The sequence below is a fragment of the Tachysurus vachellii genome, chromosome 21, assembly GCF_030014155.1.
Source record: "Tachysurus vachellii isolate PV-2020 chromosome 21, HZAU_Pvac_v1, whole genome shotgun sequence".
Classification (NCBI taxonomy): domain Eukaryota; kingdom Metazoa; phylum Chordata; class Actinopteri; order Siluriformes; family Bagridae; genus Tachysurus; species Tachysurus vachellii.
This window is the reverse complement of record NC_083480.1, coordinates 14,562,901-14,707,079: the sequence shown is the minus strand read 5'-3', so window position 1 is coordinate 14,707,079 and position 144,179 is coordinate 14,562,901. Positions and strand designations below refer to the sequence as shown.

The window sequence follows — 144,179 nt, the reverse complement described above, 5'->3', positions numbered from 1 at the left end:
ATGGGGGTAAAGAGAGAGAGAGAGAAGAGGAGGAGTAGAGGGGGGATAGAGAGAGAGAGAGGATGAGAGAGTCTGAAAGAAGGTGAGAAGCGGAGCTGCTCTCAGACAGAGAGGACGAGTATCTCACACTTGTCAGACATGTTTTTCTACTTGGCTTGCTGAGGATCGATTGCAGCACTCGGCTCGCTCCACTATCTGTGTTGATGGCACTGATACAGCTCTGAACAAGGCTTTACAGGAAGTGAGTGACAGGAACAAACCCAAGAACTGCCTCAAGACTAAGCAGCTCATGAAGTGAACATGCTCGAAGAAAAACGTATACATCATTACAGTATAATACTAACAACTAGCATCAAAGGATGAAGCCTATCACACCACAGCTCTCTGATCTGATTGGTCAGAAAGTGATGAACCAGACAGGAAGTTCTGTCTGTAAGACAAATCACTCGATGTCATAGGTTACTGTTTCTATAGAATTTATTTTCTGTCACTTTATGAGAGAGAAAAGAATAAAAAAAAGTAATAATTAATTGATTTAATTAATGGCATCTGTATTTGTAATTTTCTTTTCGTTAATATAGTCTTGGGGGCACGTTCACCTCACACCTCCAGGGTTGGGGGTTTGATTCCCGCCTCCGCCTTGTGTGTGTGGAGTTTGCATGTTCTCCCCGTGCCTCGGGGGTTTCCTCCGGGTACTCCGGTTTCCTCCCCAGGTCCAAAGACATACATGGTAGGTTGATTGGCACCTCTGGAAAATTGTCTGTAGTGTGTGATTGCGTGAGTGAATGAGAGTGTGTGTGTGTGTGTGCCCTGTGATGGGTTGGCACTCCGTCCAGGGTGTATCCTGCCTTGATGCCCGATGACGCCTGAGATAGGCACAGGCTCCCCGTGACCCGAGGTAGTTCGGATAAGCGGTAGAAAATGAATGAATGAATGAATGAATGAATAATATAGTCTCTTATATTGTTACATACTGTACACAATGTGGTTCTTCAAGGATTCTGAAGGGTTTAATAAGATAATTAAATGTTCATACTGTAGATTTGGTTAAATTTTTAGTTCTTTTTAACCATAAAGATGCAGCTTCTCTGCAGCAGGTACTAAAAAGTTTTTTTTTTCTTGAACCTTTTTGACTGAAAGGTGTTTTGGAGTTAAATTTCACACACTTCATATCCATGCACGGAAACCCAAATGTTAATATTCCCATATAAAACGGACACTTCCGGTCCTTCGTTCCGGATTCGTCTCTTGCTCAAAACCGTTGTAAATTACCCTTTAAACAAACACGTCTGCGGTCATTATATCGGTGTTACGGCACCAAATAAATTGTTTAAAATGTCAGATCTTCAGTTACTGAGTGGTTGAAAGAGATAGAGATAGAGACAAGATAGAGGAGGAAGATAAAAAAGAAAGGAGGCATGGTGGAATTAATGAGTGAGAAATAGAAGAGCTACATTTTACATTTGTTTTGCTAATATGTTATGCTAATATGCTAATGTGCTAATGCTAATATGCTAATATCTAGCAGTTTCTAAAGTAGAAATGATATATGTTACGCATTGTCAGAGCAGTAACATACAATAATAAACCAGATTATGCTTCTATACTTGCAGAACTTTTTTAAAAAACAAATATTATTGTTATCATTGAAATACAGGGCAGAAAGTAAATTTCGACGTCCGACAGCAGCCTTTGTGTCTCGTCTTCGTGTCTCATCTCGTCTCGTTTCTTCTGCCGGCTCTTCAGCAAGCCTGGATGCCCTTTAGGCGCATTAATTCAAGAAATATGTCCATCATTGTTAGAGATCAGTGCCCTTATATCGCTCATTCCATTAGAGGCCTGGAAGAAAATCCATTTTCATGTTGGTTAGGAAAGATCCGAGCCGTGCACACCGCAAGCCTGCCATTAAATCTGCACGGCCATTAAGAGAACGAGCTGAGGAAGGCCCGCGAGATGGCCTGCTGAGAATGATGTCTTAATGAGGAGAAGTGGTGCGAATACTTGTGTTCTTTGCTGTATTAATGGACAGAGTGTTTCCTTCAGTGAGGAACCGGTCCTAATATCTCTCTCCCTGCAGCCTGGTGAACAGAATTTATATTTACATTTTACATTTCTGGCATTGGGCAGATGCCCCTTATCCAGAGCAACTTACATCTTATCTTATTTTATACAACTGAGCAATTGAGGGTTAAGGGCCTTGCCACTAGCAGTGGCAGCCTGGTGAACCTGGGATTTGAACTCACAACCTTCCAATCATTAGTCCAACAACTTACTAGGCCACCACATCCCTAATAATGAATATCATTATAATGCGCTGACGTGATCCTGTGAACATGGCGTCTCCAACCTGCAGAGCCGAAGAAGAAGAAGAAGAAGAAGAAGCTTATTGTTCTGGATTGTCCTGCTCCCGATACTGTGTATTATTATTATTATTATTATTATTATTATTATTATTATTATCTATCTATCTATCTATCTATCTATCTATCTATCTATCTATCTATCTATTTATTTATTTATTTATTTATTCTGTCTCTCGCTTGTGTAATAACCTAATAGTAGTGATATTGGTTTCCTTGTGAAGTATCTAAGGAATTAAAACACTTGAAGTTTTTAAGAATCAGCAACCCGGAGCTGTGATGCCTCCAGACTCGCCATGAAGCTGATTCATTTCCTATAACAGCACATCCTTAAATGTGTATTCCTTGATACAAAAATGGTCTTTTTTTTTTCTTTTTATTAATGCAGAAATGAAAACAACATTAGACATAAAATCAAACAGAATCAACTCATATTTAGAGGAGGTTGTGATTATTCATTACGAAGCGAGACGTGATGATGTCCAAACACAAAAGCAGAAAAAAACAAGACGAAGGAGACGATGTCCGGTTGTCATGCACATATAGTGTTTAAACGCAACACGCCTAATAACCAGTCATATCGCTGAAAAATGCTCTAGTTATATCTGACAGTCTCGTGATATTTTATTTGTCTGGGATTTAATCTAATTATGTCTACACACATCCTTTTATCTGGTTTGCGCTTAGCCTGGGGAAAGCAACGACTCAGTCTCAGTGGGATTTCCTCCTGCATAAACAAGTGTAAAATTTAAAAATTGGAATAAAAGTATTGTTGCAGCATGTAATTGCTCTCTCTCTGTTGGTGCCGAGCGGGAAATCTTACAATAATCAAAATAAAACATCCTTTACTAATAAAAAAGATGTTCCTTTGGGTTCTATATAGATCCCCGAGGTTCTGTACTTATCCAGTAGAACCTTTTCACAGAACAGTTTCACTGTTACGCTTAAATAAGTGGGAGGAGTTTCACTGTTACACTTTAATAAGTGGGAGGAGTTTCACTGTTACACTTTAATAAGTGGGAGGAGTTTCACTGTTACACTTTAATAAGTGGGAGGGGTTTCACTGCTACACTTTAATAAGTGGGAGGAGTTTCACTGATACACTTTAATAAGTGGGAGGAGTTTCACTGTTACACTTTAATAAGTGGGAGGAGTTTCATTGTTACACTTTAATAAGTGGGAGGAGTTTCACTGTTGCACTTTAATAAGTGGGAGGGGTTTCACTGTTACACTTTAATACGTGGGAGGAGTTTCACTGTTACACTTTAATAAGTGGGAGGGGTTTCATTGTTACACTTTAATAAGTGGGAGGAGTTTCATTGTTACACTTTAATAAGTGGGAGGGGTTTCACTATTACACTTTAATAAGTGGGAGGGGTTTCACTGTTACACTTTAATAAGTGGGAGGGGTTTCACTATTACACTTTAATAAGTGGGAGGGGTTTCACTGTTACACTTTAATAAGTGGGAGGGGTTTCAATGTTACATGTTAATAAGTGGGAGGGGATGTACAGATACAGTTCCATAAGAAATGGCACCCATTTCACCATTCATTCAGTTATAAAAACATTATTACTCTGCAAGGAGAAGGTTCTACTGACCAGGTACAGAACTCCAGAGTTCTATAAAAACCCCAAAGGATCCTTTTTAAGAGTGAAATATATCAAAACTTTCCATAACACAATGTAGAAACTCTAAATGATTCTAAAGATCTAACTTGAATTTAGGTTGTTTGGCTTTCCAATGAACCACATTACATTCTATGAAGAACTCTTTACTTTACATTCCAAGCCCATCTTAAACCAGACCAAACTTTCCATGCTTAAGAGTAAATAAACGTAGCCTCTGGATCTATTTTTCATAGTGAACGTATAGAAGGTTAGCGTAGTCTGCATGCGAGGTGACGAGTTCAATGCCGCATCCATTTTTTCGCCCACAAGCAAATTTCCCATTAAGTAGCCAACTCTGAGGCTGTGTTGTGATTTATCCCTTTCTCAAGCCATGCGAGTAATTATAGCAACCCTGCATTAAATTATACAGCCTGCATTCACATTCATAACCTGCACAAAAGGAGGCAGGGGAAGAAACTCGACAAGATAGACAGAGAGAACGCTTAAAGAAAAATGTGTCACGAGCACCGCTGTCTTCACGTTAGCGTTACGTGACTTCACGGGCGCCATTGTGCATCCTGACAATTCAGAATCATAACAAATGAGCGTTCATTAAAAAGCCTGTTTCTCTCTCTCTCTCTCTCTCTCTCTCTTTAAACACACACAGAAATGATGTCGTAACTCATTCTTTCTGTATCTGCCACATCCTTTACAGCCTCAAGAATCTAATAAATTTAATAATAAAGTCACATCGTTATTAAAAATTAAAAACGGTTAAAAATGGCTTTTAGCGATCTTTAAAATTTCATGACGGTGAAATGGCAGGATGAGACATACTTCACTGTTTCAATATTTTCCTTCCTTCCATCTGTTTTCTGTACTGACTCTCATGTGGCTTCAAAACTATCCTAAAGGACTCGGGGCACAAGGCTGGGGGACACCATGGACGGGATGCCAACCAATCACAGGGCACAATCACACACACACACACACACACACACAGTACACACACGTACACACACTACTACAGACAATTTATAGATGCCTCTTATCCTAGAATGCTTGTCTTTGGACTGAGGGAGGAAACTGGAGTACCCTCAACTGGGAGAAACCCCAAATCACACAAACTCCACACACAGGACAGAGGAAAAACCAAACCCCATCCCTGAAGGTCTGAGGCAAACCTGATAATCCCTGCCCCCAGTTTCCGTTATATTCTATAGTCAAATTGTTTTAATAACAATTGTGTGAAAATTATTGTAGTTCTGGTAATTCATCTTATTATATCATTTCATAGCATGCATTAGATTCACCATTTCATAAACATTTTTTGGGTTTCTGAGGACTAAAATATTATTTTGTGTTTTGTGTTTTGGATTGAATTCACTTCTATTTGTTTATTCTTTACACCTCATCATAGCCCGATTCTGTGAGGTTTGTCCCTCTTTTATGTAGGAAATTAAATGTTACAGTATGTTAAAGGAAAATAATCGACAAGACGATGCTGATGCCGGGTGATTTTTTTCATTTGTCTATAGCAGCTATAAATAATGTTTTTTATCACAACCAAAAGACTGTTACAAAGCAGTAACAAGTAACAACGATTCCGTTCTAAAATTCTTAAATCATTACTGACACTCATTTTTTTTTTAATCTGCTGATATTGAGCGTCCACCGGTGTTTTTTTAGTTACAACAAAAACAGTATCGTATTTAAGTGCATTAATGTAATGTATACAATGTATATATATATATATATATATATATATATATATATATATATATATATATATATATATTCTGCCACCATAGTATTTAGTGATACACTAAGATCTCTGAAACAGAGCTGAGATGCCACAGAAATGATATAATTTATCTCTATGACATTACTGCTCTGTGTTGGAGATGTTTACATTTACATTTACATTACATTTATTACATTTATAACATACAGATGTTAGAACATCTCTAATATGATCGGTCACGAACGTAATCCCTACACGATATAGACTCAAATATCTGAACATACAGACAAAGTGATACTTATAATAGACCAGATTTAAAAAAGTTAAATTAGGAGCTCTCTGAGATCAATCTTAGAATCTTTATGAATAGATTTTAGGCCCTGATCTCGCAACATAAAAGATCTGCTGCAATCGTCTTGGTGCCAGATACCTTGTGGATCAGAGCTGTGCTGGCAGCACAAGGGAGACCAATATAATATTTGCCATGTGGTTTTAATGTTATGGCTATTTGGAGTACGTGGCTCTGATCTTGCATGTGTTTAACAGACAAAACAAAAACATCTGGAAGAAAAAAATAACTCAGAATCGTGGATGAAGACATGCAGTGTAAATGCAGCCGGTGTAGCACATAGCAATGATGTGTTTTAACCCATGTGGCTTTAGCTTAATTACTTCAATCCTACCATGTCTTCTGGTAGAGGGTATCTCAGGACCCAACACACAGCCACTTAAACAGCAGCTTAACACTCCATTAAAATGACAGAAAACAGGCTTGTGCTACTTCCACAGGCACAGATTACCTCTCCTGCAGAACTAAAAGACTGTAAGTAGTGCCCGAGTTAAATTGTACGCCTACATGCTGCGTCCGAATGGAGGATCCCAGTAGACAGCGTCATTAAACCCATGGAGGTTGTGGTGTGAACCTGGATTTAATTGTTTGCTGTTTCTGACTGGAAACTAAATTTCACAGCGTGCAGTGTGACTCAAGAATAGTTTCTGAGAAATGCCTGAATATAGTCCACATGTGAGATTTTTTTTAGTTTCTTCTTTAAAGACATTATTAAGAAATGGACTCTCTCTCTCAAGTGGGGCAAAGTTCTCAACTTCATGTTCTGGAGATCAGGAGTCAATCAGAGTGATGTTAATCAGAGTGATGATGTTCAGCTGTGGATGTGTGTTAGCTCTTCTAGGGCTTTCTTCTGAAGAACAGGAGACTCTTATTCAGCTTTTATGCACATTTAATGAAGCTACTTTGCCTCTTTAAGTGCCTTGTGAACTGAAAATGGTTTCGATTATGCATTTACAGCAGTTATAGCGGTCAGCACATTTGCCTTGCACCTCTGAGGTTGTGGGTTCGATTCCTGCCTCCATTCTTTGGGCAAAGCGTTTGCCTGTGTTCTACCTGTGCTTTTGGGTTTCACTTTGGGTTCTCCGGTTTCCGCTTCCAGTCCAAAGACATGTGGTTGTAGGCTTTAAATTGCCTGTAGTGTGTGAGTGTGTATGTGATGAACTGCCAAGCTGTCCTGGGCATCCCCTGCCTAGTACCCCGAGTCCTCAGGGATGGACTTCAGGTTCCCAGCAACCCTGTGTGTGTGTGGGTGGATGGATGAATAGATGAATGAACAGAAGAATAGATGGATAAATGGACGGACTACGTTCTGTTTGCATCATCATTTGGATATTTTGATATGGTACAGAATAACCGAGGCTTAACTGAACTGCTCTTAAGCTTCATAAATGCTGAACAAGCCTCATGAAGGAGATGTGCTAAAGCACATGTTAAGGGCAAGTCTTCTTTTCTCTCCACTTCCCAAACTCCATCCCTCTCAGTAGGAGGCTCACTCATATACAAAGTAAAATAAGGGCTCAGTGTTTTATATCATATACGTGTAAGATCAGATGGACCTCTTTTATCTCCTTATTAACTTTGGGGATTTACCATGTATCTTTCTTCAGGTCAGCAAGTTCTTTTTGTCCTTGGTGTGTGTGTGTGTCTGTGTGTGTGTGTGTGTGTGTGTGTGTGTGAGAGAGAGAGAGAGAGAGAGAGAGAGAGAGAGAGAGAGAGCACACCTGAATTCTTATCTTTTCTCCTCATTATCTCTACAACTCAGTAACTGCTTTAACAGTTCATGAAGCAAATATTCCTTCACCTTCAAGTTAATCTATTTAACACACACACACACACACACACACACACACACACACACACAGAGGTTTGTATTTGGTGTAAAACCTTCACTCTTTAGGCTTATTAATAATCTTTATCATTTGTTCATGTATTAGTGCTTGGACTTTCTTGCATACATTATAGTCATTATATCAGTGTTCAAATTGTTAAACTGGAGTCTTTTTAAATACAAATATACAATGCCTTGTCTACTGCATATGTTATGATCAAAATAAACGCCTTTGCAGGTGAAATGGTGCATCAGCATTAATATAAGCTATTAAAAATAAATGCATTAAAATGAGTCGACCGCTTTAACATTATAATTATACGTGATGTGTAGAATTGTGTGTCTCTGGGTAAAAGGTAGATGGTGTACAAAAGCCCTATGAAAAGAACTGGGTCAAATTTAGTATTTTTATAATAAGGAAATTATACACGTAATACATGTACGCATTACAGAAAAAGGTCATTTAAATCATTTTAAGATTCTGTAGCACCATTTCTGTAGCTGAAGAACAAATTGTAAAAAAAAAAAATAAAAAAAAAAAGAATTGTCCAAAGAATCCTTGAGGGTTGAGGGTTTGACGAATGAATGAATTACATTCTGCTTTCCTTTTTAATTTTCTGTCAGGATCTGTCACTTCCATCGAAATGATCTAACACACCACAGTATCTTCTGCTTTTTAAATACGTCCCAAGAATCTAAATGGTTTCAATCCATCCTTTTAGAGCTTTAAAACCATTAACAGATATAATGCTTTAGATGGTGTTTCATCCTTTGAAAAAAAAAAAAGAGGCTTTACGCTCAACATAATTACATAATAATCTTATTGCGTGTTACTCCGAGCTGTGATTTACACCTCGCTCACACCAGCTTTTACACAGCTTTCTCAGTACAAGCACAATGTGGGGTTCATTTTCTGCTATTCATGGCCTTTCTTTAATTCCTCGTGAAGCTAAATGGAATAGGAAAGTAAACCCCATACACAAGACTGTATGTGCTGTAGGAAAGTAGTGAGCATTGTAAACAATTTAGAAATAGGGGCTTGGTTTCATCAGAGCGTGGGATTTATAACGTAGCTGGATTTTATAAAGAAGCAAAGCCGTCGCGGCTCGTGGTTTCGGACGGAGGAGATAATTATTGCAAAAAAAATATCGATGAAGCCAAATCTAAACGTGGGGCAGAATCCGAGCCGAGTCGTGGCGTGTCTGGGAAAACCAATTAGCCGAATGGATTTTTTCTCGCATCCAGTTCTCACACTGCAGGCTGAAGACACTTACTTTGCTGTCTGAAGCTGGACAAAAAAGTGACGGGGTGTTTTTTTTTCCCCTTTGAACACAGAAAAAAACATTTTTTTTTTCTCAAGAAGATTCAGGGAGGTCACCGGTGTCACTGTAGAATTAGTAGAATAATTAGGTGGTCGAGGTACACAGGCGATCGCAGTAATAAAAAATTCTGAGATGAATGCAAGAGCAGTAATTAGTTCCGTAGCAGGGGGTCGGTGTGACTTTGACCGTCTTTATACCTTCTGAAAAACAGACTGAGGTCTGAAATAATGATCTTTAAAAACAATATGCTGTTATTCAGTTCATTATCTTACCCGGATACTGTAGAGCAGGGGCGTCAAACTCAAATTCACAGTGGGCCAAAATATAAAAGTGAGATAAAGTCACTGGCCAAACTGAATATTTATTGAAAAATGAACTGCAACTGATTTGTAATGTTCAACCTTTTTCATATGGAAACAATCTTTAGTTTTGCTTGAACACAGAATTTGGAACAACCAGAGCTTGATATTACAAACACATTCATCTTCTACCGCTTATCCGAACTACCTCGGGTCACGGGGAGCCTGTGCCTATCTCAGGCGTCATCGGGCATCAAGGCAGGATACACCCTGGACGGAGTGCCAACCCATCGCAGGGCACACACACACTCTCATTCACTCACACAATCACACACTACGGACAATTTTCCAGAGATGCCAATCAACCTACCATGCATGTCTTTGGACCGGGGGAGGAAACCGGAGTACCCGGAGGAAACCCCCGAGGCACGGGGAGAACATGCAAACTCCACACACACAAGGCAGAGGCGGGAATCGAACCCCCAACCCTGGAGGTGTGGGGCCACCGTGCCCTTTTACAAACACATAAGAAATGAAATTTGAAATAAAAGACACATCAGTGGTGCTCATCTCTTATTTAAATAAATAAAATAAATGATGCCTCTCACTGGATCATTTTAAGTTCCTTTTTGAAGTCGATCTTTTTTAAAACCAACAACAAAACAACCAAAAATAATAATTTCATTCAATGAAAATCCAACTTTTCGACTATTAACAGTTCGTGCCTTGGAGTAGAAAAAGTGTATAAAGAAAACATATATTCAAACTCAGTTTGTTACACTCTGATTTGTTTCATGATGTTTCGTTTCATAGTGTCTTCTTATGTTATATCCTTTGGTTACAGACACGTTAGCTCTGTTAGCACACAAGACAAACAGGTCTGTCCTTTATATTCGTGAACAGATAATCTGCCTCCCACCTGTCTTGAAAGCTCCTATTGTCCATCTTTCGTTTGGCCATTTTTGTGGAGGGTGGAGTTAACTTGCCCGATGTGACTGTAGCATGGTGTTAACGACCGTCAACAGAGAACGAGGGGTGCTTGCTGTTCGTGACTACACGTCAATACAGTGGCAAGGCATTCTGGGATTAGTAGTATTAGCGGAGCATGCGGCTAGCCAGCTGTAATGCACATTTGATATGATCAAATGTCAAATATAATTACACCGTAATTACAAAATATAGTTTGACACCCCTGCTGTAGATCTATGCTGCTGTAATCAGAAACACTGTCTTCTGCTCATCCCAGGATGCTTCGATCCAATCCAAAAGCTGCTTTACAGAAATATAAAATGTAAATTTAAGATGCATTTTATCTGTAATGAGCAAGTGGTGAGGAAAAACTCCCCGAGACGATACAAGGAAGAAACCTCGAGAGGCTCAAAAGGGAACCTCATCCTCATCTGGGTGACACCGAAGAGTGTGATGTTGATTTTTTTTAATCTTTCTATCAATTGTGTAACCAGGAAACTCTTGTTTTAACATGAAGTCTGTTTTGTGCAAGTTCGCTGATGGTGACTTGTGTGTTTGTGGGAATTGCATTTCAAAGCCATCTTTAAGTGGAACGATCCACAGTAATCTCACGTATCTTCAGGCTGGACATATGGCTCTATCCTCAGCAACCTCAGAGTGATGAGATGTTCATGAGATTTTCAGTTCAATTCAGTTTATTTGTGTAGCGCATTTAACAATTCACATTGTCTCAAAGCAGCTTTACAGAAGTATAGAAACACTGTTAGAAAAATTTAAGTTTCAAATTCTACCCTATTCTATCTCCCTGAGAAGACATGATGAAGAAACCTTGAGAGGAACCAGACTCAGAAAGGAAACCTCATCCTCATTTAGGTGACACTGGACAGTATATAATGTAAATGTAAATAATGTCCTTCCTTCAACAGTTTATAATTTTGCAACCGAGAGCTCCTGAGGAACTTACAGGTCAGCGCAAATTCCGAGTTCATAACAGACCCAACACTAATTCCTTTCTGCCGAAGTCTTCAAATGGTTGCTGATGAAGACCCGACCATACCGCAACAGTGGTTCAAAGAAGGCGTGATGTCTCCGTGCGGCTCCATCTACAGCGATCTACATGCGGATCAATCCTCAGGCAGAAGTAGGACATCAGGACGGATCTCTTCATACTGAGCGTCTTGTAAACACTCTTTATAGTCTTTATAGTATACAGTTGATATTGATGCCACATTTCAGACAAAGTTGCAGCTTATTGTTTTCTACAAATCGAGAAAAGTGGATTTTTTTGGTGGAGTTTATTAAGTTTCTCTTTTTCCTGTTATTTATTCAAAATTTTATACTAGAACATGATACTCTGTGAGAAGAGGACGAGTTTATGCTCACACGCCGGCCGATTTGTTCATCAAGAATCTAAAGCCGTTTCCCTAAAATCCCTAGATCCCCAAAAATCATGTTCTCCTAAAATATTAATCAGGGTTGCCAGGTCTATGTTTTTCATAAAGATGAACTGAACTCTTTGAATGTTCACTCACTCTCACTCACTCATTTTCTACCGCTTATCCGAACTACCTCGGGTCACGGGGAGCCTGTGCCTATCTCAGGCGTCATCGGGCATCAAGGCAGGATACACCCTGGACGGAGTGCCAACCCAACGCAGGGCACACACACACTCTCATTCACTCACACAATCACACACTACGGACAATTTTCCAGAGATGCCAATCAACCTACCATGCATGTCTTTGGACCGGGGGAGGAAACCGGAGTACCCGGAGAAAACCCCCGAGGCACGGGGAGAACATGCAAACTCCACACACACAAGGCGGAGGCGGGAATCGAACCCCCAACCCTGGAGGTGTGAGGCGAACATGCTAACCACTAAGCCACCGTGACCCCCTTTCTTTGAGTGTTTTGAATGTCAAATCGGTAAATACTTTATTACTGAAAATAACATCTTTGAATTGAAAGCTTTGAAACCATACAGTATGTAACTTGACAAATCATGGCAACTTCCATACTATGGAGTCAATTTAAAAGTATATTGTTTGAAGGAACAAATAATACTAATTAATACAAATCATTACTGATAATAATTTGGCCCTGACCCTTAGCTCTGGAGTTACAACACAAGCCACTGCAACTATTAGCATTCGTTCTCAATAAGATTTATTTAAACTGAAGTGAAAACATTAACATGGTGACTTTCCCATCACATTTGTACAGATGAGGCGTCTCACGTGTAAAAAATGAACCAGGTTTTGTTCAAGTCGGTTTCGTGTTGCTGTGATCATGATTGTAATAATGACTGAACAAAGTTTTGAGTAGAAAATGTGCAAAAAATAGTTTATTTGTTTGCAAGTTCACTAAACACCTTCGGTGACTTTCCCCCTAAAAAATTCATTCATTCATTCATCTTCTACCGCTTATCCGAACTACCTCGGGTCACGGGGAGCCTGTGCCTATCTCAGGCGTCATCGGGCATCAAGGCAGGATACACCCTGGATGGAGTGCCAACCCATCGCAGGGCACACACACACACACTCATTCACTCACGCAATCACACACTACAAACAATTTTCCAGAGATGCCAATCAACCTACCATGCATGTCTTTGGACCGGGGGAGGAAACCGGAGTACCCGGAGGAAACCCCCGAGACCCGGGGAGAACATGCAAACTCCACACACACAAGGTGGAGGCAGGAATCGAACCCCCAACCTTGGAGGTGTGAGGCGAACGTGCTAACCACTAAGCCACCGTGCCCCCTACAAAATTTCAATAAATAAAATAATAATAATAATAATACATGAAAATATGAAATTATTATTATTTCTACTTGTATACATACTTCAGTATCTCAGTTATTCTTTTTTTATCACCTTTTTTCCACTTTGCTCTTGTTTTAAGATTTAAGGATTCTTCTTTTTTGATTCTCAAAGCATTTGGCCTTAAACCTGTGCCATAATGTGGAGGTCTTTCCCAGTCCATGCTACTAGTTTCAGTATATTTCTAACCAGGATTCTCTGCTCTGCTGTTGGGGAACTAATCCAGTACGGCTTTATTACATCAGGAACAGAATAATAAACCATTTGGTAAAAACACATTGCTGTACTGTGTATGGAACCGAGAGCTACATGTACGTGATCCGGGCTAATGATTGATACCACAGCGCTGTTGAATTCTCGAATCTGATTGGTCAGAAAATGTCGAACCTTATATTTCTATGTTTGCATAGACGATAACAAGTGGGTGCTGTAAGAAGAAGTGAAGGCTTCATGACGTGCCGTTATTGTAAAATAATCGACTTCAGGGTGAAAGCTGTGACACACGTCCCTGCCGTTGATGTGATTGTTCTCCTACAACAGCATGGGTTAGCGTCATCCTCACATACAGTATCACACATGGCCGCTCTGACGTCCCTGCAGCTGCTCTGCTCGTGCGCCGGTGGTTGAGTTGCATTGTGGGTGAGTGAGCTGTATTGTGCTTACATCTGGAATATGGAGTAGCAGCTGTGTGCTGAGAGGACTGTTTGTATCAAGAGCAGCAGTTTGCAAAAATCACTGGCTAAGTGCTGGAGTTAAAAGATAGCAACGTGTGCATGTGTGTGTGTGTGTGTGTGTGTGTGTGTGTGTGTGTGTGTGTGTGTGTGTGCTGAAGCATCCAGTCTTGTTCATTCCACTTTCTATCTTAAGTGCTAACCTTCCTAACAATGAATGAAAGCTCTCTTTCTCTGAGGCGGTGAGTTACACTAGCATGCTAGGTTAGCGTGTGTGTGTGTGTGTGTGTGTGTGTGTATGTGTGTATGTGTGTGTGTGTTTGGGGGGGAGTAGAGTATAGTGATTCCATTCCTACAGTCATTAAAGATTCTTCATTCACATCAATTCAATTCCAAGTTATTTCAAGAGATTGTTCCTGAAAGATTCTTAGGAATAATAAATAAATAAATGAATAAATAATAATAATAAAGTTTACAACTGTTTTTGTTTTTTCCTGTTTTTTTTTTTTTTTTTTTTTTTTAAATCTCAGAAATGAACACAAAATCAAGGAAACTCAGCAATATTTGGAGGGGCTTTTGCTACAGATTTTCTGCAGATTTGGCCCATGTGGTGTCGTATGACATCGTCACGTCATACCTTCAGCTAAAATGTCTTCTATACACGTGTGTAGAAGATTACAGCAAACATAGAAAGTCATTAGATCCGTCTTCACTGGGAGGAGATTAAAAGAAGAATTGTGTGCTTGCAATTTTGCCATTTTTCTGCAAAAACACTCCACAAAATACTCCAAAAGTTTAAACAAAATCTGATTTGATCATTCTACATATAATTATCACTTATTTTTAATGAAGGGTGCCAATAGTTCTGAAATTGTGAATGGAATCTGTTTTCCAAAGTTATCAAAACAAAAATGCTGTGAGCTGAATACAAATCTTGCTTTCAAGAAAGGAAGGAAGGAAGGAAGAAAGAAAGGGAGGAAGGTAGGAAGGAAGGAAGGAAGGGATAGAGGATGGAAGGAAGGAAAGAGAGGAGGGAAGGAATAAAGGAAGGAAGGAAGGAAGGAAGGAATAGAGGATGGAAGGAAGGAAAGAGAGGAGGGAAGGAATAAAGGAAGGAAGGAAGGAAGGAAGGAAGGGATAGAGGATGGAAGGAAGGAAAGAGAGGAGGGAAGGAATAAAGGAAGGAAGGAAGGAAGGAGTGGATTGATGTAAGGAAGAAAGAAAGGAAGTCGTGAGTATATGGATGAAGAAAGGAAGGAAGTCGTGAGTATATGGATGAAGAAAGGAAGGAAGTCGTGAGTATATGGATGAAGAAAGGAAGGAAGGAAAACGTAAAAAAAAAAAAAAAACAGTGACTAAAGTTCAAAACCAGCAAGTTTGTATTTCAGCTGTGAAAGTTAGTTGTCAGGACACATGTGAGCTGTGAGGAAGGAAACCTACTGAAGTACATGCAGTCATCAAACTGGAGATGATGGAGATGTCAAAACAAACCCCAAACGTTTATTCTATACTTTAACAGTCTCAGGTTTACAGTATAAAGTGTTTTTTTTTTATTCTCTGGTTGCTGGATGGAAGAAAAGGGAAAAAATAATGAAAAACAAAAGAAAGAAAGAAAGAAAGAAAGAAAGAAAGAAAGAAAGAAAGAAAGAAAGAAAGAGTTGCCCTGACTTTCTGAGTTGTCCACGTGTTGATAACCAAAAGTATTGGCACCCACAAAAACCAATGTAATCATCATGCAGCAGATGATACAATTTAAGTGCCCATTTTGTTAAGTGTTTAATTCTGCATTTTCTTTTAGTAAAAAAAAAAGAAAAAGAAAAGAAAAGAAAAGAAAAGAAAAGAAAAGAAACCCTCCCAGATAAATGACACTGCACTAATATGAATCTTTATTTTGGTTTAGTAGTGTTTGTTTTTTAATGTAGTGATCATAACAGGGATTAAATAAATTACATACTGCACCTTTAATTCTAACAGGATATAAACATAATCAACAATACTTATATATTCAGAACTTTAGCTGGTCTTTAATTCTAACATGATATAAACATAATTAACAATACTTATATATTCAGAACTTTAGCTGGTCTTTAATTCTAACATGATATAAACATAATCAACAATACTTATATATTCAGAACTTTAGCTGGTCTTTAATTCTAACATGATATAAACATAATCAACAATACTTATATATTCAGAACTTTAGCTGGTCTTTAATTCTAACAGGATATAAATCTAAATCAACAATACTTATATATTCAGTACTTTAGCTGGTCTTTAATTCTAACAGGATATAAATCTAAATCAACAATACTTATATATTCAGAACTTTAGCTGGTCTTTAATTCTAACATGATATAAACATAATCAACAATACTTATATATTCAGTACTTTAGCTGGTCTTTAATTCTAACAGGATATAAATCTAAATCAACAATACTTATATATTCAGAACTTTAGCTGGTCTTTAATTCTAACATGATATAAACATAATCAACAATACTTATATATTCAGTACTTTAGCTGGTCTTTAATTCTAACAGGATATAAATCTAAATCAACAATACTTATATATTCAGTACTTTAGCTGGTCCTGACACGGAGGAATTCGTGTAGATGAACAAAAAATAACAGAGAAGTTTATTACTCGTTGCTGCCACCCGGAGGCCATTGTGAGCATTGCACCTCTCAGGTCGGCTGAAGTTCATCCAATAGGAACTGATTAAAAATGCATTTTAAAGCTAAAGCCCTCTGGGTTCATACAACGCTCGAATTTTTAATAGATGCTTATGATTAAGTGGATGAGCGCTCGGTAAAGCAGAACCTTTAAACAGATGTGTGATTGTGCATTTTTAGCCTAAAACTGTACTCGGATCTGTGTGTGTGTGTGTGTGTGTGTGTGTGTGTGTGTGTTAGTCTCAGCGTGCGAGGAAATAAGAAAATTATGAAATGAAGATGCGACGTCTGTTGCCTGAAATAGCAAAATGAGGGGCCTGCAGGGTTTGTGTGTGTGTGTGAGTGTGTTTGTGTGTGTGTATGTTTGTGTGTGTCTGTGAGTGTGTGTTTGTGTGTGTGAGTGATTTTGTGTGTGTGTGTGTGTGTGTGTGTGTGTGTGTGAGGCACAATCTGCCATTTTACCATGGCTACAGCTCACACACCCCGAGCCCAGTGCGGTGAAGCACACAGCCGTGGAGCTGCATACAGATGTGACTACAACACACCCACCACGTGACTCGTCCATCGTCCCTCCAACACACACTCACACTCCGCTTAATGAAGTATAGACAGCTATAATTACACCCCGCTCACACAGAGCTGGGGCAGTTATTTTGCCGAATGCATGTTTGATCAGTACTGAGGCTTATTATGATTACAGACTGTATGTTTTTACCATGTCAGGTGCATTGCGGATTTGCTGCACACGAGTGCCCTCTGGTGGCCAGAGAACGAACAGCTGCTTTAAAGCGTGGAGCCTCGTTACATTTAACAGCCTTGTGAATAAATTCAGCAAAAAGAAAACTGTTTTTATTGCCATTGTATGTTTTATTATAAAACAAACGTTGTTATTTTTACTTCAAATAATAAATGAACATTAAATCACGTGTGAGGAAAACAGTATACAGTAAAACTCACAATTTAGAGCTTAATCTTGGTCCCAGACAGGAACTAATAATGATCATTTTGGTTTATGTTGTTATGAACATTAGTGCATTCCTGCTGCAGCGTCCCACATTTATTGATGAACCCGTAAAAACTAAATAAAATAAGCAGTAAATTGTGTTCTCTACATTTGACAGCATACACTGACTATAGAAAGCCAAGAGTAGAAATAAAACCAAGCACTGAATTTCACCAGAAACATCTATTTTTTTTTTTTTTAACATCCTTCTACATTGTGGTCTGCTTCCTTGTAAGAAATCCTTACATGCATCTCTGTGGTGTCGAGGAAATCTTTGAAAATCTGTCTAGCGGCTGTCTAACACTATACTGTAGCAGGTTTTCAGGAAGTGATGCATTGTGTGATGAGATCTGGACAGGGATTAAGGTTTAGACTACACTTTCTACATATTAAGTTAGTAATGTTTGCATGCTTTAAGCCGGTGTTACTCATTGCGCGGCTCGTCGAGCCTCCTGCGGCTCGCCAAGCTTTAATATGCGGCTCGCATTGCAGTAAATAATACGTTGATATGATCATGTGGTTAAAATTTATTTTTCATTTAAATAACATTAAAAACAATCAGGGAAGCATAGAAAAACGAACGTGCTCTATTACAAATAATAATATATATTTATATATATTATTTGACTCGTCACTGACTCACTGCGTTCTGCATAATAGCCAGTTTTTGGCGGCCTGTCAGAAGCTAGTTTGTGTTTCATGCTAGTTAACAATTTGTGTTTACTGTACACACGGACTAAAAAATGGATCGATTTCTTATCAAACAATCCCGCGCACAAAATGAACAGAAACAAAGCAATGTGACGGTGACAAAAGAGGTAACTGATGGTGATGAACTATTTAAGACTGAATAACTTGGCGTACTTTGCGGTGAAAGTGGCTCTCCTATTGACTTTGTCCTATCAGTGTGGCTCACATGAAAAAAATAGTGAAGACCACTGCTTTAAGACATGCTTTTTCTCGTTTTATACCCTGTGAAAACATTGCTTGCTTTTTTGTGCGCATTTCTAAAAATATGTATGATCCTCTTTCAGTGGATCGTCTGGCCCTGAAATGTTCTCCTGAAGTCTGCTCCTTCACTATGATTCTTTTTTTTTTTTTTTTTTTTTTTTTTTAGCAAAACAGGTCAGCTATGAGTTTTTTTTATGTAGTTGTTGTTGTTGTTGTTGTGGCGATGGTGTTTTTAAAAAGCGGTTCACTTCACAGTCAGCAGAGTACTGTAAAAATTACACACTGTGCCTTTAAAGTGGTTTTCACACTGCTGTGGTCTGGTCTGAATGCTTGCAGCATTGCAGTAGTTTCAGACTTACTTGATTGTATTGAACCATCGTGTGTTTGCGTTCATCTTACATCATCACACATCGAGAAAACAACCACACTGACTCTCAGTATTTATTTATTTATTTATTTATTATTTTTATGCACCGTAAGGTACGTCACCTCATGTCATCTGTGTCCCACAGCAGCTAAACACACACACACGCGCGCGCACACACACACACACACACACACACACACACACACACACACACAAAGGCTATTTTACTTCCTGAACGAAGGCAGAGCCGAGCGTTCACATTCACAGGAATAACAGCACAGTTCCAGTGCAACAGAACTCACACCACCTCCTACAGGAAGTCTCAGGTTCAGTACTGAGCTGCACTTCCTGTCCTGACAGCTTTGACATTACTGATCTATCATGAGAACTGAGCTCTGTATCAGACCACAATACTAGTGTGAAACCCTTCTGGAGGAAAGTTTGTAAGCTCTAACAACAAGGGGTCTGTTATTACTTTATTAATTAATAATTAATATATTTAATATTGGTACAAAGAGTTATAACTGGTTTCTTAAATTGAATGAATGATAACCTTTATTTTTTTTTTAAATATATAACTTTACGATTAATTTAATTACCGTTATATAATGTTTATCGGGCTGTTCGTATGTACAGTATGGCTTCACTAAATATCAGTGCATGTATTCATTCAGGATTATAAAAGCATTACTTACAGTACGTAGTAACGTGGACATTAAGTAAAAACCCCCAGAATAAAATATATTACTGTATACCATCATTTGGTTCTGAAGTTGTTTTCCAAAGTTATCAAAAGAAAAATGCTGTGAGCTGAACACAAATTTTGCTTTCAAAAAAGGGAGGAAGGAAGGAAGGAAGGAAGAAAGAAAGAAAGAAAGAAAGAAAGAAAGGGACAGAGGATGGAAGGAAGGAAAGAAGGAAGGAAGGAAGGAAATAAGGAACCAATTAATGAACTAATTAATTTAATTACCAATGGGGGCACGGTGGCTTAGTGGTTAGCACGTTCGCCTCACACCTCCAGGGTCGGGGTTCGATTCCCGCCTCCACCTTGTGTGTGTGGAGTTTGCATGTTCTCCCCGTGCCTCTGGGGTTTCCTCCGGGTACTCTGGTTTCCTCCCCCGGTCCAAAGACATGCATGGTAGATTGATTGTGTGAGTGAATGAGAGTGTGTGTGTGCCCTGTGATGGGTTGGCACTCCGTCCAGGGTGTATCCTGCCTTGATGCCCGATGACGCCTGAGATAGGCACAGGCTCCCCGTGACCCGAGGTAGTCGGATAAACGGTAGAAAATGAATGAATGAATGAATTTAATTACCAAAGAAGGAAGGAAGGAAATAAGGAACCAATTAATTAACTAATTAATTTAATTACCATTATATAATGTTTATCAGGCTTTACAGATGTGTGACTTCACTAAATATCAGTGCATGTATTCGTTCAGGATTATAAAAGCATTCTTAATACTTAGTAGTAACATATTGCTCATTTGCGGACCTTAAGTAAAAAAAAAAAAATCCCCAGAATAAAATGTCTTATACCATCATTTATGGATTTCGATTATGGCTCATAGATAATTGATCAGTTCATTCCATCATGTTGATGAGAGAAAATCACACACAAACACTGATTCAGTGTTACAGTACATCCATGCCTACAGCTCCACCCATATTAAACTGTTTACATGTTCTTACACACACTGTCTTGTACACTCCACATTTAGCGTAAGTTTATATAAATTTTAAAGAACGCTGTTTGCTCAGATTCCTGTATGTTTGCACAGAGTACTGTATAATACACAGAATGCACACTGGTTGGTGCTGTTTTGTATTTTGTCTATTTGTACTGTAGTGTTTTGTATTGTCTGTTTGTTCTAGGTTGCACTTTATGTGGCTGGGACATGAACTAATCCTTGTCTCTGTGTTGTTTTTTGTTGCACCGTGGTCCTGTAGAAACGCTGTTTTATGTCACTATACACTACTGCGTCAGCTATATATGGTTAAAATCACTATAAAATCTTCTTGACTCTTGACTCGAGATGAGAAGATTTTTATTGAAGTGTGTAATCTGCTTTTAAAGGACCGTGTGTTATGAAATGTATTGATTAGGATTCACAGGTGGTTTTTGTCAGTGATTTGAATTCCTAAAGCTTTATCGTACTCGAGTACAGCTGTAGATTAGATAAAACATCACTTGATCTTTTCCCTTCTTCACTGTGTCTCAGAGTCTCAGCTCACACTGACGCTGACAGTACAGTAGATCTCAGTATGAAGCTCTTTCCGCATCAAACTTCGGAATGTCTCGTTTTCTGAGATGCTTTTCTGCTCCTCGTGGATGTACAGAGTGATTATTTGTGTCAGTTCGTAATGCTGTTCACCGACACGACGTTTCTGCCCCCAGACCTCCAGAGTGTGTTGTGTGGAAATTCCCTGAGTCAGCAGTTCCTGAAATATTTAAACTATTCAGTCAGGCAGAAAAAAATCAGTCCCACTGTAATATTCTAGACACGAGCATTAATCGAAGCTCTTTATTCGATTCGACATGAGTTTCTGCTCTGTGCTGCTGCCACGTGAACGGATTCTTGATTAAAATATTGTGTATTTTTTTTTTTTTTTGGGTTTTGTTTCTAACTTTAGTTGCCTTTCCGCAAAGATCCTGTCGAATAGGGAGGCAGTTTAACAAACACAGACATAAATGCTGATTAAAGGGTCCTTAAAGGGTCCTTCGCTAGTTACATGCAAGTTTCTCGCAGTTCGACTTAAAATGGATGGAAATATGTAATCGGTTGAGTTTGTTAGAAGATTAGAGCTGCCAAAATGTCTGTGACATCATCATCATCATCATCATCATCATCATGATCAAGACACATACATTCGACATGTTTAGGTAAAAAGAATATTATAAATAAATAAAAAAGGTGGGGGGCACGGTGGCTTAGTGGTTAGCACGTTCGCCTCACACCTCCAGGGTTGGGGGTTCGATTCCCGCCTCCACCTTGTGTGTGTGGGGTTTGCATGTTCTCCCCGTGCCTCGGGGGTTTCCCCCGGGTACTCCGGTTTCCTCCCCCGGTCCAAATACATGCATGGTAGGTTGATTGGCATCTCTGGAAAATTGTCCCTAGTGTGGGATTGCGTGAGTGAATGAGAGTGTGTGTGTGCCCTGTGATGGGTTGGCACTCCGTCCAGGGTGTGTCCTGCCTTGATGCCCGATGACGCCTGAGATAGGCACAGGCTTCCCATGACCCGAGGTAGTTCGGATAAGCGGTAGAAGATGAACGAATGAATGAACGAATGAATGAATAAAAAAGGTTTGCTAACAGAACAGACGTGAGAGTGATTCAGTGATTATTTATTAGGGGCAGTGATCAAGGATTAGCTCAGATGATGAGACCTGGCTGATGTCAATGAAGTCAGAATAAAGAGAAACTTTATTCCTTTTCGAATCTTTACAATTTGTCACTTTCATATTTCCAAAACTCGGTTTGCTAACATAGTATAATGCAATTTAATCCACACTTAAAGACATCCTGCTTGTTTCTTCATCTCTGCAGCCCTTTGTGAAAAAGTTTAGACCCCCCGATGAAAAGATTCACATTTTATGCTGCATTGCAGTAAAAGTCCATGAGATGTGCGGGTCATTTCTGTTAGATTGATGTATATATAATGTGTATATAAACTGATCTTACTTGCACTTTTTCCTGCATAAGGGCTCACAATAGATACTGAAAACAAAGGTTCACATACTTTTTCATCATTTTTCTCATTAATTACATAAAAACTATCATATTTTTTGGCTCATTTGTTTAATTGCATTCACTTTGTTTACTTTTAGGATTTGTGTGAAAATCTGATGACGTTTTGGGTTCACAAACTTAGCTTAGTGGTTAAGGTGTTGGACTACTGATCGAAAGGTCTTGAGTTTGAATCCCAGGTCCACCAAGTTGCCACTTCTGGGCCCCTGTTCAAGGCCCTTAACCCTTAGTTGTATAAATTGAAATAAAAATGAAAGTCACTCTGGATTCAGGTGTCTGCTGTAAATGTAAACTTTTAAGCGACACTGTATATGTTATAGTTCTTCTATAAGAGATTATTTATTTCTCCAGAATAAGAAAAGCTCTGCTATGTGATGGAGATTTTTAGAAATTGTGTCTGCTGCCAAGCAACAGTTGCTGAGATCAAACCATAACGAGGACATCTGTTGCTCGCAGTACTGCATTCTCACCACCGGATGGCAATGTCGCACTAATCACCAAACTAATCTCTCTAATCCACCAGATTCTGGAAAAACCAGGGCTCCAGAACACAGCTTTTTCCCCCCGTCTCGTCCTCAGGGACTAGAGTATTGTAAGACCGGATGTCTAGCAGTTGTCACTTTTGGTTTCATCTTGATTGCAAAATATTTGTCCCTGTGAAGCTCTGCTGCTGTCCACAAAAGCCCTAAAGGAGAAAGAAACGTCGTCCATCACTCAAGCAGAATAATAACCAGTAAAAACAAAGCCCTTTATTTTAGCAGTAATAAATGAAAGAAAATTAGATCTGTTCAGGCACTGATTAATAATTTACTGTTGTGTATCACAGCAGCATGTCAAGAGGGCGCGAGCTTGATGGGCAAAACAATAACAACAACAACAACAACAAATAAAAATTAGCAGCTAAAATATAAAAAAAAATGGAAAACAAAGAAAAAGAAATAAAGAAATAAATTATAAATAAGAAATATATAAGTTGAACTACATTTATTTATTTATTTTTTATTTTTTTAATGAATGAATGAATTTTTTTTTTATTATTATTTTTTAACTTTCTTATATGAAAGTTCTGCTATTTGAGTCGATCTAATAAGCAGCAAAGTATTTGGTTGTTCAAGAAGTGATACACTGAAGCTGGTGATACTTTCAATATTAGATTTGTTTATCATCTGACCGTTAACTCTAGACATCCCTGACTGGACATACGTAAATGCTAGCATTGTATAAACATCAGGAAAGCCATAAGGACGTTGTGTAGCTTCTAAACAAAGACAGGAAGTGTGGAGAAACAGAAGTAAAAGAAGAAAGTGGAGGTGTTCAGTGTGAGACTGTGGGTGTGATTGGACGAGGTTTCAGATAGCTCTTGTTCGGCTGAAGTCACGGTAATAATCAGACAGAGTTGCTGATTAAACGAGTGGAAACAGGTGCAGCTTCTGGTTGGTTGGAGTTAAATGGAAGATGTGGCTGATTATCGCTGTACAAAATGTGCAGATTTTTGCGGATTTGTTGGTGTTTGAAGCTGTTTATTTGATATTCCAGAATGAACAGAAGTTTGTTTCTGTTGTCTTTCACCATCAGGCCATTAAACGGAACGAACTGGACCTCGTTCATTCATTCATTCATTCATTCATTCATTCATTCTTTCAATCTTTCCTTCCTACATTCAATTCTTTCTTTCCTTCCTTTTTTCCTTCCTTCCTTCCTTCCTTCCTTCCTTCCTTCCTTCCTTCCTTCCTTCCTTCCCCTATTCTTCCCCTGACACTCCTCAGCTAATAACTTAATAAGAGGATGTTTCACTGACTGTCTTTGTGTGAGCAGGTCCTTATGGAATAAAATGCTAGTGACTCCATCATTGTTATGCTAGAGGAAATTTGTAATCAGTTTCAGACACAACGCATGAGCATCAGCCGGTGTAACATTTGTGATCATTTGTGATCACGAACTGAAACTCCGCCCACTCGGAAGACATGTTTACACACAAATCATGAGTTTGAGTTGATCCTCTTCAGAAATCTACAGAAGCTACATCCCTGTAATAAAGACCACCTTTATCAGAAAGGTACACACTGTTTGTGAAGGAGCTTCCCATAGACATATTATACAGAGTCATTAGTGTTAGCTACATAGTTCTGAGAAAGTGTGACTCTGTGGCTCTGTTCTTTAGTTCATGCAAATTATTAAAAATATATAAGAAATTAAAAATTTTCATTATTTTAAACTCACTTCTGACATGTTACCATGCTGATACATCTCATTATGTTAGTACATCTTTATTAGTAGCTCAGGAGCTGGTTATATCTGTTATATCGTGTTATTAGCATGTTGCCATATGTAGCACGTTATCTTGTGACGAGTTATTAATTCGATATTGTCTTGATATTACAAGTTATTTGATTAATATTACTAATTATTACAAGGTATTATGTTGATTTTGTAAGTAGGTCATTATTAAAAATGATCATCTTGCTTTCACAAAAGATTAGCAGTTATTCCCAGTTATTAGCACAATGTTACAGGCGATCTCGCTATTAGAAGGGATAGCCGTGTCATCGCGAGTTACTAGTTCAATATATTACAAATGAATATCTCTCAATTACATGTCTTTTGATTATTTATTATTGTTTATGAGCTATTATGCTACCACAAGTTAGCTTATGTTATTAGTGATTAGCTTGTTGTTAGCTTGGTATGTGTTGTAAGTTCTAATGGAGGGGTGTTAGCTCAGGGCTAAGGGTGTTAGCTTGTGTGTACAAATTCCACTGCTTCTAATCTAATCTTTATTTAAAAATATATTTTTTAATGCTTTATAAAAGTCTCTAAAAAAACCCCACAAAGACTTAACGCCGATTAATACATGATGTTTGCTAATATAAAGTGTTTGATAATTGTTTGTCTGCTGATCTACATCGATCAGTTCTACACTAATCCCCGCCCCCTGGAAACGCCCCTGGTTGGAAATTGATCCTCACAGACACTTATTACCTTTCCTTGAAGCATGTATTCAATATAATAAATTCAATTACAGCTTAATCGAGAGCCGTTAAGTATTCCGCTGTTTTATTCGTCACGCTCGGTTCCATTCGAAGGAACACGTCCAGAGTCAGTGGTGCGAGCGTGACAGCCTGCTTCCTGTGAGCGAGTGACCAGAGTGTGTGAGTCAGATCAGGTGAGAGCGAGGAGAAGAGGGCAGGATGCTGGTGATAGACTGTTGCACCGCACCACTTTTCTGTATAACAGAATAATTACGGAGTTGACAGGAGGAGTTTATGATTGATGAACTGTCCGGAGGGAGAGGAGCACACACAAGGTTTTTTCATTATTACTCCAGGAGCTAGCTATCTATTCTCCTTACTCTTCACTTACTCACACACACACTCACGTTGCTCATGATGAGCTTAATATAGCAGGAGCTTTAATCCCACTCGGTACAGCTGTGAGTAAGACTTATCCAGGCTTAAAACAGGCCTAATTGTTGCCGAAGATCTGAGAGGCGCGTTTCTCCCTTAGCCTTCCAGTGTTCATTTGTTTTCCTGAAAAAAAAAATAGAATGAGATGAGTATAGGATGTGTGCGTGAAGCGGCTGGAGAGGAGAGGAGAGGAGAGGAGAGGAGAGAGCAGGGGAAAGAAGGAAGGGAGGGGATGAGAGCGAGCGAGATAGGGAGGCAGCCAATGCGCAGCTCTGCATCTTGAAAAAGAGAGAGAGAGAGAGAGAGAGAGAGAGAGAGAGTGAGGGTGGAGAACAGAGGGAGAGAGAGAGCGAGAGAGTGTGTGTGTGTGTGTGTGTGTGTAAGAGAGAGAGACATTGGCATTCGTTCTTAGACATCAGGAGCTGAGTGGACTGACAGAGTGTGATGCCACTGGATCGTGTTCCGGCGTTCACTGCTACAGTCGCGCATCCAGCCTGTTGTTGAGACACGGTTGTAAGCGTGAGAGTGTATCGTGCGCGAAGCTCGAGTCGCTCACGTGAGTGTGAGAGTGCGTGTGTGCGCGAGTGTGTGTGGGCCCCCTGGCGAGGGGCTCAGCAGGTTGGGCTGGGGGGCAGTAAGGCCAGGTGGCTGTGAGCACCATGAGCGTGCCACTGCTGAAGATCGGAGCGGTGCTCAGCACCATGGCCATGGTCACTAACTGGATGTCTCAGACGCTGCCCTCGCTCGTGGGGCTCAACGGCACCACCGTTTCCCGCGCCGGAACCTCGGAGAGGATCGTCAGCGTGCGTAATCTTACCTCTTACCTCACACACTTCACACACCTCTTCTCCATCTGTTGAGCTTAAGTGTTTTGGTCTCTAGGGATGATCAGAGATTGCTTTGGTGCTTAGGTGGAGCTTGTGGCTGTCTATAGGAGAGATGTTAAGATGCTCAGATGGAGACGGTTGTGGCTGATTTTTCAGTGATGCTCAGGTGCAGATGATGCAGAGAGAACAGATGCCACAGATCTCTGGAGAGCTGAGAGGAGATCCTACTCTAGTGCTTTGCTTTAGTGTGTGTCGTATATATGGCTTGTGCGGTTTCTACACCATGTTTCACTGCCATAATATCTAGTTTACTCGCTTACTCTGATCATATTCATAATAATAACAATAAAGCGTTTTTAGTTCTTGAATTTACTCTTTGCCTGTAGCTCACTTTTACGTTTATTTGTACGTTAAACCACTAAAACACAAAAATTAAATTGCTTCTTAATTTTCCATCTTGTTAAAATATTTTTTAACGTGAACCTGTCGGTTGTTAGGACAATAGATGCAAATTGCAAAATTTAATTTTAGCTACATGCCAATTTTGGGGGTGTGGCTTATAGACCTTTTGTAGTAGTGATGCATGCTGAAAACAAACAGGACTTAATCAGGAAGAAAATGGCCGACCTTGTGCACAAGAAAACTTGTCACGGTCTAATCTGTTTTTTTTTTTTTTTTTATGGATTCAAATCTGATTAGAAGTGACTGATGCTCGAGCTGAGTCAATTACGCCATTTGAGTGGAGCGTCCTGCGAAATCTGGGCCTCACATATGAAAGTGTGTGGAATTGTATTCAAATCTCAGCGACAGGCTGAACAGGGGGCAGTACAGAAACTTACTGTCGTGTTGACTGTTTTTTTTTTTAAATGGTGATTCACGATCAGAAATATGGCACACACACTGATTTTGCAACAGTGGTTGTTAAAAAACACACCCACACCCTGCTCTGTGTTTCTTTCCATCTCTGTATCTTGCTGTAGCTTCAATATGGTCTTTAATGAAAAAAAAAGAAGAATCGTGTCTTGGAGTTACTCAGGCTGACTGGCATCGCCTGGTCAGCCTCAATCAAATTAAAGAAAGAGGCTGCAGTGCTTAAAATGTAAGCAAATTTTCTGAGAGCTCAGAATATCCTAAAAGGTTCTTAAGTGGATGTTGGCTGCAATCTCACCAAGTGTGTAGCAGTGTGTGTGTGTTTGTGTGTGTGTGTGTGTGTGTGTGTGTGAGCGGGAGAGACAGTGTAAACTCAGTGTGAGGGAGGTGAGTGCTTTTGACATTTCCAGGATCATTAAAGGTGAGTCATAGTGTTTGGTGTCTGTGGTGAAGAGTGCTTTCTCTGAGCATCTGCCCCTCTTTATCTAACTGCCCCGAGCTCATGGGTAGAGTAGCTGGATGGGGTGGGGAAAAGGGGGTGTGGACTATTAATCTAGGAGTCCATCACAGACCATTTCCCATTCTCATCCGTCTGGGAGACACGTATGAAGGAACACTATCCTAATCACTAACTGCTGGAAGATCGAGCCGAGGATTTCGAGCCTCGTTTGTTCCGGAGGTGGATGAATTAACGACCCTAAAAGAAATATAAAAATATCTACAGTTAGAAAACCGATTGTTCGGAACGTTTTGAGAACGTGTCGAGATGTTTATTTGGCATTTATGAAAGGAGTCACAGCAACAGCTGTCAGTATAATGTTGGCCTTTTTTTGAGAAAGTCCATTTTTTGTGAAGTGCAGGACTCAGAGCTACGATGTCCACATCGGCTCTCTGCGATGCCGAGACAGGACGGCAACACGAGTGACCTTTGGATTAAGATTGTTTTGATGTTCGATAAACAATAAAGTGACAAATGCAAATTGTTAACTCTATTTCATTTCCCCGAGCGATCTCACGAGTGAAGCCTTCATCATGGTCGCTCATCATCCCAGGAAACTACTACAGTGTAGAGTTAATATAGAGTTAATGTAGAGTTAATATAGAGTTAATGTAGAGTTAATATAGAGTTAATGTAGAGTTAATGTAGAGTTAATGTAGAGTTAATGTAGGGTTAATATAGAGTTAATATAGAGTTAATGTAGAGTTAATGTAGAGTTAATATAGAGTTAATGTAGGGTTAATATAGAGTTAATATAGAGTTAATGTAGAGTTAATATAGAGTTAATGTAGAGTTAATATAGAGTTAATGTAGAGTTAATATAGAGTTAATGTAGAGTTAATGTAGAGTTAATATAGAGTTAATGTAGAGTTAATGTAGAGTTAATATAGAGTTAATGTAGAGTTAATATAGAGTTAATGTAGAGTTAATATAGAGTTAATGTAGAGTTACTGTAGAGTTAATGTAGAGTTAATATAGAGTTAATATAGAGTTAACACATACACAGGATGTGAAGAAACTGTAATAATTCAAAACTGTAGAATTTTTTTTTGTTTCTACAAAAACTAAAAAGATGGTTGCATTCCAAAATACAACTCCCTGCCTGTCTGCTCAACTCTAAAAGTATTGGCACCCCATCTACCCAAACAACTTTTGGGTAAACATATTGGCACCCTGTCTATTCAACCCTAAAAGTATTGGCACCCTCTATCTATCTATCTATCTATCTATCTATCTATCTATCTATCTATCTATCTATCTATCTATCTATCTATCTATCTATCCTGTCTATCTATCCTTTATATTTCCTAAAAACTACTACTACAGCCTTGGTCATGGTCACCATTAATCTTTTATTAGCCTCAGATTCTGGTTCTCTTTCTATTCTGATCCTCCTGGATCTTAGCGCCGCTTTTGACACCGTTAACCACAATCTGTTACTCGAGCATCTGGAAACTGTTTTTGGTGTTTTTGGGACTGTTTTAACTTGGTTTAGATCATACCTTTCTGATCGTCAACAATTTATATGTATGAGTGGATTCCGGTCTGTGACTGGTTTTGTCTGTACGGGTGTTCCTCAAGATTCCATCTTAGGCCCCTTACTTTTTAGCATTTACATATTTCCACGTGGATTGCTTTTAAGATCACTTGGGCTTAATTATCACTTTTATGCGAATGACACTCAGATTTATATTCACTCTAAGCCTAATCAAAATTTGGACCTTTCTTCTTTAACACACTGTATTGCTGAGATAAAAACATGGATGTCTCAAAATCTTTTGTGCCTCAACGCTGGTAAGAAAGAGGTCTTGCTTATTGGCACCCCTCACCAGCTTCGCAAAGCTGGTTCACTGTTTCTAAACGTTCTGGAAGTACAAACTACGCTCGGCACACTGTAAAGAACTCTTTTTTTCATCTCAGAAATATCGCTTGACTTCACCCTATGTTATCCCGTTCAGTGACTGAAAGGCTTATTAATACCTTTGTGTTCTCCCGCAATGACTATTGCAATGCACTTCTGGCTGGGGTTCCTAAATCCACACTATAATAAATAATAAACTGCAATGTGTGCAAAATTCAGTTGCTAGTATCCTGACTGGAGACAGGCAAAATGAGCACATTACACCAATTCTCAAGTCCTTGCACTGGCTTCCGGTCAGGCGCCGAGTAGATTTTAAAGTCCTCATGCTTACATACAAGGCACTGCATGGACTTGTCCCCCAGTATCTGTGTGCACTTTTAACTTTATACACCCCCAAGTGTTACTTACGCTCCTCACAAGCATGACTATTGGTAGTCCCACAGACACGGCTGCGTTCTGTAGGGGATAGGACTTTTTCGGCATACGCGCCAAGACTTTGGAATGCACTCCCTCCTCACATCAGAGATGCACAGAACTTTAGTACTTTTAAATCTCTTTTAAAAATCTCTTTTTAAATCTCTTTTTTTTAGGGTAGCCTTTTCTTGACTACTTTATTTGTGTGTGTGTGTGTGTGTGTGTGTGTGTATTTATATGTACAGTATGTATTACTTGTTTTACACACACTTTGTATGTGTTGTATTCTTATTTGCTTTTTATGTAAAGCGCCTTGAGAAGCTACTTTAAAGGCACTATATGAAAATAAAGTTATTGTTATTATATTATTATTATTATTATTATTATTACTTTTTCAAAATTTCAGACTGGCTTTGTCGAGCCAACGTCAAAGTTTGTTTCGATGAACTTTATGTAGTTATAGAGTTTTTGTATGTACTGTACAAGGCCACTGAAACCTAGCTGTAATTCCAAAATATAAACAAAAGTGTAGTTTAAACCACAACATTGCTAACCAGGACAAAATAGTTATACATGTAGCTATACAGACTTTTCACACTTGATATAGTTTCCCTGTGAGTGTAAACCTAGGGCAAACACAATCCTGGGTTACGTAGTTAGGCATTTTACACACTGCTCATGTTGTTCCCTGGGTTATTAGTTAGCCCTTGTTCTTCATAACCTGACGTTTCACACTATACGTTTCTGACCCTGGATTAACCTTCTTCTTATTTGAATATTTTCGGATCAACAATTATGATTGGATAAAATACTGCACTAATTACATGTTTGAAACTTTCCTCTACCCGCAGTTAAAAAAAGGGTTCAGGGCGACGATAATCTAGATAGTCTAAAAGTCTAGAAAGCTTTATAGAATTCTTCGTTGTTAATAAACCGCCTTTTCTTTGATACCTGACCATCTGCTCCAGTGTATTCAGTTCAGTCCCAATGCACACCTCTAACATCCATTTAATATCAGATCTTAAAAGCCAGACAGTCCACATCTAGAATCCACAGCATTAACAGTCACCACACATGCTCACAAGAGGCCGCTTGATAGCAGTTTGGAAAGTCTTACTAACAAGACCGATAGGAGAGAGAGTTCAAACACTGAAGCAATGCTGCAATAAAATGCACAAACTTCTGCCTTCCCCATAGGGTTGTGTACAGTGTCCATGTGCTTTACTCTGAACTATACTGACTCTATAGAGTACATAACAACAAATACATAACCACACATTCTTCCCACTGAAAATAATCTTGCCTCGGGAAAGGATAAATTTGACAAAAAAATATTTTTCTGATGCTGTTTTGTGCTAATGCACGTAGAAACGCCGGTGGAATGAGCTACGACAAAACTATTTGGAATACAAAACGTCTTCTGGAATAACACAGTTCAGAGAAAATTGCACCTAAACACACTTGTTGAAGTCGGGGCAGCTAATAGGCACTCAAAAAGACTAGCACAGAAGCATAACCTTACATTCCATTGTAAGTAGTTTGTAACTGCTAACCAATACGAAACTAGAGCACAGTACGGAGTTAAAGTACTTAAAGGGGCCATGTTCTCTTCACTACAATACTTCTGCTTTTAAACCGCTTTTAGGAGAGTTAGAATACATAGAACTGAAGAGCTTTTTCCTCTTGCACAGTTGCTAAAAACCAAAGAACTCTAACTGACCATAGAGAAAAGTGCTTGAAGCCAAACAGAAAAGAACAAAAACAAAAATCCATCTTGAAATAATGTGCAGCTGTTCATTCATTCATTCTTTCATCTTCTACCGCTTATCCGAACTACCTCGGGTCACGGGGAGCCTGTGCCTATCTCAGGCATCATTGGGCATCAAGGCAGGATACACCCTGGACGGAGTGCCAACCCATCGCAGGGCACACACACACACACACACTCTCATTCACTCACACAATCACACACTACGGACAATTTTCAAGAGATGCCAATCAACCTACCATGCATGTCTTTGGACCGGGGGAGGAAACCGGAGTACCCGGAGGAAACCCCCGAGGCACGGGGAGAACATGCAAACTCCACACACACAAGGCGGAGGCGAGAATCGAACCCCCAACCCTGGAGGTGTGAGGCGAACGTGCTAACCACTAAGCCACCGTGCCTTTACAGCTATTTGACATATAAATTAAAAAAAAAATACAACAAATATTTATATAAAATTAATTGAAAGTTAAATAAATGACATTCAAAACCAGTGTAGTTAATAAAAACAAGTTAACTTTTCTATATGTGTATGTATGTATTTAGTGTATTTTCATCTGCTCTGCATCTCTCTCTCTCTCTCTCTCTCTCTCTCTCTCTCTCTCTCTTACACTCACAGCGAGTGGCTCATGTCCAGGATCTAATCCACTTATATTCCTTTCTCATTTGCATAAAAAGTTAAGTTAAACTTCTCAACGTTGTTTTCATTGCTCTTGCTTCCACACAGGATTGTCACCTGTTTTTGCGCGAAGCGCAAAAGTCTTCACATCTCTGCCGTGTGAACGCACCATCAGATTTCAATTAGAAGTGAATTCTAATTAAACAAGTTCTTTTCACTTCAGGTCACAAAAATGTGTTGAAGTTCTTATGTAGTGTTATCACACATACTAGTGATGTACCACAGTGACACTGAACCTGCATATGCTTCTCTTTTATGCTCTAAATATCAGTATTTGGATTTATTCCTGAAGTGGGCGTGGCCTAAATATAATCTTTCTCTTTTTTCTTTTCTTTTAATTCTACATATTAATGTATTAAAAGCCCTAATCACTAACTATTCACTATGCAGATGAAAAATATTGGAAATAAACCCAGCAGTAGAAACGTCCACAGTGTCAATTCTGGACAGATTCTCAAACTCAGCTACATCAATTGAGTTCAAAATTGTTCTTCTAAAAAAAATTGTTTTCCCCAGCATGTGCAGAGGTTTTTCCAGCTTATTTAATTCTACTTTAAATGTAGTGAACATTGTCACAAAGCAGTTTTACAAAAATGTATAAATTCAGGACAGAATTTATAACATTTTAAATGTATCTGTAATAGATATGTAGATCTATACATAAGAACTGCTGCTGTATTCAGAAAGGCTGTCTTGTGCTCATCTCAGGACTCAATTCACTTCTATTCAGTTAGAAGAAATTATAGATAGAAATGATAAATTTCTCGAATGGGCGACAAAGTGAGGAAAAACTCCCTATTAAGATATTATAAAATAAAAAACCTGACTGGAAACAAACTCAAAATGGGAACACATCCTCATCTGGCTACCAACTGGAGAAGGTGAAGTCTAACACGTATTCATACGACATGCAAAGTCAGCTACGTCGAATCAAACTTCTGCTCAAACCACGTAACACACCAGGAGAAAAGCGCTGTCTGAACTCTTCCACATGAATGAGCTCACAGATGCATATGATTGGCTAAGTCAGTTTGATTGACAGGGGAGGCAGAGCGTATCATCCCTCTCACAAGGATCTGGACAGTTTTAGGCTTTGATTTGAACTTTTTTAATAACAATTTAACAAATTTAGTCTGTTCTGTTTACTAAAATATAGACAAATTATTCATTCATTCATTCATCTTCTACCGCTTATCCGAACTACCTCGGGTCACGGGGAGCCTGTGCCTATCTCAGGCGTCATCGGGCATCAAGGCAGGATACACCCTGGACGGAGTGCCAACCCATCGCAGGGCACACACACACTCTCATTCACTCACGCAATCACACACTATGGACAATTTTCCAGAGATGCCAATCAACCTACCATACCGGAGTACCCGGAGGAAACCCCCGAGGCACGGGGAGAACATGCAAACTCCACACACACAAGGTGGAGGCGGGAATCGAACCCCGACCCTGGAGGTGTGAGGCGAACGTGCTAACCACTAAGCCACCGTACCCCCCATAGACCAATTACTTAGATACAAAAAAAAAACAATAGTGGTCAGATTTAAGAAAAATATTATGTATATTTTACATTTGGCAAAAAAACATATTTAAATATGTTTTTAATGACCAGAGTGATTGATGTAGAGCAAATGTATAAGACTATATAACTATAATCTTATAGTGTTGTTTTGAGGGAATTAAAGCATGTACTGTAGAATAGCGTTTGCGGTGATGTGTCCGATGCTACACACCAATGTTGTGGGTTTGATTTTATCCAATGGTTTGAAAGAAAAAAATCATGTTGGATGAATGAAAAGTAATTGTGTTAATGTTACTTTAATAACGTTGTGTTAATATGACTCGAATGTGGCATTTAAATTGAATAAATTCAGCAAGCTGGTTTACAGTGTAAATGAAAAAAATGAACACTTTATATATTTTTTATCTCTATATCTGAAAAAAAAAAAATCTGCTTGCGCTGAATGTAGTGGAATTTGTCTATAGTTTGCATTATAATATCTTTTATAGAAGCTTCTTCATGAAAATGTGACTTTGTGGTTTCTAACTGAAAGGAGATTCTAACTACCTTTATTAGAATTATGTACGTCAAGCGAGAGTGAATCGTCCACGTTAACGTAAACCTGATATTCATGATGAAATCTTACACACAGATGGGAATAAATACCAGCTGTAATGTGGATTTATTCAGAAAAATGGAGAATAGGGATTTTATACAGGGCTTGGAAAATACATGATCATGACAAATCATGTGTGAAGTAAAAACAAATAGTCTTAATGTGAACTTAATTCAGTCATGTGGAACCCGAATTTTTGTTCCATAGCCATTTATTTCACACGGAACAAACGACATTAGTCCTAATTGCTGTCATGTTTCTTTAAGAGCCTCATGGACTGTGCTGGTTTGACAGCTTTCCTTATCATGTTCACACCCTCCTCCAGGAGGTGCTACTACTGCTCCCAGCTCCTAGCTTTGCACTTCATCCACATACTGTACAATCCTTTTATTGCCTTTTGTTTTCCCACTGATTACAATTTTCATCGTTCAGAACATTCAGCAACTTCTTGCGCCCACACGATCTGTGATTATTCATGAGACCGGAGCTGCACGTGTGTCATTTCCAAGCTCAGGTTTACTCCATATGGTCAGATACGTCTGGGTGAGGTAACATCGCTCGATTTGTTCAACCAGCACATGCCATAGATTCGTCTCTCTGGGGGATTAAAAATCGTGGCTGTGTGGTTGTTCAGTTTAATTTCCTAATCTCTAAAATGTTATTCATCCTTGTGTGGTGGAAATTTCTAATCTTAAGATGTTCATAAGGCTTTGTCCTTCTATGCTTGTACCCTGTGTGTGTCATGACCAGAGACTGACATCGTCATCAGTAGGTTTTGTTAAGATTATGACAAGGGACTGGGGACGAGTTGTCCATAAACAATGTCCAATAGGTCCTCTAGAAGACCTTGGCCTGGTCAGATTAGCTTGGTCAGGAGATGCATGAGGTAATTTTGAGCCAATGATTGATGATGTTTTGCTTTTACAGTACATGTCTTCGGTTTTCTTGAGTTCTGTCTATAAAACATTGATGTAATCAATGATCGTGGCCCTTCATCCCTCATGCTACATGTGGAGTGTTGGGTCCTGCTGCACAGCTGAGCACAATAAAATTGTGTAACCTTTTTACTCTTGCTAGTGTCTACCCGTGTTATACTTTATTCTTTAAATCTCTCTAACCTCGGAACTTCCACAACACTTGTTTACTGGAGCAAAAGTTAGCACTCCCCCATGGTTGTTCGGTAGAGAAGTGTGCGTGTATGAGCAGTAGTTTGATATGATCTATATGGCTTCACATGTCATATGAAGCACGTGTTCCCTTTAGAGCCTGGTTTCTCTCAGGGTTTCTTTATAATATCGTCTCAGGGAGTTTTTTCTCACTACCGTGTTTCTGTCTTGCTCCACTATAACATCTGTACAACATCCCTCAAGTATGGCAGGGTGGGAACACACAAACTGAGGTGAGATGTTTTACAGTCTAATGGAGAGTTTCCCAGTCTTATAGTGGAGCAAGACAGAAACAGCAATCTACCACTGAACACACAACTCTGTCTCTTAACCCTCAATTGCTCAGTTGTATAAAATGAGATTTGTAAGTTGCTCTGGATAAAGAAATGTCTGCCAAATGCCATAAATGTAACCTGACTTGTGCTTGTACACACAGTCTAATTGGGGCTTAAAAATAAAACAGACCTCACCACATTTAAACAAAGACATTGATGTGATCGACCTTCTGATTTATTTTTTTGTTATTGTTTGTTGGCTTTTGTGATTCTGGTTGATTCCTAGTTTGTTCCGTTTGCCTGAATTTTTTTTTTTTTATGTGTTTTTTTATTTTTTTTATTTTCCTTCTTAATGTTTTTTTTAAAGATGATTACAATAGAAAAAGAAAACGTGCACCCCTGTCAAAGCTAATCATTTGAACACTTGCATATTTGTTTGTTGCTTTGGATGAATGAGAATCGTACAGATTTAATATCAGTGGATGGGGAAACCGACACGTTCGTGTAACAGACAAAGACGGATTAATTTTGTCTAGATTTTAGTGATATTATGAACAAAAAGCATATTTATGCACCAAAGCTTGTCCGGGGGTGTGTAAACTTTTGCACTGTATTACACTTCACTGTTTTGGGGGTTTTACTATCATGTGATTCAGTAAGTGAAAGTGTCTAGCATTTGTTGAGAATACACACACACACACACACACACACACACACACACACACACACACACACACACACACACACAGTGGTGGTGTGTCAGATTAAACTATCAAAGAAACGGGTGTTTTTGAGCACAATATTCACGTAAGGTTTTCCTAAGGTATAAAAGACAGCGATATAAATCAGAAATGAAAAGCGTTCTGGTTTCGGTTTGCAGTCAAAATGTTTACCATTCATCTCCATCCATTTTAATCTGATCCAATTCAATAAACTGCAATTTGCAGCACGGATCGAAGTTTCAACCTGTGAAATGGGGCTCAAAAAGCTGTGAGAATGTCAACAAGCTGCTTATGAGCTGAACAGAAAATTAAATATAATAACTTCGAGCATAGCATGTTAATCAGGAAGTTTGATTTTTTTATAGAAATGAAGCCGAATAAGAGCTGCTGAAGCTCCGAAACTCTGAACCCTGATCTCACCAGCAAGCAGATCTGCTAAAGTTTTATACATATGAATGTAGAAGTTTGCAGCACTAAAATCCACACTGATGAGTCCTAATGGAGTTTCTAATGCAGCAGGGTTCGAGGAGCTGGCAGGTGGATGAAGATGGATAGAGAGTGAAGAAATGATGCTGCAGTGATTATTTTGTCCTTCTAGGAGAAAAGCTTCATATATTAAATATATAAAATCCACATACTGAGATATATATATATATATATATATATATATATATAACAATTATATATGTCAACAAGTATATATGAGAATATATGAGTATATAAGTATATATGTCAACAAATATATATGTCAACAAGACATATATATGTCTTAATATATATAGAAAACCTTGGAGTTGTGATGTTAGAGGGAAATAATCAATGACTGTTACTCATGACACCTAAAAAAACATATGTAATCCATTTAACTTTGTGGAAACGTGCCGTTTATTTTATTTCTCTTTTTCCTTTTAGTCTCTCCAGTATCATTCATACTGTACATTTTTTTGTCTTTCGTGCTTCACATCGATCCTGTTGGTTTACTCTATTTTATAAAATCGCTTGTAACCTTTTTTTTTTTATTGTTAGTAAATATCATATTTCATATATTGGCTCATTCAGCTCTAACCTTTAACTGTATTTGACATGATCTCACTGATCATTTTATTTCTTTCTTTGGTCATTTTGAGCTTGGAGTTACTGTAGCTGAAAAAGTCCAGAAATTGGTTTATTTATCATTAAAAAAAAACAACTGGTGATGTAATAGGAAATGCTAAATAAATATGACTTAGTTTAACAAATCACTTTTGACTTAGTTTAACAAATCCTCATTTTTTAGTAGTGTAAGTGCTACAGAAAAAAAACTTTATAGCTTTATAGAATTTTACTGACATTGGAGACTCTTAGGGAATAAATAAATAAATAAATAAATAAATAACTTTTTGCTGAATCCATTTTTTTTTTATATTTAGAGCTGCAGGTACAGAAACCTCCTAATGAACACCTTCTGACCAATTTTATTTATTTTATTTATTTTATTTTATTATTTATTTATAAAATAATATTTATTTATTTATTGGCTCATCTGGTATGAATGCTGTGAATGCTCAAAACTGCCCACGTTTCCAGAGTCCCACATTATCTGCCTCGCTCACGAGACACGATAGAAAATAGATGGATATGTTTTAAAAGTATGCATATCAAAGCCTCGTATGGTAACAATTACCAAATGATATATAATGAAGCTCTGATTAGTATATTGTTCTGAATATTTACACATTCAGTACTTGAGACAAAACCCTGCAAATATTTTCTGCCTGGCGTTTATCATCACTTGTGCCATAAGGAGAAGCGTGCGTCCGCGAATGTACTTGGAGCACGCTGCTAAGAAACCAAGCTATTTCTGAGGACATTTATTTTTGTGCAAGTTTACCTGCACTGTATTAGCTTCTCTCAGCCATTCTGTCTTTTCACCCTGTTGTTTCTGTGCTAAAAACTAGCTGAAGAGCTCTCGTTGGCAGCTATTCACAGTGGAGTGCAGTAGAAGGTGTTATTTATGTGTGAACTAAAAGGAGTAAAATAAGTGCAATCTTGCTGCAAGACAGACAGCTGAAGGGAGGAATCAAGATTATGAGCGAGAGGGCAAAAGAAGCTGCGAGCATTTGAACGGCTATTTGAGCTTTAATATTCAAGTTTTCCTCAAGAACTTGGAGCTTTTATAGGAAACGTCAATCTGACCTTGACGGCTGGATTGTTAAAGCCGAGGCAAAAACTAACGTCCAAAAATAAATAAATAAATAAATTAAAAAATCTCTTTTTAACTCACGCAGTAAATCACACAGCCTCAGACTCTGAACGTCAGAATCTTGAAGGCTACAATCTCACTAGTTAATGCATGTTACTTTTTATCATAATGCTAGGGGTGCAATACAAAAACACAGATTAGATTAGATTAGATTCAACTTTATTGTCATTACACATGTACAAGTACAAGGCAACGGAATGCAGTATTACAGTAGATTGGTCAACTAATGCAATCACTACTCACTATTTCAGACAATTACAAAATAACAAAATAAAACAGAGAGGCAGACGGTAAAGAAGTCAGTCTAAAGGTGATTTCTTATCAGAAAATATTTTAGACTAGAACATTAGAATTGGGGCTGTTTTTATGACTGTGTTATTATAGGACCCTTAGATAAACCAGTACAAAAATTGCATAGACTAGGCCACTACTACTAATATTAATACTTAATATTAGTACTAATACTAACTAGATTTGTAAAGTTTGTCGCGACAAACTTTGATGTTGGCTTTGACGAGGCAAGTATTCACAAAGGCCGGTGCTTTTTGTGCTGAGTGTTTTGATATGTCACATGTCCATGTTGTGCAAATTTTTGATTTTCACGTGACATCACCAGAATACACGTGAGGTAATTCCTCTCATTGGGCTGAGTGTTTTGATATGTCACATGTCCATATTGTAAAAAGTTTTTTTTTATTTTGCATAATTTGGGGGCGGGGCTGCGGGACAACCGGAAGGCCAGTCATTACACCAATTTAAAACTTTGTTCAGAGTATCACCCTAAAGGAGCTGGCCGACTTTGGTGTAGGTAGTTCGAAAGCTTGCAGAGTTATAAACCTCCAAAATTTATAATGTCAGTCTATGGGAAAAAAGGCCATTTTGAGACCCGGTACCGGATGTACCGGTACTCGGATCACTTAGAAAAGTAACAGCATAAAACTTCAGACCAGGGTCTACAACATATCCGAATTTGGGGCATGTGGCTTGAAAGCCCTAGGAGGAGTTGCTCTTGATAAATTTTTGTCTAAGCTTAAATAGGAAAACAGAATGTTGGCTTCTACAAAGCCAACATACAGTAATAAGTCACTTTGTGGGGCAATTAAAATGTCTTTGAAAGGGCGATTCCAAAGCCATGGGTTGCACATCCCAGTCTGTTTCTGCTCAGCTAGTAGCTGTTACGATGCAGGACAAAGGCGAGTGAGGATCCAAATGCAGATTTTTGAGTTTTAATCATTCAAAACACAAATGCAGCTGAACAGACAGGCAGACAGAACAAGGCAACAAACAGGGCTAACAGGAAACAGGAACAGGCACACCAACATCCAACATGCAATAACGACCAACACCAGGGAAGTGAACAAACAGAGTATATATAGCTGACAGGAACCAATGACAAAGCAGAGACAATCAGAGACAAAGACAACACACCTGAGGAGATGAATGAGTACAATTAATGTCCATGGAAACCAAAGAGTGGGCGGAGCAAACAATTAGCCACAGGGAAAGACAGCAGACAGAAACAGGACAGAAACACAGACAGACTCATTACAGTAGCAGTGATCATTTATATTCATCCCAGTGACTCAAATCTTTTGATTCTGATTCATTCAGTGACTCTTATCCTCACTGTTGTTGTCGCTATAAAATGTCCAGCTCTACAAACATATTGCGACTTAATAATGTTTTTTTTTTTACTACTATCGTCACCTCAAATTGCATCAGCATCTATATCTGTAGATCTACAGTATATTTTGTCAACTGCTGGGCTGTAAAAAGAGCACTAAAAGCACAACGAATATAATGTAAGGACATTATCAACCATTACATATTCATATAGTGGATTACGCTTCATGCACAGATTTAAAACCGTTCCAGTGATTTGTTCTCTTCATAGCATGGCTCTGCCCTTTCCCCTTTTGTTGAACCATTAAGACTCACATCTGAATTAAATCAATGACGTGTCTTGTCCAAGTCCCCGTTACAGTAAGCATGTTCTTTCTTTCAATAAATCCAACCAATGACCTGCTTCTTCACAACCCACACTCAGATTTTATACACAAACAGGACTTAAGTGAATATGTAATATGAGTTACTGTAATGGAAGTGAATCAGAGAGATTCATTCACTTAAATGATTCGTTTACCACTGATTCATTTATGAATCGTGATACATCACTGTTAGCTAGTTTAGGGCCAAATCCAAACTCATGACACAGGCTAGAATATACAGTAGCAATTCATCTCTACTAGCCTGGAAAACCTCCTAGACATGCTATAGAAGTCTACAGACATGCTGCGTAGCCTCAGTTTTCTGAATCAACTGAGCTGTTTCTCAGCCACATTAGCACATTTATAGCACACATACTTCCTTAAAAAGTGGAATATACTACACACAGGTGTTATTTTGTACATTTATTGCACTTATGCAGTATATTTTATAGTTTTTAATACAGTATATGGAGGTTCAATTTATAACCTGTATGTGGCTGTAATTGCTGTTAAGTAATGTCTGGCGTATTCAGTACTGTTGTTTATTAGCATTTAACTGCGCTAATATAACAAACTAATGTAGTCCTGATAAAAAAGGTACTTTTTTTGAGATATAGTTGTTTACACAGTAAAAAAAGATGGCTTATCGAGAGAAGACCAGATCAGATCAGATCAGATAAGATAAGATAAGATAAGATAAGATAAGAACTTTATTAATCCCAAAGAAAATTCTTTGCCAGAGACAGAAAAAAAAATATTATACATTGACTACAGTGAAAGTAAATATTACACATTTTACATTTTACACATTTTACCATTATTAACTGGAATTGAGAGTTGATTTTGCAAATGATATGATATTAATGTACGTATTATAAATATTGTAAATTGGGCTAGTCAGCTCTGTTCCCAATTAAAAGATTTATAGAGTTTGTTGGCCACTGGTATTAACGCGCTCTAAGATAGAGGTTTGTTTGGGACACTGAGAACTTTCCTCAGCATTCTCTTCTCAGACACATCAGCCAGAGATAATCTGTGGCAATCATTAGCCAGCCTAATCATACTACAGTGTAGAAGATGATGCTGGCTATCGCCGAGTGGCAGAACGTCTGTAGAACCATGTTAAAAGACCTGAGTCTCCTGAGGACGTACAGGTGACTTTGACCTGTCTTGTACAGTGCATTCGTGTTTTTAGTCCTTTCCTGTTTGTTTTCTAGGTGAACACTCAGATACTTATAGTCCACGATATCTAAATCATTACCCACGATGCTGAAAATCTTCTGAATATCGACAAGAATATGTCAAAATTTTCCTGTCATAATTCTAAATATTATAAATGAAATACTAGTATTTTCAGCCTTTATGATTGATTTTATTTGACACATTGTACTGATCAATTGTTAAAGTTTCGTTCTATAAAACGAAAATATTTTAAAATGATAAAATATTACATATCAATATAAAATTTTATTTCCAATAATAAATAATAAATACATATTTTTTTAAATGATTTCCAAAATAATTTGAGGCACACATTATAAATATATATATATATATACATATATATATGTTTAGATTTAGTCAAAATGTCTAGAAATAATGTTTTTAACAGTATTTATCTTTTTTTTTGTATTGTAGCAAAATGAATAATTACACAACGAGCTTTTCCAAGATACAGTCACTAATCTTGAACCACACCTCCTTCACTTTGAAATCGCACTGAAGAGGATCGTTTTCTCTCAAAGATTTTTTCTGGTCATTTTAGGGAGCTTTTTTCTTGCTACTGTCCCCTCTGGTTTGTTCAGTAGGGATGAATAGGTGGATTTCTGTAAAGCTGCTCAGTGACAACATCTGTTGCTAAAATCGCTATACAAAAAAACGCAATCGAATACCATTGTGAGTTTTCCAGCTCTGTCTATAAGTTGTGTTAGGTTTCATTTGAAAAAAGAAAATCTCGATCAAGGTTACTGGAAAAAAGCAGGTCTACCCACCCAACTAGTATAAATAATAGCATCAAATCAAAAGCTGACTGAAATTACATTTTTTGTGCTTTAAATAAAAAAACTGAATATCGTCTCGGCTTTATGAGACAGATCTATTGCTATTACCTCTTGGGAAGGAAAAAAATGGACTTTTTACTTGAAATATGTTTTGGTTAATAAAGTTCAAAAGTTTTGCTGAGATGAGTACATATGTTTTATTTATCTATCTTTATTTATCTTTTATTTATTTATCTTTTATTTAAGGTTGATGTAAATATCTTAAAAAAAAATGCATTAATAGTGTATTCCGTGATGACATCGCTAAGATCTTCTGAAGCCACAGAGAAAGTGTTTCGTTTTTTAGTTTTAAATATATATATATATATTTTTAAATTTTCCTATGTATCATATTCACATAAAACACATTCTATAAGAACACAAATGTGCTCCCCCCTCCAAAAAAAAAAAAACCCAATACACACATTCACACATACACACACAAGCAATATAGACGTATAGAAGTTGGAAGGATGCATGGATGGATGAATAGCTGGATGTATATTGTAGATGCATGGATGGATACAGTACGACTAAGTATATATCCTTGATACCATGATCATTTTAATATACATCCAATTTAATATACAAGTAGCTTATTAATTATGTAGCATATAAGTAAATATTTGTTTTGCTGTCTGAGTCCAAAATTGGAAACTTTAACTGAAAACAATTGTCCCACCTTCGCCAAGTCGGGATTCCTCCTGGAGGCTTACTTTGCACTCAAGAGTGTGCTGAACACATTTATTACCAGCCTGCAGTTTTAGTACTAATTACTAAAATGTTTCTTTTTCTTTGCGTATAAAAGAATGATTGCACTTAGCATTCTCGTTTTTTTAGATTTAACACTGACCTTCTGAGTCTTGTTCTTTACAACTTCTGTTTCTCATAAATCAGTAAGTGTAATGAAATAAATAATGGACACTTAGTGAATTTTTTTGTTCTAATTCTAAATCATTTCCTCTATTTTTGGTTTGATGATGGTCTGCGCGATTTAGTAGAGTATATTTACTATGTGACATTTTATCGCATGCTAGACTGTTATTTTTTTTGCTTTATTAATATTTAACATAAGTCTTATAATCTGAAGGTGATGAGTTCGATCCTCACACAGGGCAAGTAAATTTTGGGGTATTGAGTGGAGGCTCAGGTGATTAAGGCTCTGGTCTGCTGATCAGAGGATTAAGCCATGGCACTGCCAAGCTGCCACTGTTGAGCAAGGTCCTTAACCCTCTCTGCTCCAGCGATGCTGTATCATGGCTGATCCTCTGCTCTGCCCCAATCTCCAAAGATGGGATATGTGAAGAAAGAATTTCACTGTGCTGTAACATATCTGTAATAAATATTGGCTTCTACTCTATTCTATAACATACTGTATCCTTCCATCTATCTGTCTCTTCATCCGTCCATTTATCCATTTTCTGTAGCGCATATCCTGCACAGGGTCGCAGGGAAACTGCGGCTTATCCAAGGAGACTCAGGTCACTGTGCAGGGTGCCATCCCAATGCAGGGCACAATCTCTCTCTCTCACACACACACACACACACACACACACACTTCCACTGCAGGCAATTAAGAGACACCAATCAGCCAACAAGCTATGTTTTTAGACTGGGGAGGAAGCTGGAATAACCTGAGGAATCCACCGAAGAAAAGGAGAGACCTTGCAAACTTTACACACAGGGCAGAGGTGGGAATGAAGCCCTCAACCCCAGAAATGCAAGGCAAACATCCTTCAACATACTGTACTGAATAACTGTGCATTATTTTGTACATTCATTTTGCTTTCTGCATGTTTGGCAAAAATCATAAAACGCATTACCTGTCACCTTTAATAATGCTTCACTCCATTGAATTAGTGGAAAAATGTCCTGGGCACTTGGGTTTTGTTAGTGTTTCAACTGAGCCTAGAGACACCTGTCTGTCAAGCCCATCTGAAATGATCTGGTATTTTATGAGCAGCTTTGTGGTATACATCCCTTGTGGGAGATCAGTGTGGTGTCAAGGAAAGGACTGAGGTGAAACAATCTCAGACTGCGTGTTCTAGTACTGAAAGACAAATCAGCCTTGCCACTAGCTTGGGCGTGTGAGTGTGTGGGCGGATGCCGGGCGTGTGTTGCTGGTTCAAAGGCCAACACAGAGGCACACTGTCTCTTTGATTCTAGTCTAATAAGAAAGCAACGAGGCAGAAGCCTGAGGAGAATATGCGTCTGCTTCAAAAGAGCAAGCCAAACAAAGGCAGGATCCTGGTTCACCCCAGTAGCCGGGCCTCATTAGACCCAGAGACAGATATCACGTGTGATCGGACTTATCCAATGCCACTGGGAGAAGATTACGCTGCCAAATACAGAGACATTAATGTGAGAAATTCCCATTACTGCCTAAACTAGCGGCTCAGTGGGAATTGGAGCCATGTTGTTGTGGAGATGTTTGCGATTTGCCTGCAAAGAGAGTACCATATGGACAGAACACAAGCTGTGGTGAGTCAAAGCCTGCAGTCTGCTCAGCAGGGACCTCAGCATGAGACCGAGCCTGAGCCAGAAGCACCGCCTGCGCCAAACCCACCAACGCACCAAACTCTACAGAACACTGACACGCCAACACATAAACATGCTAATGTGCCAGTGTATAAACATCAACTTTTTTAGAGAGAGTGATATTGGTGACAAAGTTAATGTTCGACTGGCTAATGAAACATAAGAGGATGACATGCAATAAAAACAATGATACTTCAATATGGCAGCAGACCATTTTAACGGTTCATTGGGTGGAAAATAAAATGCAACCGGCTGTGTTTTTATACAAAAATAAACGCACGATGGAGCACAAGTCCATTGATTTTCCAAAAACAGCATGTCTTAAAATGTTTTATTCCTTATTCCTACATCACAGCAACTTGCTAACAGTGATATCTTTTTGTACTTTTTATAGTTTTAAAGTTATACTTAATGTTGTGGCATGTCCTAGAAACAACCTAGATCCAGTTATCACTTACGTACATTTTAGCAGCGATAAACAATCTTTCCCTTCTTAACCTCCCTTGTGCCCTATTTTGAAGTTAATAAGAAGTTCTTCATGCTGATGTCTTTCCCAGAACAGCTTTACGTACATTTGGCTGGTTTCTTCTTTTAGCGATATATGCTGCCTTTGATCCTCGTGTATGATGATGTCTGCTTTGCTGTAGCACTACCGCTAGCTATCCCTATGCTCAGCAGCTACAGTACATGCTCAATAGCTGACAGCTGTGTTTAACATTTTTATCAATAGTTTTTAAAAAAGGCTTATTAGGTATATAATGAATATAGAACTTTAGCTTGCTTGGTAACAGTAACCAAATAGCATTACCACAAAATTCACATTCACAAAGAGCTAGGCAAAGTTAGCTAAGTCGTAGCTTAAAATTACTAGCTTACAAAAATGGGGTTGCTATTAAAATAGCTACCTAGTAAACAAGCTAAAATAACATAATAAAACAGCAAAGCTATAAGCTAATAAGCTATTAGCATTGCATCTCACTGAGCAGTGGAGCATCATTAGGGTTAGGTAGAAAGATCATCCTGAAAGGTAGCTGTTAAGGAATCAACACAATAGCATATTAAGTTAGCAGGGATGTGGTCTTGTGGAAGGAGAGGACAGGGTGTTAGAGGACAGAAGAGCAGAGAAATGGAAAGAGCGTGACAGATTTTCCTCCTGCCCTGAGGCTGGTGCACTGCAATCAGTGTGTGACTGTGTGAAAGGCATCATGATGGAAGAGAGAGCAAGAGAGACGGAGAGATCATGAATAGAATATAACACCTAAGACCTGGAGCTAAAGGAAGAGAAAAGTTTGAGACATAGTCTCCTCTGAAAGTGTTGGAATGGCAAGGCCGATTCTTTTTTGTTTGTTTGTTTTATCTATACAGTGACTACATTTGGGTTTGATGAAAGATCAGATTTAAAGCTTTCATTTGCTGGTATTCAATGAATGCATATTTAGTTGCATATCCCTTGCTTGCAATAACTGCACCAAACCACAGACATTACAGTACATTCTTTATTCATGATATTTTTCCGTGCTCGTACCGCAGCTTCCTTTTGGGGTTTCTCCCTTCAGTCTCCTCTCAGGAGGTGAAATGCTTCTTTCTGTAGAATTCTCAATCCATTCTTCTGCTAGCATCATGAGTTCCATTACCAATAATGATTCGTGAGTCTGTTTCATGAGCAGCCGTGTGAGTCCAAGCTCCGTGTGAGTCCACGCTACCGCCACCATGTTTCACAGATAAGCTTGATCCTGTCTTTCTCCACACTTTGGCCTTGTTATCACTTTGCTAGAAGTTTTCTGTCTCATTTCTTTGGGTAGTCATATTCTCTGGCTATCGGATGTTGATTCAGCTTTCTTTACTCCCATAGACAGCTCTCTGGACTTTGTATTGGTTTATCATTTTTAACAACAAATGTAGTCTTTACAGGTGAAACCCAGGGCTTGTATCTAGACTCAGAATATCTCAGAATATATTTTTGATCACTTTGAAATACGCGTGTGAACGGGGGTGCACGGTGGCTTTGTGGTTAGCACGTTCGCCTCACACCTGCGATGGGTTGGCACTCCGTCCAGGGTGTATCCTGCCTTGATGCCCGATGACGCCTGAGATAGGCACAGGCTCCCTGTGACCCGAGGTAGTTCGGATAAGCGGTAGAAAATGAATGAATGAATGAAATATGTGTGGATTCAATCAAACAAGGTGCCATGTTGATTAGGCTGTTACATCAGGATACATCTAAATATCCTGAAATAAAAGGTGAAATTCTGCTCTGTCAACTCATATTCATCTTTTGATCTGAATCACCATTGTCTTCAGCGTGTAGTATAAACAATGACCTGGCCTTGCTTTTCCAATACTTTTAGAGGAAACTGTATATCTCCAATTTTTTTCCATTTCCTCCCTGCCTGAGCTTTCTGAAGGTTCTAATAGACTTCCCGTCATGCTCGTAAACTTGGGCACAACCGATTTACGACCTCGTTTTATCCCTCTGACTTTACAGTCGCAAGCCCTTAGGGTCAGCCTAATGAAATGAGCTCGCGACTCAATCCTGCCTCCAGCTCGCACACTTCTCTAATTGGTTAATCTCACCCTCGCCTTGCTGGATACCGAGAGCTGGCATGAGCGCCAGGTCACCCTGAATTGTAGCTCTCGGTGCTATCGAGCCGCACATTGATTGCTCAATTGAATGCCGATATGCTGATTGACTCAGGAGGGAGAGAGAGACTGTGTGGGAGGATGGTGGTGCAATAGGAGGTGTGTGTGTGTGGGGGGGGCACATTCAGAGTTTGTTGGCTGGGTAGAACAAAAAGTCTTGATTGCAGAAGGAGGACTAGTAAAGGTCATTCACAGAGAGAACTTGAAAGGACGCATGTGAGGGAATGGATATTTGTTTTATATGGAATGTCGATACTGTTATTGTAATGTTTATGCTTTCTGGTTTGGCAGTAGCACGCTGATGGAAGCGACTCTTGTTGAACTTGCAGTGAAAGCCAGAGTGAAATAGAGGGGAGAGAGAGAGGCGGACAGAGTGAAGCAAAAGAGCCTCCTGGGTAATGGCTGTAATAGAGCTGGTGTCACTGTTTGGCAGAAGGACCGGCTGAGTTTGAGAGAAAGTGCCAAGCGGACATTGAAATCAGAACTCGCCATCACCCTTCTGCAGCTCTCCGATTTCATTCCGCTTCCTGTCAGTCTCTCTTCTCGTTCTCGCACTCATTCTCTCAGCTTGCTATGCTAACCCTGCTTCCTTTTCACATGGTGTGGTGTGGATTTCCACAGCCACACCACACCAAACCACACCACATCACACCCCATCCTTCTTCACTTCTCTGCTTTGTCTTGTGCGACTTGATAAGGCCATTAGTGTGTCCTTTTTTCTACCTTTAGCCTGACATTTTAGTGTGTCAGGAGACAGAGGAGCAGTGTGTTAGGCATCATGTTAACCAGGTGTGTGGGATAAAACACACTACTCCCGATATGCAATAAGGAAATCCACACTTTCATTTCTGTGGAATTTACGTCCTTGTCCAGTGTCTCCTCGACGGCTTAGCTATACTGTATGTTCTGCTAGTATGGAGTCTGTTGTGAAACCGCTGTTAATGCTTTTATTGACAGGATCGCAAGTCCAGGTCCTTATCTAGCGCCGCTGCTCAATAACGTCTATAATGTGTTTCTAACACCATTGGCCTGTTTCACACACCCACCTGTCAGCTTTGTGCTTCACATTCACTGGGTTTACAAACACACACACGGCTGGAAATGAAAACCCGCCCACTCGGAAATGAGAGACGAATTTTTGCCGCTGATGAGTGACTCCTATATTTCTAATAAAAAGACAATCTATGTATCATCGTGTCTGTATTGCGTGGCCTTTAGCATGCATTTTAAAGCATGTCTAGTAGCAATTAAAGAAATTCAGAAAACATTTTAGCGAAAGTATGTATTGTGACAGGTTTTTATTTTATGTACTAACACAACTTCTCCACTACACATCTTATTATGTGTTAGTATTTTTATTATGTGTTAGGAAAAGGATAGGATAGAAAATGGGATTTCCTGATTCCAGGTCTTGCAGGGTTTTCTATTAAAGCTTAAAGGAAATGAAACAACAACAGCTTTGAGTTTAAGTTAACAGCACATCCTATTTATACTACAACTATTCGTCAATGCTTAGAGTTTCTTCTAAATGATCGAATGACACATCCTACATTTTATCCATTTATAGTTACACAACCGTGACTTGTTCATGGATCATGTGGGCTCCCATTTCTGCTACATACCTCTATTATAATTTGATTGACAGGTGATAAAGTTTAATTCTGGCTTGTCATAGTGCTATACTGTAAGTTATTCCCATATAACGCATTTAGTCTGAAACCCTGGTGACTTCATCCACTAATCACCCCATAGTCCAAGACGGACTCGACATTGTGTAAAACTAAACTGATCTAAATCTAGAAATTGTGAAATATAAAAAAGAGTTTTTTAGACCTGAGATTTTTCATGATCGGTGCTTGTGCAACAATGTTGAAGGACATTACATTTACAGCATTTGGCCCGACACCTTTATCCAGAGTGATACCTTTATCCTTACATTGAATCTTATTTTATACAACTGAGGGTTAAGGGCCTTGCTGAGGGGCCCAGTAGTGGTGGCTTTGTGGACCTGGGAATAAAACTCACAACTTTAACCACTAAACTACCACAACTCTTATAACATTACAGTTATTTATACACACAGAAGTCTGTGGAGTAAAGAGAGTGTGTTTAATCAGGTCTTAGGTCCAAATTTCATGAGGGTTTATAGTGTGTGCGTGTGTGCATGTGTGTGTGTGTGTGTGTGTGTGTGTGTGTGTGTGTGTGTGTGTGTATATGTGTTTGCATCTGCACAACCACCCACCACTCCAGGTCTTCCAGGGAATGCACCAGGCACCTTATTAAACACACCTTCATTACCCCACTGACTTGTGTGTGCATAAATAACTGTAATGTTCTTCAACATTGCTGCACATGCACTGATCAGAAACCTACGCGCAGTGGACCGGAGAGGCAGCTCCTGAATTAAAATATGAGTCATTCCTGTGCAGGCAGGTGTTTAAACCTGCATATGCTGCCAATTAGGGTTGAAACTGAATATGAATACATTATGATGTACTTGAACATATAGTGCGTTCAAAACGAATATATAAATACAGATATGAGCAAGAGGCAGTCTGGACTGAGATCATGCAGGACACACACATTAATATGTGAACGCGTGGCAGTCCATATTAACTGCTTTATTTGGAATAGTGGTTTAAATAAGGCTTGTAGTTTGTTTATATATCCGAGAAATCAAGCTAAATTAAATGTGTGTGAAAAAAAAATATCACAGGCATATACACAAATAAATAACTGTGAATAAAAATGAAATAAATAAATAAACACGCTGATAGTCTGCCGGTTTAATCTGTCTGATTTAAAATCCAACTAATTGGAGAAGTAAACTGATTTAGATATATATTTTAATGCTGTTGCATTATTCATCTTTTCTCTATGTGTCTTTGTCTCCTTTATTAGTCATGGGGTGTTTTTAGCAAAAATAGGTGAAAATGATTCCCACTGACTTCCTGCTGCCTGCAGCTCCTGTCTTCCTCTCTCTCATGCCTGTCACGTGCAGCACTGCTTCCTGCCACGTGTGATGAACGCATGCTGCTCAGGTGACTGATGGGACACGATATTGCACTGAGCCTGTAGGGACGATGCACGAAACCCCAAATCTGGAGTTAAAATGCATCTGACAGGAAGCTGAACGAGCAATGGGGTTAGACAACACACAGTTTAAGGTTGCAGTTCTCCAAGCCCCAGCTAGGAGAATTGGAGAAGATAAGATTAGATGTGCTGACGGGCTAAAGGGAGTTGTGTTTTGGCTCATCTGGAGAGAGCCCACAAATACCCCAGTAATAAAGAAACAGCCGCAGCTAAGCTCAGATGTCTGTGCTGTCTTGATAGATCACTCAAAAGGACAATGGACTTGTGTATGGTTTTGTCAGATTATGTTGTAGAAACTGTCTGGGTTTTCAATTTTGTCTGACTGTCTGCGGGCTTTCTAATACGTATCGTATCGTATTATATACCTTTTCAGGAATTTGTGATTTCGTCTCAAGGACAAACAAAGGTATATATGTACAGCACATGAATCTATAGCACAACACAACATGGCTTGCTGTTATAGGAAAATAATCAGTGACAGGGCAGAGTGACGTCTGTAGTTGATTATCCCAAATACATTCATTCATTCATTCATTCATTCATTCATTCATTCATTTATCTTTAGGAGATGCCAAATACATGTGGTCTTTGAGGACAACAACCTCCTAATCAATACACAGTTGTCAGACTGTATATGACTGAAGAAAGGAGATTATTCATAATAACACTCTATTTTCATTACACCACTCTATTGCACACAAATATTCACATGTTCTGCACCCAAGTGCTCTTAAAAGTAACTACAGATCTACAGGATTGAGATTAAGGATTGAGCTCAGTTCAGGATTTAGACCGTGAAGCTTGTGAATGACATGTCTGTAATTCAGTTTGTTTTTTGAAATACACTCTTGATAATGTTGCATTACTGTTCACATTAAATTAGCTATGTTTGCAGCTAAGGTTCGGATGATTGTTGTGTAAAGTGTTTGCTAAATCCTTCCTAAAGCTACAACCTACAGTTAAAATTACTGTCGTTAAGACCTGTTGATGCAACCGGGTGATAGAGAGACTGCTATAAGTCTTTCTTCTCCTTTAGAATAATAGATGTCTTTTGGATGATGATGATGATGATGATGATATCTCTATGTTTAGAGAAATTATCTATGGTTCAGTTTCCAAATATTCAAATGGCACACGATCTTAGTCCTATAGGCTTCCATAAGAATATGACTTTAGTGATCTCTGGCATCCTTTATGGATCAGAAGGATGACCTAATTAATTGACAGAAACTAGCTAATTGAGCTCATTGTGGGGGTGTGTTCACTCGTGTACACAGCATGTACACGGCTGTTCTGTTCTGATCTCAGCATGTCTGGCGGACATATCATCGTAGATGACAGCTCATCAAGTGAAACTCAATCCCAGCAAAACTAAACTGGTGGTCATCCCAGGTGATTCATCCCCAGGTCAGGATCTTGCAATATCCCTACACAACAATGTGATCTCAGCTTCCATCACAGCTAACACCTTTGGGGTAACCCTGGACAATCAACTGTCCTTGTCCTCGCATGTTGCTAATGTGACACGCTCTATGACTGCAATTCATCCTCTGCAAATGATCCAAAGTCCCTCCACTGGCTTCCGGTAGCTGCAGACATCAGATTCAAAACACTGTTGCTTGCCTACAAAGTCAAAAATAGACCAGCTCCCTCTTACCTCAAAGATCCTAATGCTCAGAGCAACCAGCACTGCTCAACTGGTCCCACCGTCTCTCCGGGTACGAGGTACTGTAGGCATACAGCAAGAGTCTTTCTGTCCTGGTACCGAGGTGGTGGAATGAACTTCCCCTAGATGCCTAGATGTTCCCCTACTCCCCTTAGATATTTAAATGATAGATAAAGACCTAATTCTTCCTGAAACACGGAATATGTCCTGATACACATATATAAAACCACCCCTGAGCAATGTTTTAGGTTGATAGTACCCTAGGTCTGTAACCTAGTGAACCATTGTTAATGTATTCATCAATAGAGACTTAAAAGCACTTTTGTGCATTGCTCTGGATAACGACTTCTGCCAAATGCCGTGAATGTAAATGTACATGTAAATCTGCTGCATCATATTGCAGGTATAAGAGTATAAGTGGTGCCCGTGTTTGTGCACGAGCATTAACCTTGCCTGGATGGTAGCTATCGTGTGACAGGAAGAGATATAGATCCTGTGGTGGGAATTGGCAACAACACACTTTAATGAAATTAGTTAAAATTTGGGTAAAAAAAAAAAAAATGTTCCCAGCTTGCCACTACACTACGTCTGCTCCTGCTGGCCAAGGCCGTAATCCACATGGCTGCAGCAGAGACCCTGTTTACAGCTGGGCTTTGGACAAAAAGCATCAACTAAATGAAATGTCTGGCTGGTACAGTGTATCTCCTCCCACTTCCATTATTGTATAATTGTTCATACGAATCCTAAAAAGCACACACAGGAAATGAAAAAACGAGTAATTGTCTTTTAAAAAAATGGGTCTAAAGTGTGTGTCCAAGGTGACAAAGCAGGCAGGGCTAAAAGCACAGTAGCAGCTAACATAACCGGATTACTTATAGGATAATGTTCCATTGGCAGAGTATCTGGTTTAAGGAATGTTCTGGGAAATTGCCAAATATTGGGTCACGACCCAAATTTTGAAAATGGATTTGTCAGGCACCAAAGGTTGGACCCAAATGCAGCTCACGGACGAGAGTACGAGTTTAGATTCTTCAATGATGAGAAGATGAAGAGTGAGGACAACCACAGTCAGAGTAAGAATATACTGTAGCTGACACAAAACAGCAGACAAAAGTCAACCGTTCCAACAGTCAGTACGCACAGGCAACAGGTAAACTCAGGAATCAGGCAGGGATCGAAGTCGTAATATAATCCGATGTTTTGTAATCCACAGAGCTGAAAGAAATATGATCTACAAAACAGTCCTATATATCGTAATCCACTAGCAAACAGGGTAACAAGTGGGAGATAAAATCCAGAACAGGGAATAGGCAAGGTCTGTAGCAGGTGAAGCAACACAAGAAGGAAGGAGGGACAGCTCTCAGGAACATGAGGTATACTGAAGAGACCATGGAGAATACATGTGGATGGAGTGCTTATGGAGCGAAGTGGAGTATAAAATATTTGATGCCCTAGAACTGCTACGATCAAGATGGCTGCAGATCCGGAAGCAAGTGTCTCAAATCTGGAAGTGCGTATTGCGTGACTTGACAGGTTGCCTCACTTGAAGTGTTTCTACTTGGAACTCTTTCAGACATTAATGAGCTCTATTGTAAGGTTCAGGATAGGTTCCAACCTTCAACAAGACTAAAGGTTCTGGAGTTTATTTTTTATATGTATTGCAGTAATTTGGTCTATATGCCTACAAGGCAACAATGAATTTATAGCACACTGGCAGTTGGTGTGATGAAGCTTGTGCCATACAGGGTGCGGCTGCCACCCTGTGCCCCCTGCATGGCCACTCCCAGGGGAGTCTGGAAATAAAGAACCAAAGAAAAAGTGTCTTGCATAGCCTCAAGCACTGCAGGAAAAAATGATAAATAGTCCTGTGTGTGTCTAGTAGGATACCGAACCCACATGCACTTTATTTTTAGATTGCTAAGACTTCGTGTCATTTTAGGTGAAGTTTATTTTGGGGGGTGGAGAACTTGGTGCTGAAAATAGGGACCCTGGAGTGCACAGATGAAAATGCTCTTGAATAGATGAGTAGGGCAAAGCCACAGGGGAGGGAAATAGAGAAAGAATGAAGATAGCAAGGGTTATAAGAGGACAGAGAGATAATAAACTATAGCAGAAATTGTGGGGCGAAGGCGAAAATGGAAGTACGTGAGAGAAAGGGAAGGAAAATGATGGAGAAAGAAAGAGAGCACGAGTAAGAAGCAGAAGAAGGTTGGCGGGGGGCGGGGGGTCGTGGTGGTAATAAGATGTGACAGAAAGCTGTGCTAGCACACGGGGAGGTAGCTAGTTTACACCCTTATCACATAGCATCCTGTCCACCCAGACATTTTAATCCAATGTGGGGAGAAAGACTTGGGCCGTGCGAGGTAGTGCTATTGAGCGGAGAGAGAGTCAGAGAGAGAGAAAGAAAGAGAGAGAGAGAGAAAGGCTGATGCTTCCTATCAATCTCTTTTATTCTCTTCGCATTTTTGTCATGTATAGCCGCGTGTGTGTGTGGGTGTTTGCTGGCAAGCATTTGTAATAGGACTAAAAGAGATGCATCCTTTCTCACACACTCTTCGTGCAGAGAGCAGCTCCATCGATTCCAAGCATCTCCCTTTCTACCTAGTGTCCAAACTGATTAGGAGCAATGCTGCTCACAAACAGATGCATCCTTACTTCATCCCTTTCCTCCACTCTCTATTTACACACTCCTTTGTGCTTTTGATTACAATCTCTTCTCTCTATCTCTGTCTCTAGGCCTTGTACCCGAGCCCGGAGGAAGGCTGGCAGATCTACAGCTCAGCACAGGATGCAGATGGGAAATGTATCTGCACGGTGGTGGCTCCGGCACAGAACATGTGTAACCGAGACCCACGCAGCCGCCAGCTCCGACAGCTCATGGAGAAGGTGTGTGTTTCCTAACAGGCTACACGGTCAGCCATCGTTCACTGACACGTGCTAAATCAACAGGCTACACCTACACATATATACTTACAGATGAACTATTAGGAACTGCTACTACAACAAATCTCAAGTCAAGTCAAGTCAAGAGTCAAGTCAAGAAGCTTTTATTGTCATTTCAAACATATATAGCTGTTGCATTACATAGTGAAATGAGACAAAGTTTCTCCAGGATAAGGGTGCTACATAAAACAAAGACAGGGCTAAAGACATGTAAGTAGTCTTTGCCACATAAAGTGCAACTGTGAATCCTGGTGCAAACAGTGCAGGACAAGACAAACAAAACAGACAAGACAGTACAGGACAAAAGACAGTGCAGACACAAAGTTACAAGACAATACAAAAAGTAAAAAAAAAAATGCAATACACAAAAGACAATAAACAGTAGCAGAAACAGCGCCGACCGACCAGTGTATTTACTGTATGTGAATACTGAATGTTCAAACAATATTTTGTGCAGTAACATTAGAATGAACACAGTTTCTTAGCAGCAGATCCTTGGGATAATATATAGAATTGTGCAAAAAACAGCAAATAGGAAAATCTGTAGGAAAATGTAGGTACAGCATACATAACATCTTGAAACTAAGCTGGGTTTAGTGCTGAGGAGCAAAGATCTGACATCTTTATAGGAAACGAATCATCGAACCAACTATATATCAGCATGGTTTGTTCCAGGAATACTACAGCAATTTGCTGGAAAAAGTCATTTTTACCGCATAACAAAACATCACAATGCATCTTTTATTAGTTTTAGATTTATGACATAGAGCATGTTGTGTTTCTTTAAAGCATCACAGGACCGTGATCATCTAAACGATAGAGCGAGCATTACTTTCAACTCTCTTTCTCTATCTCGCTCGCTGCAGTTAAGACGTTCATAACTACAAAACTGGGACAAGATCTGGGAAACTAGAAACATAAAAACTATGACATGCTTTTTTTTTTTTTTTAACAGAAACTAAAATTAATCACTGGCAAATTGCTGTGGAATAACATATAAAAGCTGTTACCTCAATAGAGAATTATTTTCCTATATTGCGTTCACGCATATATTACTTTATTACAGCTACATAGTCTCTAAATCTATATTTGTCATTGTGTCACATGACACGAGCTTAAATCATATATCCTATAGCTTTTAATTAAAATAGAATGACCACACACACACACACACACACACACACAAACATACACACAGATGCAGAGCATGTATTTTAATCCCTAATACAGCTCATCCGCAAACCTACACACATGTTCTATTAAAAATACTCATTAGTCCACCGGGTTGAACGATTAGTTCTCCATTAATTCTTGAGTTCTCCATTAGGGAAAGTTTGAGAGAATACAGCAGATACGTGTGGCGCTAAAAGAGGGCATGTCCTAAATACCGCTGTGAAATTGGATTCATTTAATCTTCCCATTGAATTCTTTTTCCATTTGCCCCATCTGACTAAGAGTAGGAGAGAAACATAATAAAAAAAAAAGTTAAAAATAATCCAAAAAACAGGAAATGGAGCACATGCACAGACCCACACACACACACACACAGTCTTTCAAATGCTTGGAGAACACAAACACACGCACATACACACACACAGAAATATCACAAATGTCTTACTTGCTGGTGAACACACAACAAAAACTCTGTTGCTAAGCAACAGGAAAATATGGACGCTGCACAGGAAAGAGATCTTGACAGAGCTTTATGGTTTAGCTAGCTAGCATAAAGTCTTGGATTATAAAGGATAGATAGATAGACAGATTATAAAGGATAGACAGATAGACTTTCTCTCAGATATGTTGATTTAAAAAAAAGACTTGTAGACTTTTTGGCATCTTAGCATCAAATATCCAAAAAAATATAAACAAATAAAAAAGGCAGCATATTGTTTTGTAAACAGCAAACAAAAACAAGACAGAATCATCAGGAATATAAATATTTACCTCAGGTTCATTGTTATATAACTTATAAAAAGTCTACATGACTAAAATCTGACAGTAGATCAAATCTTAGCATGTTAGCATCTGAGATGAAAATGTTACAATGCTATTGGTTGCAAATTAGAAGCAGAAACTACTAATAATTAAAAATCGATTCAGAAAAACAAACCCTGAGATTTCTTGTTAAACAAATGATAGAAACTGATGAAACCAAAAATCAGAAGGATTTACTTTTATATAAAGCCCACTTGACTTCTTTTAGAAGTTTGTAGGGACGGTTGCCAGGTTTCAGGTTTCTAAATCCTTCTTCATCTAACTCTTCTCACTATAGCACATGTTTCAGATTGGCTTTCAACCTGGCAACCCTGCCATCAGAACACAGATTAAGGTCATTACCACATGATACTAAAAGCGGAAGCACTATTAGATTTTCTATTAGATCCCATCAGTGTTTGCTCCAGTAACCTGATCTAACAAGTGCCTTACTTGAGCTCCAAAATAAAACCATGTTTTCGCCATATAGCTGTAAAAACCATAGAAAAATGTCTTTATATACTGAGCCTAAGATCTATACAGATACAGATATGTGTAACAGTGCAGTGTTACAGGATTTAAATACCATAAATGATCGGCTGGGTCGTTGATCACTGTGGGGAAAAATGATGGATTAAGTTTGTTACCTAATATTTATCATGATGAGATTACAGTTTTTACCAATTGCTTACACACGTTTTCAAAACCAAGTCTCCTAAACACAATTCTCAAAACTGCACACACAAAATGCAAAATGGCTCACATCTCCTTCAAAATGCCAGAATGTCAGAATGAAGCATTTGCATCAAATGGCAAACACCTCTTTCATAATAATACATTTCTGGATATACCATGTAAACACTGCTGTTCTAAATCTAAAGCTCTTTGGTCTTTCATAGGCTTATATCTACATTTCAATACAGTGTTCTACAGTGAAAGTAATCTGCTGAGAGGGGTAACAAGTATGCAATGTAGAAACAGAAAATATGTATTAGGCCAAAAATGACTGTTGTATACATTAGCATACAACAAAACAATAAACATGTAAACCAAAAGTATATTATTTACAGTAGAATACAGTAAGTTGTGTGTGGGGACCCAGTCCAGGAATTGCAGGGGGGAAGGGGGGGAGTGCAGTCCCCAGTGCTAAGCTTCATCTCTTCTCCGAGCTGGGTCTGGCCACAATACTTCGTCCACATCACAAGCTACGTTTTCTCTTGCCAAACATCGAGGGGAGTATCTCCTAGCATGGCGTATCCAACCTTGAACAGAGGCAACCTCTACGTCCCCACATGCGTCCTCCATTGCCTGGAGAAGTGGCATGTGGGCCAAGGGTTGGTGATCATACACTTTCCAGCACCAGGCTGTGAAGAATTCCTCTATGGGATTTAGAAAAGGTGAATATGGGGGTAGGTACAAAACTACAAATTGTGGATGGGTGGCAAACCAGTTTTGGACCAGAACAGCCCGGTGAAAACTAACATTGTCCCATATAACCACAAACCTAGCAGGTGCCTGATCTGGATCAGGGACAAGCATAGTGTGAATTGCATCCAGAAAAGTGAGTATATGGCCGGTGTTGTATGGACCCAGTGTGGCATTGTGATGGAGGACCCCGTTTTGAGTGATGGCAGCACACATGGTTATATTACCCCCACACTGTCCAGGGACATTGGTAATTTCCCTCTGTCCTATTACATTTCATCCATGGCGCCTGGTTTTGGTGAGGTTGAAGCCAACCTCATCCACATAAATAAATTCATGACGAATTACATGGGCATCCATCTCCAATACTCTCTGTAACAGACAAAATTATATACAGATGAGTAAATATGGTATGTCTGAAGTACTGGAAGTAGTGTTGCATACATACCTCTACAAAGTCATGTCGCAGATTCTTGACTCTGTCAGAGTTTCTCTCAAATGGCACCTTGTAAAGTTGTTTCATCGTCACTTGGTGCCGTTGGAGGATGCGTTGTATGGTCGACAGGCTTACAGCATTGATGTTGTTGAATATGGTGTCATTACTCAAGATATGCTCTCTTATCTCATTCATTCATTCATTCATTCATCTTCTACCGCTTATCAGAACTACCTCGGGTCACGGGGAGCCTGTGCCTATCTCAGGCTTCATCAGGCATCAAGGCAGGATACACCCTGGACGGAGTGCCAACCCATCAGAGGGCACACACACACTCTCATTCACTCACGCAATCACACATTCAATCACACACGCAATCACACACGCAATCACACACTACGGACAATTTTCCAGAGATGCCAATCAACCTACCATGCATGTCTTTGGACCGGGGGAGGAAACCGGAGTACCCGGAGGAAACCCCCGAGGCACGGGGAGAACATGCAAACTCCACACACACAAGGCAGAGGCGGGAATCGAACCCCCAACCCTGGAGGTGTGAGGCGAACGTGCTAACCACTAAGCCACCGTGCCCCGTGCTCTCTCATCTCTCGAATCCTAATTGCATTGTTGGCCAAAACCAGATAATTGCAGTCTCTTGTACATCTGTAAACAAGCGTCCTCGTCCTCGATGATGTCTTAGCCTTTCCACTCTGTACAGAATTCAAACACAGTATGTGTCCAGCATAGGAACTGTAAGCCATTTACAAAAAAATGTAATACAGCATGATGACCAACCTCATTCATTCAATGCAGTGTAGTAAATGGATGGCTTAGAGTTACAAATGTTTATGCCATACTGTGCAGTCATACGTATTTTACAGTACGTTACTATAATGCTAAAATAGTCATTACATAGTTGCATACCTGTTCTCATTTCTGAAGGTTCGAATTATGGACGCCACTGTAAATGGACTCAAGTTGGGCTGGACTCTCAGTCCAGCCTCTCTCACGGTCAAACCATGGTTGATTACATGATCAACAAGTGTTGCCCTAATCTCATCAGAGATGGCTCTCCTTCCTTCTCTTATTTGCCCTCGTCCTTTTCTTCCCCTTCCTCCTCCTCCTCCTCCTCCTCCTACACCTCTTGCTCTCTGTTCATTGTTAGCATCCATTGTTCAAAACAGGTAATCTGATCTTTGACCTATTTATAGGCCTATCTATACTACTGCAAAGTAAAGCAGTGATTGGTTTGTGCAATTAGTGTTTGCAGATGTGTCTGTGTGACCTGGTGACTAAGTGTAGCATTTTAATTGGTTGTGTTTGGAAAAGGAAAGCAAGTCACTTCCTGATAGATCTTTGTGTTTTAGGTAGAGAATTGTGTGTAGTGTTTTGAAAAAAGTGTTTTATGCAATTGACAACTGAGTCAAAGGCTGAGAAATAGCTTATGGTTTTGAAGATTTGGTACAGTATGTAGTTTTGCACTTTGAGTGAGAGGTTTCAAAAATCGTGTGACATGAAAAGATTTTGTGTGTAAGCAATCGGTAAAAACTGTAATATAAACAAACATTCATTCATTCATTCATCTTCTACCGCTTATCCAAACTTCCTCGGGTCACGGGGAGCCTGTGCCTATCTCAGGCGTCATCGGGCATCAAGGCAGGATACACCCTGGACGGAGTGCCAACCCATCGCAGGGCACACACACACACTCTCATTCACTCATGCAATCACACACTAGGGACAATTTTTCCAGAGATGCCAATCAACCTACCATGCATGTCTTTGGACCGGGGGAGGAAACCGGAGTACCCGGAGGAAACCCCCGAGGCATGGGGAGAACATGCAAACTTCACACACACAAGGTGGAGGCGGGAATCGAACCCCGACCCTGGAGGTGTGAGGCGAACGTGCTAACCACTTAGCCACCGTGCCCCCTTATAAACAAACATATCATTATTAATTTATGATGTGTAGTCATTTAACTAATGTCAGCCTTGTGATGTTTTTATTTGGGGCTTTATAATGGTTCAGTGAATAGCATTGCTCAGGACATGTTCACGTTCCATGTTTAGTGGATTTGACTGAATTAGCCTTAGGAGTGAATGAGGTGTAAGTGTGTGTGTGTGTGTGTGTGTGTGTGTGTGTGTGTGTGTGTGTGTGTGTGTGTGTGCGTGTGCGCGTGTGTGTATGGTGGTCTATAATGGACTAGTATACCATTTCACATCCAGTCTTCCCAGGAGAGGCTCCATCTCTCTACGACCCTGAGTATAAACTGAAGATGAATCAAGGAATCAAGCAATCAATCAATCTCTTAATTCATTCCTCAGATATTTTTCTACTTTAGTAGCAGATAACTTTACTTATATAGATGTAGTTGCTTGAAATGATTGTTTCAGTCTAGAAATGAATATAGAATGAATACTGTGATATATTTGTTTTATAATAATCTATTTAACAGTAAAAAATAGATACGTTTTAGATACGTTTTTGCAGTATACTATAATCTCTCTCTCTCTCTCTCTCTCTCTCTCTCTCTCTCTCTTGCTCTCTCTCTCTCTCTCTCTCTCTCTCGCTCTGTCTTGCCCTCTCTCTCTCTTGCCCTCTCTCTCCCTCTCTCTCTCTCTCTCTCTCTCGCCCTCTCTCTCTCTCTCTCTCTCTCTCGCTCTCTCTTGCCCTCTCTCTCTCTCTCTCTCTCTCTCTCTCTCTCTCTCTCTCTCTCTCTCTCGCTCTCTCGTTTGCCCTCTCTCTCTCTCTCTCTCTCTCTCTCTCTCTCTCTCTCTCTCTAAAACACACAGACATAAATTGCATCGAAGGATAATAGTGTACTGACCACAACAGTGAATCTCAACACTAATGAGGACACGATGGTGTTTGTGCTGAGGGAAAGGAATCTATATAGGATATCGCCCGAGGCTACTTATTATGTGCCATGCAAAGGGTCCTGAGATAGCAGAAGGGGAAAAAATAAAGGAGTGTGAAATCGGAGGAATAGAGAAAAAAGAAAAAAGAGGGGTGATGCTAAGGAAGAGGCATGTTATTGACTCAACAGATCTGCAGTTTAATCAATGGGGTGCTTCTGTGAATGAATATTAACCTCTGCTCCTGTTATCTCATAATCCATCTCTCTTCTGCCTCGCCTATCTGATTTTCCAGGTCCAGGGTATCTAGATATTATCATGTTCAGGTGGAATGGTTTTGCCCTGGGAGCCGGAATGAGACGTTGTGTAGGCGAGAGAAATCAATGAGCGCCGGAATCCACTTTGTTTTCAGACTGGTAGCCATTTACTATACATACTTAATTACGCTTATGCTTAGCACATGCACAATGAGATTCCCTGAAACCTGACAACCTGGATATATGCATACTGGATATATTAATGATTTATTGATCATTAAAACCAGGATGCTGACTTGTCCCCAGATAGCTGACATTGTCTTTTGTTCAGCAGCTGCTTAACCAAACAGTATCTTAAAGCAATTTCTCAATGACATAAGCAGTACATGTTTCGTAAAGCATATAGTTTACAGTTTATATTATACTGTAGGACTGTTAAACTTTTGTTTCCAGTCACACATCTTCGTAAAGCATATTAAACTTGTCAGGGTCACTGTAGATGTAGATGCCACAATTTATTAGATTCAAGCATGATCATACAGTATATATAAGTTAACGAGTTAGAAACTCGTTTAGTTGTACCGACTTTACCTAGCAACTAGCAGTACAGAGCTGTGAGAATATTTTTTTTACTGTATTCCTAGAGTTACTTCAGTACTGTAAATGTTCAAAATGAGTGTTCTTGGATTCATGTGATGCACAGACATTTAATATTTTCTTCAGCATCTCTATGTCCAAAAATTATAAAAAAAAAAAAAAAAGACTGACACTAGTCAAGCACACACACACACACACACACACACACACACACACACATATTCATGCCTTGGCCAATTTAGCATATATGTCCACCTACCAAAATGTTTTTTTGGATTTTTTGGACATTTTTGGATGGTAGGAGGAAACCGGAGAACCCAGATGAAACCCACATGAACATCAGGATCACATGTGAACATCTGTTCAGATAGTAACTAGTGCTCAAGATCAAACCTTGGTTTGGGAGGTGACAATGTTTTCTACCTCACGATCGAACAGAAAAAGACAGAAACGGTAAACTAATAATCTGAAATATATCAAAATTTGGCTATATTCTAAACTGTAATCATTAAACCCATCGTTCTGTTTCTGTCTATTCCGAATTTTTAGCCAATATACGATATACAAACAATATACAGAATGTGTACAGAATAGTATTACACAGAATGTGTCTAATGTTATCGAAGTTATCGATTTTATTTCACATTAATAAACTCCAGACGTTCTCCATTTGCCCCGACAGAAAGCGAGCATGGCACATTAGTGTATCTCTCAAACGGGAAAGGCGAGCGGAGATGAAAGCACCAGCCGGAAGATTACTAATGTGAGATGGGGAAAGGAGAGGGGGGAGGGGTGGTTGTAGAGGGGCAAGAAGATGTTGATCAGTCCGGATTCGTGTTGATTGACTGATCTACAATTTTTAGAGGCAGCTGTGTACTGTATGTGGTGTTAAAGTGCAGAGCTCTGACAATAGTTAGCAGTTTTGGAAACTCATACACACACTCACACAATGAAGTGTGTGTTGGAGTGTGTGTGTGGGGGGGGATCAGGCAACAGCTGTGTGGCTCGAACACCTCTGTCTTATAAAACAAACACTAATGAGGACACCAGGGGTCAGTCCCTCTCTGCACGAGGTCTCGAGGATGTCTTCAGAATGAAACAGCTTTTACTACCTTCTTTAATAATAACACTCCATGCTATGTGTGTGTATGTGTGTGTCTGTGTAAGTATGTGTGTGTGAAGCTGATGTAGAGACAGTTTTTAGTGCCAAAAAGCTCTTGAGGCCGTGTGATCCCTTCAGACCCAAACAAACTCACAGGCTTAACCCACAGTAACCTCAGCGTGTATGTGTGTATATGTGTGTATGTGATTGACAGGTCCAGAACATTACCCAGTCTATGGAAGTGCTGGATTTAAGGACCTACCGGGATTTACAGTATGTCAGGGACACTGAGAACTTGATGAAAACAGTGGATGGAAAATTGAAGACGGCTTCGGAGAACCCACGCAGCCTCAACCCCAAGAGCTTTCAGGTATCAAGTCCATATTTATTGTAATCTCATTCATATATATACACTGAGACACTGTATTCGTATCCATATTTACAGTGAGATGAAATACAGAGTCTCCAGAATCACAGGATTGGAACAGGAATTGAAATAAATGGACGGAGCCTGGCAAGGCAAAATACCAACGACAGCAAAATGTTTTTAGAAAAAAAAAAGGCAAAATGCTGCAACCTAAAGTAATATCCAGTAGAATATTGCTACAGAGTTAGATTGGTGTAATAAAAATACAGAAAAAACACTTGCAAATGTGCAGCAGATATGAGTTCAGTAGAGATTTGCATTCGGGTGGATGAAATCTAATTCAATGCTAATTCATTCATTCATCTTCAATAAACACTTTTTTCCACTAGATATTACCCAGAAACCACAATTGCAGCCTGGAAGAAATCACATAAGCTTGATTATACTTTGATTTTGAAACCCACGAATGCTATAAGATTTGACTCCTGTGTGCTAGTAAGAGCTTACAAGCTAGTAGCTACAGTAGCTAGCATTTGACTCATCGTCCACCCCAGCGCTACCTTGACGAACCTTTACGAAGGTGCGCGACCGATCCGACGCACTTGTTATACTGTACTTTAACATTTAAGTATTTCTGTATTTTCTAAATCTAGCATCCAGATCAACATTACTGACCCTCCAGTAAAAAACATACATTTTTAGTTTGACTATAAACATACCAGAAACAAAAATGAGTCAGACATTATGAGTTGAGTTGGTGCATCTCTATTTCCACCCTGATGAGTCACTCAGGTATTTGGAAGCCCACCAGAATCACACTAGCGTGACACGATAGCATGACACACACACACCACAAAACCTCCATGTAAATGCATTTTGACACAAATTACACACTGAGATTTTTCTAGAAACAAATTAGTCCTGCAAATGTGTCTGAAATACCGATTTGCCTACAACATGTTGTGACTGTATCTCATCTATCTTTCTTTTTAAATGAAAACTCTCAGGAAGTTACAGAGAGTCTAGACATCCTCTTGTTCTTCTTCTCCCAGACCTTCTTCCTTCTGTCTGTACTGAATGTGTTACTGCAAAAAAAAAAAAATGCTTTAAGAATAACTAATACAGTATGAATAACAAACCAGGACTTTCAGAGGTTGAAAAAACTATGAGTTGATGTATTAAATAAAAATCGTGTGCCAATATTTATGAACATGATTGATTTTCTGGGCTAGTCATTCACTTCCATTCACATTATGTAAATGACCTGCGTCCAGCTGCCGCTTCTGAAGGATGTCAGATGTTTCCTGTCCAAGACAGGGGTTTTCATTGCCTTTTTTGTTGCCACTGTTGCAGTCTTCAAAACCTTCAGAGAAGAATAAATGTTAGACGAATATGTGCAGGAATTTTAGAGTTACTAGAATAAGAGTTTACTGAATTCACGGTACAGTGAACAGAATAACATGAGCAGCATTGTGATAAACCGGTGTCGTAAATACCGTATGTCAAGATGTGTGATCTAATGCCCCTTTTCCACCGAGGTAGTTTGAGTGCTGGTTCGGAGCCAGAGCCCAATTTAGAACCAGTTCTTTCTGTTTCGACAGCCAAAGCACCGTCTCTGAACCAGGAAAAGTGGTTCTTAAGTAGCACCAAAACGTTGCTGGTCTAGACTTAAGAACCGCTTGTGTCAGGGGCTGTGGGCGGGGCTACTGTTAGCGCATTTGATAATGTACCTTAAGTATACTAATGTTTAATACACTTTTACTTTACCGCGATATCATACATTATCAGCACACGATAGTACGTAGCTACATGCTAAGGCTAACTTTTTTCTGTGTTAATGATAAAATAACGTTATGTACTTTCTCGATAACAACCTCCGTTTATACAGATTACATGGAGCTGCACGTACACGTTGGATTCACCGCGTTTGGATGTTAATGTAGGTTCACAAAGCCATGAGCATTAACAGTAAAGTAACAAACGCCATTGTTGATGTGTTTGTGTTTGCCGCTGCTGCGCTAACGTTGCTGGGACACGTGACACGTATACAGTGACGTCAGACTCTTTGACGGCTCTCTAGCCGGTGGAAAGACAAACCGGTTCTTAGGCATTACTGGCATTACTGTGCAAATCTACTGACATTAGATTGGAACACATTTGAACAGCTCAGCATTCCTAAAGGAGCCGAGAACCTGAACTCAAAAAAATCACAGACTGAGCTCAGGTTTGATGATTGTTTGAAAGGCCAAAACCGGCCAAGAACTCAGGCACTGAGTTGTTATGTTGCATACACAGCTCTTTAGAGAGATACATCAGAAACAGCAAATCAGAGTCACACAATCTGTGTCGTGATGACCCACACAACTGATTTCTGTGTATAATCAAGCCCTTAAGCACTGTTCCTTCGACGGACTTCAGAAGAATATAAATGAGGACCTAAAGCAAGATTTAGTTTTTTTTGTAATAAACGAGCACACTTGTGAGTTGTATTTGTGTTCTATCCTTTTTTACTGATAAGCCAGACCACACATATTAACAGTTATGACCCACTTATCTCCCAAAGACTAAGAAGGGCCTGTGATTAGTGCACTTTTTTATCTTCTTAAAACCGAGTCGCATTCTGCGACCCACTCATCCTCCAGGATCCGAGATTAGTCTGAGTTCTAGAGCTTATGCTAAAGCAGGCTTTAATATTCCGACCAAGTCGTTCATTGCCTAATGATTGGAGGAGAGCCTGAGATAGTATGTCTGCCTCAGGGGTCCAGTCATCTATGAGACTAAACTCAATCATGTCACTCCACCTCTCTCACCATCATCCCAAAGAGAATTATTCAAAACATGTCCTCAAAATTGCAGTTCATCTATCAATAAATTTTCAATGAATAAAGAATAAAAGTCAGTTTTTGAGGGGAGTCTCGCTGTGGTGCTGCGCGATGGTTCAAAGAGCCGTTCTGCAGAAGGCAGGCTTTATTTTACCACAAGCAACTGATGAATGTGGGGAGCTCAAAGTCGCCTGTGGCAGGCCGGCAGATTAATGAGACCAAATTTTCATGACTCAAAACGGAAAAATGAGATTTATGATGCAGCGCCGCTGGTCTGAGAGGTGCTCCATCACCGGATTTACAACAAACCTTAACAAGGAAGAAGCAGCCACACTTCCTGTGGCTAGCAATAGTAATACACACCTGATTCCTCATTCCCTTTTATATGCCTAATTCATGATGTGTGAGCTATGCCACCAGCAAGACTTTTTGCAATGGGGTGGCCGTGACAGACCCAAAAACTTTATTTCAGTCTAATCTGCATCAATATACTGTACAATGATTTTTTTTCTTTGAGCCCAGTGTTTTGAAGACATTTACCTCAGAAGACGTGTTGATTCGTTGCGACTCTTATTAAGGAGAAATATGCCGCGAAGCTCTCCCGCGGAGTGAGGAAGAGGTGTGAATGTGTAAGCAGTGGGCTGGTTTCCTATCCAGGGTAGATTCCTACCTCGAACCAAGTGTTCCCAGGATAGGCTCTGGACCTGCTGCGTACTGGACCAAGATACGGCAGTTAGTGGATTGGAAAGGGATAACACAAGATATCATGTCTTTTTGTTTGAGATATAAATATATGGATCAAACTGCAACAACATGAAGAATTTTTGTACAGTTTGAACCTGAACTGTTGGCCACTGGTGACTAAAAGTAAAATAAAAAATGCACAAGGTACAAACTTGATTCTCAGTTGGTAAGTGCTTGCAATGGTTAAACTATCTACCAAACTAGCCACAACTGCTGGGTAATTTTGCGTAGAGACTTGAGCATGAAGCAAAGGAACAGATTTGACAAAAAGCACAATTTACAATGAAAACTGCTTGATTTGACATGGCCATGTTGTTTTGCCAGAAGCTCTGCCACACTACCCAGTCAAACGGCCAACGGCACACACAGTTCCCTCTCTCCCAAAGCATGCCTTCTCTGACTGCATGCTGTTTTGTACATCCGCATTCATTTTTAATTATTAATCCGATCTACTGCTCCATCTGCTCCCAAGCCTTTTCTCAAAGTCACAGATGCCACATGTGGATTTTTCCACAAGGGCTTACTAACTACAAACATTTTTTACCAAGACAGAAGCCAAATAAGTCTGTAGTCAGGACATCATTTCAACAGATGTGCAAAATCTGCATGGATGCTCTTCGATGAAATGTGTCAGCATTGCGATGCCTCAGCGCTCAGTGAACTCATAACAATATGCAATGATATAATGGTAAAAGCAGAAAAAGAACCAGGAGCCTTCACAGCAGACATCTGAACTTGACTGCAGATTGATTGTTGATTGTAGTTTAGTGCAAATGTAAGTACACGTTTACAAACTACTCAGTTTACGTAGTTCCTATGTCACTTTCACTATGCAGTGTCACTTTCAGTATCTGTATCCATTTATTGCTCAAAATATTCTGAGCTGAATCTGTATTTGGCCCAATCATGTGTGCCCTTACACACAAAAGGAAAGTTTTTATTTTAAATAATATGTATTATTACTTGCCTGGTTCTATACACTGTCAATTCTCAACATATGGGATTACAGAGGCAATTTAAAGAGGCTCAAATTGACTTCTTTCAGATATTTTAGCATATCTTCGCTGTCGGGCGGAAACCTCGTATGTCCAAATTTGGTCAATTTCATATTTTTTCACATATCGATGCTATTGGTCAGTCCCCACGTGGGTCTGTTATTTTTGTAAGTTAATGTAAGTTATTAACCAATCTAAAGTCTTGAAAATAGCTTGAGCGCAAATCTCATAACTCCATTGGACACTTCAACTGTCCACCTCTTCCTCACTCCGCGGGAGAGCTTCGCGGCATATTTCTCCTCAAGAAGAGTCGCAACGAATCAACACGTTTTCTGAGGTAAATGTCTTCAAAACACTGGGCTCAAAGAAAAAAAATTTAGCGCAAGACAATCCACTGCAACGCGGACTAAACCCTGTGCACTGCAGATAAGGTACGGCGTTTTTTTAATTTCCTGAAAAATAATGGTTTTGGAGATACGAGGATTCCACCCGACAGCGACGATATGTATAGGCAATGGAATCAGACATACACGTTAAGCTTAAATAGTTTTTCCTAGTTTTGCTTCAATGAAGTTGATATTAAAGAGGGTGCATATCTACCTACCCCTTCTAGGCAGTATGGAAAAAAAGTCCAACCAATTTTCCGTTTGGTGTCTTCCAAAGACCTGAACCAATAATAGACATGAAATGAAATGAGATGAAGCCTAACTGTTTTCTCTCCATCTGTCTACTAGGACCTAAAGGACAAAGTGACTCAGCTGCTTCCCCTGTTGCCAGTGCTTGAGCAGTATAAGACGGATGCACAGATGATCCTGCGACTGAGAGACGAAGTGAGAAACCTCTCGCTGGTTCTCATGGCCATCCAGGAGGAGATGGGAGCCTACGACTATGAGGAGCTCCGGCAGAGAGTCCTCTTACTGGAGACACGCCTGCATTCCTGCATGCAGAAGCTGGGTGAGAATGAGGGAGAGTGTTTTGTGTGGGTGTGGAATGAGTGTGATCGCGTTATTAACACTTTTATTCACACTGATAACTGAGAGGAAAGCCTTAATTCCGAATATTGTAGTGATTATCTCCAAATTATGCAACTTTAAAGCTTTTCATATGACCATAATTACCGGAAGATGAACATAACCTTTTGTGTCAAATGCCTTGCAGTGTTAATCCAAGCCATTTGTCGTCGTTTTATTAGGTTCTAGCTGCAGAACTTTTCTCCTTTTTTTCTATTCTCTTTTATTGTCATGTGTGAAGCCTTTGTTTCTTCCTTTAGCATCTATGTAGGAACTTAGAATAAGGAAACGTATCAAAAATTACCCCCAAAGGACCCTTTTGTCAGGGACGCGGGGTAAAAACAGACCCAAATGCAGGATAGCATAAAATAAACCAGAATTTATTAAATAAAAACACAAAACCAAACACGACTAGAACAACGACAACAGACAGACAACAACAGGACAACATCAGGATTCCGTGCTGCTTAAGGCAACGTGGCTCGACTAAATACTAACAACAATTAACACACGAGGAACAGGTGTGCAGAGGCGGGGAGGAAGAGACAAGGGCGGGCAGACACGTGACACCAAACATTAACAAATGCACATGGCCAAAGTCCGAGCTCAGTCATGACACCTTTGTTTTGATATTATAAAGTTCACTAGCTTGGCAAAAAGACTAAAGTATAAAGGTTTCGTCCTAATGTGGGTTTTGCAATGTTATCCATGTTCCTTGATTCAGAACTTTACTCTGTTGTGACAAATGTATAGTGCCTGGTGTGACCTTCTCTGAGATCTAATCCTTCACATTCTCTCTGAATCCGTGTCCTGGATCTTCAGCTAAATTTCTCTTTTCGTTCGGTACTGCTTGATCTCTCGATTTCATCCACAAAAGTCTAAAGTACAACTTACTCAGACAAGATCTAGGGTGACATTTTTTGTATTTCACAGCCTTGACATTTAAAGTTTCTCAGATTTACTTAAGCTGGAATTGGTCCTTTTTAGTTACTGACTGTGTACATGGTGTACTTTAGTGGTTAGAAATAATGGAGGTTCGATTCCCCCCTTTGCCGTGTGTCCACAGAGTTTGGGGATTTCTCCCACAGTCCAAAGACAAGCGAGGTAGGTTGATTGACATCTCTAAATTGTCCGTAGGGTGTGGATTCTGCTTGTGTGATTTTCCAGGGTGTCCCCCACCTTCTGCCACAAGTCCCCTGGGATAGACTTCAGGCTCCCCGTGACCTTGTGTAGGATAAACAGAACCGAAAATGGATGGATGGAAGCTTCTGACTAGACGGCTATGATGTATTCTAATCATTTTGTACTGTAGTTACTCCGGATGAGAGCTTCTTTCAAAGCATGTCTAAACCCGTCTCCCTGTCTTTTAAACATAAAAATAAATTGAAGTAAATTTGAATTTAAAGTATAATTCTGATTTTTTTTTTTTATACTAACACATAGAAGCAATGCCATGGGTTTTTTTTTCTAGCCCAGACTGTAGATTTTGTAGCAGATCAGTGACAATTATGTCAGGTGTAAATTTGGCGTCCATTTTATTGCTGATATTTTCTGAGACACTTCCGAAACACATGATCGGTAATGTCATGTGTGCAATAAATGTGAATGATGTGGGATATTTACTACATCGTTATATTTTCCCACAAATGGTTTTATAATAAAGTAAGTAAATCTAGACAGACCTTGTCAAGCCTACAGTAGATGACAACTTGAAGTCTAACACTTTTTTGTTTTGGACGTGTTTTCATTTTAAACGAAACGTTGCATGAGCCAAAGCATTATACACAATTTATATTTACGGTACTTTGGTAGACACCAACATCCAGAATGACATTTATCTCATTTTGAGCTCACAGCCTTACGATCAGTCATCTATCTTAACCACTGAGCTCCACTTCTCACAAAATCATGCAGCTGCTTAAATGTTTTAAGCACTAATAGTTTGCCTCCTATCATTCTTATCAAGGCGTCTGTGAAACCTTGTAATATAATGCACTGCTCAAACTTAATAGCTTCCTGCTCAAGATATTGATAGATATTAGATTTTAGCCTTCACATCTAATCTCATGACTAGCCATCAGTGCAAGATGAATTTTCAGTTTCAAGGAGTAAGTGACCTTTGAAATATTTGACAACCAACAAAAATGGCATAATATGAGACACTAGACCTGCTATTCTTACAGACCTTTGCTGCTGATTGAGTCCAAATAGAAAACTTGCACTATGTTAAAAGTTCTGCCTTTGGCAGCGTAGTTTCGGCTGCCTCAGCAGAAATCCGTCAAGCCAGCCGAAAGTCTTCGTTTAATGAACGGCTTCGAGTTTAAATCAAACTTGTATGTACATATGCATAGTTAGGAACGCACAACGGTGACCTGGAATTAGATTCATTGATTGAAACTACAGCCATACAATTAGAATTATGCAAATCCAAGCTAACACAATTAGGACTTTGCAGATTGTAATTAGTGGTTACTTGAGTTTCTATTCTAATCAGCCATTTAGCTTGGATATTACATCCAGGTTTTTTTAATGACCGATCGAAAGTTTTTCATAAATCAATTACAGACATATACAAAACACAAACACTGAGTCATCATAGCTCAGCTAATCGTTTCAGAACTGGCTTTCCGTAACCTGTGCTGGCATGTGACAAATTGTCTCGGTGTATTTTTATCACAAACGCCACACGCGTACAGATTATCTGAGAAAACGTAATTTGTCCTCGCTCAGGCATAAATAAGCTTGTATTATCGGAACCAGTCGCTGATTCTGGATGCAGGATGATTCTGAATACCTTTCATGCCATTGAATCTCATTAGGATAGTTTGTTGTTGAACCCTTTTACACCTACTATCATTCACGTGTTGTCTTCGGGGCACGACAGGTTCATGATTCTTTCACAGTTATTTTTCTGTGCAGTTAAAGACATCAGGCTAACTAGCATGCGCGTATATCGTCGCTGTCGGGCGGAATCCTTGTATCTCCAAAACCGTTATTTTTCAGGAAATAAAAAAAAACGCCGTACCTTTTCTGCAGTGCACAGGGTTTAGTCCGTGTTGCAGTGGATTGTCTTGCGCTAAATTCCTGTCCTCAGACGAGCACCAGAACTAGCGGGGGTCAAGATTTTTTTTCTTTGAGCCCAGTGTTTTGAAGACATTTACCTCAGAAGACGTGTTGATTCGTTGCGACTCTTCTTGAGGAGAAATATGCCGTGAAGCTCTCCCGCGGAGTGAGGAAGAGGTGGACAGTTGAAGTGTCCAATGGAGTTATGAGATTTGCGCTCAAGCTATTTTCAAGACTTTAGATTGGTTAATAACTTGTAAAAATAACAGACCCACGTGGGGACTGACCAATAGCATCGATATGTGAAAAAACATGAAATTGACCAAATTTGGACATACGAGGTTTCCGCCCGACAGCGACGATATAATCGTCTAAAGGACTGTAAGGAAACCATTACAGGCTTCAGTTGGGTTGGAAATGGGTATTACCCAACCCAGTCTCATGGCAGTTCACGAAAATGTAATCTATTTGATTTGTGTTCGTGGAGACGAATTTCCATCTAATGTATTTCAGTAGGAAGCATCTTTCGTGTCTGCACCACGTTTTTCTTTCTGCCACTCAGAAGCATTGTTTTTGCTCATTTGTTATTCATTTTTAAACTTTAAGCACTACATTACTCAATATTTAACCAGGAGATTTTATCCTTGTTTTTATTGCTTTATATTCTGTAGGGTACTAACCAGTGTGCTATGGTTTCTTCTCTGAGAAAAGCCGTTTTTCCATCTATTTGGTGTGTCAAATCGGACAGTAAACTAAATACTACAGTACCCATGAGCTTTATTTACTTTTACTGTGTTGAAGACGTCAGCTAAAACTACCTGATGACCCACCGCCGATTCTCTTATAATGATCTTCTCATCTTTCTTTCAACACATAAACACAAAAGTGTGCTTGATCATTCAACAATACGATGTCATGACCATCCGTTTTATTCGATTCTCCTGATTTCTGCATGCTGCGGATTCTCCTTCGTTGCGCTCAAACCACTTCCCAGGTAATGTTACTTGAATGTAATGATCAAATTTGAACATTTAGAATTCGCAGCCTCTAGAAATCACCCAATCGCAAAGGTGATTGCGTAATTTCTGCAGGCTTTCAGGGTTTCCCGAATTCTAAATGTAGTATTTAGTTTACTGTCCGATTGACACACCGAATAGATGGAAAGACGGCTTTTCTCAGAGAAGAAACCATAGCGCACTGGTTAGTACCCTACAGAATATAAAGCAATAAAAACAAGGATAAAATCTCACGGTTAAATGTTGAGTAATGTAGTGCTTAAAGTTTAAAAATGAATAACAAACGAGCAAAAACGTGGTGCAGACACACGAAAGATGCTTCCTATTGAAATACATTAGATCGAAAGTCGTGCTGATTGACACGACAAAAAAAGGGAAATTCGTGTCCACGAACACAAATCAAATAGATTACAGTTTGTGACTACTGTATGTCGTGACTATGCCGTGAGTCTGGGTTATATTATCGCTATTGTATATAGGGTGTAACAGGTGGAGTACTTTAGGACACGTTAATGGACAACTCATGACTCATGGGATTGCTGTGGATAGAAACATTTGGAGACTTTCACACTGTCATTGAACTACTGTTGCATCGGTCAGCTTTGCGCTCGGGTCTTCATCAGAGACTTCGGTCAGAAGGAATCAGTGTTAAGTTTATAATGAACTCGGAAATTGCGCTGACCTGTTAGTTCCTCAGGAAGTTCCTCTTGGTTCCACTCGATTACAAACTGTTGTAGTAAGGACATAATTTATATTTACATTATTTACATTATTTCCTGTCCAGTGTCACTAAAATGAGGATGAGGTTCTCTTCTGAGTCTGGTTCCTCTCAAGGTTTCTCAGGGTGCTTTTCCTCATCATCCTCACCTCAGGCTTGTTCATTAGGGTACTTTTACATTTTTATTCATTTTTACTTCTGTAAAGCTGCTTTGAGACAATTTGTTAAAAGCGATTTGAATTGTTAAAAGCACTATACAAATAAATCAAATTGATTTGAATTAATTGGATTTTAATTTATCCAGACAGAATTTGATGGTTGCTTTATGAAATAAACCGAGCTTTTCTGGTGCTCCCAAGGACCTAATGGCTTTGTGAGGAAACAAGAAAGAAAATAATGAGCATCAATAGCATCAATTGCATTTGTTTTTATCTTGATAAAACTGACAAATGTTTCCAGTTTGGTTTATACACACTGAATATACACTATTCTTTAGGCTCTAATCCTTAATCGGCTCTAATATATAATCCAACCTTAAAATCCAGTCTCTTTAAAAGTACATGAAGTATCACGTTGTCCTGGGACAAATACCCTAGAACCAAGTGAAGGTGTTTAGTTTGTGTCGGGAGATTGAACCTTTTTTAGAGAGCATACATGTTTCTGAGTAAATGTGGTTAGCACGTTCGCCTCACACCTCCAGGGTTGGGGCTTCGATTCCCACCTCCGCCTTGTGTGTGTGGAGTTTGCATGTTCTCCCCGTGCCTCGGGGGTTTCCTCCGGGTACTCCGGTTTCCTCCCCCGGTCCAAAGACATGCATGGTAGGTTGATTGGCATCTCTGGAAAATTGTCCGTAGTGTGTGAGTGTGTGAGTGAATGAGAGTGTGTGTGTGCCCTGTGATGCGTTGGCACTCCGTCCAGGGTGTATCCTGCCTTGATGCCCGATGACACCTGAGATAGGCACAGGCTCCCCGTGACCCGAGGTAGTTCGGATAAGTGGTAGAAGAATGAGTGAATGAGTGAGTGAGTGAGAGGCTTCCCTTAACTGCTACGTGTTTCTCTCCTGCAAATGAACCTCTAGACTTTTAAACTCACTTTAAATACTGGAAAATGAGGGAATGATTCACACCCAGTGTGGTGCAGGAGCATCACAGACATTTTGACAGCCAGAATCTGATTACAAACTCAATCGAGCTGACTTATGTCCGTTTTATTCCACGTTCCAAAGATCTGAGCCTGATACTTCATAAAGTCGAGGAAAATCACAGTTCTGTTCAAAATCTTTTTTACTTTCTTTCTTTTCTTTTTTTTTTAATTTCTGCAAGATTAGATTTCCCCATTAGCGCTAGACAGGGTTTTAAGTGTAACACAATTTTTAGGAAGCTAAGAACATTTAACTGTTCAAAGAACCTCTTTATCTTGGACTGTGGGCCATTAAACATAGAAAAACATCATTCCATTTTCTATTTCTTTTTTTTAAGTTGCTATTACCTCACATTTCACTTGCCCTTGTTGTATATTGCTTTTTTTGCTGTTGTTTTTTTTTGTGTGTATATTTTATTATATATCTTTATATAAAATGTAAAAATAATTTCATAATATAAATATTTATTAACAATATAAATACTAATAAATATTTAATAATAATAGTAATAATAATAATAATAAATAATAATAATGATAATGATAATAATAATAAATAATACTAATACTAATACTAATACTAATAATAATAATAATAATAATAATAATAATAATTAAAAAAATATAAAGAAGGGCAGATGTTATTCATAAGAATTCATAAGAAGCAGATTTGTTCTAAAAAGATATTTTATAGTTATATATTTGCTATTATGTTACACCACTACTGTAGATGTATTTGGATGCTGTGGATTATTTAAAACACTTTTTGTTTATTTGCTATATTTAGGAGTTTATTTGGTCTTATTACTAGAATCTATTCTAGTATACTGTATATGAGTGTTTATTAATGCTGTTAAAAATAGTAAGTGAAGCATGAAGCAGAAAGAATTTACAGCATGTGTGTGTGTGTGTGTGTGTGTGTGTGTGTGTGTGTGTGTGTGTGTGTGTGTGTGTGTGTGGTCTAAATCCAGGCTGTGGGAAGCTAACAGGCGTCAGTAACCCCATCACCATCCGCGCCTCTGGCTCTAGGTTTGGTTCCTGGATGACGGACACCATGATTCCCAGCTCTGATAACAGGGTAAGAGAAACTATTCCATTCTCCTGCTCATCCTGCAAATAACATGACCACAGCTCTAGAGATAGGAGACACTTACTTGCACGTGCACTTACACGCTCACTCACACACACACACACATGCCCACATAAGCTCTTACTCACACGCACTCGCACACATAATGAGTCTCCCACAGGGTGTGAGTCATGGATGCAGGAAAGATGTTCTCTTGCATGGAGAGAGCTGAGTCACTGATAGATGGTCATCTCTCCTCCTCTACTCTTCTCCACCTCTTCTCCACTCACTCCATACCTTACTTCGTTTTTTTTTCTTTTCACAACCCACTCCACCACCACTCTTCCCTCGCTCTCTCCCTCGCTCTCTCCCTCGCTCTCTCTCGCTCTCTCCTGTCCGAGTCTGATTAATCGCTTCATCACTGAGCGTAGATATTAACAACTTGCTTAGGCTAAAGTTTGCAGTAATTAGCAGCAGCTCCACCACAGCCTAACACAGCACTTCACGAAGATGATGTAGTAAAGCTTTCTCTTACCGGGCAGTGCACAAAACTAACAACCCAAAATAACCACTGCAGAGGGGAGACGAGAACAAAGACGAGGGGTAAACGATGAGGAGAGAAGAAGAGGGAGAGGAGAGAAAAATAGGGCAGGAAAGTAAAACAAGAGGAAGGAATGGAACAAAGAGATACTGTGTTAAAGACATAAAAGCTCAATAGGAATGATTTTCACCTACATTATGATTCAATAAATTCAAATAATCAATAAATCAATAAATTCAACCCTGATGGTTGGTACCTAAAGCTGTGCAGATTTAGAGATGCGTCACAAATCGAACTGCAAAAAGAAGAAGTGCACTGCAAGATGTTCAACTTATTTAACTTGAAAAGAAGAAAGTGTGGAATGTTGGACGCTTCATCCATTCAACACTAGCAGCATTGTTTATGTAGTGGAAAAGGGGCGGGGCTACCAGGCGCTAAAAAAATTCAAGATGGCTGATCCCAAATGACATATTACGCACTACACACTTACACTATGCACTTGTACTCTAATGTCTAGTGTATGATTGTTAGAAGGTCTATATACAGTTTTCCAGTCAATGGCAAATGACATCTGCTAGCTTTCGCATTTACACCATGCTTATGTTTTTTAATTCTTTTTTTAATTTAGAGACATTCATAAGACATTTCGTCCACCGGAGCACCATCTGGATGCCATCTTACAATTTTTTTTCATCCAACATCAGTCTCTGGTACTGTAGCTCTGCCCATTTTACTTTACATGTGCTAAGCCGCGAGCAGTGAGTGCATGCAGTGTCCTGCGATCTACACTTTTTATTATTATTTTTTATTTGAATAAGTGCATAAACTGGGTACTTAAAGTGACCTTCTTTTTCTTGATGGAATTTTCACTGTGAAAGAAACTACTAACTAATTTGTATACAATTTGAGACGCACCTTAAGACTAAACACTAGGCTTAGTAGACTAACACTATTCATCATGACAGAACAGATTATTACACACTTCCTGTTTTGATCATCACACAAAAATCTCTTAAAATCACTATATTATGTTAGAAAGGGTCTGAGGTTTAAAAGAACTATACGACACAACATAGCATGAGATTGAAATCTGTGTTTATTGAGATAATCCCAATCCAGATATGATCTTGGCATGAAACCTGCATGAAAGAAGCAGGTGTGAAGAGGAGGAGAAATCCAGGTTAATTAGTATGTTATTTTTCTTTCCCACGGTTTAATCAAGAGACGCCTGATTTAATCTGGTTTTCTGTTCCGGATGTGGATCGAGGCGAGGTTTTTAATCAGGTTGAACCAAAAACTGACTTTTTTTCCCCCACCATCTAAACCATCTTAGTTTTTTAACCATCAAGCTCGCATCCTGTAAAAGATCCTGTGCTATGATTTAACCAATCAGATGCCTTTATGTAAATGAGTTAGCTGAAGGCAGCGGATCAGACTAAGGATTAAAGATTAAAGGTTAGCTCGAGAATTATTCACAGACGTTCGTCTATTTTCAATGTTGTTTGTTCTCCGCTTGTCAGTTTCTAAACCAAACTCAAACTCCTCTATGCAAGTTAGTATAATGAATTTAAATAGAAATTTTAATTGTATTTTACACACAGGATGGAACATAGTCATAACAATGGAACCATAAGATAAAATAATAAAATAATAGAATAGAATAATAAAAATGTGTACATATATATATATATATGTATATATATATATATATATATATGTATATATATATATATATATATATATATATATATATATATATATATATATATATATATATATGTGTATATATCTATATATATATGTGTGTGTGTGTGTGTGTGTGTGTGTGTGTGTGTGTGTGTACGATGAATTTACTATACAAGTGAGAAAGGGAAAACTATTTTGTTAAACAAATATAGATAAACTATTATAATACACTGATAAATGATATGGCAAAAAAAATATAGTAAAGAAATGAATTTATAAAAGATATGGAAAAATGTCAAATATAGTCATAAAAGATATGGGGAAAGAATGCTAATAAGAATATAGACAAATATAAAAATAGATGGATAAAAAAAAAATTATATTTACCCATAAAATATATAAGAAAACTGAAAAGACAGCATAATAATAGCATATACAAATTAATTAATTAATTAATTGATTAAAAATATAGAAAAATGTAAAAATATATTGAATTAAAAAATGTGAAAAATGGTAATGCATATATAAATAAATTTTAAAAACTTAACAAACAAATTGCATTATATAAATAAAATAAATATATAAATTTATTATTTTTTTAAAAGTTGGAGGTAGTGTGTGCGAAAACTTAAAGCATTTCACTGCATGTCGTACTTGTATGTGTGTATGTGACAAATAAAATTTGAATTTGAACTTAAATTTGTTCTGGTTCAGACAATATCCAAATGACCTGTGGGTCTGTAATAAAACCACCTGAAGTGATGTTTAATAGCCAAAAATTATTCACTCATTAGACACCATTTCATATAATCCTGGTAGCTACGTATCTGCTCCTGTGAAAGCAAGAGTTTTTCCTGGACCTTTAACTGGATGATATAATGTATAGTGAATAGTGAACAGCTAAGATCCCTCGATCAGGTCTTTTGTCTGCATTTAATGACAGTATGAATCATTGGAAACACATTAGTCCTTGTATTAAATAAATTAATCACATCAGTCAACATATAAATCAGGGAGCTCTGGCTAATAGCCGTATCGATCACCGATCACACTGTCATCAAGATCATCAAGTTCACCTGCGACAACGAAGCTAAAGAGGAGCAAATGGTCATCTCGGGCTTGGATGAGACCACAGGCTGACCGCAGGGATGAATAAATAGTTAAATGAGTAAGTAAATAAATAAATAAATAAATAAATAGATAAATAAATACAACATGAGGCTTAACATACCATATTCCTGTGATCTCATTCCGCAAACGCATATCACACCACCACACCTTCTCAAACACACATGAACTCCACTAGAACCGTGGAAATATGATGCTCACTCTGAGTGGGAGATTAAAAAAGGCGAGGATTAAAAATGGAGAATGGGGATAAAAGGAGCAACCAAGAGTAATGGAAAATAGAGAGATAAAAAAAGAGGCCGATTTCTCAGTCGGACCTCGTTACAGCGTGAAGGACGAATAAGAGAGGCAAGCGCTAGCCGTATCTGTCGTCTCGCCCCGAAAGCTCTGTCACAGACAACATGAATATGAAAAGATGGAGATCTCAGCCGAGGTCTGAGGGACACTCGGATCAGGCAAAGAGAGAGAGAGAGAGAGAGAGAGAGAGAGAGAGAGAGAGAGAGAGAGAGAGAGAGAGAGAAGGAAAGCATGGTGCGCAAGGAAGAGAAAGATGCTAACAGGATTGATTTGCTGCTGTGAGCTGGTAAAGGTCACGGTGCAACAGCAGCAGTGGAGTAAAGAGCACAAGAATATACACAGCAAGACAGACAGAGAGAGAGAGAGAAAAAAAAGAACACACACACACACACACACACACACACACACCGCACAGTTAGAGTCACCACAGGTGATAGGCTACACTTTTTATACTATGATTAAATTCTGTATTTTTTGTTGTCCTTGTTTATAGTTTTTTCTTCTGCCTTATTTTCTTGACTTCTGACATGCAGCTAGCAAATATTAACACAACACTCTGGACCACAAGACATCCATATCAAAGTCAAATAGAAATATGTAATAATGTCTAGGGTTTTCCACAGGTATTTCATTACTTTTGTGGTAATGTCTGAAGTTTACCATGGACTCTGGAACATTTCTTTGTGGAAAAAATGCCTTGGTTACCTTGTTTCAAGCCATTCTAGTGTGGTATAGAAAGCCTGCAGGAAGACTCAGCTCGATTTGCGCCAGTTCTCATGAATATTCAAATGAGCTATGCTTCTTGGCTCCGATTGGCTAACCGCTAGGATATGAGAGCATGACTATTCATTCACCCAGTGCAATAAGTAGCCTAGGCTAGAGGAAATTTGTTTACAATCACCTTGAATTGTGGCAGAACGGCTTCTTCACAAGCCCGTTGACGTTCAGCCATCCTTGCTGTATAGGAAACTCACTGAGCTACACGAATTCTGGGGGCGTGGTCTCAAGTGGGAGAGCTCATGAATATTAATGAGCTCAGTCACTCTGACGTCAGAGTGACCAGCTTTTCCAACTGACCTGATTTCTCGCCTTATTTCTTTTAATTGGCTAGAACTGACCGGGGAGGTAACAGTTCATTTTCACATTCACGACACAACACAAACACATATGGACCGAACACATATTAAAAAATACAAGTAAAAATGCTTTTGTGTGGAAGGGCACCTTTAAAGAGAAAAAAATTCTCCTCTATCCTGATTTTTTTTTTTTTTTTTTGAGCTCAAATTACATTTTTTTTTCATTTACAGCTTTAATAATGAAAGTTACACAGCACCTGCAATGGAGACTCCTTTTCGAATTTGTTCAATTAAAGTCTCTTCACTGACACTGTCACCGTATCCACAGTAACTGGTGTGTTTAATGTGTTTCTGTTAAGCGCTGTACAAGTGGATTAGTAGTAATCCTCTGTTTCTCGGTGCTGTCTGATCTACTGAAACCTTCTGACCAATCAGAACGGAGAATTCGACAGACAGGCCATCGTGTACTGCTGTTAGCGTTCTTCATTTATTATTTCCCGTTGTCACACCGTTTTTCTGCTAACTAGGTCGGGTCCACGTGTCTTCCTGGGTAGTTAAACCGTGGAGAGAAAACTCTAGAAGGCATCATTATGTCTGCTGAAACCTTTTTCCCAGCTAATCAACCTAATGACTGTTTTATTGAAACTGTCTGGGCCACAGAGGAGCAAATAAAAATTTGAATTCCATTTCATTTTCCGCTCTCCCTCCTTTCTCATAAGTCTGCCCTGCTGTTCATCTTCCATCCTCATTTATTTTAATATCTTCATCTCCGTTTTTACTGTCGTCCTTCCCTCTTTCTCCTTCCCTCCCTCTTTCCGCTCACACCTCTTCTCCGTTTCTTATGTCGTTTCCTCAAGGTGTGGTCAATGGATGGCTACTTCAAAGGCCGGCGTGTGCTCGAGTACCGCACGCTGAACGACTTCATGAAGGGTCAGAACTTCGTTCAGCACCTCCTTCCTCACCCCTGGGCCGGAACGGGTCACGTGGTCTACAACGGTTCCCTGTACTACAACAAGTACCAGAGCAACATCCTGATCAAGTACCACTTCCGTTCACGCAGTGTCCTGGTGCAACGAAGTCTGAGCGGCGCCGGGTACAACAACACCTTCCCGTACTCCTGGGGTGGCTCATCCGATATCGACCTGATGGCTGACGAGAGCGGGCTGTGGGTCGTGTACACCACCATCCCCAATGCCGGCAACATCGTCATCAGCCGCCTGCAGCCTGAGAGCCTGGAAATCCTGCAGACGTGGGACACGGGCTTTCCCAAGCGCAGTGCTGGCGAGTCTTTTATGATCTGCGGTACGCTCTACGTCACCAACTCGCATCTCGCCGGCGCCAAGATCTACTTTGCCTACTACACCAACACGTCCACCTACGAGTACACAGACATCCCGTTCCATAACCAGTACTCACACATCTCCATGATGGACTACAACCCACGTGAGCGTGTGCTCTATACCTGGAACAACGGCCACCAGGTGCTTTACAACGTCACGCTGTTCCAGGTCATCAAGACCTCCGGGGACTGACGCTGTCACTTACACACATACACAAACACATACAAAACTCCACACACCTGTGCATTAAGTATTTCCCATCCAAGTGTATATACATATAAACTGATAAGGACATGACCATGACTGAAGCTTAGACTTTTCTTTTTTCTTTACTTTTCTTTTTTTTTTTTTTTTTTTTTTTAACATTTCAATCTCCATAGAGTGCTATTATTATTCACATATGTACTGAGAAAAGCCCACGGGCAGCAAGGTCGATGCGATATACAGACTTTTTTTTTTTTGTGACAAGTGAGCATGACACGTTTTGATTTGTGGCCAAAAAAAAAGAATAAACGTCTACCTTTACCATTTCAGAGCGTGTCTTTCATTTCACTTTGTTGAAGGAACGGATGAGGGACACATTGTGTGTGGGGTTTTTTTTTCTTTCTGTTAGTGATAGCATTGACACTTTTTTTTTCTCTCCAGCACTGGTTCCCTCGGGATTTCCTCGACCCATGCGGAAGTGTGAGTAAGGAAACGGCTGTGTGTAAAACAGCCGGTGTTCTGCAGGTGTACCTGACGAGGATACCTGACGAGAGCTGTCAGTGTTTTGGGGGACTTTATGGCCCATGAAGGGCAGAGTGAAGAGGCGCTAAATGAGGACAGACGGAGAGATGGAGAGAAAAGAATAGAGGAATGATGATGAAGGCATTAAAATGCAGCTGGAGTGATGAGGTCGGGGACTTTGCCAATACTCGCTGCTGTAGCTGTTTGCTGCAAAATGTTTGGGTTTTTTTTAGTGTCCAATGAAGTCGCCTCTTACTTTCGCTTAAACTACAGTATGGCTGGATCTGAATATTAATCCATTATTCTGACTGAACAGATAGTGCCTTAGGGATATGAATAGGAGGTGGACTATGTTTTTTTATTTTTAGATAAAGTTTGCCTGTAAAATTCCACATTCTCTCTCTCTCTCTCTCTCTCTCTCTCTCTCTCTCTCTCTCTCTCTCTCTCACACACACTCTCAATTCAATTCAAATAGTATAGTAAGACATTGGAAACAAATTGGATAAAGGGAGCAAAAAGAAGAAGTGTTTAAGGTATATGAAAGTCTCTCTCTCTCTCTCTCTCTCTCTCTCTCTCTCTCTCTCTCTTGCTCTCAATTCAAATATTATAGTAAGACATTGGAAACAAATTGGATAAAGGGAGCAAAAAGAAGAAGTGTTCAAGGTATATGAAAGTCTCTCTCTCTCTCTCTCTCTCTCTCTCTCTCTCTCCTGATGGTTTGAATCATGCTGAGAGGCAGAGCTAAGAAATTTGTTAACAAAATAACAAAAATAATAAATGTGACAGAGAAAGAGAGAGAGAGAGAGAGAGAGAGAGTATAAAACAGCACAGTCCATCACATCACATGACATCTCTTGAGAGAGTTTGAGGAAGTGTCAGAACTAGAATATTTGCTCAATATATCGACACCACTGACATTTATGCCTCTGTTTTTATTTTCAAATCTTTCTGGAAGCGCAGTTATTGGTGCAGTTCATATTTCATTCTTTCACCACACCCAGTTCAGGTTGAAATCCAGATCCAGTAGCAGCACTGCCTTAGTGAACATACTGCTTTTATTATGGACTACAGAAGAAGACGGTCCATACGGAGAACCTCAACTTAAACTTAGACTGGCATTTGGCGGACGTCCTTTTCCAGAGCGACGTACAGTACAACAATGCTTTGAAGTCTCTATCGATGAATGCATTAACACTGGTATGGTGCTAATGTATAAAAATAAGTCTAGTTTAAGTGTTTCAGAAAGAGGTAGGTCTTCAGCCAGTGATTCAGCTGTTCGGACATCTGGGGGAAGTTCATTCCACCAACTCGGTGTCAGAACAGAAAAGAGTCTTGATGTATCTTAACTAGCTCTTTTCCTGAGAGACGGTGGGACCAGTCGAGCAGTGCTGGTAGATCTGAGGGAGTGAGGTGCAGTGTAAGGAGTGATAAGAGCTTTGTGGTAAGTCAGAGCTGGTCCATTTTTGGCTTTGTACTGTAGGCTGCATCAGTGTTTTGAATCTGAGGTGTGCAAGCCAGTGAAGGGAGAGAAGCAAAAGGGTTGTGTTTTGTTTGTGGTGAATTGTGTTCATAAGCACTATTCGGAAAGGACTAGTTTTACAGTGGGTCGTTAGAGAGATTTCAGTTTCACAGACGTACTTTGTGATTTTAATCCCGTCCGAATCTGCCACGTCTGTCTTTTTCTCACACGACCTGTGTAAAAATTCCAGAGCAAATTACAAAACTGTTTTTCAGCAAAATTGGCGTTTCTCTGAGAAATCTAATCCCGTCTGAATGCGAATGTCTGTGATTGCCGAAAATGTTTTTTTCCAAAACGCGTTTTCTTGTCTGTTTTGGTCAACATGAACTACCGTATTAACCCTAACGCACCGGTATTTAAGTCTCTGCTTTCTGCACACCAATAATGGGTGTAAATGTGTTTGCTACCTTGCGAAGAAATAAAAAAATTAAATCAACAAGAAGAGCCAAATCACGTAAGTTGTTAAGACTGGCTACTGTAATATCAGTTTCAGGTAAGATTACTTTCATTTCTATAGTCAATTACATAAATTATATAAAAACGTATTTATTCCAGTGGGTTTATAAGAAGTTCTACTGTATATAAAACCATTGTAATAGAAAATTGTTGTGAATAACAAAAATGAACATTGAACATTCTTTATCAATACACACACACCTGAAATTAGGAACAGCAATGATAACAAAGGGGGACTGAACTGTTTTCCAACCTGCACACTAAGCATGAAAGATAAGAACTTTGCAGATGTATGGGAAATGACAGTGTGACCGTTGCCCTGCCTGTGAAATGACATGATTAGAGGATGACAAGATCAGTGGAAGATGCCACACGGACACATAATTATGAACCTTGGGTCCAGCATCTTGTATAAATAGAGAACTGCTTTACAAACCGACTAACTCACTCTGTTCAGACTTAGGTCGGGACAGACTGACTTCACACTTGCAAGTGTATTGAATAAATATGTTTGATATTCCACGGGACTCTGCTGCGTTCTCTGCAACTTAGGAAAGAGTTCACTTGAACTATTCATTCATTCATTCATTTTCTACCGCTTATCCGAACTATCTCGGGTCACGGGGAGCCTGTGCCTATCTCAGGCGTCATCGGGCATCAAGGCAAGATACACCCTGGACGGAGTGTCGACCCATCGCAGGGCACACACACACTCATTCACTCACGCAATCACACACTATGGACAATTTTCCAGAGATGCCAATCAACCTACCATGCATGTCTTTGGACCGGGGGAGGAAACCGGAGTACCCGGAGGAAACCCCCGAGGCACGGGGAGAATATGCAAACTCCACACACAAAAGCCGGAGGCGGGAATCGAACCCCCAACCATGGAGGTGTGAGGCGAACGTGCTAACCACTAAGCCACCGTGCCCCCCACTTGAACTATTATTTCTGATTAATAGAATAGAATCTCCACCACACCATATGATGACCATACGCAATCCACACATCCTGGACATGTGGTCTTGTGCAACGCCTACATGTAAAACACAGACACTCCTATCTCCGTAATAAACACAGAGATGTTAGTCCCGTCCGAATCCATACACGAAATGACAGACGTCGGCTGAAAAAAATTCTAACTCAAACGTCGTTTGGAAAACTAGTCCCGTCCGAATAGTGCTATAATAGATAGACCTTCCAGCAGTGATGGGATGAATATCTTCCCAAGAGTGGCGTGAGGAGCATCCGAGCTCATCTTCACCCTTTCAAATTGAACTCACTTTTTGCTACCCAGCAGATGCGTATTTGCATTTGTAATCATTTGGCAAACTCGGGAACTTACACTTAAGCTGAGCATGTGAAGGTTAAGGGTCTTGATAAAGGGCTCAGTAATGACTAGCGAAGCCAGAATGGATTTGAATTCAGTAGCAGCTCAAAGTCTTAACCACTGATCCACCACTTCATCTGACAGCACCTGGTGTTCTCAGGCTCTCCTCCATCCCAGTACTAACCACATAAAAGCCTAAGAAAGGCTTAGTCATCGTCTGCTCGGATTGGATCCAAAGTCTTGTTTGTTTATTCGAGTTTAAGTCGAGAAAAAAAAAAAGCATGTGGTGTTTCGTTCTGTCAAATTCTTCCAGTGTACCATCTTTGATGAACGAAAGACAAAAAGATATTAAAAGCTTTCATGTTTTGTAAAGTTTTCCACAACAGTCAAAATGCACACACAAAGAAAACAAAAATAAATTTATCTTTTTTAAATCCCTTTGTGTAGATGATTTAAGGATTGTAGAGGACGTCCATTATAAAAGTCTAACTTTAACTTTTAACTTGTTTCTATAGAAACAATAAGAATTAGATCTGTATAAAAAAACGGTCAGAACGATCATCAGATCTGATAATAATTTCTGACCAATCAGAATGGATTAAACGATGAGTTTGGAATGAACAGATTTCTGAAGGACTGAGTCTTAAAACCCAGGAATGAGTTTGTGTTTTAGAGTTGACATCAGCTCTAATTTTTGTGACATAAAATACATCAGTAATACAAAACCTTGTGATTTTTTAAAGCTCTTATGTGTCTTGAACAAGGCAGTTCTAATATGGAGAAGATTAGACTGCAGACGATGTCAGGGACGTTAAACATCATCACGCGTCACGCCGGACATGAAATCTCATCCACATGAGGCTGGTTGTGTTGATACTAATAACACACTCTCACACACTTCAACTCCAACTTTTCAGTCATTCAGATTCATCAATTCAATCAATTCAATTTGATCTGTATACAGTAGCATTTATAACAATGGACGTTGTCTTAAAGCAGCTTTACAGAACATAAGAATTACAGTCCAAAAAGTTCAAGATCAATATTAGACTTATATTTAAATGTGTTTGTATTTATCCCTAATGAACAAGCCTGAGGTGACTGTGGCGACTGTGGTGAAGAAAAACTCCTTTAGAAGGAAGAGGAAGAAACCTTGAGAGGAACCAGACTCAAAAGGGAACCTCATCCTCATTTGGGTGTCACTGGAGGGTGTGATTATAAACTGTTATAAACACCAGAGAGAGTTAATTATGAATAATGTTCTTTCTGCAGTCAGATACAGTCTGATAATTGTGTAATGATGAGGAGGTTGTTGTCCTCAAACACCACATGGAATTACATGTAGATTAAATGTCTGAGATCTTCATGAAGCCGAATAAAAATATATCTGCATAAAAAAATAAAAATTGTGTAGGCGTATGAGTGAATAAAAATCTGTTTAAATCAGACAGTGTATTTTTTAACCCTTATCTTATATTTTTATTTTTTTTTTAAAAAATCAGTATTCAATATTTTGTTGAAGGTATAATAAAAAGAGAACGACCGGCAAGTACAAGGAGGAGAGAAGGAAGAATAAAACAGAATGACCTGAAGAACACGGGAAATGACTTGGATGTCTGACTCCCAGAAAAGTCCAGCTAATTGTTGCATCATCGGTGTTTAAGCGTGCTGTGAATAAGAGCTTTGATTCAGCGGCAGCACACGAAATGAGCTGGAAATTGGTGCGAGCAGCGCTGGAAAAAATCTGCATACATTTAATACACTGGGAGTTCAAATATTCCTCCTCATTTGACTGAAACATGCACAGGCAGGAATCAGGAGGCTCCAGGAAGCTTCAGCTGGATAACATCAGCTTGAAAGAGGGTCTAAAATCAGCAGGTATCTGTGCTGAATAAAAGATGAGCCTGTAACAGGATGTGATGCTACTTATTGTCTCTTTGTCTTATGGGAGAGTGTGGGAGAGAGAGAGGGAGAGAGAGAGAGAGAGAGAGAGAGAGAGAGAGAGAGAGGGAGAGAGAGGGGGAGAGAGAAAGAGAGAAGTTTCATTGGAATAAGCAAAACTCTAACAGATATCTAATCATTCAGGGGTGTTCTGAAGCACACCTGTTACGGTCAGGTGTGTGGGTTGAGAGAGGGAGAGAGAGAGAGAGAGAGAGAGAGTGAGAAAGAGAGAGAGATACATACTCCACATTAAAAAAAAAAGAAAGATCCATGGCTGTGTGCAAGCAGCGCAGCATGTGATGGCGTTTAATTAAGACTTACAACCGAGCAGCCAATCTGACAGCTGCTTCATGCACAGCCAATTAAGGGAAGAAGCAGCTCTCTCTCTCTCTCTCTCTCTCTCTCTCTCTCTTTCTTTCTCTCTCTCTCTCTCTCTCTCTCTCTCTCTCTCTCTCTCTCTCTCTCTCTCTCTCTCTCTCTCTCTCTCTCTCTCTCTCTCTCTCTCTCTCTTCAACTGCAGATAAACCTGTAACAACACCATCTATTCCCATAAAACACGTCCATGGCCCGCCCTCATCCACTACTGTACATCTCACTCCATACGCCCAAGATTTCACGACGCATCTGGACACGTAACTACTCATCTAATCTATGGCACCGCTGCACTGCTGAATCCTCTAATCTGATTGGTCAGAAGTAAGTAAAAGTAAGTAAGTAAGTAAGTAAGTAAGTAAGTAAGTTTATTTCTAAAGCACATTTAAATTCAGCTCTAGCTGACCAAAGTGCTGTACAGAGACATATCATACAATCAAAACACAGTCAATAAAAAAAGTACACAATGAAACAGGTAAAAAGAAAAGACAAATTAATACTCAACAGGAAAAGCCTGACAATACAGGTGGGTTTTTAGATGTTTTTTGAAAACCACAACTGAAGACGCGTTCTTTATACTAAGAGGAAGCTGATTCCAGAAAGCTCTGTCCACTTTAGATTTCAACCGTGATCGAGGAACCTGGAGAAGAGCTTGAATATTGGACCTGAGAGATCTGGATGCTGAATAAGAGTGAATAATTTCAGAGATGTAAATGGGTGCTTGGCCTTTCAGAGCTTTAAAAACAGTTAAAAGAATTTTAAACTGTATTCTAAAATAAACTGGGAGCCAATGTAAGGAAGCTAACACTGGAGTAATGTGATCATACTTTTTCTTTTCAGAAAGTAGCCTGGCAGCTGCATTTCGAACTAACTGTAGCCGATTTAGAGAGGAATGGGGAGACGGGGAGTTAACATTGGTTTCACTCTCACTCACTCACTCACTCACTCACTCACTCACTCACTCACTCACTCACTCAATCATTTTCTACCGCTTATCCGAACTACCTCGGGTCACGGGGAGCCTGTGCCTATCTCAGGCATCATCGGGCATCAAGGAAGGATACACCCTGGACGGAGTGCCAACCCATCACAGGGCACACACACACACACTCTCATTCACTCACGCAATCACACACTATGGACAATTTTTCTAGAGATGCCATGGGGGAAACCCCCGAGGCACGGGGAGACAAACTCCACACACACAAGGTGGAGGCGGGAATCGAACCCCCAACCCTGGAGGTGTGAGGCGAACGTGCTCCACTGTTCCAATCTGATTGGTCAGAAGATGTTCGTTCATTCGAGAAAAGATTTTAACAGTTTAGTGTTTCAATGGTTACAGGTGCTACAATACAAACTAGTACAGATTACAGGGAAAAGGAAGAAAGAATGAAAGAAAGAAGATTTGCAATAGACCACATATTTTTTTTAATTCATTCATTTATTAATTACTATTAAGTATCATTCATTCACAGCACAGTGTCCTCTGATACACAGTCTGTAAACAAAAACAGCTGATTTTCACCTGACTTTACCACAGATGCAGCTTTCTCAAACTGGGACATCAATCCCTGAACAAACAAGAAGGTCTGTGAAATGTCTGTTCTTGTCTCATACTTGTCCTATTTGTCCACCTATTTGTCCACAAACTGCTCTCTCTCTCTCTCTCTCTCTCTCTCTCTCTCTCTCTCTCTCTCTCTCTCTCTCTCTCTCTCTCTATCCCTTGTTATTACATGTGTAGATGTTTACACTGCTGTTATGACATGTGTAGGCTTGGCTCCTAGTTGTAGCTCTGTGATAGTTTATGTTTTATGTAGCTCTACATTGTTTTATGTAGCCCTATGTTGTTTTATGTAGCTCTGTGCTAGTTTATGTTGTATGTAGTTTTATGTTGTTTTATGTAGCTCTATGCTGGTTTATGTTTTATGTAGCTCTATGTTGTTTTATGTAGCTCTATGCTAGTTTATGTTTTATGTAGCTCTATGATGTTTTATGTAGCTCTGTGTTGTTTTATGTAGCTCTATGCTGGTTTATGTTTTATGTAGCTCTATGTTGTTTTATGTAGCTCTATGCTAGTTTATGTTTTATGTAGCTCTATGATGTTTTGTGTAGCTCTGTGTTGTTTTATGTAGCTCTATGATGTTTTATGTAGCTCTGTGTTGTTTTATGTAGCTCTATAATGTTTTATGTAGCTCTATGCTAGTTTTTGTTTTATGTAGCTCTATGCTGGTTTACTGTATGTTTTATGTAGCTCTATGTTGTTTTATGTAGCTCTATGCTAGTTTATGTTTTATGTAGCTCTATGATGTTTTGTGTAGCTCTGTGTTGTTTTATGTAGCTCTATGATGTTTTATGTACTGTAGCTCTATGCTGGTTTATGTTTTTGTAGCTCTATGATGTTTTATGTAGCTCTGTGCTAGTTTATGTTATATGTAGTTCTACGTTGTTTTATGTAGCCATATGTTGTTTTATGTAGCTCTATGCTGTTTTATGTAGCTCTATGATGTTTTATGTAGCTCTATGCTGTTTCATGTAGCTCTATGCTGGTTTATGTTTTTTTTAGCTCTATGATGTTTTATGTAGCTCTATGATGGTTTATGTTTTATGTAACTCTGTGCTGGTTTATGTAGCCCTTTGCTGTTTATTTTTCAAGTAGCCTGAGGAATTCCCTGGAGGAACATTTTTTCATTTTACTATTTACTGTGTCAGCTACATTTGGTTGAAATGACAATAATTGCTTCTTCACTTGACTTGTTTGATTCATGAAACTAGATGAAAAAGGATTATAGCTGTAGGAAGTTCTAAAATCCAAAGAAGTTGGTTTAATACACAGTAATTTGTATACAAGTTTTATACTAGTGTTTATTGCACATTTTCCAAATAAAAGTAAAAGTGAAATTATTAGCTGTTTCTGGATAAACACTCATTCATAGTGAGGAAACCGCTGACGTGTAATTTTAGCTTTATTAAAAATGGAGCTTCAATAACCATAAAAGACAACAGAAAACAGAAAAGTGGAGAATAAGGGATGACCCTCACCTGCACCACAAACATTATAATTCTGCACATTTTCACCTCTGCATCCTTCTTATTCCTCCCTCTTTCCTTTTCTCTCTGTCCTGCCATTACGCCCATGTCCTCTGACACTGTGAGCTGGGCTCAGGCCTGAGATGTCTTATAGCGAGAGATAAAGGTGTGGAACAGAGAGGCAGAGCTTAATTATGCTTTCCTCCTCTCGTTATGTCAGTGGAAATGAGGCTCAGTAAATGACTCTTTAATTATGTTTCTTAAACTCCTGTTGATTTGGTTCCCCACACTAAGCTTATTAACTCACTGATTTGTGAAGGACAGGAAGAATAAAATCTCCTCCGCCGTAGCCGAACATCATTTGCTTTCATGGTAGCAGCATCCTGATGTACAGCGTTCAATGTTCTTAAATCCTTCTGAACCTAAACTGAATTATTATATTATCAAACTGAAAATATGCATATTTACATGTAGTCTTTAATTCTGTGTTGTTTTGTGGAGCTCTGTTTTATGTAGCACCGGTGTCCTGGAGGAACGCCATTTCATTTCACTTTGTACTGCATCAGCTGTATAAGGTCGGAATGAAAATGATCATAAAAACATCAATTTGGTAGCAAAATAAAATATAATTTCAGTCTAAAAGAAACAATGAGAGCAAGAAAAAGATGATTTCTTGTCTCCTTATTCAGACTTATCTTGGTCAGGGTTGTACTGGATCCAGAGTCTAACCCGGGATATATACTGGAATACATTGAGAATACCCTAGGCTATACATATAATACACTGGATATACTGGGAATACACTAGAAATGCCCTGGGTATACAGTGGGATACACTGGGAATACACAGGAAATATACTCGGATACACTGAGAATACACAGGAAATACACTGGAAATGTAATGAGAATACACTGGGTACATTTGGAATACACTGGGATACAATGTAAATACACTAGAATATACTGTGAATACACAAGGAATATACTGACGATACACTCGGAAAACACTTATTGATTACCAAAATCTCATTTTCTCCTCATTTTCATCTCTAAATTCCCACCAATCAGCCAACAGGACAGCTACAGTACCAAACAAGGAAGGTGACTGTTAACACTTCATCTGATCATGTGAATATTTTCAAACTGCTGCTTATGCTGCAACACAAAGCAACGCAACACACTCAGAAGACATCACTGTCCACCATTTTCACATACGTGAGCTCACAGACTGCCAGCGATTGACTGGTGTCATGCTGATCGACAGAGCAGAATGACTTCTCCCATCCCATCCACAGAGAACGGCCAGTACGACCTTATATATTTTCACACAGACGTTCGGACGTGTTAAAAACAACTTGATCAATAAGAAAAACGTACTAATTACATGACACTGATGTGCCATGATGTCAACTTTCTATATACTGTAATGTCCTTGTGTCTGTATAATGACGTGGTGTTGCATCATTCAGCAACGCCTCACATTACTTTATTTCCATGCCTCAGCTCACAGGTCACGCTCTATCATAAAAACAGTTGAGAAGTCACCTTCAGACCTGCCACTCCACATGTTCAGGGACCTGTGATGTAAGATGATTATTCTTTTACCATGACAAATTGTTTTTTTTGTGTGTGTGTATATGATTGACACACCTAATCACATGCATTTTTCAGCAGGTGTGAAACAAAATCATTTTGTCAGTCACTCGCTGGCAGCAAATAAAAGTCTGCCATCGGGGGAAAAAGTGAGCACGGACCTGGCATACTGATACACAGCCAAGAGATGTTCATTCATATACATGGTTCACAAGCTGCTTTACGATTCAGAAATGTGCATTTTGTTCATAATGGATTTGGCTCAAATTTGATAAATTGCTTGGAAATAACCTGGTTATTCATATAAGCGTGATTGTTAACCCTTTTTACCAGTACACCTGCGTTCCAGTCCAGTAAATGGATATCGACTTATGGGACATTTTAATCAGTATAAACCAACGAATGATTTTCTGGCTGTGATTCTGATCTAAAATGAGTCAGGACTCTGTTGGCTATCAGTGTAAGACGTGTGTTTTCGAATTAAAACTGAATTTTAGTGTTGAAGGTAAACACCTTCATATATTAGAGGATTATAAACAAGTATTTGGGGCATCTTAGAGAGGAGAAATGGGTTTTATATCACCATTAATTTTAAAGATACAAACATATGTTTGGAAAAAAACTTTTTTCAGAACCTTTGTCTAAAGTCCTGAGTGTTTACTTTCATATGAACTTTATATTAACCACCACTGTGGAGTGAGACTTTCAATGCTGGACACAATAAAACAGGAGGAACTCCATTTTTTTGGATTCAATAAAAAGCAATTTCAGGCAAAATTAAGAACCTTATAAAGGCACATGAGATTACCAAACACCCCTGAGAAGGCAAGTCAACATAAAACATGAAACAAGAATGAAACCATGAAATCAGCGCAATAAGAAAAGGCCTGGTATTGTCAACTAGAACGAACTGAGCAAACTGTGTGTGTGTGTGTGTGTGTGCGTTATGGGGAATTGAAGTCTGTGGATGGAGGATAGTGAGCATGTTTTTAGGATGTTACACAGCATTAATTGTAACTCTAATCTAATAATATGTCTTAAAAATAAATAAATCCACGTTGCGATGGGGCACATTTGCCCTGTACCTCTGAGGCTTGGGGTTCAATTCCTGTCTCCACCCTGAGGTTGTAGAGTTTGAATGTGCTTCAGGGGTTTCCTCTGGGTACTCCAGCATTCTTTTGTCCAGCATTTCAAAGTCATACTTTGTAGAGTGTTTGTGTGTGCGAGTGTGAGACTCTAATGGGTTTGCAGCAATGTCCCCTGCCTTGTGCCCCAAGTCCCCTGGCACAGGCTCTAATTTCCTCTAGACACTGTGTAGGAAAAGTGCCACTGAAAATGGCTGAATAGTCTGGGTGAGAAATTTGCTGTGCTGTATGCACGAGGAATAAAACAGTGCAGGATATGCTGTTCTGGAAAAATAATCAACTTCATACTAACCCACTGCTGAGTATTTTAGAATTTTTGTATAAATGTTTGTCAAGAATCAGTTATAAAGTCTGATTATTGAATATTAAACAAATAAATATTTACTTGTACAACGACTCTCTGTAGTTTATATATTTTTATTTCATCAACACAGTTTTTTCCTTTATTGCGTTTAAAAACACAGTGGTGATGCAAATGTTACATTTTCTTTGTTAACATAATGGCTGGTTTATTTTTATTATTCTTTTTTTTTCTACCGCTTATCCGGACTACCTCGGGTCACGGGGAGCCTGTGCCTATCTCAGGCGTCATTGGGCATCAAGGCAGGAAACACCCTGGACGGAGTGCCAACCCATCACAGGGCACACATACACACTCTCATTCACTCACGCAATCACACACTACAGAAAATTTTCCAGAGATGCCAATCAACCTACCATGCATGTCTTTGGACCGGGGGAGGAAACCGGAGTACCCGGAGGAAACCCCCGAGGCACGGGGAGAACATGCAAACTCCACACACAGAAGGCGAAGGCGGGAATCGAACCCCGACCCTGGAGGTGTGAGGCGAACATGCTAACCACTAAGCCACCATGCCCACCTTTATTATTATTATTATTATTATTATTATTATTATTATTATTATTATTATTATTATTATTATTATTATTATTATTAAGTCTGTCGTACATTTTACAGATGTATTATTATGTACATATACGTATGTACGTACAAATCCGTGGCCATATCCAGCAGAGAACGGAAGAAATCTCAGATGTTATGATTGAAAGACATCTTTTTGTTTCCCTTTATTACTATTATGTAGTGTTTTTTGGTAGATGGCCCAGTCTTAATGTAGCTCTCTGTTAAGAGAAAGAAAGTCTGACAAATAGCAATAATAAAAATTTGCCTGCTCACTCATGCAGCTCAATCAATAACATTTCAGCAAGATTTTAGCACTGTCTGGAACATTAATAATAACTACTGCACACACAAAAACACACACAGACACACACACACACACACACACACACACACACACACACACAATAACATTCAGATTCTGCTCACTACCTGGCCTGGACCCGAGGCTTAATGGCTTCAAGTTGTATTCCCCAGTCCTAATACATTTCTGACTCTCTCTCCTACTCATTCTCTCGCTCTCGCTGCCCTCGTCTCCTGTGCACATGCCCGTTATGTCCCGCGAGACAGAGAAGGAAGGCAGAGAGGGAAATCTGCATTCAGACATGCTGACTGCTTCACTATATCTAGAAGTTTCTAAAGTTCCTGTTTTTCACATGGTATTGGTTTTAGTTTTATTTCATAGATTAATTATATCTGTTATTATAGAAATTCTGCACTTACATCTGCCTTCACCTTCAGTTTGTGAATTGTTTTATTATTATTTTTTATTCTTCCGGTAGAGCAACCTTAAATTAATTAATAAAAAATACACCTAATTTTTTTTTTTCAATTTATACCTACATTTACTGGAATTTCTGTAGTTCCCTCAAGAAAGTTTCAGAGACAGACAGACAGGCGTACAGCAAGAGAGAGACAGAGACAGACAGACAGACAGACAGGCGTACAGCAAGAGAGAGACAGAGACAGACAGACAGACAGGCGTACAGCAAGAGAGAGACAGAGACAGACAGACAGGCGTACAGCAAGTGAGAGACAGACAGACAGACAGACAGACAGACAGGCGTACAGCAAGAGAGAGACAGAGACAGACAGACAGATAGACAGACAGGTGTACAGCAAGTGAGAAACTGGGTGAGAGACAGACAGACAGGCAGTGAGTGTGTGTGTGTGAGAGAGAGAGAGAGAGAGAGAGAGAGAGAGAGAGAGAGAGAGAGAGAGAGAGAGAGAGAGAGAGAGACTGACAGACAGGCAGGCAGTGAGTGACAGAGAAAGAGAAAGTATGTCGGACAGACAGACAAACAGTAAGGGAGAGAGAGAGACAGACAGACAGACAGACAGACAAACAGTAAGGGAGAGAGAGAGAGAGAGAGAGAGAGAGAGAGAGAGAGAGAGAGAGAGAGACAGACAGACAGACAGACAGACAGACAGGCAGGAAGGCAGGCAGTGAGAGAAAGAGAACTTATGTCAGACAGACAGACAAACAGTAAGGGAGAGAGAGAGACAGACAGACAGGCAGACAGACAAACAGTAAGGGAGCGATAGAGAGAGAGAGAGAGAGAGAGAGAGAGAGAGAGAGAGACAGACAGACAGTAAGGGAGAGAGAGAGAGAGACAGAGAGAGATTGACAGACAGATAAACAACAAACAGACAGACAAATAAAAAGATGAAAAGATGTACAGAAAGAGAGACAGACAGTAAGAGCAAACGAAGTAGATATAGAGTGTGAGAGACAGACAGACATAGAAAAAGAGTCTGAGAGAGAGAGAGATTTTAAAGTTTGAAGTTTGAAGTTTTTAAATTTGTTCCTTATTATGCTACAGTACGTCTCTATGAATGAGCTGTTGCTATAGAAACAATGAGACATATTCGGACGAGCGCATTCATTTAAACGTAGGATTTGTCCCGGCTCTTCTAACAGTAAAACAGTCAGGCCACACAGGTCACACTGATTGATTATTTTACTCTTACACTAATATCATACATATTTACTTACATTCATTACATCTGAATGAATTGTACCGGAAAATCAGACTTCTGCAAGATACGACCACTCATCCTTTTCCTCAGGCTCAGGAAGCTATTACAGCTGGTTTGTGCTTCAGTCTCATGGTGAGGCTTGAAGCCATGTAATGACAAATATAAAGATTTCTTTCTACATGAGCTGCTCCGTACATTAGGAAGAGCAGTGGACCAGCGGAGGAGAAATCTCCATTCTTCACTCCAAACCAGAGACAAATGAGAACTCCATCTGAAAGTGAGACCCGGACAGTTCGGCTATAAAGTAGAGAGAGAAAGAAGGGGAGCAAGAGGGAGAGAAGGAGAGAGAGAGAGAGAGAGAGAGAGAGAGAGAGAGAGAGAGAGAGAGAGAGAGCAGAAATAAATTATTGAGAAAGAGGAGACAGAGAGAAGGATAGAAACAGGTCACATACCTACCTAGTATTAACATGAGTCTCATGAACCATCTAAACCCAAGAGGGTGAGATGGATGGATAAGTGCATACACTGGGGTTCCTAACTTTTCCCATTTCCTGATTTAAACACTTTCCAGGTTCCATTTTTGTGCTAATTTGTAAATCACGTTAAGGCTGCTTTCACTCCAGGCATTTCTGTCTCAGTCCCCAGCACATATTTTATGGGATGCCGTCGCGTGGAAGGAGTCTGCTGGTAAAAAGGTGACGCTTTCGAAGGTTCTGTGGCAGAGCTTTCAAATATGGAAGAAAAAAAAACACTTTTGTTTCCTTCCTTTCAGCCAATCAGGACACCCATTAAAGACAAACACATTTTTAAAACAATTAAGGAAATGAAATAGGGTTTCGGGATACAATAGAGTTACTATTAATGCAGTGAAGTCGATTCATTCATGCATTCATTCATGCATTCATTTTCTACCGCTTATCCGAACTACCTCTGGTCACGGGGAGCCTGTGCCTGTCTCAGGCGTCATTGGGCATCAACACAGGATACACCCTGGATGGAGTGCCAACCCATCACAGGGCACACACACACACTCATTCACTCACGCAATCACACACTACGGACAATTTTCCAGAGATGCCAATCAACCTAACATGCATGTCTTTGGACCGGGGGAGGAAACCAGAGAACCCGGAGGAAACCCCCGAGGCATGGGGAGAACATGCAAACTCCACACACACAAGGCGGAGGCAGGAATTGAACCCTCAACCCTGGAGGTGTGAGGCGAACGTGCTAACCACTAAGCCACCGTGCCCCCCCAGTGAAATGGATTATTCTCCAATAAATAAATGCTTGATTCCGCTTTTATAGTGGAGTTTCTGTGCATTGTTCATGTTATAGTCGTTACAATTGTTGTTCCCTCACCGGTGTCTAATTATTCCCCCTCTTGAAGTCAAACTAAGGTTTTTATCCAGAAAACAAACTTTTACAAAACTCTTAGAAAGCACTGGCACATGAGATTCCGTCCATAAATGCTAAATAAACATGAAAAAAAAAAATCCCACTTTTGTAGCAAAGCTTCTTTTCTATTTTTACTTTCTCCCAACCAATTAAAAAATTAATAATTTATTTTTTTTTGTTTCTCTTTCTTCTGTTTTAATTATTTATATTTATTAATTCATATTTCCACGCTCTTTATTTGACACAATGAGTGCCTTGGAGACCAATTAGAGACTGGAAGGGTTCATGAAAAATCATGACATAAATAAATAACTTTTATTTTCTTCTGTGGATTCATGTCATTATGTGATATCACTCGAAGGACATTTCCTACAGAAATAACAGAGCAAACCCTTAACAAGCTTTGTTAGCTGGCCTGGGGTTATTATATTAGCAGCCTGGCAAGTTAGCTAAATTTCTACCTAGATAATAAGTTTTCTAGCTTAAAGGAAGTTGTTAGGACTCAGCCCGGACTTTGACCACGTGCATCTGTTTACGTTCCTCGTCACGTGTCTGCCCTGCCTTCGTCTGCTCCTCCCTGTCTACACACCTGTTCCCTATTGTGATTACCCTGTGTATTTAACTGTGCCGCGTTGCCTCGTGCAGTGCGAAATCTACTGTTGTCTTGTCCTGTCTTTAGTCCGTGTGTTGTTTAGTGTTCCCTTTGTTATTAAACCCCATTTGTTTTGCTATCCGGGTCCGTTTCTGTCCTGCGTCATGACAGAAGTGTATTAGTGGTAAATATGTTGTTCTTCTCCTTACTAGCAGAAATAACTTGGTTAATATACAGAACAGGATTAAATAAAAGATTATGTTTTATGTGTATTATAATTGGATGAGCGTCTTGTGAGTCGTTTTATAGCCATTTCGATGCTACTGTTTTTATACCAGAGCTGAGAGGCTCTCCTCATGGAACATCCTCGTGGAACATTCTCATGAAACATCCTCGTGAACCATGCTCTTGGAACCTTCTCATGGAACATTCCCATGGCACATCCCCGTGGAACATCCTCGTGGGACATCCTTGTTGAAAATCCTCATACTGTAAATCATTCGGACCTGATTTTGCATGTTTATATTTTTTCCATTTAAGCAGCTGAATGAATCTTTAAACTAGTGATGCTAACATGATAATTGATAGCTTAGAGCGTGTCGAGAAAATAAAAAGCGTGTCGAGAAAATAAAAAGCATTTACCCAGAAATAAGGACAGAAAAACAATAATAAGGAGCCATTTTGTGTGTGTGTGTGTGTGTGTGTCTGTGTGTGTTTATAGTGTTATTGATTTTAAGCACTTGAATGTTCAGAGTGATGTCATTGTTACAGTCCTTGCTAATGCTAACTCTACTTAGCATGTTAACTCTTTCTGGACCACCGCAGGTTCTGAGAGCAGATGAGTGCTTGTTTTAGTGTGTTCAAGGAATAAAAACATCATTTTTACACTTATTTTTAATGCCGACTACTAGATATTAGAGTATTCATGCCCAGAATAAGGCACATTTTGCTCCTTTATTTAATTAAATAAAGAGCTTCATACAGTATAATGAAAGTTTCTGGTTGAACACAGGTTTATTAAACCCATCTTTGCGTGGAACTTACCTTCCCACTGTTGAACATTTATTTCCAATTCAGTCAGGTGGGTGGGAAGAAAAAGTCAGTGAGAAAGAGATCAGGAGGAGGACAAAGATACGTTGGAAAAAAGCAGAGCTAATTGAGCGTTCAGAAATTGTGGATTCAAAGTGAAATCTCCGAGGACTGCTCATCTGCCGTACACAAACATCAAAGCCATTAGAATTCATACACTAGGTCTATGTCTCCCCCGACGCAATACTGCGGCATAATGCAGGCTTATTGAATACAGATTTCTCTCCCAATTCCCCTTAAATCCTCATTTAGTTCATGAAGTTGGGACATCAATTCACCATACATACATAATAAATCACGCCTGTGGTTTATAGACAAGTTCAAAATGTCTGCAGAATCATTTACGTCTTTAAAAATGCACTTCCTGGCAACCAGTTATTAGCAAAAAAAGGTCATTTGCTTAATATTTGTTCAGTGATGGAGATCATATGCTCTACTCTACTGTCTTCACTCCCTCGGTAGTCGCTGCACCGAGTCGCTCCATATTTGCATAAAGTTAAACTTTTATGAACTTTGTCACGTCCCTGGACAAGCCACATCTATGTCCGCTGTCCCTCATGTCACCTGAAGTCACTAGCTCTGATTGCTTCAACGCTGTGAGTCGTGTACAAAGACGTGTGAATGTAGTTTAATACTCAGGCTTACAGACAGACAGTGAGAGAGAAAGAAATAGAGAGAGAGAGATAGACAGACAGACATAGAAATAGAGGCAGAGAGACAGACAGACAGAGTGAGAGAGAGACAGAAACAGACAGATTGATAGAAAGAAGTACAGTGAGAGTGAGACAGACAGACAGACAGACAGTGTGAGAGGGACAGAAACAGACAGACTGATAGAAAGACGTACAGTGAGAGTGAGACAGACAGACAGACAGACAGTGTGAGAGAGAGACAGAAACAGACAGATTGATAGAAAGACGTACAGTGAGAGTGAGACAGACAGACAGTGTGAGAGAGAGAGAGAGAATCAGACAGACAAACAGATAAAAAGACATACAGTGAGCGAGAGACTTATAGAGAGACAAACAGACAGAGTGAGAGAGAGACAGAAACAGACAGATTGATAGAAAGACGTACAGTGAGAGTGAGACAGACAGACAGACAGACAGACAGACAGACAGTGTGAGAGAGAGAGAATCAGACAGACAAACAGATAGAAAGACATACTGTACAGTGAGCGAGAGACTGATAGAGAGACAAATAGACAAACAGACAGTGTGAGAGAGAGACAGAAACAGACAGATTGATAGAAAGACGTACAGTGAGAGTGAGACAGACAGACAGTGTGAGAGAGAGACAGAAACAGACAGATTGATAGAAAGACGTAGTGAGAGTGAGACAGACAGACAGACAGACAGTGTGAGAGAGAGACAGAAACAGACAGATTGATAGAAAGACGTACAGTGAGAGTGAGACAGACAGACAGTGTGAGAGAGAGAGAGAGAATCAGACAGACAAACAGATAGAAAGACATACAGTGAGCGAGAGACTGATAGAGAGACAAACAGACAGAGTGAGAGAGAGACAGAAACAGACAGATTGATAGAAAGACGTACAGTGAGAGTGAGACAGACAGACAGACAGACAGACAGACAGACAGACAGACAGACAGTGTGAGAGAGAGAGAATCAGACAGACAAACAGATAGAAAGACATACTGTACAGTGAGCGAGAGACTGATAGAGAGACAAATAGACAGACAGTGAGAGTGAGAGAGAGACAGACTCCAAGATAGTGTGTGATAAAGAGGGAGAGAGCTAGAGAGAGAGAGAGAGAGAGAGAGAGAGAGAGGGAGAGAGAGAGAGATAGATTATTAGCTTTGCTCATCTACAGTGGTTAAAAAAGGCTGTATAATGTAATTAGAGTTCAAGCAGATACTGCGGCAGGTCTAGCTATAAGAGCATACTTTTAAAGTCAGAAAATTATACAGTCGTAAGGTTTCACTGAAACATAAAGTCCACCACTACATCATCTACATCATTCATTTCTTCAAAATCATTTTCATTTCTTTTAGACACTTAACAGGATTTCACAGTTTTTTGTGACTGACGCTATCAAAAGTGCTTTATTTCTCAATGCAATGATGCAATGTTGTGCTTTTTGTGTGCGGAAAACTACTCGAATTGACAAAACTGCCGGGACAGGATCTCCTAGCAGTGACGACACATATGTAATGATTTTTTTGTGACAGCTGTACTCATGTTCCATAAACATGAGTGTAAGAGGGATTATGACTTGTTGTGATGACATCACATGAAGCACCTTAGCCTGAAGAAAATCAGCAGCAATTCTGAAAGATCTGCAAAGTCCCCAGAATATCACAGAATTTGCTTCATTTATTGTTCATTACAACGATTACAAAATCACAGAATCCTGGAGGGACTGTTTAGAGAAAAACATTATTTTACAAAATGTCTGAATCGTCAGATAGGTTCTCAGGGTGAACATAAAGATTGAGACTGTGTCTGAATGCAGAACACTAATTGAAATGGTGTTCCATAGCAGGGAGGCTTGTAGAAATGACACCTACCCACCCAACATAGACAGACACACAGACAGACAGAAAGGAAGGGAAGGAAGGGAAGGAAGGAAGGAAGGAAGGAAGGAAGATGTAATGCTAATAAAATGGCAAACTCTCACAAGGGTAGGATTTAATCCACGGTCTGTTCAGAAATAAAGTCTACAAATTTTACACAATAGAAGCTTTCTTTTTTAAAAGTGTACAGAATGTAGTATCTGACATGTATGGTACATTCATCCAGATATACATTTATGTTTATGAATCATTCATTGAGGGTCAAGTGGGTCAGGGTGGGTTAGTGGTAAGCACGTTTGCCTGTAGGGTTGGGGGTTCGATTCCTGCCCCTGCCCCATGTGTGCATGGAGTTTTGCGAGTTCTTCTCTTTCTTTGGGGGTTTCCTCCAGGTTCTCTGTATTGTTCTCCAGTCAAAAACATTAATTGTAGGCTGATTTGCATCTCTAAATTGTCTGTAATTTGTGTTTGGTGTGTCCCCTACCTTGTGCCCCAAGTCCCCTGGAATAGACTCCAGGTTCCCAGAAACCCTCTGAAGTATAAGAGTTACAGGAAATGGATGGATTGTCAAGGTAAGAGTCCCTGGGTAGTCTATATGTAGGAACCCTGTGCATGAGGCAGGAATAAACCCTAGATGTGATGCATTAAATGCACAGCACCACATAGGCGCATTCATACAATGAGGAGGATCTTTTAGCATAGTCAATCCACTAGCTTGTTTTTTTTTCTGAAGTTGGGATATAACCAGAGAATGCAGAGGAAATTCACACATGCACAGAAACTTCCCACAAACTGTAACCCTGAGCTCAGGATAAAATCTGAGACCCTGGAGCTGTAAGGCAGCAAAGATACCTGTTGCAAAACTCTCTCACCCTTACTCATCTTCTATCGCTTATCCGAACTACCTCGGGTCACGGGGAGCCTGTGCCTCAGGCGTCTCAGGTGTCATCGGGCATCAAGGCAGGATACACCCTGGACGGAGTGCCAACCCATCGCAGGGCACACACACACTCTCATTCACACACACAATCACACACTACGGACAATTTTTCCAGAGATGCCAATCAACCTACCATGCATGTCTTTGGACCGGGGGAGGAAACCGGAGTCGGAGGAAACCCCCGAGGCACGGGGAGAACATGCAAACTCCACACACACAAGGCGGAGGTGGGAATCGAACCCCCAACCCTGGAGGTGTGAGGCTAACCACTAAGCCACCGTGCCCCCCTGTTGCAAAACTGTGTATTAGAATTTAATACATATTGTTAATAGATACTTGTGTATTTGCACTTTCCAGTTCATATTTTTTTTTCCTTGATCTGAATCTATCTGAATGTAAATATTGAGTTCAAAACCTTCTTCACCTCTACAGAGTGCATACATCAAGTGGCTAGGCATGCATTTGTACCTATTTCTATTTGCATACAAATATTAAGCAGAACTAATGGCACCTGTATGCTCCCTAACCACCGAGGCTAACGAGAAACAAACAAACGCATGCACACATCCTGATGAGATTCATTAACATGGAAATTGGGGCAAGGCCACGGTCATACTGCTTCACTGATATTCTTATTAAGCGAATTTGCCCAGAACAAGACAGTGCAGCTGCTGAGCTGGTCATCGGAGCTTGCTCCTGTCTGTGAATATCAATGAGACCTTATCAATTTTACATTCATCACAGACAGGCAACGACACCTGGGGGAGACCGGGACAGTCAACCTGAACCTGTACACGGCCATGATCCCACTACCACACACACTGCCATTCATCAACCCACTGACATCCGGCCACACAGGACCTCCAGGAAAAACCTCCAGACTGAAATTCCAGAAAAATATTAAACACATACACATACACAAACAGGTATGGACTATCCTTGTGAGGACCTTCCACTGAAATATGCATTAATGCGGATAATTGTTGCTATACATATACCTGTACCCCACAATAACCCTTAAAAGAAATTGTGTGTTTTCATAAAAAACTTAAATGCAGTTTCTGTATTAAAAAAAAAGTTGTCCTCGGGGTGGGGTGGGGGGTGGGGGGGTATGGGCATGGTGGCTTAGTGGTTAGCACGTTTGCCTCACACCTCCAGGGTTGGGGGTTCGATTCCCGCCTCCACCTTGTGTGTGTGGAGTTTGCATGTTCTCCCCGTGCCTCGGGGGTTTCCTCCGGGTACTCCGGTTTCCTCCCCGGTCCAAAGACATGCATGGTAGGTTGATAGGCATCTCTGGAAAATTGTCCGTAGTGTGTGATTGCGTGAGTGAATGAGAGTGTGTGTGTGTGCCCTGTGATGGGTTGGCACTCCGTCCAGGGTGTATCCTGCCTTGATGCCCGATGACGCCTGAGATAGGCACAGGCTCCCCGTGACCCGAGGTAGTTCGGATAAGCGGTAGAAGATGAATGAATGAGAGTGAGTTTTCCTCAAGGGGAAAAAATAAAATAAGGCAATAAACCCATAAGGTCAAAACTGTCAAATATCCTTATCCTGATCCTAAAGCATTACTCACAGGTTACCCCATTACACACCCCACCCCACACACACAACAACTCTTTTGTTCAGAAGGACAGGCGAGCTCAGTCGTACCTTTGAAGACTCATTTCCGGACCTCTTTTACTTCAGTTATGATGGATAAAAGCCTCCCAGACCAAGCAGTGACTAACAGAGAGTCAGATCAAACACTAGAACCCATTTAAAGCAACAGGAACTGAAATGGGTTCTGCATGTTCACCAGAGGTTTAATACAACACTATACACTGCATTCCATTATCAGCGGATGATAAGGCCACTTCAAAGGGCACATTAATATGCAGATCCCTGAGCTTAGTAATGAGATTCATGTCACTACAAGAGTCAGGATGGATCCTGTAGTCGTTGGCCAGACCACTTGGGATACGGTAAAGCAGTTTGTACCGTAGCTTCTTGGAGATTTGTTGTTTGTTTGTTTTTAACCTGTTTTTTGTTTTTGTTTTCAAAAATGTAGTCGTTTCTATTCCACACCCACTATCTCATTATACATCATCCAGGACACTGAGTGCTAACATGCTTCCCATGAGACATGTGCGGTTCTTACACCATCTGTCGCTCATGTTATGTCACAGAACAGCGTAACACTCAAGGAGAGAAGTACTATCTAACCTCTTCCTCACAGATGTCCATGATTGGTGAGTGTCATTGTGACTGACAAGGTAATGAGCAATGCTATCCTTCCCCGCCAGATAGCACAGTCAGTTTTCCTCTCTGGGTCTCCCAGCTATGAATGGCTACAAGCTTATCAGGAATCAGTCATTGCCTCAGGCAGCTTACACCTAGGATCACTCAAGCACCAGGTGGGACTTCTGTATGGGTTTCCTCTCTGGTATTCATCCAACCAATGTCGATTCCCAGTCCATAATTGCCCCCATAAATGAATGACATTGTTTGTGTGCATGGTGCTCTGTGATTGACATTTGTCCCATCCAGGTTGTATACCCATGCCCCAGTGGTCCTGTGATGGACCCCTGAGCCACAGTTATGTTGGCCAAGATAAATTGCTATTCAAATTCTTACCTATTACAATACCTCTTTTTTGTCTTTCCATTGCAGGAGGTTCTTGTACCAGAATTCTGTACGTGCATGTAAACAGAACTCAATCCTGTGCTCACTCTAACTGTAGCCCAGGTTTGATTCTTGCACAGTGGAACAAACCCATCCACTAAGGGGTTAAATCTTAACGTTGCTCCAAAGCCCAGATAAAATGGAAGAGTTAAGTCAGGAAGGGTATCTGTTCAAATTTAGGAATCAGGGTATTTGGCTGTGCCAAATCAAAATATGTGGATCAGTTGATCCACTGTGTCAACCCCAAACAGGAAGCAGCCAAAAGACAAGGACAACAACACATGACATGAATTTGAACATGTACCGAATAGTTCTGTAACTTATAACCACTTTTACTACACTGTTGTATGACTCAAGCTCTGAGCCACATGTGCAATCACTCTTTACATCAACAATAATCAGAAAAACATCTCAAAATGCACAGTATGTCAAATCTTGAGGCAAACAGATTACAACAGCAAAATATTTCACCCAGGTCTATTTCTGTCAGCCAAGGACAGGAATCTGAAGCACGGTCACCCAAACTGGATGGGTAAAGACCTGAAAAATGAGTCTGGACACAATTCGCACCACTACACGCTAATATAACCGGAGCATCATTATCATTGCTAGCGGAGGTCTATTACAGCCCGCTGATGAAGTCTGTATATTGAGTTTTGAAATTAATCAGCTTTTGCTCTGGCAATATGTATATTTATACGATTTATTTTGCTTAAGGAAATGAGGTTACACTTTAGGCAAGCAGTTGGATAGCTAATAAATTATCCATCCCTGCATGCTCGGTCTTATCTCTTACCTGAAAAAGGAAATGCATATGTGTTCTAATGGACACTAGATTTATTCCAAGCTAAAATAGCACACACAGTGTTTTGCTAAGTGTAGGATTGGTCCATAGTGTACCATTAATAAGGTATGATTTAAATACTCTGACTTTTGTTCTTGTATTATTAAAAACAATTTCAGTGCTTTTGTGGATTTAAAACTCTGCCTATCTCCCATGAAACCCATTTGTAGCTGAGGTTGTCAGTGTGGGGACATCAGAGCAACTGTTGTGACTGTTACAGTAATTAGGAAGAAAACAGAAGGCCGCTGGGAGCAATTAACCCACACACCCCCTGTGTTTAGTTCTGGCTGCACTGGATTGCTGGAGTTGGTGAGAAGAGGTGAGGAGTGGAAGTGAAATGTCAGGTTAAGGGATCACAGAAAGAAGGGAGAAGAAGGATGAAGGAGAGAGGAGGAGGAATGAGACCGAAGAGGAAGATGAAGAAGGTAGAAGAAGTGAAAAGAAGGGAGAAGAAGAGAAAGATGGAGGATAAAAGAGATGGAGGGGCAGGGCAATAGAAATAGAGATGATAAGCATGGAGAAGTAAATGCAGGGGCATTACGGAAAGAAAGCAAAAGAAGGATGAAGGAGAGAGGAGGAGGAATGAGACCGAAGAGGAAGATGAAGAAGGAAGAAGAAGTGAAAAGAAGGGAGAAGAAGAGAAAGATGGAGGATAAAAGAGATGGAGGGGCAGGGCAATAGAAATAGAGATGATAAGCATGGAGAAGTAAATACAGGGGCATTACAGAAAGAAAGCAAAAGAAGGAAGAATCATCCAGTAGATGCAGAAGGCAAAGGAGGGAGGAGACTGGACACAGAAAGACTAAGAGAGAAGGAGGAGGAAGATTGAGAAGGAGAGAGAAGTAAGGGAGAAAAATGCAGAAGAAAGAAGAAGTATGGCATAGAAAGTGGGAAGCAGCAGAAAGAGAGAGATAATTGTAAGAAGGGAGAACAGAGGAGAAGAGGGAGAAGGAAGAAAGAGGCAGAAAAGAAGTATGTAGAAGGAGGCTGAAGATAGAGGGAGAAGGAAGAAAGGAGAGAAAAGAGAGAGAAGAAGAGAAAAAAGGAGGGAGAAATGAGAAGGAGGGAGAGAGAAAATATAAGCATGGGATAAGGCAGTTTTACTCACTGCGCGGCTCGCGAGCCTCCTGCGGCTCGCCAAGCTTTAATATGCGGCTCGCATGGCTGTAAATAATACGATGATATGATCATGTGGTTAAAATTTATTTTTCATTTAAATAACATTAAAAACAATCAGGGAAGCATAGAAAAACTAATGTGCTCTATTACAAATAATAATATATATTTATATATTTTATTTGACTCGTCACTGACTCACTGCGTTCTGCACAATAGCCAGTTTTTGGCGGCCTGCCAGAAGCTAGTTTGTGTTTCATGCTAGTTAACAATTTGTGTTTACTGTACACACGGACTAAAAAATGGATCGATTTCTTATCAAACAATCCCGCGCACAAAATGAACAGAAACAAAGCAATGTGACGGTGAAAAAAGAGGTAACTGATGAGGAGCATGCATCATCCGCAACTCGAGTAATTATTGTATTGCAATATTGTACATTGTATTTAAGCAGATAAGCTATTTAAGACTGAATAACTTGGCGTACTTTGCGGTGAAAGTGGCTCTCCTATTGACTTTGTCCTATCAGTGTGGCTCACATGAAAAAAATAGTGAAGACCACTGAGATAAGGAGAGAGAATCAAGAAGGAGAAGTTGTGAAAAACAAGAAGAAACTAGAAGAAGAGAGAGAGAAAGAGAGATAAGCATGCAGGAGTACGAAGAACAGGAAAACACGAGCATGTAAAGATTGCTGCAGATTTATCAGCATGTTTAGTAAAGAATCAGCTGGAGACAAGAGGAGAAAACAAGTGGATTGTTCTGAGCAGAAAGAGATGAAAACGCTGAGCAGCAGCTTCAACTAGAATAATGCTTCGTATCTCTGCCATATTTCACAAGAGGCCTGGAATGCAAACAGCTGGCTTTCCCCCTACGGCTCTGCTGTCAGACACGGTGAGTCAGCGACAGTCAAAATGAGAAAGAGCTACACAACCTGGTAAAATCCACCACTCCATCACTGCCAGTGCATATCTCATATCACTAATTTACCCCCTCTATCCTGCCCTCTTCGCTCACACGGGCAAGCGGCTTAATTGAGAGATTAGAAATAGCCTGTGAAAAATACCTTTATTCTCTGATTCTCCGTTTATATGTCTTTGAGAAAGTAAAGAGAGAAACATGCTGGAATTGTGCCATCATGGTTACAGCAATATACTGAGAGAGCAAATGAAAAAAGAAAAAAAAAAAACACCCAGTAGAGATGTAAAAGATCAGTCTGTCCAGTGGCATTTCTCTATTTGTTACAGTTCACAGGATTCTCAGACGTTTTTCTCGGGTGTGTTAAAGAAAAACTCTGAGAAAGTAAATGTGGGAAATGAGGAAAGACAGAGATAAATAAAAAAAGAGCATTATTCTGAGCATTTTGAGGTCAACAGCTTTGGCTGAACTGTGTAAAAAGCATGCTGTGCTGTTTCTCTAATGGATGGGTGGAGAGAGAGAGAGAGAGAGAGAGAGAGAGAGAGAGAGAGAGAGAGAAAGAGAGACAGAAAGAGAGACACGTGGAAAGAGAGCGAAAGAGAGAGAGAGAGTGAGAGAGAGAGAGGGGGGAGCGAGATAGAGGGAGACAGAGAGACACATGGAGAGAGAGCAAAAGAGAGAGAGAGAGAGAGTGAGAGAGAGAGAAAGAGAGAGAGAGAGAGAGAGAGAGAGAGAGAGAGAGAGAGAGAGAGAGAAAGAGAGACACATGGAGAGAGAGCGAAAGAGAGAGAGAGACAGAGAGAGAGAGAGAGAGTGAGAAAGAGAGAGACAGAAAGAGAGACACATGGAGAGAGAGTGAAAGAGAGAGATGGAGAGAGAGAGAGAGAGAGAGAGAGAGAGAGAGAGAGAGAGAGAGACAGAGAGACACATGGAGAGAGAGAGAGAAAGAGAGAGAGAGAGAGAGAGAGAGAGAGAGAGAGAGAGAGAGAGAGAGAGAGACACATGGAGAGAGAGCGAAAGAGAGAGAGAGACAGAGAGAGAGAGAGAGAGTGAGAAAGAGAGAGACAGAAAGAGAGACACATGGAGAGAGAGTGAAAGAGAGAGATGGAGAGAGAGAGAGAGAGAGAGAGAGAGACAGAGAGACACATGGAGATAGAGAGAGAGAGAGAGAGAGAGAGAGAGAGAGAGAGAGAGAGAGAGAGAGAGAGAGAGACATGGAGAGACATGGAGAGAGCGAAAGAGAGAGAGAGAGAGAGACAGAGAGAGAGACAGACAGAGAGAGAGAGAGACAGAAAGAGAGACACATGGAGAGAGAGCGAGAGAGAGAGAGAGAGAGAGAGAGAGAGAGAGAGAGAGAGAGAGGGAAAGCGAGATAGAGGGAGACAGAGAGACACATGGAGAGAGAGCGAAAGAGGAAGAGAGAGAGAGAGAGAGAGAGAGAGAGAGAGAGAGAGAGAGAGAGAGAGAGAGAGAACCTGCCACTTCAGGATTGTGCAACATAACCTCTATCCAGTAACCTTTATATTGTACAAGTGACAAGACGTACAACATGTTTTCCTGTCCTTGTTTTCTCAAGCTCACTAATGAAAGTCTAGGAGCAGTTGATGACAAGCCAGAAAGCATCATCCGGAAAAGGAGTTTGTGAATTAAGTTTTAAAACTGTAGGTGCAGAATTTCCTAATGCACAATAACTAACAAGGAAGAATGGAGCTATAGCGTCATTGGTTTTTTTTTTTCAAACAGAAGAAACAGCTGTCTGTTATTGAAGTGCATATCAGTGTGTGTTCTGTTTCATCTCAACTCAAACATTGTTTTATTGTTGTTTTATTTCAACAGTGTGGCTTGATTTAATCCTTAATCTTTCCTTAGAAGTGAAAGCATCAGCAGACTTTTCCCAAATTACGTTTATAAGATTAGCAGTGAATGCCATGTCATGATAAAAAGCATCTATGGTGCTATTACACTACATAGCCAAATGGATATGAGCACCTGAGTATTATATTTCCCTTTCCGAAACCGTTTTTTTTATGATTTATGAATAAATGTTTCCCCTTTTGCTGTTACTTTAAGCTCCACTCTTCTGGGAAGGCTTTCCACTAGAATCTGGAGCATGGTTTTGTGGATCTGTGATTATTCAGCCCCAAGCATAGTGCACAAATATCAGTCCAAATCATCCCAAAGGTGTTCATTGCAAATGAGATGAGTGCCTTAATGCTTTATGGGTCTCATTTTGCACACATGCTGGAACATGTTTAACCCAAAGGGTTAACAAGGGTTTCTTAGTCCCATTGAAGGGAAATCTTATCGCTGCAGCATACAGAAACATTCTATATAATTGCATGCTTCCAACCTTGTAATATAGTCTTGGGAAGAGCCACATGTGGTGTTTTATGTTCAGATCTACAGATCTTCAAATCAAATCAAATCAAATCAAATTTTATTTGTCACATGCACATACATACAGGGTACGACATGCAGTGAAATGCTTTATGCAACTGTCTGGTATTAGAATAAAAAGTATAAAAAGGCAAAATAAATAAATAAATAAATAAAATAATAAAAAGTATAAACTATATAAGAAAACTATATTAAAAACTATATATAAATATGAAAATATAAAAGGAGAAATAATGTATATACATATGCATAAATATACATATACATAAATGTGTATGGTTTTTAAATATTGTCCTTAAAGTGTCCAAGTGCAGTATGGTGTGTAAATAGTGTATAAAGTTGCACTGTGCTGTGCAAGTCCAGAGTTAAAGTGCCCTTAGAATGTCCAGGTGAAGTATGGTTCAGCCATGTAATGAAGGAAAGTAATTTTGAATGTTTTCAAATGACAAAAAAAGTTATATGAGTTATACGGCTACTAAAATGACTGACTTCTGCAATCTACAGTTCAATAAATTGATATGTTTATGTGTGAAATGCTATCAGTAATGTCCATTAATGCTCCAGTGATTGGCAGTTGGTTAGGAGGTTCAGCCCTTTTGAAAAGTCTAACAATCATTATATGATTAAGACAGTTAGCATTTGATAAAGTCAGTCATCATGGGAAAAAGTCAGTAATCATACGGAGAAACCAATAATCATATAGAGAAGCAAGTCATCATATGGAGAAGCCAATAATCATATGGATGAAACAATAATCATATGGTGAAGCAAGTCATCATATGGGGAAGCCAATAATCATATGGATGAAACAATAATCATATGGTGAAGCAAGTCATCATGTGGGGAAGCCAATAATCATATGGAGTAGCCAATAATCATAAGGATAAAACAATAATCATATGGTGAAGCAAGTCATCATATGGAGAAGCCAATAATCATATGGATGAAACAATAATCATATGGTGAAGCAAGTCATCATATGGAGAAGCCAATAATCATATGGATGAAACAATAATCATATGGTGAAGCAAGTCATCATATGGAGAAGCCAATAATCATGTGGATGAAACAATAATCATATGTTGAAGCAAGTCATCATATGGAGAAGCCAATAATCATATGGATGAAACAATAATCATATGGTGAAGCAAGTCATCATATGGAGAAGCCAATAATCATATGGATGAAACAATAATCATATGGTGAAGCAAGTCATCATATGGAGAAGCCAATAATCATATGGATGAAACAATAATCTTATGGTGAAGCAAGTCATCATATGGGGAAGCCAATAACCATATGGAGTAGCCAATAATCATAAGGATAAAACAATAATCATACGGAGAAGCCAATCATCATATGGATAAGCCAATAACCATATAGAGATGCCAATAGTCAGATGGAGAAGACAATAATCAAATGGAAAAGACAATAATAATATGGAGAAGCCAGTCCTCATACAGAGAGTCCAATAATCATATGGTGAAGACAGCCACCACATGGAGAAGGCATCCATCATATGAAGAAGCCAGTCATAATATAGAGAAGCCAGTCATCATATTGAGATGACCAATAATCAATAATCATATAGAGATGCTAATAGTCAGATGAAGAAGACAAAAATCAATCATATGTAGAAACCAGTAATTATATTGGGAATCCAGTCATCATATGGAGATGCCAAAAATCAGATGGAGAAGCGAATAATAATATGGAGAAGACAGCCGTCATATGGATAAGTCAATAATCATATGGAGAATCCAGTCATTATTGGATAAACTAATAGTCATATGGAGAAGTCTTTTATTTTAATGAAAGCCTGATGTCCATTGAATGTTAAATCAAAGTGTACTTGAATCTGCTAGGATCCCATTGAAGCTTATTCCACTCAGTTGTGGTCAACATGAATCTGGACATTTTCATGTAAGATAGATGATAATTTAGTTGATTTACACAAATATTGAGTTTCACCAAGACTGATGACACATGGGAAAAGATTTAATTGCAACATTTAAATAAGATTTTAGGGAACTTTTTTTGGATCTCCCACATAATCTTAAAGCAAATGCATGTTGTGTGAACCGTTGGACATTTTATTGAATCTATGCACTGTTTTTTTTTTATGCTTGATGCAATGAACAAGAATACCACCATACCTGATGTATAAACATATTTAAACCAGACTGCTGTGCTGCAGATCATTCTGTATTTAATGCAAAATGGTAGTATGTGATTAGAAACAGGGTTATACTGAAAAAAATGCTGTTGAAAGCTACTTCCAGCTGCAAGGTAAATCACAGGTTCATATTAACTGTATGTTCTAATAGCAACAACTTATTCAAAGGGGCTTGTATGGCAAACACTACCTATAAATTGATATGGAGATATTTATAACAAGTTTTTTTTTTTTTTTTCAAATAGAAAAAGGAAGGATTGTTGAAAGAGCATTATAGCTACTATAAGGTAAGTGATAACAGTCCCAAAGTTGGGGTATAAACCTCTGGGAACAGCTTTTACTTGAAAATAAAAAGCAGGGTAACAGTAAATACTGTATGCATTGGCAAGATGATTTATTTAAAGGTTGAAAATGAGAGAGACAAGGACAAAGTGAGATCTGGTGGCTACACATCACAGGGGATTGAACCCGCAGAAAGATTTAGCCTGGCCTACTTGCAGCTAAACATCCTGCCATTACCTCGTCCTTCTTATGGCTTTCAGTTCAATCTTTAACGCAGGCATATGGACACATTAAACAAGCTCTATTCTTCTCCACCTGATCCTCAAACCTGACTCCTGGCTGTTAAGAGGTAACTCAGTTTTTCCACCAATTGAATACAAATCAGATAGAAGCCCATTAGAGTATGGCAGGGGGAAAAATGACGTCGGTGGCTAGGAGCTCAGAAAGACTGGTGCAGCTGCATGAGCCAAAAACCGCTGAAGGCTGGCGCTTATCATGTGGAGCTCTGACAGGTCAGCGAGCACAACACTGATACATCCAATATTCAGAGATTTTTATATATGTGTGAGCATGAAGTGCAGTTCTGCACAATAGAAGGAACCTGTGTGTGTGTGTGTGTGTGTGTGTGTGTGTGTGTGCTAAAAGAAAAAAGAAGACAGGGAGAGACATTCTTTCCCTGACAGCCAGAATCCACTACAATCTGGTATCTTTGGATTGCAAACTGCAGCGGTGTATCTGATAAATAGAGAATAAATTGCTCAGAGTTGTGCTGTGACCAGACATGACTGTCAACAACTGGGCGGTGTGATGTGGCCAGACATGACTGAGAATTCTTACGAACATTACACGATTAAAAGCCAGTCATTATAAGGAAAATCCAGTAATCATATGAAGAAACCAAGAATAATATGGAAAAGACAGCCATCAAACGGAGAAGCCAATAATCTTATGGAGAAGCTAGTAATCATATGGAGAAGCCAGTAATCATATGGAGAAGCCAGTAATCATATGGAGAAGCCAAAAATCATATTTAGAAACCAGCCATTATAGGGAAAAGCCAGTAATCATATGGAAGAACCAAGAATAATATGGAAAAGCCAATAATCATATGGAGAAGCCAGTAATCATATGGAAAAGTCAGTAATCATATGGAGAAGCCAGTAATCATATGGAGAAGCCAGTAATCGTATGGAGAAGCCAATAATCATATTTAGAAGCTAGCCATCATATGGCAAAGCCGGTCATTATAGGGAAAAGCCAGTAATCATATGGAAAAACCAAGAATAATATGGAAAAGCCAATAATCATATAGAGAAGCCAGCCATCATATAGAGAAGCCAGTAATCATATTGAGAAGCCAGCCATCATATGGAGAACATCCCTTACTCAAAAATCATTATTTTTTAACTAAAGCGATGTTTTTAAATTAATTCATGAAACCATATTTTATCCATTTATGGTTAGACATAACATGAATATATATAAACTGTTGATCTCACACCATCCTCTGTGTATTTTTCTTACTCTCCTTACCTTAATAAGACAAAACAACAAAAAACAACCATCCTGAAAGCTTAAAGTTGCAGATTTTCATCTGTCTGTTACAAAATGCTGACATTGAAGACTCCTTGTTGCCCAAAGCTGCTACATAAACACACATACACGTTTTAATCCATTGGTTCAGAACATCATCCATACAAGTCCTCCTTGTGAGCTGTTACTATAGAAACAATACCATTAGAATGAGTGCATTGATATATAAACCTGAGATGAGCCAGAATTGAGGAGTCAGAGTCAAGAACTGAACACATGAACACACATAATTTTTCATGAAGTCTGTATTGCATGATCTTATACTTATATTTAATAAACTTCTTTAGGGTTCATTTAAACCTTGGAGAATATTATAGCAAAGAAAACGTTAAGTTTAGACTTATTTACATAGCAAACTCACTCACTCACTCATTTTCTACCGCTTATCCGAACTGCCTCAGGTCACGGGGAGCCTGTGCATCAGGCGTCATTGGGCATCAAGGCAGGATACACCCTGGACGGAGTGCCAACCCATCACAGGGCACACACACACTCTCATTCACTCACACAATCACACACTACGGACAATTTTCCAGAGATGCCAATCAACCTACCATGCATGTCTTTGGACCGGGAGAGGAAACGTGCTAACCACTAAGCCACCGTGCCCCCCTACATAGCAAACTGACATCCAATTAATACCATTAACAATGGTGAACAAAGAAAACTTTGGAAATGATACAAAGAGGAATCATAGCTACTGTATAAACACACATGGACTGAATGGTCATTGTTTTATGAAGCTGTTGATCTAATTAAAACAATACTCAAACAAACCCTAGGCTTTGTTTATCAATCATTTAATAAAATAGTTTGGAAATTTTCTCAAAGCCGTAAAAAGAAATAAAATCACTTAGCAAGTTTGCAAACAGTTTTTTCCAAACACATTTTTTCGTATATCGATGAATCAAATCAGCTGTAAATGAAAGGTATGTTTACATCATGCCTGATTTACATTGTTGATTCCCAAACAGCCATAAAAGCCAAAGCTCACATGGAGTCTTAAACAACAAAACCAGAACTAAATCAGAATCAGAAAGGTCTTTATAGCCAAGTATGTCTTCACATACTAGGAATTTGTTCTAGTGCAGGAGCTCCACAGTGTAAACAGAATGGCATTGATAAGACATGAACACATATATAATAAAGGCAGTTGTATGTACAGTGGATAATAAAGGCAATTGTATGTACAGTGGATAATAAAGGCAGTTGTATGTACTGTGGATAATAAAGGCAGTTGTATCTACAGTGGATAATAAAGGCAGTTGTATGTACAGTGGTAATAAAGGCAGTTGTATGTACAGTGGATAATAAAGGCAGTTGTATGTACAGTGGATAATAAAGGCAGTTGTATGTACAGTGGATAATAAAGGCAGTTGTATGTACAGTGGTAATAAAGGCAGTTGTATGTACAGTGGTAATAAAGGCAGTTGTATGTACAGTGGATAATTAAGGCAGTTGTATGTACAGTGGTAATAAAGGCAGTTGTATCTACAGTGGATAATAAAGGCAGTTGTATGTACAGTGGATAATAAAGGCAGTTGTATCTACAGTGGATAATAAAGGCAGTTGTATGTACAGTGGGAATAAAGGCAGTTGTATGTACAGTGGTAATAAAGGCAGTTGTATGTACAGTGGATAATAAAGGCAGTTGTATGTACAGTGGATAATAAAGGCAGTTGTATGTACAGTGGGAATAAAGGCAGTTGTATGTACAGTGGTAATAAAGGCAGTTGTATGTACAGTGGATAATAAAGGCAGTTGTATGTACAGTGGTAATAAAGGCAGTTGTATCTACAGTGGATAATAAAGGCAGTTGTATGTACAGTGGATAATTAAGGCAGTTGTATGTACAGTGGTAATAAAGGCAGTTGTATGTACAGTGGTAATAAAGGCAGTTGTATGTACAGTGGAAAAATGTACAAATTGAAATATAAATAAGTAAGTATGTGTAAATAATGTACAAATAGAGTTCTGTGTGTGTTATGTGTTCATCAGATGTATGTTAAGTGTTCATCAGATGGATTGCCTGAGGGAAGAAACTGTTCCTATGTCTGGTTGTTTTGGTGCTCAGGGCTCTCCAAATCTCCAATAAAGCAGCTCAGCCACTGCGGCACTTCTTCAGACGTACTCTTGACTCCTGCTCCTGTTATAAAGCACTATTACTTCTATTCTAACATAATAGCCTGTCTTATTTACAAATGTGTTTGAATTTCATTAAATGAATGTTAAATCTGTTCATGAAATGAAAGTGTAATTGATAGAAATAAACCGATTTAATCCTGACAGTTTAATCTGTTTAGAAAACCACACTAACACATCACCAGTTTCACTTTAACGATGTTTGTTTCCCTATAAATACGCAAACGCAGGAACAATGAAGGGATACGAACGTTCTTCTGGACTAAATGGATTTTTATAAATCACACATTTGGTGTGTAAATGTTCCTGTGAGCGATTTATGAATAAGGTTGTTTATATTCAACTTGATAAATGGGGCCCAATTTAATGCCTAGTTTTCCAGCCGCAGAAGGAAAGTTTGGACTGCAAAACACAAAACTTTGGAAAACAAATACACAAAAGATGATAAAAGGAGAAATTTGTATACAGTTAATTTCTGGCTGCAGAATTCTTTTAAATGTGTTTTGCCCAGCATGTGTGTGATGATGAGAGTGAAATCTGACTTTTTGCCAAAGATGCCATGTTTGCTTTGATACTTGCATTGATTACACGCGTGCTTTTTCATTCCTCTGTGTTTGTTTTTCTGTTCATTGTCAGCTAATGAATAAAATGTGTGCAGCTGCACACAACTTTGCATAATCCTCACTCGAAGAGGCAAAAAAGAAACCCAAACAAACAAAAAAAGCAAATGATAAAAGATGAACGAGATTCACATCCGAACAAACGCAGGGAGTGGAGGGGTGGAAAGGGGAGGAGGGAAGGAGAAAAAGACGCCATATCCTTCCATTACGTCTCTCTCGCTGGCACTATATGGAGCGAGTGAGGGATGATGAGGGGTCTCGCAGAGAAGAGCAGCTGATGAAATGATTGCAGGACAGAGAGAGAGAGAGAGAGACAGAGGGAGAGAGAGAGAGAGAGAGACAGAGAGAGAGAGAGAGAGAGAGAGAGAGAGAGAATCGAGATGGAAGAGAGTTTGAATCTGTCCATGAAACGGACGAGTGCATAATCATCACACAGCCTCATTTCCTTTCATTCACTGCTGTTTTTCTTTCTCAAAGAGTCTATCAACACAACACACACACACACACACACACACACACACACACACACATATATATATATATATACCTACCACTGTGTGCCTGGGAAACAAAAAGCACTGCTGGTAAAATAAAGTGATTTATCATTAACATAGTATACGATTTCCTGACAAGATTTTCTACTTTTGATTCATGTTCAATAAATGTGTTACTTTATTTTATATATTTTATACTTTTCTTTTAAAAACTTTTAAACACTTTGTATAGCCCACACAGCCCAGTGTGTGCTTTATACAAGTCTATCTTTTCTAGGGTCTCAAAAGAATAAACGATATTTAATAATTTTGTGTGTGTGTTATACGGTGCATCTAAATATGTTCTAAAAAGAGAAGTGAAATCGTACTGCCGCAAGTGGCGCACAAAGCCAGGACAAGGACTTTGCAGTGCAGAGGGTCGAGTGTTCTTGAGACCACTCACACCGACTCACACCAACTCATCCCATCTCACACCGACTCGCACCAACTCACACCGTCTCACATGGCTCACACCATCTCACACGATTCACATTGATTCACCTGGACTCACCCCAACTCACGCCGGTTCACATCGTCTCACGCATCTAACATGACTCACACCAACTCACCCCAACTCACATCGTCTCACATGACTCATACTGACTCACACCAACTCACAACTACTCACACCGACTCACACTGTGTCACATGACTCACCCCAACTCACACCGTCTCACATGACTCATACTGACTCACACCAACTCACAACTACTCACACCGACTCACACTGTGTCACATGACTCACCCCAACTCACAACGTCTCACATGACTCATACTGACTCACACCAACTCACAACTACTCACACCGACTCACACTGTGTCACATGACTCACCCCAACTCACACCGTCTCACATGACTCATACTGACTCACACCAACTCACAACTACTCACACCGACTCACACTGTGTCACATGACTCACCCCAACTCACACCGTCTCACATGACTCATACTGACTCACACCAACTCACACCGACTCACACCGTCTCACATGACTCACACCGACTCACACCGACTCACACCATGCACTATAAACACTGAGTTAAAACAACAGAGCCGAGTGAAATTCCCTGACAAAAGCAAAAACATGTCATTTCATTTGATCCACAGCAGGAGACCGTGCAGACACACATCACACACTTGAGCTCAAGGTCAGGAAATCCGCCACTCAAGCTTGAGTTTGGAGCTCCACCATAACTGACAACCATAATACAAATGTAAAGAAAAGAAGAAAACAAAACATAAATAGTGTCTTATATTCATACTAGTATTTATTTACTTGTTAAGAAATCATTTGTATCCGTTTACATCCCACATTCACACACCTGCTATATACTGTACACACACAAACACACACACAAAATGCATCCAGACTTATTTATGACCAAAGTCTCGTATTATTTAATAATCTACTATTCATTGGTTTCTATAGCTGCAGAGATGAATGATAGTTTTAGCGTGTGTATGAGAAAAGCGGTGGAGGAGTGTCTGTGTTAGGCTGTGGGGTGCAGTGGGGTGGGGGGCTTCTTGGGGTGGTGTGATTGGACAGTGAAGACCTGCCTGCCGTTTCTATGGAGATCCTGAACTGCATCACTCAGACAGCATGGCAGCTTCAGAGAGCAGTCAAAGGTCACCATTTATTATATTTCTCATCAGGCCTTTACCTCTCTTCAAGTGTGTGTGTGTGTGTGTGTGTGTGTGGAGGAGAGAGAGAGAGAGAGAGAGAGAGAGAGAGAGAGAGAGAGAGAGAGACTTGCATGTGTTCAGCAGAAGTGACAGACGATAGAAAGAAATTATATAGATAAAAAAAGAAGGAGAGTGTATGATGGGTAGGAGACATGCGAAGATCGAAGAATTCAAAAATTAGGAACATGGTGGGAGAGCGAAAAGAATATATATATGTAGAGAGAGAGAGAGAGAGAGAGAGAGAGAGAGAGAGAGAGAGAGAGAGAGAGAAAGCAAGACAGACTATTAAGAAGAGTCACAGCAAAAATGAGACATAGGTTACTTATCTCAACCTTCATTTTGTTACTCTTTTTTTCCGTTGCAGTCTCTCTCTCTCTCTCTCTCTCTCTCTCTCTCTCTCTCTCTCTCTCTCTCTCTCTCTATTTAAGCCTTATTGGCATTACTTTTACAAACCACATTACAGCCTAAGCACACTCATAATCATAGCACACACACACATACACACACACATACACAGATACAACAAACAAGTAAACAATGAGATAAATAATACACAAAGTGAGTGTGGGTGGTACATTTTGTCCCTCACTGTATGACTTACTTTTCATCCCACTCTCCTTCACTCCGTCTCTGGCTGTGTTCCAAATGACACACTATACATAAAACTCTCTCCAAAAATCAGTAGCTCTAATAAGGTTTTATTTTAATTAATAAGCATTCAATTGCAGTCATTTTAATGGAAAGTATTTGAATTTGAAAAAAAAAAATTGAATAACAGAAATAATTCGTCCACTAGGGGGCAGAACAGAGCGATAACATCAGCGACCAATAAAATGTGCAAATGATATGAAATAATGAAATAATTCATTAGCAGGTTAAATATCCGAGACTGAATCCATGTTTATTTGCAAAAATAAATTCATTTTTCAGAAATGAATGTGTATATTTATTCAACAACAACTTTTATTACTTTTATGTTGTCGTTCTGTCGGCTTCTCCATGTCCGGGGTAGACACAGCAGGTCATCCCTCCTATTTATTTTTTAATCGGGGCATTTTGACCAGCACTGAGTGCTAAATTTTTCTTGCCCTGGAATTGAACCTGGGCTGCCGCAATAAAAGCGTGGGATCCTGCTGCTGGACCGCCAGAAAGAAAAAAAGTTTCTGCAAACTAGATTTACTTCTCCCACCGGAACGGGATGGACAGAGATTAGAAAAAATACTGTCCAAAAAATTATTTGTGTCTTCAGCTTCCTGTTGTCAAGGTCCAGCATGTTCTGAGATGTTGTCGTGTTCAGCATGGCTGTACAGCGTTGATGATGAGCCGGAGGCAGGATTCACTGTGCTATGGCCTGGGTTTGATTCTTGAGCAGGGAACCAACCCAGCAACTCAGGGGTTAACTTTCAGTGCTGGTCAGAGATAAACAGAGATGGTTGTGTCAGGAAGGGCAACCTGTGCTAAAAACAGGACACTGTGGGTGATCTGATTTACTGAAGAAAACAGGAGGACAACATCAACAACAACAATTCAAACCTGTCTGGCTGTTCTACACTTGACTTCTCGATTCTAACCACAGAACGGAAGCTCATTGGGTGTTTAAACTCGAGAGAATATTGAGCATTAAATCCCCAGGAGATTTGGAAATACTCCAATCCGAGTACAGTCTGTTTGTGCATTCAGCCCGTACCTTTCAGATAAATGCTGATAAATAAACACATTTAAGAGGAGCTGTGGAAACATTATCTGCCCCCAGACTATTTTCTGTCTGTAACGTGACCTGAAATCAACACAACTGTCATCAAACAACAAACAAACTAAACAAATCCAACCCTCTCTCTGAGTGAAGTGTGCTACAAGCATATTTTTGGATTAAATAAATCAGGAAGTCTATAATGAACATAAGTGAGCACACAAAGACAGGACAAGGACTTTGCAGTGCAGAAGGTCGAGTGTTCTTGAGACCAATCACACTGACTCGCAAGACTCACACTATCTCACACCGACTCACACCAACTCACACCGGTTCACACCGTCTCACATGGCTCACACCATCTCACAAGATTCACATACTGTAGATTCACTTGGACTCACCCACAACTCACACCGGTTCACATCGTCTCATGCCATCTAACATGACTCGCACCAACTCACCCCAACTCACACTGTGTCACATGACTCACCCCAACTCACACTGTCTCACATGACTCATACTGACTCACACCAACTCACACCGACTCACACTGTGTCACATGACTCACCCCAACTCACACTGTCTCACATGACTCATACTGACTCACACCAACTCACAACTACTCACACCGACTCACACTGTGTCACATGACTCACCCCAACTCACACTGTCTCACATGACTCATACTGACTCACACCAACTCACACCGACTCACACTGTGTCACATGACTCACCCCAACTCACACTGTCTCACATGACTTATACTGACTCACACCAACTCACACCGACTCACACTGTGTCACATGACTCACCCCAACTCACACTGTCTCACATGACTCATACTGACTCACACCAACTCACAACTACTCACACCGACTCACACTGTGTCACATGACTCACTCCAACTCACACTGTCTCACATGACTCATACTGACTCACACCAACTCACACCGACTCACACTGTGTCACATGACTCACCCCAACTCACACCGTCTCACATGACTCATACTGACTCACACCAACTCACCCCAACTCACACTGTGTCACATGACTCACCCCAACTCACACCGTCTCACATGACATTATCTGCCCCCAGACTATTTTCTGTCTGTAACGTGACCTGAAATCAACACAACTGTCATCAAACAACAAACAAACTAAACAAATCCAACCCTCTGTCTGAGTGAAGTGCGCTACAAGCATATTTTTGGATTAAATAAATCAGGAAGTCTATAATGAACATAAGTGAGGCCTGAGCTCGGGCTGCACCAACCCCAGGCTTTTGATCTTTCTTCTCTGAAATCAGTCCGTATCTCATTTGAATATGTTCTCAGGGTCATTTTGGTGTTGGAAAGTGAAATTCCTCTTCATCTTCAGCTTTAGCACAGAGGTCAGCAGGCTTTATGCTAAAACGCCTCGAAACGGCAGGCTTGTCATTATCTTATCCGTAGTGACAGCTTCGCCTTATTCATGGAGTTCTTTGGAAGATTGTCTTTTGAAATGAAGGCCAAAAAAAGTTCAGAAAAGAAGCAGTCATGCAAAATTTAGACAGGCTTGAAGAAGACTTGCAGGAGTGATGTGTGTTATCAGTTCATCAGCAAACACAGTAAGAAATCCTTCTGCTCACAGCCTTGCCAACATCTACAGTATATCAACATCTAGCTACTGGGTTTTCTTGCTATTGCAGGAGACAGGACACAGGAGACAGGACATAGAAGACAGGAGACTGGACACAGGAGTCAGGACACAGGACACAGATGTCAGGACAGAGGAGACAGGACACAGGAGACAGCAGAGAGGACACAAGAGACAGAAGACAGGACACAGGAGATAGGACACAGGTCACACTTCAACGTTCATTTAGAGGGATGTACTATAACTACTAGCTCAACAGTGAAAGACCTGGGTGTTATATTAAGCCCTATTCGGACGGGATTAGTTTTACGTGGGGACGTGGAGTAATGCAATTTTACCTCAGGACGTCTGTAATATTAATTGGCCAATTCGCACGGGACAAGACATCTCAGTAAAACTAGCAGAAGTGGGAGGAGTAACTCGCTTTACGCACCACAGTAACCTCCTTGTCGTCATGTGTGTATGACGTTGCTTCCTGTTATCAAGTGCGCAAACAGACAACATGGCGCCTCCATGCTAGCAAAACGCGTCAAAAACATTTAGAAACTTTTAAACAGGAAATGACGGAATTTTACCGTACATATTTACAGAGAGTCTATTCGGACGGGATTAGTATTACCTGAGGTAATTTTTCCGGACCTTTTTACAGAAGGTAACATTGTCCGTAGTGATTACCGAGATGGCACATTCGGACGGGACTAAAATCACCGAGAAGCTCTGGTAATAATTACTTTACCCCCATGTCCCCACGTAAAACTAATCCAGTCCGAATAGGGCTTTAGACAGCAACTTGTCTTTAAATATAAATCATAAATATAAATCATATCGCCTATATTACAAAAACAGCCTTCTTCCACCTTAGAAATATTGCTAAGCTAAGAAACATCCTGTCTGTATCTGATGCTGAGAAGCTAGTTCATGCTTTCATGACCTCTAGTCTGGACTATTGTAATGCATTACTAGGTGCTTGTCCTGCATCTTTAATAAATAGGCTACAGTTAGTCCAAAATGCAGCTGCCAGAGTTCTCACTAGGACAAGAAAATATTATCATATAACCCCAATTTTATCATCTCTACACTGGCTACATGTTAAGTTTAGAATCGATTACAAACTGCTGCTGCTTACGTACAAGGCTCTTAATTGTTTAGCTCCCATGTATCTAACTAGTCTTCTAACACGTTACAATCCTTCACGCTCTCTGAGATCACAAAACTCAGGACTTCTGGTAGTCCCCAGAATATCTAAGTCTACTAAAGGTGGTAGAGCGTTTTCGTTTTTAGCTCCAAAACTTTAGAATAGTCTTCCTGATAGTGTTCGGGGCTCAGACACACTTTCCCAGATTATTCATCTTCTACCGCTTATCCGAACTCTTTCCCAGATTAAATGTAGATTAAAAACTCGTCTCTTTAGTCAGGCGAACACATAATACATCCCATAATATTGTGCTCTATTACATCTGACCAAATGCACATTATCATCTAGTGCTTACTAAAATTATGAACAGCAGTTACGTTAATCCCTCTCCACTGCTTCTCTCATTCTACCCATCCCGAGGCATCTAGAAATTGTACCAGCTCCGATTGTCTTCTGTGCAATGAAGATTTTGGACCTCCACTGAGATGAGGCCGACTCTGTGAGGATCCTGAGGCATCTAGAGATCTAGGAGCTCCAGTTAGACTCTGTGATACTAGAGAGGAGATGCCAACTCCATGTGGTCTTTTGCATCAATCCAACATTTGTCAGAATGTATATTTATAATCACACCCACCAGTGTCACCCATATGAGGATGAGGTTCCTCTTTGAGTCTGGTTCCTCTCAAGGTTTCTTCCTTTACCATCTAAGGGAGTTTTTCCTTGCCACAGTCACCTCAGTCACCTCAGACCTGCTCATTGGGGATAAATACAAACACATTTAAATATATCTAATATTAATCTTGAATTTTGTATTCTTTAATATTTATATTATTCCTTATAATAACCTTCTGCTCTATGTTTATGTTCTGTAAAGCTGCTTTGAGACAATGTCCATTGTAAAAAGCGTTATACAAATAAATTTGAATTGAATTGAATTGAATTGGATTGAGACAGGAGACAGGACAGAGGACACAGGAGGCAGGACACAGAAGTCAGGACAGAGCAGAAAAGACACAGGAGACAGAAGACATGACACAGAAGTCAGGACACAGGAGACAGGACACAAGAGACAGAAAACAGGACACAGGAGACAAGACACAGAAGTCAGTACAGAGGAAACAGGACAGAGGACACAGGAGACAGGACAGATGAGACAAGAGACAGATGACAGGACACAGGACAGAGCACACAGGAGACAGGACAGAGGAGACAGGAGACAGAAGACAGGACAGAGGACACAGGAGACAGGAGACAGGTCAAAACAACAATTGTCCTCTTTATTTCTGTCAGTGGTCACACCAAATAATATCTGACTAGCGTGAAAGCTGATTCACTAAACATCAAAGCTTGTTACAGTCAGAACTTTTCCTTCACAGTTTATTCAGGTGAAATTTCGGTCTGTAATTTATTTATGGTCTTTTTGGTCAGTAAAATAAAAATGGAGCTGAAATTATTACTAAAATGAAAACACTGTTTTCATTCTGTTTTTTAAGTCTCTCTCTCTTTCACAAACACACACACACACACACACACACACACACACCAGAAACAACATACTTGTTGATGCATTCAACTTGACAGATTTAGGTGATGAGTAAATCACAGCGCTACCAAAAATAAATAAATCCAAATAAAAACATGACTGAATCTCAGCAGAAGAAAGCGAATGTTCTTCAACAGAAATGATGAGCAGAAAAAAAAAACAAAATTAGAGGGTCAGATCTGCTGTGTGTCACTATTTAATATTTCCTTTCAGTGTGTAGTCTTTCATTTTGACTATTTTGTTCTCATATTTGTACAGACAAGTCTTTTGAGTTCATAAACATATGATTTTCTTTTCCTGACACAATACTGGTACAGAAATCTTGAGACGCATCTGGTGTTTGATCTTTATAACTGAAGCAGAATTTTTTTTTTCTCTGAACTCTGACTCTTTCTACGTTCCTTCTTCTGGTATCATCTTGATGCTGATTCTGGGTATCGTATCGTCGTCGTCTCGAGTTCATTTAAATGAGAGAAGAGATGCTTAAATGTATTAATAATAATCAGCTGATCGGTAGAACAGATCTTTCACTACAGTTGTAGACAGTTGTTTAGAATCTGCAGTGTGACCTGAACATGACTCGGACTTCAGACATTATAATGCTTGCATAAAGTTAGCTTACAGCCAGGGGAGTTTCTAGAATTTGATCACTATTGGGTAACAAGCTCATGCTATCATTAGTGCTGTAGTAACTTTAGTGCAGTAAATTAGATTTGGTTTAACAGAAAATCCTCATTCGATTAAATAAAATTCATATACTGCTCATTAAGAGATAAGTGTTATTAAGGTAGTTATCTCTACATCAACATGGTCGATGGCCATGGTCAACATGTTCGAGCTACATCGACATGGTCGATGTTTCCATGGTGAAAAGTGAAAGGAGGAGGAGCACAACAAAGGGGGCGGGGCTTACAACTTACACCTTATCAGCCTTCGTGTTCTAAACAATTCAAATGATATATTATAATAATCAACGAACAACCCAAAAGCCTGTTTTCAGACGGATCTACCTCATCACACGAGGATTTCTCAGGAATATTGATCAGAAAAAAAGTTCTAACAATGTTCCTGTTTTGTGAAACGTGACCGTTTGTTAGGAACGGTTACATTTCTGTGCTTAAGAAATGAAGCGTTATGATAAAATTGTTCAATAATTAATACGACTACATCTGGACTATCTTTAGCTGGTCTTAAACATGCTAACCACTACATAGGAGGAGAAGAGTTTTGGGTATACGAGTTCAAGAGTGTGTGTTTATGAGCCAGTAATCAGTTAAATTTATACTTCACTGACTCTCAGGGTTTATCTCAAAACATCCAGGCGTTTTCTCTAGCGCTATTCCTACATAGGGTTACAAGGAGCCTGGAATCTATAAGAGGAGCATCAGGGCAAAAGGTGAGGAACATCCTTACCTACGTCTCAGAGGACCATCACAAACACTACAGATAATTTAGAGATGCCAATCAGCCTACAACACATGACTTTGGATCCATTGAGGAAATTAGTGAACTTATAGGAAACCCCAGAAGTACAGGAAGAACATGTTCCACACACAAAGGGACGAGCCGGGACTCGAACCACAGACTCCGGAGGCAAACATGTTAAACCACTAAGCCAGCATGGCCCCGTTGTCTCTCACTACATTTACATTTACAGCATTTTGGTAGATGTTCTTATCCAGATCGACGTACAAAAGTGCTTTGAAGTCTCTATCAATAAAAACGCTATCATTAGCACTGTGATACTTCTCTCACTCACTCATTTTCTACCGCTTATCCGAACTACCTCGGGTCACGGGGAGCCTGTGCCTATCTCAGGCGTCATCGGACATCAAGGCAGGATACACCCTGGACGGAGTGCCAACCCATCACAGGGCACACACACACACACACTCTCATTCACTCACGCAATCACACACGACGGACAATTTTCCAGAGATGCCAATCAACCTACCATGCATGTCTTTGGACCGGGGGAGGAAACCGGAGTACCCGGAGGAAACCCCCGAGGCACGGGGAGAAGATGCAAACTCCACACACACAAGGTGGAGGTGGGAATCGAACCCCCAACTCTGGAGGTGTGAGGCGAACCTGCTAACCACTAAGCCACCGTGCCCCACGCTGTGATACTTGTGCTAAGTAAATTAGATCTGGTTTAACAGAATATCATCATTCAAATAAATAAAATTGTCATACTACTCATTAAGAGATAAGTGTTATTCTGGTAGTTATCTCTCCTCAACATGGTCGATGTTTCCATGGTGAAAAGTAAGAGGAGGTGGAGCACAACAACGGGGGCGGGGCACAACAACGGGGCGGGGCTTATGACTTATGGCTTATCAGCCTTCATGTTCTAAACAATTCAAGTCCATTCCACCACCTCGGTGCCTCAACAGAAAGGAGATCTTACTGTATACCTACATCCTATGCTAAGAGATGGTGGGACCAATCGAGCACTATACAAAATATCGCAAGCAAAACGTATGGCAAGTAATTTACAAGCTGTGGCTTACTATATTATTTATAATATGCTGTTTATTTCTATACATATAGGGCAGTGGTGGCTCAACTGGTTAAGACCCTGGGTTGTTGATTGGAGGATCGGGGTTCAAAGCCCAGCACAGTCAATCTGCCACTGCTGGGCCCTTGAGCAAGGCCCTCAACCCCTCCTGCTCCAGGGGTGCTGTATCATAGCTGCCCCTGCATTCTGACCCCAACCTCCTCAGTTGGAGTATGTAAAGAAAAGAACTCCACTGTGCTGTAATGTATATGTGGCGATAATATAGGCTTCTATGCCCCCGTTCTGTTCTATTCTATTCTATATAGTTTGGATTGTACTAAAGGTCTGTTAGCCTGTTGAATAAATAATAAAACACAACAGCGCATTCTGTTACAGGCGTTTAATCAGACATATACTGTAGTGGTGTTACGCAGCCCAGCGTAAAGCGGAGATACTGTCACAACACGAAAGTATCTGTCTTCCACCACAGCAATATGTTAACACTAACAATTTTTATTCATAATGACTGACATAAGCCCTATTCGGACGGGATTAGTTTTACATGGGGACATGGAGTAATGCAATTTTACCTCAGGACGTCTGTAATATAAATTGGCCAATTCGCATGGGACAAGACATCTCAGTAAAACTAGCAGAAGTGGGTAACTCGCTTTACACACCACAGTAACCTCCTTGTCGTCATGTGCGTATGACATTGCTTCCTGTTATCACGTGCACAAACAGACAACATGGCGCCTCCATGCTTGCAAAACGTGCCAAAAACTACTTTTAAACAGGAAATGACGGAATTTTACCGTACATATTTACAGAGGGTCTATTCGGACGGGATTAGTATTACCTGAGGTAATTTTTCCGGACCTTTTTACAGAAGGTAAAAGTCGCCGTAATCTTTACTGACATTGTCCGTAATGATTACCGAGATGGCACATTCGGATGGGACTAAAATCACCGAGAAGCTCTGGTAATAATTACTTTACCCCCACGTCCCCACGTAAAACTAATCCCGTCCGAATAGGGCTAGTGTAATTAACGATGCGTAACATCCGTGAAACAAGTTTATTCCTCTTTTCACCTAAACTATGGCAGCTATAAACTGCCACCAAGTCTTTTCTCTGTTTCTTAAGTTAATAAGATGAGATTAAAAAAACATAACTTGCTACCATAGAAACATCCTCAGTTCTGAAGATTTTCCTTTGAACAATGAGCTTTAACTCCTGACTGTTACAAAGCACTGACATCAGACACAAGAGTTCAGATCAAGTCAAGACCGAGTCTTTAGAGAATCGAGGCCAAATCAAGATCAAGTCCAAACGAAAGCAAAACTGAAACTTAAAGTCTTTAAATGCTTTCTGAGGTTCAAAGTTTGATCTTTACTTCAGAAAGTTGGCTTCATTGTGCCATTGATTAGAAAGAATTACTCGATTACACAAGCATTCTGTACGCAAGTAAACACAAAATTGATTTTTACAAACCCTCAGTTGAGCCCAAAATCATATTTTTCAAACAGAAACTGACTCTAAGTGCACCGCAGCCATATGCTGGAGGTAAAAGAACATAAATGTTAAAAAAACATCTCCTTTAGTATATTAATCATGGTATCTCCTCAGAGCCACTGAACTACATTTTCCCATCAGGTCCAGCAAATGACACACCCTAATCACTTGCACCTTTGCCTCATTGTTACCCTGATTAACACCACCATGTAGTTCCTGTGTTCAGGAGTCATAAAGTGTTGTTGTTGTTGTCATTGTCCCTGCTGTCGTCATGAGCTCCACACTGCTGCTCTGAAAGGCTTCGTTTTTTATACTGTATATATATATATATATATATAGGTATGTGGGCTGGGCCCCTGAGCAAGGCCCTTAACCCTCAATTGCTCAGTTGTATAAAAATGAGAAAATGTAAGTTGAGATAAAATGTAAGGGCATCTGCTAAATTCTGTAAATGTAATTAATATATATATATATATATATATATATATATATATATATATATATATATATATATATTGTCAGGACTCAGCCCGGACTTTGGCCACGTGCATCTGTTTACGTTCCTCGTCACGTGTCTGCCCTGCCTTCGTCTGCTCCTCCCTGTCTACACACCTGTTTCCTATTGTGATTACCCTGTGTATTTAACTAAAGACAGGACAAGACATCAGTAGATCTACTAAGACAATCTACTGTTGTCTTGTCCTGTCTTTAGTCCGTGTGTTGTTTAGTGTTTCCTTTGTTATTAAAACCCTGTTTGTTTTGCTATCCTGCATTTGGGTCCGTTTCTGTCCCGCGTCATGACATATATATATATATACAGTATAAAAAACGAAGCCATTGAGAGCAGCAGTTTGTATATACTGTATATATATATATTCAAAGATTATGTGCATTTATAATCCATCTCCTCAAATGATTCCTGGCATTAACAATTATTCATTTTTCCTTTTCTCTTTTTTGCATTTTGATGTTTGTATGGTTATCACGAGTTCCAGGATGGTGGAATAAACACACACATACAGTATAATGGTCACGGGTCAGAGACAGTGTGTACAACTAGCATGCTGTTTTCTGTGTTTCATTGTGGAAGGGAAATGTTCAGGGAAAAGAAGTGAAAATGTTCGAGTGAGCAAAACATAAGAGCAGCACTTTAAAATTGCCCATGTTAATGTGGATTGGTGTCCTGTTTCTCTCTCTCTCTCTCTCTCACTCTTTGGTGAAAGGATGGAGATCATCTCTGCAAATGATCATCTCTGCAAAGACAAATGATAATGCCGTATGTGTGAGATGGTATAGTGATGGTATAACAGATCACTGCGAACATCACCTTTGACATTTAGAGGTTTAATGCACAGAAGCACATCTTCTTTCCCTGAGTCCAGCTGAACATAACAAACATAAAAAGCTTCTTTTTTTTCTCTCCCTTTTCTCTCCCACTCTGCTATTCACTAACCACAAAGCAGTAAATAATACCAGTTAAATTGTTCACTGACAATTGCAGTTTTTTTTGTCCTCCCCCCGCTTTTTTTTGCAGCTGAAAAAAGTGTGAAAGCAAACGAGACAGTGATAATAACACAGGAGGTGTCTGTCTGTACACAGCAGATGAATGAAGAATTGCAGTTGTTAACTATTGAGTTGACAAATCAGCCTCACGTCGACAAGCTGCCTTTCCTCGAGCTGCCAGAGGTCTGACGGCGGCTATTTTGGCACGGACCAAAAATAAATAAATAAACAAATAAATAAACCAGTCGATTTTTATTTTCACCTTGATTACCATCCATCTACTTTGAGTATCTTTCCGAGCCTCACTAATCAAGCTTGTTCGAGTCAGAGATAGTCAGGGGAGATCTTTTCCTGAGAAATGCTTCGTTGACACATAAAGAGCATCAACTTCTACACTTCACCTCATGAGATTGCATCAGAGGATCAGTCGCATGTCGATACGCTGCTCGGGTGATCGCAGATGCCATCGTTTGTGCCGAAGAATGATCATTTATCTAATTCTGGGTAAAGACGAATCGGCGAACCTTTCACTGCAATTACGGCCCGTGTGCGATGGAAATTGGAATGCAGGCGTGCGTCGAGGCAGAGTGTTTATCCGAGTCAGAAGGTGAGCATTAAGATAAATGGACATTTCCAGACAGGTCAGGAGATCTCTTACAGGTCTGATCGTGAAGCCGTCTGTGGACAATTCATACAAACGTCTCTAATAAGAGTTAGAAGAATTCGTTCGTACCTGTTGACTAGTAATTCAAAACAGTTGATTAGTCATTTATTCCATAATTAAAGCAGTTTCAGATCATCGCTGATGTTCCGTTCATGGACTTTTTCACTCAGTACAAAGAAATGAATGAGTTTCTGGCTGTGAGTCTGATCTAAAACGAGTCAGGACTCTGTTAGCTTGTGTTTTTCCCTCTGTTGAAAACCTTACACTGAATTTTACTGGTTCAAGATAAACACATTTGTGTGACAGTTGGTTTGATATCACCATTTACTTTGAGCATTTGTGTGAAAAAGAAACTAAAGTTCTATGAATATACTGCTTCTAGTAGGCTAGATAAAAACAGAAATATTTATGAAAAACTACAACCTATTACAAAATATGAATGTTCACTTACATATGAGCTTCATATTAACCACCACTGTGAAGCGAGACATGACAAAGACATTCAGTTCTTAAAATGGACACAACCAAACAATTCCAATTGATGAAAAGAGTTTAAGCTAAATCATTAGCTAAAGGCTAAGTGACATTTCTAGCATCTTTGCTTGTTAAGACTCTCCTGAATGTTATCACAGAATGTAAACGAATCTGTGCAATAAATGTGCAAAATAATAAATCTGTAGTTGTGTCCCAAATGACACACCAAACACATAAGTGTATTTAAGTGTATGAATGTTATAAGAGTTGTTTTATCGTCTCTAATGGAACGCTAATAGTTTTTTTCCTAAGCGGATGTATAAGCCGTTTCCCGGTCGATAGTAAATCAAGTTAAATGTATGTAACGTGACGCCTCTAACTTTAGCTACAGCATGTTGAATATTTTAAAATGGTGAAAAATAAATCACACAACATGCAGGAGCTAATTTAAAAGACATGTTTTAAACGGTCACCGAAGTGGCGTCGGCCATCTTGAAAAAGTTTTCTCATCCAGCGCCGGTGCCTGGTAGCTCCACCGCTCTTCATCTGCGAGTGCTGAGCGCAAGAAGCATCTAACATCCAACATCAGCTGAATATAAGTGCATCCTCCATGTATTTGAGGTGAATTTCCTCTTCTTCTTCTTCTTCTTCTTCCTCTTCTTCTTCTTCTTCTTCTTCTTCTTCTAGGATCTTCTTAAATCACTTATGCTCCTTACAGCTTATTGATGGATGTTGGATGTGATATCTATAGCAGCTTCACCGACTCTGGCCTCAGGAGCATCCAAAAAAAAAGAGTCGGCTTTAAGCTGACTCGAAACTATCAGAGTGGGATTAGATGAGTGATTAGTGAAGTGCACTCGTACACTCAGCACTAGTCACAACCGATTTCACTCTCTCACAGAACAAGGATTTTATTCAAGTCTTTTTTTTTTATTAAGCTTTAAAGGCAAAGAAAAATAACTGCCACGCTCTTTCACACACCTTTCTACTTCTTGCAAAGTGATCTAAATAGATTGAAGTGTTCATTAACGCTCCATTAAAGCAAAAAAGAATTGTAAACTGCATAATCTTGTGCAGTTGACTGCAGAATCGTATGTATCTAGGTTGCTTTCTTATCCGCTTGCCTGCAGCTCATTACCGTTTACTGCTTCAGTGCTTTTTCCACCGTACCGACTAGTACCTCTTCTCATAGCCTCAACTGATGAATGCATTAATCGAGTAATCTATGAACTTCTCATTTATAGCCCACAATGCTGTTGCGATTGATGGCTGTATTTAAGTTACTGTGACAGCTAATTAAATCTAGCTTGAGAATGTAAAGTTGAATTTCTAAAATAAAGTAAAATCTCAAAGTAATTCATAGAATTCTAGTAACTAATGTTACTAATATAACTACTGAGCTATTAAACGGCTTACTTCAACGACAAATTAAATCTATAACTTCTATGTTTTATCATTTTACTGTATGTTTCACTCATTCTCACTCATTTTCTACCACTTATCCGAACTACCTCGGGTCACGGGGAGCCTGTGCCTATCTCAGGCGTCATCGGGCACCAAGGCAGGATACACCCTGGACGGAGTGCCAACCCATCACAGGGCACACACACACACACTCTCATTCACTCACACAATCACACACTACGGACAATTTTCCAGAGATGCCAATCAACCTACCATGCATGTCTTTGGACCGGGGGAGGAAACCGGAGTACCCGGAGGAAACCCCCGAGGCACGGGGAGAACATGCAAACTCCCGGAGAGTTTGGCGCACAAGGCGGAGGTGGGAATCGAACCCCAACCCTGGAGGTGTGAGGCGAAAGTGCTAACCACTATGTTTCATAAAAAAGATAATTGTTAGTCTGTGTTTTCTATCCCTGATTATTTATTTATTTATTTATTTATTTTTTAACTTTTAAAACTTTTTTAACATACTGTCTCTGGCATCCTGGAAGGCTTAACTACATGCAGTCATTTTATCATCTCCATTTAAATCATCTATTCGAGGATCCCAGAAGCTGCACTTCAGCATCTGCATAACCAGAGTCAGACATCTGAATCTTTTCATGCATAAAATTAGATGCATGAAAACTTTTAAACTTTTAAACTTAATAAAATCTTACACTTGAATATGATACTTTGATCCTAGGTTACAGCCTGTGCTAATAATAATAAAAATAGCTAAAACATACAGCATACTAAATTACTGCAGCCTGTAATTTATATCCCTCTTTTTTTGTTGTGGTTGCTTGAAAAAACCATGTCTCATTTGGAAAGATCTGGCAACCCTGGAAGGATTAATTGCATGCATATCATTATGCATATCATTATAATCAGCAAGGAGATCAGAATCTCATTCATATCTATCTATCTATCTATCTATCTTTCTATCTATCTATCTATCTATCTATCTATCTATCTATCTATCTATTCCTGTTTTTTGTTGGTAGACGTTTAAAAAATCTGGCAACTTTGTATGGTTTAACTACATGCAGGTCGTTTAAATGTAATGAATCATCTGAACAGGGAGTGTTTGTAAACCTGTAACTTTTCATGCATAAATTTTCATGTCATTTTTAAACTTAAATCTGAATACAGTCTTTTCTAGGTTACATCCTGTGCTGAAATCCTTAAAATAGGCAGTAGACTAAAACCACAACATTATGTCTTATTTCCTTTCATTATACTAACGAAGAGAGGAGGAGCGTTTCTAAGATGTCCTGAGATGTAACTTTTACAGAGTGTTTCCAGTTCAAAATGTTTTTACAAGTACACATGTTAAACGGCCCATTTCCCAGAAGCACCGTATTCCCTCAGCCGTCACAAATGTGTCTTTTCAAGCATAAATAATGCAGTTGGCACACACACACACACACACACACACACACATACACACACACCTCCTTCTCACTATGGATACAGACAGGTGTGCTGATTTTCAGCAGCCTCCTGGCATATTTAAATAATCTCCTGGTGACCTTCTCCTTACTCACACATGCGCACTTAAAAGAGAAAAATTAATGGACAGCTATAAATGCACATTAAAAAAAAAAGAACAACCATAAAAAATACATGCAATGAAATTATGCGCATATTCATTAGAACGCATAAATGAATGAACAGTAGAAATGCTGAGCTCGCGCTGTGTTGTGTTTTTGCTGGTCCATTTGGTGAAACATTACTCATGGAGACTACAGGAAGAGGGGAACGGGGACGGCATCCCTTAATAACAACCACACAGGAGAGAGAGAGAGAGAGAGAGAGAGAGAGAGAGAGAGAGAGAGAGAGAGAGAGAGAGAGAGAGAGAGAGAGATTTCAGACTGTTATTCACTACCTGCTACCATTCTTTATTTATTAATCACTCTGTTATTTATGATACTCATTTCTAGGTGGTGGAAAAAAAAGAGCAGAAAGCTTTTAGGCATGGTTGGTCCTGCTCATGAGCTACAGGTTAGTCTAATTAAATGCAGCTATAAAATATGGATCATGCTCTTCACTCACACTCAAGGCCTGTAGCGTTCGTCCTGTTTTATAATTCAATGTTAATGCGATGGCACTGAAAGAAATGCAGGAGACATCGATTAGAGCAAAAGAGGGATTTTAAAAGAATTTCACATCTTAAAAGCATTCCTCACTAGCCTCTAATTACCCATGACCTTGTTTTTTACACACACACACACACACACACACTTTATAGTTTACAGGCTAATTAACCAAAACCCTTTATTTTACAGCAGTAGTTACAGGCATCTAGGTAAACTGCTGAAAAGCTGTGTATATTAATGACATAACTGAATAGCTACAAAGAGAGACAATAAAACAAGACACTTTTCTTTTCTCTTACCCATAAAGGTTTACAGGGCAAATTTAGATTTACTTTATACTTTTTTTCTTTTTTTTTTTTTTTATAACGAGCACAAGTAATTGTTCAATTATGAAGCTTGTTGGACAAATACGACATTCATTAACGTGAATTTACACCAATAAATTCAATTGTTCATTCATTAATTAATTCATTCATTATCCTCAGTAACTGCCTGGTCATGAGTCAAAATCAGCCAATCATGTAGCAGCAGCTCAGTGCACAAATCGTGTCATGGAGATACAGGTCAAGTGGTAGGGTTTTATCCTCTGATCAACAACCCAGAGACTTAACCTCTTGAGCCACCTTTCTGCCCGAGATTGACGAGAAAAAACAGAAAAGCATCCCATAATGCACCACATAGTAAACCTTCAGGCGGATCAGCTACAAAACAGGAAACCACGTCAGGTCCTATTCCTGTCAGACAAAAACAGGAAGCTGAGCCTCACCCAAACTGGGCAGGCGAAGATCATTGTCAATTAACGCTAAAAATTTTTACACACAATGAAATGTTGAAATGTTTCATGTTTGTGTTGAGATCCAGTCAAGCTAAAGTTCATAGCATATGATTTACATCATTACTAGAGATGAGCCGGATACTTGGCTGAAACGAGTATCCGGTACGGATAAAGCACTTCTGCCGAGTACGAGTATTATACGAGTAATACGAGTCAATATCTGTGCTCGGATTGTATGAAAATCATCATTGGGTAGCTGATTGTGTCAGCGTTCTGTGATAGGCTAGTCACAGCACCCCTCCCCTACAGTGATAGGCTAGTCACAGCGCCCCTCCCCTACAGTGATAGGCTAGTCACAGCGCCCCTCCCCTACAGTGATAGGCTAGTCACAGCGCCCCTCCCCTACAGTGATAGGCTAGTCACAGCGCCCCTCCCCTACAGTGATAGGCTAGTCACAGCGCCCCTCCCCTACAGTGATAGGCTAGTCACAGCGCCCCTCCCCTACAGTGATAGGCTAGTCACAGCGCCCCTCCCCTACAGTGATAGGCTAGTCACAGTGCCCCTCCCCTACAGTGATAGGCTAGTCACAGCGCCCCTCCCCTACAGTGATAGGCTAGTCACAGCGCCCCTCCCCTACAGTGATAGGCTAGTCACAGCGCCCCTCCCCTACATACATACAGATGTATTGTGTTGCTGTGTCTCGCTCTGCTCACTCACAGTCACACACAGAACAGCTCTCTGTCTCTCCCTCAGTCACTCGGGTTCGCGGGTCTTTTCCGTTAACGTTTAGGGTTTCTTCAGCTTTTTACTTCGGGTTGTAACGTTAATAATACGTACTTACTAACCAGTAGAGTTCTGGTAAATGTGGGTTCGTTCAGACGTGGTGCTTGCTTGGTAGAATGCGACGAGATTATTTTTCTTTTTTAAACCTTCAGCTGTCTCTAACCAGTAACCAGACACTGAGTGTCTGACACATTTTTGCTGTATTTCATAAAAACATAAAGGTAGTAAGCTAGTGTTATAAATATTACAAATTAATTATTACCGGTTAAAGCCCCGCCCATTTCAAGACAAGCCCGGGTTAGGCCCCACCCACTCCGAGTACGGATACAGATACAGATAATTCATATGGTTAACAGATACGGATACAGATACAGATAATGCTGTACTCGCTCATCCCTAATCATTACCTCATCAAAATTATTCAGTGAGCTCTCGTACACTGTGGATGGGGGCGGAGTCAAAAGAGACCACACCCATCAGGATAGAAACGTTTCATGCATCTATGTTTTGTATCGCTTATCGTTCACGGTGACATGACACAATGTAGAGGACACCCTGGTTTGGGTCCAAACCCATCACAGGACAACAATCTCACACACTCACAAGACTTTAGAGAAGACAGTCAGCCTACAGAGCATGGACAGTGTGAGGAAAGCAGACGTTCTGCCCAACGCACCCCCAGAAAAGTTTCATTGTGGGATAAAGAATCTCAGTCTGAAGAACTTTTTTGTACAGACACACAGGATGTGAATTACAGAGCAATAGTTCCCATTTATTCTTTTTTAAATCAATATTACTTCTTCCAAAATTGAAAATGTTTATGAGTAAATGTTTATGAGTGTGAAACTGTGGACCAGAGGGAAAGTAATATTATAAATAGAATTTTCTTCCAACCTGCTCTGGGACACGAGTAGGTTTCCGTGTGAAATTAAAGTGAGATGTTATTGATTTTCTCATATTTCTGATATTCGTCTGCTGACAAAAAACCTTTGGAGTGATCGATATATTCATATTTTTTTCTTCTTTGAAGTTTATTTGAAGTTTATTTCTTCTTCTGCATGTGTATCATCCCAGAAGAGAACAAAAAAGATATACAGTGAGACAGGGGAGAGAGAGAGAGAGAGAGAGAGAGAGAGAGAGAGAGAGAGAGAGAGAGGCAAAGAGAGAGACAGGCAAAGAGAGAGACAGGCAGTCAGGCAAGGATAGAGAGAGAGGGAGCGAGAGAGAGAGAGAGAGAGAGAGAGAGAGAGAGAGAGAGAGAGAGAGAGAGAGAGAGAGGCAAAGAGAGAGAGGCAAAGAGAGAGAGAGGCAGACAGGCAAGGAGGGGGGGCAGATAGGCAAAGAGAGAGACAGGTAGACACGCAAAGAGTGTAAGAGAGAGACAGGCAGTCAACAAAGAGATAGACAGGCAGACAGGCAAGGAGAGAGACAGACAGACAGAGAGAGAGACAGAGAGACAGGCAAAGATTGATACAGACAAAGAGAGAGAGAGAGAGAGAGAGAGAGAGAGAGAGAGAGAGAGAGAGAGGCAAAGAGAGAGAGAGGCAGACAGGCAAGGAAGGGGGGGCAGATAGGCAAAGAGAGAGACAGGTAGACAGGCAAAGAGAGTAAGAGAGAGACAGGCAGTCAGCCAAAGAGAGAGACAGGCAGACAGGCAAGGAGAGAGACAGACAGAGAGAGAGAGAGAGAGAGAGAGAGAGAGAGAGAGAGACAGACAGACAGGCAAAGATTGATACAAAGATTGATACAGACAAAGAGAGAGAGAGAGAGAGACAGAGAGACAGAGCCTGGACATATTTGGAGATGCTTTGACCGAATCGTCTAGCCATCACAATTTGGCCCTTGTCAAACTTGCTCACATACTGTACATTTTTTTTCTGCTTTTAACATATCAACTTTGAGGACAAAGGCCACGTTCACACTGCAAGTCTTAATGCTCAATTCGGATATTTTGCTCAGATCTGATTTTTTTGTTTGGCTGTTCACATTACCTTTTAAAATGTGGCCTATATCAGATACCAGTGTGAACTGTTTGCTGTTTCGAACTGACCCGCATGCGCAAACGAACAATAGCAATGACGTCACACGCAGCACGCCGTTGCGCTAAAAAGTTGGCGTGGTTATGGATGAAGTATTGTATCATCTGTATCATATTGTATCATAATGCTATAATGTGATGTATTCAATGCAAGCATTATGAGCTGGTTCACATAACCACTTTATATAACACTCTTAACACACACGTTACCAGTCACGTTTGTGTCACGTTTTCGCCGGCGCAAAAAGAAAAAAAAGATTGACGTAAAAGTCGCATCAAATCCGCCTTGGCTGTTCACACTGCGGCCACATTGGAAAAGATCAGATTTGGGTCTGATTCATGACCACATATGGAAGAGATTTGAGTGTTCACACTACTCCTGAAGAAGTCTGACCTGGTCACTTGACCCCAAAATAATTTGGGCCACTTTTACCTGCAGTGTGAACGTGGCCAAAATGTCCACTCACTGTCTAATATATATCACCCACTAACAGGTGCTGTGATGAAGAGATAATCAGTGTTATTCACTTCACCTGTCAGTGGTCATAATGTTCCGCCTGATCAGTGTGTAGCATCGGCATCTTACAAGGCATTTAATCAACAACCTCTGATTTCTTCACCTTGTGAATTCCACAGCACTGGGGTGTACATACTTTTAACTACAATCCATATTATTACGACACTTGAAAGTTTATGATGTTTTTTAGTAGAAAACTATAAATAATTCATTTCATATATGGCGATTTAAAATAAAATACAAGGCATGTGCGATGAGAATCGATAATAATTCAAATAAGTGAGGAATTAAGTTTATGCTTCTTCTGTTTGTCTTCATTCATTCATTCATTCATCTTCTACCGCTTATCCGAACTACCTCGGGTCACGGGGAGCCTGTGCCTATCTCAGGCGTCATCGGGCATCAAGGCAGGATACACCCTGGACGGAGTGCCAACCCATCGCAGGGCACACACACACTCTCATTCACTCACGCAATCACACACTACGGACAATTTTCCAGAGATGCCAATCAACCTACCATGTATGTCTTTGGACCGGGGGAGGAAACCGGAGTACCCGGAGGAAACCCCCGAGGCACGGGGAGAACATGCAAACTCCACACACACAAGACGGAGGTGGGAATCGAACCCCAACCCTGGAGGTGTGAGGCGAACGTGCTAACCACTAAGCCACCGTGCCCCCCATTTTATGTTTCATAAAAAAGATAATTGTTAGTCTGTGTTTTCTATCCCTGATTATTTATTTATTTATTTATTTATTTTTTAACTTTTAAAACTTTTTTAACATACTATCTCTGGCATCCTGGAAGGCTTAACTACACACACAAGGCGGAGGCGGGAATCGAACCCCCAACCCTGGAGGTGTGAGGTGAACGTGCTAACCACTAAGCCACCGTGCCCCCCTCTGTTTGTCTTCAGCGCTGCTTAAAATTAAATGACTATGTTAATCTCGGGTATTTATCTCTAAGGGGGTTCAGGAGGACGAAATTAGAAATCAATGAGCCTTAATTAATGCCACCTTATTTCTCTAGAGTTATAAATGGTGCTCGTAAGCGTGACTGTTTTGTTACTTTTCTTTTGTTTAAAGTGCAGAACTGGGAGCCAGAGCAGGAGAAACGTCCCCTCGACTAACCCTGATATCACCGTGTATCGTTAGCAATTTGTAGACTATAAAGCATACAGTATACA

General features: G+C 39.7%; 1 protein-coding gene across 1 annotated transcript; it reads left to right on the top strand.

Annotated features, from left to right (window-relative positions):
- Window positions 1–26,483: 26,483 nt before the first annotated feature.
- Window positions 26,484–84,678, top strand: olfm2a (olfactomedin 2a). The gene is made up of 6 exons (XM_060857169.1): window positions 26,484–26,928; window positions 56,275–56,424; window positions 65,348–65,503; window positions 70,796–71,015; window positions 77,980–78,086; window positions 83,663–84,678. Exons 1-6 carry the CDS (start codon window positions 26,785–26,787, stop codon window positions 84,335–84,337), a joined length of 1,452 nt encoding a protein of 483 aa, XP_060713152.1. The 5' UTR covers window positions 26,484–26,784; the 3' UTR covers window positions 84,338–84,678.
- The last annotated feature ends 59,501 nt before the right edge of the window (window positions 84,679–144,179 follow it).

Excerpts from the sequence above, each read along its gene's own strand:
- olfm2a (XM_060857169.1), top strand. The coding sequence starts at position 26,785 with ATGAGCGTGCCACTGCTGAAGATCGGAGCGGTGCTCAGCACCATGGCC. Across the intron at positions 56,425-65,347 it reads TCCGACAGCTCATGGAGAAG|GTCCAGAACATTACCCAGTC; the intron begins GTGTGTGTTTCC and ends TGTGATTGACAG. Across the intron at positions 78,087-83,662 it reads TTCCCAGCTCTGATAACAGG|GTGTGGTCAATGGATGGCTA; the intron begins GTAAGAGAAACT and ends CGTTTCCTCAAG.